This window comes from Doryrhamphus excisus, chromosome 3 (genome assembly GCF_030265055.1).
Source record: "Doryrhamphus excisus isolate RoL2022-K1 chromosome 3, RoL_Dexc_1.0, whole genome shotgun sequence".
Classification (NCBI taxonomy): Eukaryota; Metazoa; Chordata; class Actinopteri; order Syngnathiformes; family Syngnathidae; genus Doryrhamphus; species Doryrhamphus excisus.
The window spans coordinates 30,232,429-30,376,607 of NC_080468.1; the positions used below are offsets into that span (position 1 = coordinate 30,232,429).

At 42.9% G+C, this 144,179-nt stretch overlaps 2 protein-coding genes and 1 long non-coding RNA gene across 5 annotated transcripts; all 3 read left to right on the plus strand.

Moving 5' to 3' along the window:
- The first annotated feature begins 3,264 nt into the window (after positions 1–3,264).
- drap1 (DR1-associated protein 1 (negative cofactor 2 alpha)) lies at positions 3,265–9,014 on the plus strand. 3 transcript variants are annotated; one of them, XM_058068910.1, is made up of 8 exons: positions 3,265–3,606; positions 4,331–4,403; positions 4,569–4,662; positions 4,731–4,856; positions 4,924–5,014; positions 5,078–5,172; positions 6,633–6,714; positions 8,274–9,014. In XM_058068910.1, exons 2-8 carry the CDS (start codon positions 4,349–4,351, stop codon positions 8,412–8,414), a joined length of 684 nt encoding a protein of 227 aa, XP_057924893.1. In that variant the 5' UTR covers positions 3,265–3,606; positions 4,331–4,348; the 3' UTR covers positions 8,415–9,014. The 3 variants fall into 3 exon arrangements, with proteins under 3 accessions (XP_057924893.1, XP_057924891.1, XP_057924892.1); XM_058068908.1 differs by lacking the exon at positions 3,265–3,606 and adding an exon at positions 3,676–4,052; XM_058068909.1 differs by lacking the exons at positions 3,265–3,606; positions 6,633–6,714 and adding an exon at positions 3,727–4,052.
- Positions 9,015–15,870: 6,856 nt separating this feature from the next.
- Positions 15,871–58,272, plus strand: LOC131125156 (mitogen-activated protein kinase kinase kinase 11). The gene is made up of 10 exons (XM_058066399.1): positions 15,871–17,542; positions 44,601–44,781; positions 46,203–46,351; positions 47,770–47,945; positions 48,213–48,459; positions 49,848–49,964; positions 50,119–50,290; positions 50,361–50,473; positions 50,546–51,130; positions 51,236–58,272. The coding sequence occupies exons 1-10, from the start codon at positions 16,801–16,803 to the stop codon at positions 51,823–51,825; spliced, it is 3,072 nt and encodes a 1,023-aa protein (XP_057922382.1). The 5' UTR covers positions 15,871–16,800; the 3' UTR covers positions 51,826–58,272.
- Positions 58,273–77,311: 19,039 nt separating this feature from the next.
- On the plus strand, positions 77,312–78,978 carry LOC131126327 (uncharacterized). Its single transcript, XR_009129145.1, has 3 exons — positions 77,312–77,414; positions 77,553–77,611; positions 78,509–78,978. It is a non-coding gene; the product is annotated as an uncharacterized LOC131126327 (long non-coding RNA).
- Positions 78,979–144,179: the final 65,201 nt, after the last annotated feature.

Below are 144,179 nucleotides of genomic sequence, written 5' to 3' on the forward strand. Positions count from 1 at the left end.
CAAAAAATTTATAAATTTACTGGAAAAAAAACTTGTAATATTGCACGAACAAAGTTGTAAATTTCCTAAAATACAGTCATAAATTTACTAGGGGAAAAAAATCTGAATATTCCGAGAATAAAGTTGTAAATTTCTGAGAATAAAGTCATACATTTACTGGAAAAAAAGTTGTAATATTGCGAGAACAAAGTTGTAAATTTCCAAGAATAAAGTCATACATTTCCAAAAAAAAAGTTGTAATATTATGAGAATAAAGTCGTAAATTAGCACGATAAAAGTCATAAATTTACTGGGGAAAAAACTTGTAATATTGCGTGAACAAAGTTGTACATTTCCAAGAATAAAGTCATAAATTTACTGGGGAAAAAAATCAGAATATTATAAGAATACAGTCGTAAATTTCCACGAATAAAGTCATAAATATACTAGGAAAAAAAGTTGTCGATGCAACAGGTCGGTCTCCTTCTCACTTAAGAAATGTGTCTACTCTGCAGTCGATGACATAACGAGTCTGCCTCTGCTGTGAATTCAATTTGGTTCTGCTTCCGGATTATCTCCCGCCTTGGAGACTGGCGCGTGCGCAGACCGCCGACTCCACTCGCCGCACATATTATGTATATGAAGAGCTTGCAACCAAAAGGCGCTAAATCCAATTTTCACAAAGTTGCATGTTTTTCATGAGTTTAATAGACCTCTGTCATGTGTATCCAAATCACATATTTTGGTCTTGAAATCATTTTAAAAAATATGAAAAAAAGTGATATGAAATTTATGCTTTCAACCAAAAGGCGCTATTTCCATTTCAGATTTCAACCAAAAGGAGCTAAATCCCTTTCTTTATTCTTTATTCTGATTGGCCCAAGTTTCCCATCTATTGATAATCTGACCAATCAGAGAGAAGAATACAATTGGTACTGCACATACAGAAAGCCAGTATCAGTGCGCATCCTGTTTTGTTTGTGTACATGAAGTACACGTATGATAGTTACAGTATGTTATGCAATTCAGGAGAACACAAATTGTGTTTTTACAGTATTCTGTAACATGGAAGTTTTTTTTACGCCATAAAAGGCATGTCTCTACCTTGACACCTCCAACTTTCATGAGAAACATTATTTTACTTGTACTAAAAAACATACAATGTAAAGAGTTTGTAATGAGATGATTTTTGTCACTGTCACCTTCATGGTGCAGTCAAATATGAGCACTGCTTTTAATAACATTTTTATTATTGTCTGCAAATTGTTATTTTTCATGTGTGGCTCTACTGCAGCCTACAGGTTGAATGCACCTGCAATGCATGACATGTCTTGTACCATTGTCTTGTATAATTGGGTATGTTGAGTTGTGTTAAAGCTGATCATCATGGAATGTGGATGATGTTAATGTGTGCTATAATATCTTAACAACATTTTATCAGTAACAGTGTACTAGTGGTAGGTTATAACATTTTGTTTCTGTAATGTGTGAAGGTGAACGAGTGCATGCGTGTGTGTGTGTGTGGGTGGGGGGGGGGGTGTATTGTATGTTGAGAATGGCTTCTGTGTTGTAATTATTTTATTAGCATAGCACATTAAAGCACCTTACATTCTTTTACAACAATGCCATTGAAGAAGTTAAAGGTGACTTCAAATTTATTTCAGCCAAAAGGCGCTAAATCCATCATTTCAGCCAAAAGGTGCTAAATCCGAAAAAAAAAATTAATTAAAAAAAAAAATAAAATACATGGTGTGTGCAGGATTTTTATAGCATGCATTTTTATGACCTATATTGATAGCTCTTTCATTTGCAATATAGACTTGATGACCAAATAGATTGATATGTGCGTAATTAAAAATCATTGATTTTCTCGAAATCAGTCAAAATGGATTTAGCGCCTTTTGGTTGCAAGCTCTTCATATGCAGAACTAGTTTAACATCCAGGTATGATAATCCAACTTTTGAAAAAAGAGACCGACTTTTGAAAAAAGACCGACACGATTGAATTATGGTGTTTACATGTTCGTTTAAAGTTGGTTTTACGACAATTTAGGTAGTAAATTGTTTTTCAGTGCACGTTCATGTAAATGAAGTCACGTCTTTTGTGTTTAGTCGCCCCAGTGTTGACTTTGTTGTTGTGTGAGTCGAGGGCGCCCTCTGCTGGCTTTTGTGAGTCTTCATAACAACATGAAATAGACGACGGGCAAAAAAGACGAAGCAGAAAACTTAAAGACAAGTGTAGACAACACAGGTGTCAAACTCAAGGCCAAGGGGCCGGATTCGGCCCCTCATATGATTTTACGTGGCCCACAAAATCCTGGAATTAATACATGTCACTTATTTGATTTTATGTCATTGATTCAATGTTATTTGTGTATGTATTTTAATGTTATTTTATTTATTTCATTTTTAAAATAAACTTATGTTATTAAAAAATCAAGATTATTATTTGTAATATTATTGCTTTATTTGTTTTATTATCATTAATTTATTATTTTTGCTATTTTTTTTACTTATTTTAATATTTTTAATGTTTTGTTGATATATTTGAATGTTATTAACTTCTAAAATATAATTATCTTATATTTGTTTTTATTTTTATTCATATTATACAAATACTTGTATACATTTATCTACATTTATCATATTAAGTAAAAAAGCATTTTTTAAAATAAAAAAGAAACTTCTTTTTCCTTGCTAAATGTAGTTGTCAAGTTTGACAGAAAAGTGTTTGTTGCCAAATACAAATTAAAATTATTATTGAGCATTATTATTGAGCATTATATATCAAATAATGATGCACGGCTCGCTGAAAATGGAAACCATCTGCAAATCATATTGGATGCCAGCAATGATACAGGAAAAAATCACGGAATGAATGCAAAAAAGAAAACCATGGACATTAAAAGGAAGAACATGTCCAGTGACTATAAAAATACAAAATACCGAACAAGTTGAAGACTTTAAACCGAAGGGTTAGAATCTTTCAGCGTGATTGCTGTGATGTTTGTGATGTGTGCTGTTTTGTGGTTGACTATAGCTTATTAGTTCCAAAAATATTTAAGAATATCAAGCATATTTCTTTGGCTTTATCGCAGCTTTAAATAAACTCACAACAGGCACAATAATAATAATATCATAATTAGCCATCATAATTAATGAACTCATGCCACCAGAGACTTATTTATATGCCTTTCACGTGTGATGATGCAACTCCACACAAGAAAGCACATTTAGTGCAGTTTAAAAGGGGAAGTGCACTTTGTAGGGGAATTTTGCCATTCATTCTCAATCCTCAGACCTGAAAGAAACATTTGAAAGACTCGCTCGGTAGATTACATTTTGGAAAACACGGATTAGGAAAAAACCCGCAAAATTTGACTCAAGAGGCAAGGGTTGTTCCGTGGTGTATTTGCCATGTTATTACACATTAGTGCCCCTATAGATGGCACTAATGTGTTATGCGTCCGAGGAGTATGTTGTGTTGAGGAGCTGTTAGTTGTGCTGTCGCTCTTCATATATATAAGTTATGAGGATATGAAAAAACAATTAGTATCAAACAGGAAATACATTTATAATAAGTATTTTACGTTGTAATTATTCGTTTTTTTATTCTGATCATGACAGGTGAGGCTCCTTACTTTCCTCTCAAGACTGCACGTCAATGCCTATTTCTAGATTTTGTACACTATTGTTCTTGTATAAAGTATTAGTGTTGTATTCGACCCTTCCTTGTACTACACGAGCATAACTAACATTTATGACGTCAGCTTGAAACAAAATCAAAACAGGAAATGATACATAATAGAGCGTCTCACTGGGAACAAGCCGTCGGTCGTTAGGACCCTGCAGGAAAGGAAACATCGCAGCTGAGTGGCGAGTGTGTCAGCCGCTAACTAACCAGCTAGCTCGCTAGCTAGCCTGGCGCTTGTCTACTCGGCAGGAGATTTTCCCCACCGTATGCTTAAGTTTTAACTACCAGGCGTTGATATTTTATTCTATTTTCTGTTGACCGCCTGGGCTGCTTAACTATGCCGAGTAAAAAGAAGAAATACAACGCCAGGTTCCCCCCGGTGAGTGCTGAACTTTGCCGAGCCGGCGTCCCAGCGAGCTAACAGCGGCTAATATGTTTTTATGCTAACTGTTGTTGTCAATATAGTTTGTTGGCGATATTCCTCATTCATCGGGGCTAATTGAGGGTGTTAATTGTATCATTTCACGTTTGATTTTGTTACATTCACACCGTGCAAAAACAAAGGGAAATAACAATGCAAAATAGGTGATTAGCATTGTTTTTAGCACGGCGAGCTAACACGAATGCTGCCGTAACGCCCCGATGTTTCCTCTTCAGGCAAGAATTAAGAAGATTATGCAGACGGACGAAGAAATCGGCAAAGTGGCTGCAGCGGTACCCGTTATCATTTGTATCCTTTTTGTCGAAGGGCTTCACTTTCTTTTTTGCTAATGTTGACGGTGAATGAAGCTCCGCCTGAGTAATGCCAATAATGCAGTGTTTGGATATCGTTATGCTAAAGTTGCACTTGAAAGCCGTGTTGGATCATATCAAAGTTCCTTTACGGTGCCATTAGCAAGAGCACTGGAGCTTTTCCTGGAGTCGCTGCTGACAAAGGCTTGTCATGTCACCCAGTCCAAGAACGCAAAGACGATGACGACGTCTCACTTGTAAGCCCATTTGCCTCTTGAAGTCACGTTTGCAGGACTGAAGAACACCATGTCTTCTCTGTCGATAGGAAGCAGTGCATCGAACTCGAGCAGCAGTTTGATTTCCTGAAAGACCTGGTGGCAACCGTGCCCGACATGCAGGGCGAGGGGGACGACAATCATGCCGAGGCAGCTGGGGAGAAAGTTCCACGCCGGTAGTGACGACTAAATTGCGTTAATCCATCCGTTTGTGTTTCCAACCTTGCAATTTTTCTTCCTCAGCGGTCGAAAGTCGGCGTCTGGGCACAAAAACGGCGGGCCGGGCTCTAAAGGCAAGGACAAGAAGATGTCCGGCACCGAGTCTGAGCAGGAGGTGTGTTGTGGGAGGTCACCGCGCCATCTCTTCAAATCTCTATAAACATTTTTCATTCTTTAGGAGGACTCTGAGGACAGCGAGACAGACGGAGATGGAGACGAAGAGGACGGCTCTCAGTCAAGCACAAACCTGCAGGCTGCATCCAGGTTCCACAGGTATGGTCTCCACCAACACATAACTAGTACAACTTGTGTCCAAAGTGGGACTAAAAGTAATACTGGTCAGACCCTAATTTGGCCCTGCTTTCTGCCATTTTTTTTACACGTTTGTCACACCTAAATGTCTCCAATCATCAAACTGATTGAAATAATTGATTGTCTGATCACCGTAGATGGGCATGTCCTGCAACTTCATGTCAAAAAACCTGAACTGGCCCTTTAAGAAGGTGCTTCACATGCTTGTAAACCCTTTCAATGTGACTTAATTGAAACAAGGAAAATCATCATTTAATGATGCTCTTTTTGTATAATTTAAGTCTGTTAAATCTGAAACATTGTGACAAACAAATGGAAGAAATTGGGGAGTGTGCAAATACCTTTCCGCAGCAGCATATATGGACTAGGGGTGTGAATCTCAGCACTGAGGACGATTCGATACACATCTCGATGCACTGCTAGCAATACGATACTTAAACGATACATGGAATTTTCTGGCGATACGATTCACCCTCTTCACGATGCGATACGATGCAACAATCATTTACTTGCAATATTACATTACATTACATTGCAATATGATATGGTGCAATTTCTTGTGATATGATGCAAATAAACAAAGGGGAAAAATGGAATTCAGTATGGTCCTACAAAATGGATTTGGCTTTATTCCTTCTAGGCACTTGGCAGTAAATTCAACTAAAGGGCTGTTTGTCTTTTTTACTATGCACCACTTCTTCATCATTCTTTTTGCCATCTTGGGGGGCACTTGTTGCAGGGACGGACAAATAGCTCCTGGACAATTTGGAAAGCAGAGTAAGATCCACTTGTTCTGACCTAATTTGCTTGGTTTTTCCCCGATGTCCGACGAGGAACTAGACGGGGAGGCGGCAGTAGACTTGTCCGTGTTGTTGTGGTGTCCACTTTTTAAGGGGGTCTGCATGTTTGTCGTGCTGCTGTTGTACGGCTTCTTAACACGGCATTCTTTGCAAATGACGGACCTTTTGTCGAGCTTTCCGCCGTTCTTTGAGAATCCGTAGTGTTTCCAAACATACCATTTAAACGTTGTGGTGGGTTAAAGATAGAAACTTCCTCGCTGCTGCTTGTTTGCGAACGTCCATGCTGTTTTACTAGTAGTTGTATGTGCCTCACGACTTCCGTCCATATTCAATACAAAACTGCAAATAATGATGGTGCATTCATTGCGCCTGGGGAACAGCATATGGGGTGAAGTTGAACATTAATAAAATGGCGGTTGCATTGGATTTTACCAATGCCCACAAATGCATCGCGATTCATCTAGATTTCACCCCTCAATTGCATTTGTACCCGGTGAACGAGTTGATGCAATCACTTTGCGCGCATGCGCATTGATGTATCGATTAATATCAATTATTTTCCACACCCTTAATATGGACCTACATTGGGTGTACAAAATGTTCCTCTTTTCTTTTTTGCAGCCCTCAGTGGAAAATGTTTAAGCACCCCTGGACTAAAGCAATGGTTGTCAAAATGTTTGACACCAAGTGCTACCTCCAAAAAGTCAGTCCCTCGCCACTTTCGCAGCTTCACTCTATCACGTTTTTTTCCATGATTATTAAATCATGCCGTTCCGTGGTTGAATGTCTATTAATGGTAAAAAAAATATATACTTACTGAAGCATGTTTGATGTATTTTATACCTACATAAAAATGACAAAAGACACAAAAAAGGTTCAAAGACACTGTTTATGATGTGTAGTATTCTACACCGTCACTGTCACTGGGTGTCAGTAATGTTCGGTGACACACAAAGCCAGACTTGATCGCTGGGAACAATAGGCTCCTATTGCACACATTTATAGCAACACACGCAAACACAACAAGCACAAGTCTTACTTGTGTTTTTAAATAGTTTATTGTTTACTATATTGTAGTAACTATAAGGGTTGTTATTTCAAGCGTAGAGGGCTCCAATTATGTTAAAGATACTTAAAAGGTTATAGAACAGGTTTTCTATGGTTTTTAATAAAAAAAAAATTCCATTTAGAAAGAAGGGTTTCCATCCTACTGGGTGGAAATTTGCTTATCACTGTCGGGTCTGGAAACAATCAACCGCAATAAACGAGGGATTACCGTGCCACCTTTTCTTTTACTCCCTCTGCACACCAATTTAATTGGAATGCAATATCAGACAATTAATATTATCAGAAATAAAAGTACTAATTTTACGTAAATATAGTATCATAAAAATATTTTATTTAAAAATGTATTTACATTTTGTAAAATTATTTTATTTATTAAAATTTTTATTTTATAAATTTTATTATCAAACAAATTTTACAAACATAATTTGTTACATTTAATTAAATTTTTTGTAATATGAGAAACAATATATATATAGTTTTAAATTCTTTGGAAAATTTTCCACGTTTGTCACACTTCAATGGTCAGATCATCAAACAAATGTAAACACAACTCAGAACAAAATGCAGTTATGAGACAAAAATGCAAAGCTACATGGCCCTGTGTGAAAAGGTGACCCCCCCCCCCCTCCTCTTTAAAACTTAATTGAGAGTTATCAGTGTGGAAAAGGTTATAAAACAATTTCTAAAGCTTTGGGACTCCAGTGAGGGCCACAGTGAACCTTCCCAGGAGTGGCTGGACAACCAAAATGACCCACAGAGGGCAGCCACAACTCATTGTTGAGTTGGCGATGGTGTGATGGTCTGGCATGCTGTGGCATGACCTTCAAAAGGCATCATGCTGGAAAAGCCTCCAACAATTCCTCCACAGAGCTGGATGAGACTCATTGCAAGTTAAGTGTTGAGTTGTGTTGTCATTGGTTAATATTTACATTTGTTTGATGATATGAAACATTTAAATGTGACAAACATGCAACGCTAAGAAGTCAGGAAGGGGCAAACACTTTCTATTAACTTTTAGCTATTAAGTATACAACCACTTAGCATATCTACATGGGTACACTACAAAGTGTACAATGTCAAAATGACCCCACCACGAGGTACCACCAGATGGCGCACGTGTACCACAAGCAGTCGTAGCCCCTCAGTTTGAAAAGCACTGAACTACGTTGACTGTGTCTGCCCCCACCCTAACAGCGCCAACACCCAGCACATGCACACCGCCAGCATGGCGGCCGGCCAGCCCCGCAGCCCCGTGGCCTTTGCCCCCCACGCCTCCATGGTGAGCGCTGCTCCGCCCCCGCCGCCCTCTGCACCGCCCAAAAGCGAGGACTATGACGACGAGGACTATGACTCTTAGCCAACTTCTACACCTATATTACTGCCTCCTCCCATTTTAGTTTAGTGGAGAAAAGGACTCTTCATCAGGAGGCAGGAAGGAAACTGGTTGTATATTGGCTTTTTGTTCCTTTTAAATACAGCTTTTATTTCATTCTAGAGGAGAATCTTTTTAAGAAGTTGAGTTGAGATTATCAGACAGGATAGGCGTGGTTTGTGTTGCTCTCTAGCTTTTTTCCTTTGCCACGCCGTATTCCTTTCCGTAGGTGATGGCGATAAATCCACCTCTGTCTTTGTCTCTCCTTTTAAACGGCTTTTAAACCAAAGCAAAGCCGCTCGGCCCTCGCAGAAGCCGCGCCGTTTGCTTTTAAAGTCGTTACGTTCCGCCCTCATTTTTTCTTTCTCCTTTTCTTCTGTGTTGTGCTTTTGAACCTCACCCCCCATTCCATCCCCGCTCCCCATTTTAAGATTCTTTTTAATGTATGAACTGAAAGCGGACTTGAAATATTTCCAGATAGGAAGTAGAAGCTGCATTGTAAAGTTTTTAACATTCTTTTTATTTTGTATGAGTGAAATAAATAAAAGAAAATCCTGTTTCAATGTCTTTTGTATTTTGTATATTCTGAGTGTGCTGTTGTACTGTTAACCCACATGCAAATGCATAATTAGTTATTCCCATAAATGCCATTCTTGTACATTTATACTCGTGATTTAAGACTTTTCAAGTAATCATGCAACATTTTATCTGGCAAATGTATTTTTTTATTCTCAAATGTACAACTTTATTCTCGTAATATAAATTTTTTTCCTCATAAATTTACATCATGTAAATTCACGACTTCTTGTGATTGTAAGATTTTTTTCTCAAGACATTCTCATAAATGTAAGACTTTATTGCATTTTTCTAAAATCTTGTAGATTTACGACTTTATTCTCGTTCTGAACATGCATACAAGTGTTTCTGCTATAGACAGGACGTTTTCTGCTTTAAAAAAATATAAGAATACAGAGGGACTCACAACACAACTAGACCACGGACGATGAATAGATACTTTATTAATCTCCAAGAGAAATCACATTTCCAGCAGCTTTGCAAAAATTTCATAATCAATTTCAGCACTTAAAAATACAACAAGGCAAGATAGGAGCGATAAGAAAATAGAATCAATAAATGTGGATCAACTGCATAATAAGGTACGTGTGTGGAGCAGGACATTGATAATCTGCCAGTTTTTCATTGGAGCAGGACGGTGAGAGTAATCTGCCAGTTTTTCAGTGGAGCATGACAGTGATATTAATCTGCCTGTTTTTCAGTGGAGCATGACAGTGAGAGTAATCTGCCAGTTTTTCAGTGAAGCAGGATGGTGATAGTAATCTGCCAAACTTTCAGTGGAGCAGGACGGTGAGAGTGATCTGGCAGTTTTACAGTGGAGCAGGTTGGTGATAATAATCTGCCACTTAAACTGTTTTTCTGTCAGGAGATGTTGCAGTGCATTGGATGATGCTGGTAACATATTGTACGCTAACTGGCGATTGCACGCAAACTGAGGCAAAATTTGCGTGTAAAAATACCCAAAAAAGATGCAAACCGGGGCGGATGCTGACTGAGGTTCCACTGTAAATGTTTTCATCTTTTCCCACATTCCTAAATATTTCCACATTCCACATTTTCTCAGACAAAATTCCCACCAAGAATGGGTTCTCACATTCCTCGTAATTTGACATTTTTCTATAGGCCTACAGTATTTCAGTTCAGTGTCATCACGCCAGCGTTCACCTACAATTGTCCTACAAAAGTATGGTTTTGCATGATTTGGCGTACTTGTGGAGGTTATGCAACTTTTGCCTTTTTTTTTTTTTTAATATCAGGAAGGTTCAATTTTTTCTCAAAACCGTTCAATTTCCGCCCACTGACTCCTGACCCCACCAGCAGCCTGCTGCTGGTCTTCTAGATAAGAGCAAGGCAGCACAGGCCCAGGTTTAAAGGTGATTGTTACCGTGGACATACTCCACTCGGGAGTCTTGTGTCCGGCCCCTTTCCTCTTCCTCTTTTTCTTTATTTGTCCAAACAGTCCATTCTGCCGGGTAAATGCCTCTTCTCTATGAAGCTTGGACACGCCCACACAGCTAAAGCAAGCAACACGGTGCTGGGGACGCAAAAACAACTGCATCCTTCCTGCACAAGCGTTGACTCAGCGGACCTTGATGCAGGGTGGGGTTTGGTGAATGTATGTGAATGTCGGGAGGGGGGTTGGCTTTAGCGTCCAAACAAATGTCGTCCATGGAGCGAGGAAGGAGGGAGGGGAAAGGGAGCCGTCAAATTGGAGGAAGCACACTGTTTCCACACAGCAGCTTACCCGGGCCAAAGGTGCTCCTCTTATTTTCCTTTCTGCCTGCTTTTTGCTGCACTCTGAAACCAAACATGTCACTACCTTTTCAAATTGAGACAGAAATATAATATACAGTGCATCCGGAAAGTATTCACAGCGCTTCACTTTTTCTACATTTTGTCATGTTACAGCCTCATTCCAAACTGTATTAAATTAATCTCTTACCTCAAAATTCTACACAAAATACTCCATTATGACAATGTGAAAAAAGGTTTTTTTGACATGTTTTGAATTTATTAAAAATAGAAAACAAAAAAATCACATTTCCATAAGTATTCACAGCCTTTGCTTAATACTTTGTTGATCCACCTTTGGCAGCAATTACAGCCTCAAGTCTTTTTGAATATGATCCCACAAGTTTAGCACACCTATCTTTGGGCAGTTTTGCCCATTCTTCTTTGCAATAAGTCTCAAGCTCCATCAGGTTGGATGGGAGACGTCTGTGCACAGCCATTTTCACATCTCTCCAGAGATGTTCCATCGGATTCAAGTCTGGACTCTGGCTGGGCCACTCCAGGACATTCACGGAGTGGTTCTGAAGCCAATCTTTTGAGATCTTGGCTGTGTGCTTCGGGTCGTTGTCCTGCTGAAAAATGAACCTTCGCCCCAGCCTGAGGTCAAGAGCGCTCTGGAGCAGGTTTTCATCCAGGATATCTCTATATATTGCTGCATTCATTTTTCCTTCTATCCTGACTAGTCTGCCAGTTCCTGCTGCTGAAAAACATCCCCACAGCATGATGCTGCCACCACCATGCTTCACTGTAGGGATGGTATTGGCCTGGTGATGAGCAGTGCCTGGTTTCCTCCAAACATGGCGCCTGGCATTCACACCAAAGAGTTCAATCTTTGTCTCATCAGACCAGAGAATTTTGTTTCTCATGGTCTGAGAGTCATTCAGGTGCTTTTTGGCAAATTCCAGGCGGGCTTCCATGTTCCTTTTACTAAGGAGTGGCTTTCGTCTGGCCACTCTACCATACAGGCCTGATTGGTGGATTGCTGCAGAGATGGTTGTCCTTCTGGAAGGCTCTCCTCTCTCCACAGAGGAACGCTGGAGCTCTGACAGTGTGACCATCGGGGCCTTGGTCACCTCCCTGACTAAGGCCCTTCTTCCCCGATCGCCCAGTTTAGAAGGCCGGCCAGCTCTAGGAAGAGTCCTGGTGGTTCCAAACGTCTTCCATTTACAAATAATGGAGGCCACTGTGCTCATTGGGACCTTCAAAGCAGCAGAAATGTTTCTGTATCCTTCCCCAGATTTGTGCCTCAAGACAATCCTGTCTCGCAGGTCTACAGACAGTTCTTTTGACTTCATGCTTGGTGTTTGTGCTCTGACCTGCACAGTCAACTGTGGGACCTTATATAGACAGGTGTGTGCCTTTCCAAATCATGTCCAATCAAGTGAATTTACTGCAGGTGGACTCCAATTAAGCTGTAGAAAGATCTCAAGGATGATCAGTGGAAAAAAGATGCACCTGAGCTCCATTTTGAGCTTCATGGCAAAGGCTGTGAATACTTATGTAAATGTGATTTCTTAGTTTTCTATTTCTAATAAATTCAAAAAAAGTCAAAAAAAAAACTTTTTCACATTGTCATAATGGAGTATTTTGTGTAGAATTTTGAGGTAAGAGATTAAATTAATACAATTTGGAATGAGGCTGTAACATGACAAAATGTGGAAAAAGTGAAGCGCTGTGAATACTTTCCGGATGCACTGCAAATAATACTGTACAGTCCATTGAAAATGTTCGGAAAGTTTTGCCTCAATTTTGTACACAAAATTGTACAAAATTGTACACTGTACTCTGTTTTCATACAGTATTGTTTGCCAATTTGTTCTGTGCTATAATAGAGCGCCCTACACTTAAATGACTCCCTGACTGTGCAATATTTTTATTGAATCTGTCGGCTAAATAACCCGCTGGGGCCAAAGAGAATCATCTCCGGGTCGGGAGATGAGATCCTACCTCAAGTACCTTGCATGGAGAAATTGGTGTGGAGTCTGCAGTGATGTGGACTCTGCATCCGTCCGTTGTGCTGGAGAGGGAGCTGAGCCGGGAGGCAAAGCTCTCAATTTCCTGGTCGATGTAGTCTGATATAGCTTTGGGTAGTGACCGAAAAGACAAGGTCGAGGTTATAAGTGGTCTTGCTAATGTTAACACCTAGTATAACAACACGGCGTTTGTATGAGCATGCAAACACCTAGCATAATAGCCAACATGCTAAAGTTGTCATTAGATAGCATGATAACAACTATCAACTATCAAAATGTGTTTTGAGAGTTATCTGCTGATGACATCACAGTCACGCGACATACCTTCCGGTTCCGGTTTCCATTTTCTTAGCTAGCGAGGAAGAACATTTTGTGATTTGAAGTGATTGTGATTTAAATGTATTATTACAGATGGATTCATGCAGTGTATTAATAACACAAGACGCACACCATATTGTACGCTAACCGGAGAATGCATGCAAACCGAGGCAAAGTTGTGGCGTACATTTTCACCGTTAACCGGAAAACACGCTAACCGAGTTTTCACTGTAAATATTTTGTATTTTTAGTTTCATGTATTCATTTTACAGTTTTATTATATCATAATATATTACTATATTTTAAAGAAATAATGAAATTGCCATTTTATTAGATAAATGGTTAACGATTAACTACAAATGTATCTCTTAATTCATTATTAAATAATTGTATATATATTTTTAATATATTGTATTTATATCATATGTGTATATAAGATGACCAGACTCTATGGACACCCAGTGCAGTTATTTTTGAAAACATTTTATATATACAGTATAATATTAATAAACTGTATAATTTTAATACAGTTTTACTTCGGTTTTTATCCCTCATTTATTGCAGTTGACTGGAATTTCCACGAGGTAGGATTTAATATTAATAATCAGAATATTTACCATTATTCAAGCCCTGTTGTCACTTTCACACGGCTATTATTCTTTTTTTACACCACATTAATGTGCAGGGTTCCAACTAGGCCTCCGATTTATTTGTTGTAAACAGAAGAACGTGGGGAAGATGGACACAGTAAGAGGGCAAAACCTTACCACTTCCACATGGAATGGGAGGTGGACGTTTGTTTGCCTACTCTATCATTTCACATGCTGCGGCTGACCACGTGCACTGTTAAGGTAGTGTAATATAATGTCATGTCTCATCTATGTAACATGTGACTTGGACTAATAATCGTTCATAATAAACCACAAAACAGAATAAAGTCGTAAATTTACATGACTCAAGTTATTCATGTAGCTAGTTTGCCAATATTGGTGGTCTCTCCCACCTCCCACCTTTTTTTAGCAGTGTATATATGAAGAGCTTGCAACCAAAAGGCGCTAAATCCAATTTTCACAAAGTTGCATGTTTTTCATGAGTTTAATAACCTCTGTCATGTGTATCCAAATCACATATTTTGGTCTTGAAATCATTTTAAAAAATATGAAAAAAAGTGATATGAAATTTATGCTTTCAACCAAAAGGCGCTATTTCCATTTCAGATTTCAACCAAAAGGAGCTAAATCCCTTTCTTTATTCTTTATTCTGATTGGCCCAAGTTTCCCATCTATTGATAATCTGACCAATCAGAGAGAAGAATACAATTGGCACTGCACATACAGAAAGCCAGTATCAGTGCGCATCCTGTTTTGTTTGTGTACATTAAGAACACGTATGATAGTTACAGTATGTTATGCAATTCAGGAGAACACAAATTGTGTTTTTACAGTATTCTGTAACATGGAAGTTTTTTTTACGCCATAAAAGGCATGTCTCTACCTTGACACCTCCGACTTTCATGAGAAACATTATTTTACTTGTACTAAAAAACATACAATGTAAAGAGTTTGTAATGAGATGATTTTTGTCACTGTCACCTTCATGGTGCAGTCAAATATGAGCACTGCTTTTAATAACATTTTTATTATTGTCTGCAAATTGTTCTTTTTCATGTGTGGCTCTACTGCAGCCTACAGGTTGAATGCACCTGCAATGCATGACATGTCTTGTACCATTGTCTTGTATCGTTGGGTATGTTGAGTTGTGTTAAAGCTGATCATCATGGAATGTGGATGATGTTAATGTGTGCTATAATATCTTAACAACATTTTATCAGTAACAGTGTACTAGTGGTAGGTTATAACATTTTGTTTCTGTAATGTGTGAAGGTGAACGAGTGCATGTGTGTGTGTGTGTGTGTGTGTGTGTGTGTGTGTGGGTGGGGGGTGTATTGTATGTTGAGAATGGCTTCTGTGTTGTAATTATTTTATTAGCATAGCACATTAAAGCACCTTACATTATTTTACAACAATGTCATTGAAGAAGTTAAAGGCGCTAAAGCCATCATTTCAGCCAAAAGGCGCTAAATCCGAAAAAAAATAATAAAAAAAAATATATAAAATACATGGTGTGTGCAGGATTTTTATAGCATGCATTTTTATGACCTATATTGATAGCTCTTTCATTTGCAATATAGACTTAATGACCAAATAGATTGATATGTGCGTAATTAAAAATCATTGATTTTCTCGAAATCAGTCAAAATGGATTTAGAGCCTTTTGGTTGCAAGCTCTTCATATGTGTCTGTGTCATAAAAATATGTGATAAACAACATAATGAAAAAAAAACTTCGTTTAGACAAGTGACAAATTGTGAGTGTTGGCAGCAGAATAAAAGGCACGCCAGCCCATTGCTGGCCAAAATAATCCAATACATTAGGACATTTAATCTTTATCGTACTGTTTTGCAGCTGTAGCGTCACTTTCCGTCACAACGGAACCCTGAAATGCCCTACAAATTAAAGCATAGTCTTAAAGTGTGTGTCAATCTCCCTCGTGTACAGTAGTGTACAGCAGATGATGGAGGCCATATTTAAGCGTCGACACGGACTAACATTCTGAGTCAGCTTCGCCGATTTTTTTCTCGCTGGGACAGTACTGCTCACGTTATTTTGCTTTTATTTTGACGGCACTACCCGGACGTGCGCTTGGAATAGAGCGTCGTGCGTGAAGAGTCCCCTGTCATGTGACTTCCTGTTGGAGAAGCTAAAGTTGTGAAGCCACACCCTCCGCTGGCTGTTAGCAAACACGTAGAAGCGCTCCGGACTCCTCCGAAGGGAATATTTCACTAAACCCTATATGTGTTTTTTTAATCAGTTTTATCCGTTTCGTGACAAGCAGGGCACGGACGCGTACGACTCCTCACAGGACCCCCCCTCCAACTACCACCGTGATGATGATGATGATGATGCTCCACTAGATGTGCTTTGAAAAGATAAGGACAGACATGTTTGGGCTACAACGTTTATTGTTGTTGTTTACTGTGGAAAAACGGATGGCTGAAGGTGGGATTTCCGTTAAGTTTTGATCACTTTGAGGAAAAAAAGAAAAATGGTCACCTCTAAAAGTTATCGTCAAAGACTGGACTGAATGCTCCCTTTCCTGCCATTCTTCTCTCCACTTCCGGTCTGTGGTGGCCACTGCTCTTAATGGCTAAAAATACTTTTTAAAAAAAGTTTCCAGTGAGCTAGCAAAGGCTAGATGAACTTTTGTCGCTTTGGTGCGTAATTGTGTTCAGCAGGTGCCAATTGGCCGAGCTAATGCCCTCATGATGAGGTTATTCAACAGTCTGCAAAGTACAGGCTGCTGAGATTACATTGTGCTCTAACCATGCGTTGGGAAACCACACGCTGCATGTCTGCAAACCACAGCAATCGGAATCTGTCCTAATCCATACTGCCCCAAATCTGCACCAGCGCCACCCCCCCTCCCCACCCCCATCCCACCATGCTGCATCAATTGAATCCATTAACCCTGCTGCAGATCGTCCGTCGCCTGCGAACCGGTGAACATTTCATTCATCCCTGATGAGCCAACAAGGCGGGCAGGAAAGGGAGCTCGGTGCAATAAAGTACTCCTTTGTACTTTATTTTCAAACCCGTGGGCCGTAGACTCAGATCCAGTCAAAGCAACCGCCATGGAGCCGCTGAAGAACATATTCAGCCGAGGCCCGTTGTCCAGCTGGAAGAACTTGGATCAGTCGCAGAAAGGCAGCTTTGCCAACCCCATGTGGACAGCCTTGTTTGATTACGAGGCGTCCTGCAAGGATGAGCTCACCCTGCGCAAGGGCGACCTGGTGGAGGTGCTCTCATTAGACTCTGAGATATCCGGGGATGAAGGTTGGTGGGCGGGTAAGGTGAACAACAAGGTGGGCATCTTCCCCTCCAACTACGGCTCCTTCAAACCCAGCGGCTACGGGAAGCTGCCAGGCAGTGGTGTGGTCGGGGAGCTGGGCGAGTTGGAGCCGGAGGTGGTGAACTTTCGCGAGCTCAGCCTGGAGGAGGTCATTGGGGTGGGCGGTTTCGGGAAAGTGTACCGTGGCACGTGGCGAGGCGGTCTGGTGGCGGTTAAGGCCGCCCGACAGGACCCGGACGAGGACATCAGCGTGACGGCACAGAACGTCAGACAGGAGGCGCGTCTCTTCGCCATGCTCACCCACCCCAATATCATCACCCTAAAGGGCGTCTGCCTGCAGGAGCCCAACCTGTGCCTCATCATGGAGTACGCCTCCGGCGGGCCGTTGAGCCGGGCGCTGGCCGGCCGACGCATACCCCCTCACGTCCTCGTCAACTGGGCCGTGCAGATTGCTCGGGGGATGCTGTACTTACACAGTGAGGCCATCGTCCCCGTCATTCACCGAGACCTCAAGTCCAACAACAGTAAGTCTCAATCCCCACATATTGGGGAACTTGCTGGACGTTCCCCTTGTCATGTTGTCATCAACTGTCATGCCAGCGGTGTCCACATATTGCTGCATATACATACGTGTGTGTGGAGTCAAAATGATAATTCATATAATAGTACTGGTACTAATAATAATACAATTTTCACATATGCAACTCAACTATGTGTGTGCACATGTGCGCGTTAAAATGACCCTGCGATATGCAACCTACACGCTACACTCCTCCACTTCTGCCCCCTTGTGTCCATTTGTATGGCTTCAAATTGCTCTTGAAGTGAAATCCTTTAGTGGGCAGTTGCATCATCACCTCTTTTAGCTTCTTGCTAAAGGTAAAATACGTTGTTGGGATGGGGCGTTTGGGTCTATGAAAACATAGAAATACGTCTTTGGTACTGAATGACATCGTAGTAAAAAACAAACAAACCAAGAGTTGTCAACTTCAGAGCATAAATAATGTCATTTTAGTAGCATAAAGTTGAAATATTACAGAAAGTTGCAAAAATAGAACAAAATAACAAAGTTGTCATTTTTGGAAAATTAGGTTGCAGAAAAAACCTGTAATGTTATAAGAATAAAGTCATAATTATGAGAAGAACATTCCACGAATAAAGACAAAAACAGGAGAGTTGGAAAATACATGTAACATAATCAGGAGAAATATTATGTATAATATAATATAATTATATTAATATATATATATAATATAATTATATTAATATAATTGTAATTGTAATTATATATATATATGTGTGTGTGTATATATATATATATATATATATATATATATATATATAGTGTATATATAATCAGGAGTTAATATTTTATGAGAACAAACTGGTCATTTCAGTGGCATAAAGTTGGACCATTACGGCATGAAGACGTCCTTTTTTTATAGTCGTAAAATGATGACCAACAAGCAGTACAATAAATCAAGTAATTTGGGGAAAATTACGTTGTGAAAAAGTGATTTTTGGAAACAAAATTTCTAAAAAAAAGCTGACATTGAAATAGTTGGAAAATATAAAAATAACCAGTAAAAACGTGTAACAACATGAGGAAAATGTAATTTTTGTAGCATTATTTTTTTGTAGCATTATTTTAAAAAATGTATTTAAAAAAATGTATAAAAAAAAAAGAAACAAAAAATGATGTTGTAATTTGTGGAAAATTGGGTTGCAGAAATACTTACGATGTTGAGAATAAAGTCAAAACATTTTGGCAATAAAGTCGTAATCATAAGACAGTTTCCAAGAAGAAAGTTGAAGTGTTTGGGGGAAAAAACAAGAATAAATGGGGGGTAAAAAGGACAAAAGTCACAATTTTATGGCAAATATGTGGTAATATTACGAGGAAAAAAACTGCTGTAATTTCATGAGAATAAAGTCAAAATATTAAGCGAAAAGAGTTGCAATTGTATGAGAATGACGTCCTAGCATTGTGACAATGACATTTTTGTAGCATAATGTTGAATCATTACTGGGATAAAACTACTAAACATTGTCATAATATTATAAGAAACAGCTATGAGTAAAGTTGTCATTTTTGGTTGCAGAAAAGCTTATAATGTTACGAGAACAAAGTGTAATTATTATGGGAATAAAATAGGCATGTCTGGCTTTTTTTTTATGAAAAGCGATACCGATACGTGTAACATGACATATGACCTGTGGTTGAATGAACATGTATGTGTTGTATGTAGCAACTTTTAAAATATTGGTTTTCATGATTGGGAAAAAATTTATATTGCATTATTATTATTAGACATCCTTAGAATAAAGTCATAATTAGGAGTACAATTCATTCATTCATTTTCTACTGCTTATCCGCACAAGGGTTGCGGGGGTGCTGGAGCCTATCCCAGCTGACTTCAGGCGAGAGGCGGGGTACACCCTACACCAATTAGGAGTACAATGTTTAAATATTTTGGTTGGGGAAAAATGGCCAAAACAGTTGCAAACAGCTTTTACCAGAATAAAAAAATATTAAGACCAAAAAATGAGATTATAATATTATGACGAATAAAGGTTATTTGATAAGAGCTCGGCAGGCATCATGAAGAGGGAAGAATCCCGCATGACAGGAAGGAGGAAGTGAGAGAGCGTGGAGCAGTGTAGCATGCACAATTTTAACACAGGGGTGGGCAAACTACGGCCCGGGAGCCACATCCGGCTCGCCAAGTGTTTGAATACGGCCCACCCGTTCTTTTCTTGGCTATCCTGCCATGAAGTCCAGCATCCTGAAGTCGCCGCTTCACTAATTGATACTGACACTGGTGTTTGACGGCTACTATTTAGTGCAGCTGCCAGGTGACGACCTGTGAGGCGTCTTAGTCTTAAACTACACACTCAGATATTTGTCTTCTTACACAATTGTGCATTGTTTTTCTGTCCTTGTTAGACCCAGTTTGTGCTGCTCTCTGAAGGGAGTATTAACAGCATGGTAAGAGATTTTAGTTTTAGTTTAGATTTTTTGATGGGTTTTCTAATAATCCATTAGCCTTATAAAATGATGAACTTGGATTAGCAGCCATACCAGGAGATTGATGCAGAGGACTGACAGTTGTTGATAGTTGGCCTCTATGCAAAAATGTAGAGCGTTCTTTGAAAATCATGATTAATTTTAATTGTTTGTGAAATGGATAAAAATGTTTGTGAAATGGACAAAATTGTTTGTGAAATGCATGAAAATGTGTTTTTCTTTGGAAAACAGACATTTGCAAGTGATCCCAAACTTTTGAGCGGTAGTCTCGTCTGGGCCCCTGTCAATTTTGTTAAATCAATGCGGCCCACGAGTCAAAAAGTTTGCCCACCACGTTTTAACACACGCACACAAGTGCACACACATACAATTGTAAGTAGGTCATGGTGTTATATTCGTAAATAAATTTAAATCTTTTTTGTGGAGATGTCACACAAGTACAACATATTTGTGTCAAAGTCATGTAATATATCTTGTATATATCATATACAAGATGTAATATATCATGTTTTACGAGTTTCTCTCGTTTTTAGTCGGGAACTGATATTATCCTGAAACTTACCTATGTTCTACTGCTGATTACTAAAGAATGCAAAAAGGTTTTCTGATGAAAGACGGGAGTCTAATCTTTCTTTTGTTAGCTTCCATGTTTATATAAGCAGAAATATCAATATTCTGTGTGACTTGAAAATCGGACAAAATGGTGTAAAATGGTCGCTACTGAAGGGTTGTCCTTTAAAAAAAAATGGCTGGGATTGAAAGAGTTAATTCAATACTGCTTTAAAGGAACCTGCGGTGGTCTCCATGCCGTTCTTCTTGGGAGGTACCCAGACAGTAGAAAATAATCCAACAAGTCAAAAACATGGCGTACTGGCTGACCGGACAGTACATTTATCCACGTAATAAAGACAAGTCAGAGGAAAATTCGGTTGATTAATGAGATGGCGCCTCCGGTAAGATGATGCAAGATAGCCGGGGGGGCGCGGCGCGGCGCGCCGCAAGGAGGAAGTGTCCGCTGTCACGTGCAGCACGAGTCCTTGAACAAAATAGCGGTTTTTGTTTGTGCAGGTAGTCGGCCATTGGTTTGCAGGTGCCATTTTTGTTTGGGGACAAGGGTAATTTCCATTTTTTATGCAGATTTTCTTTCATTTTGTGTGTATAACATGTTGTTGTTGGCCATTAAAAAATATAGTTGCAGGCCAGACATGGCCGCTATGAGACCTCCCTGCTATATGTTGTGTAATGTAGCAGTGCTGACTAGGTCATACTTGGCACAACTGGACATCATATATAGTTCTGATAGAGGCGGATTAAGGTTTCAGAAGCCCCAGGCGGCACTGTGAGGGTTGTTTGAGAGCAGTTCCTGATTGGACTTTGATGCCATGCAGGGGATTTGGACCTTGTCATTTAAAGCTGCAGGCAGATGTATCGCTGATAAGGCCTTGTATCTAACTAGCGGCTGTCATCCAAGCCAAGCTGAATGCAATCACTGGCAGCTCTGTGATTGCATCTGCCTCCTCCGATAACGCTGTGTTGAACCACAGATCTTACCACACTGAAAAAAAAAAACAGAACTGTCCCCATCCCGGGCTCGGAACTGACTCTGCAAAACATTGCTGGCTTGCTGTCGAGTTCTGGGAATACGACCTTGGCACCATGTTGTTCTTCAGCGCTCAGCGTGGGCTCTTCTTTCAACTTCACCCTTCGCTGTGTTTGGACACGAGCACAATCCCCGTCCTGTGCTCCCAGGAGATCCTATCACCCACCCACCAGCCCCCCCCCCCCCCTCCTGCCCTGTGTGTTTTCATTCTTTTCCACGGCACGTCTGCGCTGCTACTACCCTGTTATGACACTTGGCCATATCCTGTTGACGTAGCCCTGGTGGTGATGGTGGCTTATTTCATCACACTGACCGTTTGGCAATAAGCGTCAGTACACTAAAAGCAAAACTCGATCAATATGAAAACACAATAGCGAGACAAACACCATTTGCAGAATTATTAGTTCCCCTAGTAGTGTACTTCTTCTTTTGTGGAGTTGCCATTTTGAAAAACGGGTCATACTTCGGTAAGTGTACTGTGGCTGACTGAGGCTCCAGTGGAATATTTCCATCAGTACGCCTGCTAAATATGTGTACTGGGTACACTGCATACTCACTTCCTGAGGGGGCACATTTTCACAGTGTCCCAAATCCGTTCAGGACTTCAGATGAACGTTTTCTTGCTAGGAGCACAGTGGCAGCTAATTCACTAATTAATCTTAGGAGCACAAGCAGAAAAGGTTGTGGCGCACTCTGAAACCAACATTTTGACTGTATTACTACTTGAACAATAAAGTACCCTGTGTTGTTTCTCTAGCATCTGGAAGGCCTCTTGGCTAACAACAATTATTTCTCTCAATGTTGACGGTTTCATTTCGACCACCGGGCTGTGTGGAGATCCTTGGGTAGTACGCCCTGGTTAGCAGGTTTTTTTGGTTAACGTCAAAGGTTTTATACCACAATTTTGCCTTGTTTTGCGTTGATTCTCTGGTTAGTGTACAATATGGCACATGTCTTCCTGTGTTATTAGTACACCGCATCTGTATTCTTTATTAGGGCTGCAATGTTTATTCTGATAATTCCAGCACCTCCTATTACAAAGAATATCGGATGATCTTTCGTGGTTGCTAAACTGGAGGCTAACCAGTAGGCGAACATGTACGGTGTATAATGGATGTAACGTCGTCTGGTTGAAATGCTATTGAATCGATGGACAGAAATATGAATGACTTGGTAATTGTAATAGTTTAATTTCATTTGAACGTGCATCAGATTCCAATTGAGTGCATCCCATAATCAGTTCCCAGTTCCACATGTCCAAAAGGAGTAGGAAGAAGCAAAGCTTTTTAAATCCTACCCCTCCATCTGGTACTTTTACAATCTGTAACTGTTAAATTTGTTCACTTCCTGCTGTCCTTTACTTTATTTTATTAATTTTAATTTTTTTATTTTTTTAAAATGTTTTTATTTATTTTTATTTTTATTTTTTTGTCACGTACCGAAGTACAAGGTGATATGACCATACAATGCCATAATGGGTACCATAGTGCGTGTCAATATAGTGATATGTATAGCACATCATGACTGGTTCAAGACTCTTCATCCTTGTATTTAGCAAACATCAACTGCTTGTATTGTTTCTTGAATGGTCTCATCCTTGTAAATGTTTGAGTTCCTTACCCAATCCATTCCATAGTTTGATTCCACATACTGAAATGCTATGGCTTTTTAACGTTAGGATATTTACCTAGCATATAAGTGTTTCAAATTTAGTTCTTCCCTGAGATCATATTTCTCCTCTCGTAGAGAAGTATTGGATGACATTTTTAGGTAATTGGTTATTTTTGGCCTTGTGCATTATTTTAGCTGTTTGAAGATTAACTATATCAGCAAGTTGAAGTATTTGTGATTTTAGAAATAAGGAGTTAGTATTATGAATTATCCTTACTGACTTTTTTTGCAATACATTTAGCGAGTGAAGATTGCTTTTATAGTTTTTCGCCCATGTTTCCACACAAAAAGTTAGACATGGTAGAACCAGAGAGCAATAAAGAGTGTGGAGTGATTTCTGATTGAGAACAAATTTTGCTTTGTTCAATATTGAAATGTTTCTTGCCACCTTATGGTGAATATTTGTAATATGAGGCTTCCAGCTCATATTTTCATCTATTGTGATCGCCAGAAATTTATTTTCCTTGTGGAATGATCTTTATTCAGCTGAAGTGTGAATTATTCTAAACTCGTTTACCTGTAAACTTTTTCACAATATGAAATATTGTTGCATGTTTTCTGGCTTGTTTTTTTTCACAGCTTCATTTTGCACCCAAAATGAGTATAATTTTGTTTTCTTTTTCCCCCCAAAACCTTATCCCCCATCAACTTACGTAACAGTAGTATCGCTCGTCTATGCCGTCATTAGCATGTGACTCTCCAAACACATTTTTATAGTTTTACATGCATATAGCAATTGCATATAATACACATCAATGATGAAAAAAAGGGATTAAGTTTACTCGTACCTTCATTGAAGACGTGACAGTGTCGCACATTTTAGCCTGGAGCCCTTCCATTAGTGTCCTTACTGAAAACGATGATTGCGATATTTTGCAGCTTTCTCTTCTTCATCTCTTGCTTTTTCATTGCGAGTTGCAGCCGCTTGAGGTATCGAATAAATCGATAAGATTTGATGGGAGAAATATTAGAATTGTAGTTGTAAAAGTCAGAGAAGGCTTTGCTGGCCCTGACTGTACACCACTCCTGAAGGTGTTAGGAGGTTACCTACAGCCACAGCTGGTCATGTTTTTTGAGACCTTGCTAATTCATTTGCTGTATATGTTGTTTGATGGCAGAGCATTGTAGCGTTCTTTTCTGATCGGCTTGGTGACATCACACAGTCCATCCGGACTCCACGTGGCATCTCGTCCATTCCATCTATGGATTGTGTGTCACGAACAAACGAGCGTTGTCCGTCGGAAGAGTGGATGTCAGTGCAATCAAATTTTATTTTAAGCCCGGCTTGAATTAAATTGCATGTTTGTTCCCGCTGCAGGCTCCTCCGCTTTCCAAATGATATGTTATTTTCAAGCTTTGGACCAAAAAAATAGTAGAGAAATCTTTGAAATGCTTACATCCTTCCCTACCGTTTGTTTATTATTATTATTATTATTATTATTATTATTATTAACAAATGAAGTAAGAAATACTTGGACTCTGACACCACACACCCCCAGCATGGACTGTTTTCTCGCCTGGCGTCGGGAAGAAGGCTCTGCAGCATCCGTTGTAGAACAACCAGGTTTAGAGACAGCTACTTCCCCCTGGCCATCAGACTGCTGAATGCCAAATAAGCCCACACACAGATGCAAAACTTTAAATTATTATTATTTATTCTAAATTATTTAAATTATTTGTACAAATTACTGTTTACGCTGTACATTGTCCATATTTGATGTGATCTATTTATTCTCCACATTATTATTTATTATTATACGGGAGCCAGGCAATGACATTTCGTTGGCAATTTCACTGCTGTGTTATTGTGCAATGACAATAAAGAAAGTCTAGCTCTCTAGCTCTCTCTAAATAAAGTGAGACGACAACAGCTGTCACTGCACCCAGTGTTGGTAAAATGATGGCACTTCCTGGCGCACAAACCTGTGCACAAATGTGCCAAGTCAGCAGATTAAAGGCATGAAGCATCAAATGTATCATAAATGTCCATGTTGCTGTTCGCACCCATGTTACAATATCTTTACAAAGCTTCCTAAGGCCTAAAATAGCTCATCGCTACATGCTATAAAGGTCTGTGGTGGTAAATCCGCTAAGCAACTCGCTGACCTTGTTTTTCTTTCTTCAGGAAGAAGTCTGTTAGATTTGGGATCAGCAGGTCCTCCTTCTTTTGGGACATGCCTCGACCAGCATGTTTTCATTCACACACTCGAAACATCCCCCGCATACTGTGTGTGTGTTTGTATGGTTGGTAGGGGTGTCACTCAGAGGCTATCCAGATGGAAGGGTTGTTTCAGCTAGGCCTGTCAAGTTTTGCTGAACAATAATTGTCCTACAAGTTATTGTCGAAAATCGATATTATTAGCAACATTTTTTTGAGACAATTTTTAAAATTAGTTACTGTATTTTCCGGACTATAAGTCACACTTTTTTTTTCATAGGTTTGTTTATACTCCAGAGCGACTTATAAATGAAAAAACTGCTTGTGTTACATAAACACTGGACACCTTTTCTGTTCGTGTTTATTTTTTGTTTAACTGAATAACCATTGTGTTAGCATATCTTACACCTATTCAGCTTTTATTGTTAGAACTAGCCTTCCAAGAGGACATGATGTCTGTTTTCGTCAAGTAGTTTGTAAAATAAATTACCCGCAAAAAATGCGACTTATGTATGTTTTTTTTTCTATGTATGTTTATGTCTTGTGCGACTTATACTTCGGAGGGACTTATAGTCCAGAAAATACGGTATATGGCATAATAAGTTGTAACAATGCGAGTACACTCTCAAGAGTGATGATTTAGGATATATTGTTTTTTTTTTTAAACAAACTCTTTTCAATGCAATAGTCATTTATCGACCGTCTCTAGTAGGAGACGAATAGGTGGGATACACTGTGGACAACATTCTGTCATTGTTGTAATGATGTCATATAATTTCTGTACAGTACCATTTAAAGTGGTTTGGCACCTCTGGACTTGATGTTGTCCAGTGTATTCTACCTTTTGGTCAAAGCCTACTGCAGTAGGCTCCTTCATACCTGGTGCTAACAGACAGTACACAGCGTGGACCAAGTACTGAAGTGTATGCTAATCACACGTCGAGCAGAAGGTAATGATGTCATATAATTTCTGGACAGTACCATTTAAAGTAGTTTGCTACCACTGGACCTGATTATTATTATAAAATGAATCAACCAATTAATTATGTTTATCATTTCAAGTTAATTAAAATAAGTGTGTAAATGGCTTCAGTTGAAATGTCTGAAGAGCCTCTGTAAAAAGTTTGGGAACCACTCATGTAGCCTACAAGAAGATTAGCAACTGCAGCACATTAGCCAAGACCATACGGCGCTTGAACGGGACCATTTCCAGTTGCTCACTGTCGTAACTAGCTTTATTTTTGTAAAATAGGTTGAGTATACGGCTGTGCTAGAAAATACAAATATAATAGTAATAATATAAAATACTAAAACTGCAAATTTCCCCACTGAGGGACGAATAAAGGCATATCTTACTAACTAGCGGGTTTTGCATTCCGGGTTGCATGTATTGATATGACATTGTTTAAAAAAGGTAATCAATGAAAAACTGCATACATAAAGACATTGACTGTATCGTTCTAAAGGAACCAATATTGTCCTTGAATCGTATCGTTAATGAAATCAATGGTTCCATCGCTACGACTTAAGGTATGTCTTAGTCCAGTCTGATGTTGGGTCAGATTTCAGCTTCACTTTTTGTGTCCACTCACGATGGCTATGGTTTAAGTCTGCTTATTGACTCAATAACAAATTGAAGGTGAAAGTTTAACAGTCATGCTAATGCAGTATGCCTACTACAAAAACACTGTGCAGGGATTGGAACAATAAAAATGAAATCGTTCAGGTGAAACACTCTTAATGCACAAAATAATCATTAAACGTCTGTAATCATATGATGCATGCAGAGCAATGAACGATGAAGGTCTGAAAGCTGTAAAAATCCCTCCACAATGCAAGCAGAGGGCATAATGGGGTGCACATCAGAATCCACTTGATAGAAATATTCACATTTCCTCTCATGTTCACTGTAAATACTATTAACTCCAATACCGCTCTCTTTCCACACACATCGGCCTGCCTTGTTTCCTTGGGCTTTGTCTCCTTTCTTCCTCTTTAGGAGTTCATCACAATCAGAATCAGAAATTGTTTATTGCCAGGTATGATCAAACACATACTAGGAATTTGTTTTGGTGATGTCGGTGCAGACAAATCTATTAAAAATTAAAATACAAAATATACAGAATAAACAGTACAAAGTCTGTTTTGTTTTTTATTCCGGAAGCACAGTCTGATGATTATTTCAAAAGAGTCCAAACTGAGCGTTAATGTAACGCATAGAGTGAGTATCAAAGTGGCAGGATGAGGCAGAGGTGGGGTGTGAGGAGTGTCAGGGTGGTTTCCGGGCCTTGTTGATAAGCCTGGCAGCATACGGGAAAAAACTGTTCTTGTGGCGTGAGGTTTTGGTCCTGATGGACCGCAGCCTCCTGCCAGAGGGGAGCGTCTCGAAGAGTCTGTGTCCGGGGTGAGAGGGATCGGCCACAATCCTTTCTGCACGCCTCAGGGTCCTGGAGGCGTACAGATCTTGGAGGGACGGGAGATTGCAGCCAATCACCTTCTCTGCAGACCGAATGACACGCTGCAGCCTGCCCTTGTCCTTAGCAGTGGCAGCAGCGTACCAGATGGTGATGGAGGAGGTGAGGATGGACTCAATGATGGAGGTGTAGAAGTGCACCATCATTGTCTTTGGCAGGCTGAATTTCTTCAGCTGCCGTAGGAAGTACATCCTCTGCTGTGCTTTCTTGATGAGGGAGCTGATGTTCGGCTCCCACTTGAGGTCCTGGGAGATGATGGTACCCAGGAAGCGAAAGGACTCCACAATGTCAATCGTAGAGTCACAGAGGTTGATGGGGACAGGAGAGGCTGAGTTCTTCCTGTTGTCCACAGCTATCTCCACTGTTTTTAGAGCGTTGAGCTCCAGGTTGTTGCCAGATGGTCAACCTCCCACCTGTAGGCGGACTCGTCCGCCGTCAGAGATGAGACTGATGAGGGTGGTGTCGTCCGCAAACTTCAGGAGCTTGACAGACTGGTGACTGGAGGTGCAACTGTTTGTGTACAGGGAGAATACCAGAGGAGAAACAACGCGGCCCTGGGATTTGGTGCTGATGGTTTTTGTATCAGAGACGTGTTTCCCCAGCTTCACGCACTTCTAAACTTGTACTTCGACTCTTTGTTTTTGTCCCCACTCCTGAAGGCCTCGTCCTTTGCCAACCTTAACTGTCTGAGTTTGGCTGTGAACCAGGGTTTGTTGTTGTTGTAGCTCACCCTGTTGCGTGATGGAACGCAGCAGTCCTCACAGAAGCTGATGTAGAACATCACAGTCTCTGTGTACTCATCCAGACTGTTGGTAGCAGTCCTGAACACATCCCAGTCAGTGGAGTCCAAACACGCCTGGAGATCCTCCACAGCCTCCCTGGTCCACTTCCTTGATGTCCTCACTACAGGTTTGCAGAGCTTTAGTTTCTTCCTGTACGCAGGAATCAAGTGAACCATGATGTGGTCAGAGTGTCCCAGTGTAGCACGGGGGACGGCGTGATAAGCATCCCTGACTGTAGTGTAAAAGTGATCCAGCATATTCTCTTCTCTGGTCGGGCATTTGATGAAATGTCTGTATTTAGGGAGTTTGTGGGTGAGGTTGCCTTTGTTAAAGTCACCAAGGAACTAAGTCGTTGCACCAACCACTGTTGATTTAGAAACAGATTCCTCCACCTTTAGTTTTGCTGGAAAGTTCCTTGTCTCTGTCCGCGCGATGGAGTTGGAAGCCAGCCAGCTGCAGCTGTCCAGTATTAATCCACAGAGCCACGTCTCGATAAAGCACAAAACCACAGATGAAAAAAACTTTTCATCTTTTTTTTCCCAACAGCAGTTGTAGTTCCTCTAGTTTGTTGGAAAGTGAACGCACGTTAGAGAGAAATATTCCCGGTAGCGACGTGCGTAATTCACGCTGACAAAGGCGCATGAGCGCGCCAGCCCGTTTTCCTCTCCTCCGGTGTTTCACTGCGTGTGCAAGGGTGAGCGCACCTTTGACCAGTATGTCTAAAATGTCCACTGTTGGAAGCAGAAATTTAGGAAATAAATCCTCTGGTATTGCTCCCCTGGTGTGCGTCAGCACCTAACTTCCACGTTACTGTCAACTACCGGGCTGAAGTCAGCAACAAAAATTATTCACTAACTGGTAGAGTTAAAAAAAAAAGGGGGGGGGGGGCTTGTTGGCAGTTTTGTTGTTTTTTGCCTTTAATTGTTTTAATTGAAATTGAATTTTAATTGAAACAAACATACTATTTGACCCAAACCTGAATTTAATTTCATGCCTGTCTTAGTTTCTGCCCGTACGCAGGAATCAAGTGGACCATGATGTGGTCAGAGTGTCATGGGAAATTCACAGTTCCATAATATGTACTGTTTTGTTAGAATTACACAATTAAGAGACCTCACAGCTAGGAGACAAGGGTTCAATTCTACTCACGGCCATCTCTGTGTGGAGGTGCATGCGTGGGTTTTCTCCGGGTACTCCGGTTTCCTCCCCCATTCCAAAAACATGCTACGTTAATTGGCGACTCCAAATTGTCCATAGGTATGAATGTGAGTGTGAATGGTTGTTTGTCTATATGTGCCCTGTGATTGGCTGGCCACCAGTCCAGGGTGTACCCCACCTCTCGCCCGAAGACAGCTGGGATAGGCTCCAACACTCCCTGTGACCCTTGTGAGGATAAGCGGTAGAAAATGAATGAATGAATGAGAATAAAATAGCCACTATAATATCTTTTCTTTCATAGAAATCTCTACTGCTTAGACAGGACAGTATAAAAGAGTAGAAAAAAATGGTTTATGCAGATGCAGCCAACTTTCAGCACTATTAAAGCTACTTTGACAGAAAGTCAAGGTGAGTTATTTGTGTTTTTTGTGAGTGCCAACATTTCAATATGACTTTATGTACCACTCAAACAGTAGCCAGTTTTTTGTTCGTTCCAGTCTTGAAATTTAGTTTGGCCGATCACTCGCCTCCATTTTTAAAACTGAAGAACGTCTTGAGCTGCGTGTTACGTCATATTTGAACATGCGCTGAAAGAACGCACCCGGGATCAATTTAAACAGGAAAAGATCAAATTCAATCTTGCTAATATTTTATAATTAAACTCAGGACATGTTTTAAATAGATATATATTTTATTTTTTAATAAAACTGGACTTGTGAATAAAGTATAGAAGGGTTAAGATTCTGTTCCACGGATGGTGGTAATGCACACCGGAAGCTGCTTGCCAACCGCCAATAAACAACAGAAGAAGAATCCGATTATATGTTCATTCGGATTGGCACTTTTCTTTGGGAATGAGGTGTATACACAGGTTAAATTATTTCCGTTTGAGCAAATAAACCGAATGCAATTGGAATATTTGGGTCCATGTATATGTGGCTAGTGGCTCATTTGTCATTAAATACAGACATCATGTTTAAATTGAAGAGTTATAAAAATACTATAGTATAAGCAAATATTATTTGTTGAGCTATTCAAAATCAGATATTTTAATAAAGTAAGTTTGCATATACCCCATGAACGTGACAGCCGCTTGTAGCTTCCTTCTGGGACAAAAGCCTGCGCCAAATGAACCCTCGTTGTGTGTTTGCTTTAAACACAAAATGAAAAAATAAAAAATGTCACATTTTCACATTTGGAGTCCATGGACCAGAGGCTATAACTATAGCAAGCTAGCTGCCACCAGAGAGACAGAAGAAATGAGAGCCAGGCAAAATGTATAAAGAAAGATGGTAGGAAAGTCAATCAAATCGAATGCTAGCAATGCTACCATGCTACCACCAACATTAGCATGCTAACACCTAGCATGATAGTACAGTGTAACAGGAAGGCTAAATGTAAATAAATCGACACAAATAGTGAAAATGGTCCAATCTCACAATGCTAAAGAATCCTTTAAAAAAAACAAAGAAAATCCAGGCGGTGATCCGGATTGCCCCCAAAATGTAATCAATTCTTCTATATCCTGTTTTTGACAATTCCAGAAAATTTCATCCAAATCCATTCAGATCTTGTCAAGTTATTTGAAAGATAATTTAATTAACCTTAATTAAAAGTTGATGAATCATGTCAGGCACCCCTTATGAGCTTGTTGGAAGGTCAGGTGGCTGCGTGGGGTCATCAAGGCCGCCTGTTTTATGTGTGTACCGTCGGGAAATGTCACACAAATGGATGTTTTCATGTTTTTATCACGCTGCATTCAGCTGACTCCATAATGGCTGGGCTGTGCAGGCCTTTAAATACAGACAGACGCTTGTTGAACCTTAAGGAGACAACCTGTGTTGCGTTACTTACACAGCTTTTAGTTTTAGATTTATTTATGTGCCATCCAGGAATGTACCCGTTTGTTATGTCGTTCCTTCAAAATAAGACCCTGAAGTGCACAGGAAGAGATTTACTTACTGACCTACTTCCTCAGTCTTGTCAGTGTTTAACCTCATTCTCTTTGCACAGATCACAAGATGTGTCAGCAAAAATGTGAAAGAAAAAGGTAATAGGCCACATTTTTGTTTTGTTTCTTTCAGGGTGTGCGAGGCAGCGTCTTCCTGACATGTTTGGTTCCATCCTTTCCTGCCTAAGAAATATGTGTCATTTCCAAGAAACTTTAGGGAGGTCACAATTTTATGACCGTAAACAACTAAGGGATAGCTGGAGAACGCTGTGCATGTGTGTGTGTTGCCCTTTTGCTTCTTGTGATGTGGCGTCAAGGCAAACAAGATTGCTCAAAAGGGACTTTCCTAGTTTCAAGCAGCTAGAAATCCTGTTGTTTCGATTTTTTTCATTTTGGTACTGAATATTTAAAGGGGACCCTTTGTATTGAGTTGTGGACTCCTATAGAGCAACTACACACAATAACCCGCACAGAAAACCTTCTAGATCTTCCAGAATCTGTGCCTATACCAGCTCTATTTCCTTGAATTTGTGCTTCCCACCAAAACGGTCCGTTTTAATTAATTTCACTAATGGCTCGGCTCCGGGCACACCCACTCCGTTGCGATTGGCCACACGGCCACTACTTCCTGACCACTGTGAACAACACTTTCTAATTTAGGAGGAGCACTAATTTTCGGTCACACTTTGTCAGAAGTACCGCTGGTACCGTGGAGCTCAGAAGCCAGACGTGAGGGCACAGCGTTTACTAACTGCAGACAATCTTGTCACAACATCGGTAGTGGAAATGTGGTCATTACACTTTTTTTTTTTTTTTGCGGGACTACCGTGTTTCCAGACTGTGAGCAGTGTGGTTGTCTCCATCTCCGTGGACGCACGCCGTGTCCGGCATTGACGCACCTTTCCCTGCTTCTGGCTTCAGCAACAGTTTGGCGGATATTTCAGATTCATGTTCATAAAAACGTGAAAGTATCGTGCCTCTCGCCACGCCCAGAAGGGCGTCACAATGTGGCGTCACAAAGGAACAGTTTTGCAATGCCCTTTGAAACAGAGCGTTTTGAGCTGAGCTAAAGCTAGCATGCGAGCTACATGTCGGAGATTCCTGTATTAGCATCACTATCTAAAAGCTGTACACACTACATACGTGTTTGTTTAACAACTTAGACACGCAAGTAATATTTTGAAGACAAGCCATAGGCATGTACCCCATGAACATCTAGTCACTTGTAGCTTGCCCGTGGGGCCCTAATGGACCCCAGGGCCACATTTTGGACACCCAAAGTCCATCCTGATTGAGAAAGTCACCCCCTGTGGTGCGGTGGGTAGATTCTGGTCTTGGGTTTCAGCCCGCTAGCGTTGTTAATAAGCCAGTATTTTGACCTACCGCAAGCAGGCAGTCGCGGGGGCAGAAATTGAAACGAAATCTACAGGTAAATTGGCATTGTGAGGAGAAGGAAGGCGTTGTGTATGTGTGGGATGTATTTCCCCAGTGGACCGCTCCAACCGTGATGACATCTCATCCCAAACACTGGCCTGCCCCCACCTGAAAGAAAAATGTCGAAACAGTGACCCAAAACACTAGCAAGATTTGACGAAAAAAACCTTACAAAAACTTTTACTCCTCTCTTACGAAGTGTGAATGGAAACTAGCCGAGTTAGCTAAGTTTAGCAGAGCATGCTTGTACAACCGTGTGTGAGTGTGACTTGGGCTGTACGAGTGTGTTCACACTGTGTTGTGTTTCACAAACGTGTTGCGTTTGACAATTCCTGCTGACGTTGTGGAAGTTCAGAGTGAAATAACAAGGAGAGGCGCGTTTCACACTTCAAAATAAGAGTGCTGTTTTCCGCATCCCGTCTAATTGTCTAAACAAAATAAGGGTGTCGTAATGTGTCGTACTTTAATAATGCAATTGGAATGGCACTGGTGACTACGTCTTCCTTCACCACAAGCACAGGCATTACAGATTTAGGTGTGTGCTTTTTGGGTTAGTGAAACAATTATAAATTAATTAAAGCAAAAATCCTTACATTTGTTGATGCAATACATTGCTGGCCAATTTTGCCTAGTAAGTGAGAACTTGATGTAGCCTGGCTAACTTATCTAATGGGATGTCAGCCTGTGCACACATTGAAAAGCCAAGCTACATCAGTTTCTCAGATTTTTGCATTCAAGTAGCAGACATTTTTATTTTTCAGTATTAAAGTACATACTCAATACTGGTAACACAAGTGTAAAAGGTAAAAACAAAAGTTATTTGTAAAATGTGTCCAGTGGCATCACAGTAAAGGAAGTATAATGTGTTCATGTTCATTAGACAAGGACTGCTGTCTATATCGGTATCGGAAATTAAATGCCGGACGGTTTTGGTAATCCGACTTTACTTGTTTTTAATATTGTTAATCTAGCCAGAATATTTCAGGTGGCATGAGCACGAATTATATCATTCAGGCATGCTCCCACTTTTTCAGCTGACGAGCAACCTTTAATATGATCAAGTCCAGGAGGGAACTGGAGGAGCTCGGAGGGCGCTGACGTCATTGCAGTACCACAATTAATGCGAGATATGATAAATTATTTTACTTTTTTTTTATCTCGTATTGGTACATGTTTGTACATTGCTCAGGTACAGCCTTAGAGTGTTAAATTGCTGTGTGATGATTTTGTGTTATATGTAAGATGACACTGAGTCAGACTGTTGTGTTGTTACACTGGTATATATAATGACGCCCTGCGATCTCCAACGGGTTGACAAGCTCATTATGAGTGCATTGATAGCTCATGATAGCTCGTGAGCTACTGGCTCAAGTAAAGGATTGGAATTTATTTAAATTTCACAAGATTGGAATTTATCCATAAATTAGCCACACTGCTGTATAAGCCGCAGGTTTCACATTTTACGAAAAAAGTAGCTTATACAGCGGAATTTACATACCATACATTCTTACTATAAAATCTATCCAGTAAACTTTGGGAGTACTATACTAATACTAATGTTTCATAGATTACAGGTAGTCAAATAAGTGGATGTCATTGAATAATTCACAGTTCAATTCAGTATGGCAATAAAGATAATTCTGCGTCGTTCTTCAATAGTTCTGTACATAACCAAAATGTCACCCAAAATAGCTACTGTACATACACACCCTTCATGTATTACGTCCACGCATCTTCTATCAGATCTCCGTGTGGGGCTTGAGACGTCTGTTCGCCACATCATTTTTGCCACAGGGGAGCAACAGCCAATCAGGAGGAGAGCTTAATGTCAGCTGACCGATGTCGTATGACGTCTACAAAGTGATCGACCAGTAGCTTGTGATCGACAGAATGGGCAGCCCCGATATTGTCAGTTCACTGGTAACATCTTCCACCTGTGGGAGGAGCCTCGGAGCAAATATTCGTTTTTTGGCTGGTTGTTCTTTTGTTATGCTGATTTTTTGTTTGTTTTTTTCCTGAAATACAGGGGTGTCCACGCTTTTTTCTAGCGAATAATATTGATATTGTTCACCATTTGTTTACGAAACACACAAAAACAAGTCCAATATACAGGGTAAGCCATTTAAATGAATACAGTTGTAATACATTCCTAACGATGCAATAAAAGGAAGACATTTTCAAGTATTTTTAAGCACCCAGTATGTCAAGATACGGTGACGCAGTTAAATCAATCAAAAACAGCGTACATCTCAGCCTTGTGATATCATGCAACTGGGGCTGTCGGTTAATCACGATCAATCACACTTGCCCACAGTTAACCGCAGCTTGAAAGGTTTTATTTGTAATAATTAGGGATGTACTGTCAATATCTTTGTGGTAAACGATTTAATATGCATCTAAGTATGATTTAAAAAATTATCTATTTTGAAAAAGAATGATTCAATACATATATGTACATACAATATGCTTCAATGGTTGTATAGATGGATGTTACATTATCAAACAAGGAAGCCAGTTGTTCAAGAAAGTATTTTCTGATATGTAAAAGAACACATCATATCTCCAAGCATGCTGGAAGGCAGGAACCACCAACCACCTGGCCATGGGAAACAAGCGCAATGCCTAAAAAAAAACAAGCAAACATGGAAATGTTGACCATGAAATTATACATAGGAAACCTAACAAGAAAAAGCCGAGTCCAAATAACCTGGCAAGCTGCTCATTGAGCCTTATCTGTCTCACTGGCCTGCCTGTTCAGAGGTTGCAACTCCAGGCCGCCTGTCGTCCCATGGCCTCGTCCCTCCCTCGATGGGGACAAAGCTCCCGTTCTTCCTGGGAAAGCCCCCGCCCTGGCCGAATTCTCCACTCGCCTACGGGTGCAAGGGAGGGCAGAGTGGCCGGAGTGGTTGACGGTTTTAAAAAGGAGCACAGACAGGACGGGGAAGAGAGGGGGTCCTCGGTGGAGCTTCATTTGGGGAGGTGCAGAGTGAGGAGTGCTCAGTCTGCCGTCTGACCATTTAAAGGATGATGATGCACATTCTCATGATTGACAGCCACCACTACTGTGGGAAGCCTTTCATATCGACACCCCACAGACCAGGGGGGTTCCGACTTTTTCTCGGTGAAAAGTGAAAGGATGCAACTTGACCACTTTGGTATGTTGTAAAGCAGTGCATGTGGAGTAGACATACACATTTCATCAACTGCATCTCAGCTTTGGGATATATTAGAGGAGAAAAAGCCTACTATTACTACCATCCACGCTTTGACCCATTTTTGCTGCTATTTTAAAATAATTTCCCTTATATTTCAACTTAAATCATCTTGATAAATGTTCTTTTCATAAAACAATGACTTTATTCCAATAATATTGTAACTTTTTCCCCAGCCTGATTTTCCAAACATCTCATATTGCGACTTCATAAAAAACATTTTTATTTTTTAATGTTTCAACTTTATGCTCCTAAAATATTATTTTATTATTTTTTACATTATATTATTCACTATTATAACTCACAGGGATAAGAACATTAACTAAATTTCAAACTTTATTGCTCAGTCTATTGCTCCAGACTCCTCTCCACTGAGGAACATCACAAGGGAGAGATTCAATCTGAACCTCACCAGTGCATCTAACCCCAGATTTGTCATCCCACCTGCCACCCAGGAGTAACCCTCCTATTCAGGGATCAGCTTGCGTTTGCAGTGACGAAGGTTTGGCTGTTGGCTGTGGTCATGTTCAACTGCCTGCAGCACATTATGCAGGTGCTGCTCCTTCCTGGTCATTGCCACAAAGTCGGTTGTGAGTTTGACGCCACGCTCGGCAAAGTCATTCACCACATTCATCGCACAGACATTGACCAGACTTATTTTGAACGCAGCATTGATAGGCAGCCTGTTGCATTGGTGACATCTTCAACCTTGCAGCCAGTGACACAACACTTGGTCGGCTGAGGATATCAGGCGGAATGAAGATTAAAATAATAAATGGACAAGTGTATATCAGATTATGTAGGACTACAGTACTACTCTCAATAAATATGAAGCATCAGTAATACTGTCTACTCTATATTACTGTTGTTGATGTTAGGCTTGCTCAGCTATTCGCTAACTGTCATTACCAAACTGTAGCTAGCTAATGTTAGCTACAGTAGAGGCAATGAGCACTAAATACCTATAAATATGACTAGAAATCATTCAAATTACAAAGAGAAAACCACAAATTTGCTAGTAATATGTAATAGTAGTATAAATACCAACAAAAACATAAAGATCACATGAGAGTTCTTGAGCTGACCTCAAATCGCCATGGCGAGTGAGCAGTGAGCACTGTTCACCACTTTATTCCACAAAAACAGATGTATGGTGGCACCCCTAAATAATCATGGATCGGAAAAATATTTTGTATGCTGCGGGCAGTTTGTTGTTGGTCTCTGGCAAACTTTTTGCACTTTTCAAGCACTGCGACGATAGAAACAAGCCCCGAGTGTCATAGTGACTTCCCGTAGCTGATGACGTTTGATGTTTGTTTACAAGTGAGCTCATGGAAACTTCACAGGAAGAATAAAAAAAGGAGCGCTTGAATTGCTCATCAGCACAGTGCAGTTGTCCCTCGTTTATCACAGTTGAATAGTTCCAGACCCATAAGTGAATCAGGAAATAAGATGCACTGTAAATATCACAATATAGACTCACACATTAGCAGTGGACCGTATACTTCCTGCAGTGGCTATTGTCTCATCGGTGTATTGTAATGGCGACTTTAAATGGCTTTACTTTTGTATTACCAAATATAGTAGACATAAGTGTAAATAAGCCATTTAAGACGCCAGTAAAACCCCTGCTCGTGTGTGTCCAGTAAATGTGTTGACCAGGGGACCGAAGTGGTAGGTCGACAGATGTGTGGAGGACAGGGAGTGATCACGAAGGTTCAGTTGAGTTTTATCTTGCCAGGTGTTACGGCCCGGAACTATTTACAATGTTCACATGTCCAACTAACTATGTGTGTACACTAGGGGTGTGAATCTCACGATTCGATACACATCTCGATGCACTGCCAGCGATACGATACTTGAACGATATATGGAATTTTCTGGCAAAACGATGCGATACGTTTCATCCTCTTCACAATGCAATACAATACGATGCGATAATCATTTAGTTCACATCAATGCAATCTGATATGATATGGTGCAATTTCTTGAGATATGATGCAATTCAACATGATGCAAATAAGCAAAGGGAAAAAAATTGAATTCATTTGGCTTTGTTCCTTATAGGCATTTTACAACTAAAGTGCCGTTTGTCTTTTTTTACTATGCGCCACTTCTTGATCATTCTTTTTGCCATCTTAAAACAGCAACCACATCGGCTATGCTATTCCAATAGCAGTGGTTCAGTGGTGGAGTAAAACAATTCAACAATAATTCCTACTGTAAAAAATACAGTACAGCAACAACAAAGTTAAAGTGACACTTTCAGCAGTGCAATAAATGTTTGTTTATATTCCTGTCTGTAAAACATACTGCTAATATGAATTAGCTAGCAGCTAGGCTAATACAGTAGTGGGGAGCAGAAAGTGGAAAACAACTTATACCCTTTTAAAATAGTTTCAAAATCAGGAAGAAGCCAACTGCTCTGCTGTGACCTGCTGTGCTGAACACTCATTCTGCGCCTGGGGAACAGCATATGGGGTGAAGTTGAACATTAATAAAACGTCGCTTGGATACCGATACCGATACCCACAAACGAGATGAATCTCGATTTCACCCGTCAATTGCATCCATACACGGTGAATGGGCCGATGCACTCGCATCGTGCGCATGCGCATCGATGTATCGATTAATATCGATTATTTTCCGCACCCTTAGTGTACACGCCTTTTGAATGGGGTAAAATTTCCCTGCCGATCTCTTGTCACAATCACTTCTGCCACCTTGTGGACGTTTTTATGGCTTCAAATAGCTCTGAATTGAAATGCATTAGTGTGGAGTTGTGTCAGCACCTCTTTTTGTTTCTCTCACAAAAAAATGTATAAACGTGCTGTTGGGATCGGACATCCGGGTTGATAAAAACTACATGTTTGATATTGAATGGGTTTAACTAACAGAGAGAAAAGTGAAAATGGCTGATCATCAGCTTATTCCTACATGAGAAGCCCAATGAGAAGGATTTTTTTTAATAAAAAAAAACTCCTTCCAGGCTTTGTACTTCCTGAAAATTTCACAGTTCCCTTGAAAACACTGTTACATCGCTAAGGCGCCGTTGTTGACACCGGGCGTCAAGCGTGTGGAGAAATCCCTGACTGCTGATTTTGTTGAGACAGTCCCCAGGGCCAAACTCCTACAGCGGACACACTCGCTTGTGTTCAACGCAGCAAACAAACAATAGCAAACACAGCCTGTTGCCACGGTGATCTGTCACGCTTGTCGTCTGCGGCAACATTGTTGGTCCGGCCTCGCTATCAGGCCATCGGCTACCGTGTTCAGGCAAGACCGGTGCTCGCTGGTGCCCGCTTATACTGCAGCATAACAATGTATGGGATCAACCCACATTTAGGCAGTGGAAGCCTGACCTGCGGACGCACTCGGCCTCCACTCAGGAAGCAGGAGAAGTGCCTTTGTGTGCTGAGGCTGCTAAAATTGCTTTTGTCATATGGATGTGGCTACGCGAGCTGGCGTTGTGGACCTGCCTTGTGTACTGAGTGTGTGAATGTGTGTGTGTGCAAATTGTGCATTCTTTGCCTGGACTGAAACTTTTGGTGGTTGGCTGTTTTTTTTTTTGGTCTGGTGTTTGAGGCTGACCCCGCCCTTTCACTTCTTGGAAGTGGTCTCGCCAGGCCGTGCCTCCATAAAGGCCTCCGTTGCTTGCTTCCTCTAAAGACGTTTTTTTTCACACAGGCGCTGCACAGAGGACAACAAAAGCTCTTGTGATGCATTCTTTTCTGACGTCAAATGCTCTGCCTCCGGGCAGTGACGCGCAGTGCAGGATGTCCGACAAAAACGCAGGGACTCACTCATAAGTTGAAAGATGGCATTAAAGTGTGTGTTAATGTGTCACTCTTCTTGAGCAAGAGGCTCAAGGGTTAGGGCTGTATGAAATCCAGGGGCGTCACTAGGTTCTGAGGACGGGGGGGGCTTGGCCCGATGGAGATGCACAGGATATGAATTAATGTCGTAGACATAGGGAAATCCAAAAAAAAATAACGAACAAGAACCGGGATATATATATTCTAAATAATATATATATATTATTATTCATTCATTCATTTTCTACCGCTTATCCTCACGAGGGTCGCGGGGGTGCTGGAGCCTATCCCAGCTGTCTTCAGGCGAGAGGCGGGGTACACCCTGGACTGGTCACCAGCCAATCACAGGGCACATATAGACAAACAACCATTCCCACCCACATTCATACCTATGGACAATTTGGAGTGGCCAATTAACCTAGCATGTTTTTGGAATGTGGGAGGAAACCGAAGTACCCGGAGAAAACCCACGCATGCACGGGGAGAACATGCAAACTCCACTCAGAGCTGGCTGAGGGTGAAATTGAACCCGGGTCTCCTAGCTGTGAGGTCTGCGCGCTAACCACTCGAATGCCGTGCAGCCCTATTATATTATATAATAATCATTATTAGTCTATATATATATATATATATATATATATATATATATATATATATATATATATATTATCATTATTATTATCCACTCATGATAATGATAAATGAATCATAGTGGAATCAGCTCAACTCAGTAACCCGCAGTGTGCATCCATAATGTGAGAGAAACACAACTGATGCGGTGCCCCCAAAGGTTGAGAGCGCAGGGCACACTTCGCACCACAATCAGGACCATGATATTAGCTACTGGCTAGCTAATTAGCATATGCAGTGTTCCTTTATAGCTGGAATCTAGCTCTTGGCCGCAAATCAACAGGTATAAGACTTGAGCCGAGATTGCCTGTACGCCTGTTTTTTCATTATATGTATTTATATTTTTTCTTTTTTGTAAAATGGGAAATGCTTGGTTCATGGTTCAATCTGCTGTTAATTAACTGTGGGCTGGAGCTATAACTAATTGCTACTGCAGGGAAAACATGAATTGGATTGTCGGTGATGTGGGCGCACTTTACATGGCCAAGTGGAATGGACTGGGTAATGGCACAGTGAAGGGGCTCTCTGCCTTACACCATGAAATAAAGGGAAATGGACACATTTATGATTATAAATTAATGACAGGTAAAGTGAATATTTATTTTAACTCCTATTCTTGCCCTATTATATAACATTTGTCAGAGATTAAAAAAAAAAAAATCAAATTATTTAGGACTGAAGACCCCCTAAAATAGGCCTAGTGATGCCACTGATGAAATTCATTAGATTTTTTTTCTAAATTCACTTTTTTTTGCAAACCATTTTCTGTATTATTATCTGTATTCTTATTCTGAAGAAGTGTGTTTTGTGTTTCTCGGAACTTGCACGACATCAGCAAGCATCCCACAACGCTTACTTACATTGATAAGCTGGTTGATAATTGCGTGACAAATTATCGTTGATCATTGGCCGAGTTGCAAGATCAGCCACATTGTTGTTCATGTTTCACAGAAACATCATAATTACATGGACATAACATTTATGCCATACGACCGTTTAGAATAGTGTCATTTCTTTTGCAATGTAGCGAGCGACACTGTCTGTGAGCGCGCACCATTTTGAACGGTTTTACTGATCAAACGTCTCGGGAAGCGTTGGCTGTCAGGACAACGCACTTAAGTCCTAGTCCTACTTTTGCCAAATGATTTGTGACAGTGTGTAAATTTGTGGCGCCCCCTTTGGGTCATTGTCAAGATGCTTTGGAAGATATGTTAGCATACATTTAATCCATGTTATACCATTGTTAGACCAATGGGACAAGACTTATGGACATTAGTTGTTAAGCCCTGCCCTTGCCTATGTTAGAAATTTCAAGACCAATTGGGGTTTAATTTCAAGTAGCGGTTAGTCTAGTTAGCATGTCTTTTTTTTTTTTTGGGTTAATGTCGCAAACCAATGTCACAATTGTGCCTCGGTTTGTGTGCATTGGCCGCATACGATATAGCATACGTCTTGTCGTGTTATTGATCCACTGTATTGTTCATACTACTGTATTTTCCAGACAATAAGTCACACTTTTTTTATAGGTTGGCTGTCCTGCGACTTATACTCCAGAGCGACTTATAGTCCAGAAAATACGATAATTGACTTCACATCACCATTAGCCATTAAAATAAATTACCTTACTTATTCTCTAGAGCGACTTATAAATGAAAAAACTGTTTATGTTACATAAACTGTAACATAAATCTGTTTTTTTATGTGTTATTTTGTGTAGCTGTACCATTCTGTTAGTATATCTTACACTTATTCAGCCCGTTCTCTATTATTTTATTGTTAGAACTTGCCTTCCAAGAGGTCGTAATGTTTTGGTCAAGTAGTTTATAAAATAAATTACCCGCAAAAAATGCGACTTACACTCTAGTGCGACTTATGTATGTTTTTTTATACCTAATTATGCATTTTTGGCCTTGTGCGACTTATACTCCAGAGCGACTTATAGTCCAGAAAATACGATAATTGACTTCACATCACCGTTAGCCGTTAGCTGTTAAAATAAATTACCTGCAAAAAATGCGACTTATACTCCAGAGCGACTTATGTATGTTTTTTTCTACCTAATTATGCATTTTTTGCCTTGTGCGACTCATACTCCGGGGCAATTATAGTCTAGAAAATACGGTTAACAAGTTGATACATTTGCGGCCTTGATGAATTAGCATGTGCAGATATTCCTCATCTGTCTGTACCGCACAGGCCGGATGACAAGAGTGTTCACTCTGCGTGTGTCTGTGTGCATTGGTTCTACATTGGAATGAATGGAGAGTGAATCCTCCTGTTAGCCACTTTGGCTACTAGCGAGTGGAGTGCTAGCAGTTAGCAAGCAAACACTAATATAAATGAAGGCACAAAAGCCATGGATTCTAATCCAAATATCCAGTGGTGTGGAGGTGCAGCAGAGCCTTGGTCCTGACAGTCAACGCTTCCTGAGGTTTTTGATGGGCAAGTCCACACAATCCATCCATCCATCCATCCATTTTCCTCCACTTCCCACTGGGCCACGGACATCTGGGTCCGGGTCGCGGGGGCAGCGGTCTCAGCAGGGAAACCCAGACTTCCCGGTCCCCGGCCACCCCCCAGCTCCACCGGGAGGACACCAAGGCGTTTCCAGGCCAGCTGTGAGACATAATCCCTCCAGCGTGTCCTAGGTCTGCCCGGGGCCTTTTCCCGGCTGGGCATGCCCCTAACACCTCACCAGGTGAACATGCGGACGTAGGTCTGATGATACGACTACAAAGTCAATCATAGACCTGCGGCCTAGGGTGTCCTGGTGCCAAGTGCACTTATGGACATCCCTATGTTCCAACACGGTGTTAGTTATGGACAAACTGTGTTCGCACAGAAGTCCAATAACATCACACGGGTTCACATCAGGGAGGCCGTTCCTCCCAATCACGCCCCTCCAGGTCACACTGTCATTGCCCACATGGCCATTGAAGTCTCCCAGTAGAATGACGAGTCACCAGCTGAGGGGCTCTCCAGCACCCCCCCCCCTGATGGACTCCAAGAAGGCTGGGTACTCCGAACTGCCGTTTGGCGCGTACGCACAAATGACAGTCAGGACCCTTTCCCCAGCCCAAAGGCGTAGGGAAATGACCCTCTCATTCACCGGGGCTGACTCCAACACAGAGGCACCAAGCTGGGGGCTATTAATAAGCCCACCCCAGCTTGCCGCCTCTCCCCTGCAGCAACTCCAGAGTAGAACAAGGTCCAGCCCCTCTGGAGGAGTTTGGTTCCAGAACCCAAACTGTGGGTCGAGGTGAGTCTGACTATGTCTAGTCGGAATATCTCAACCTCTCGCCACAAGTTCAGGTTCCTTCCCCACCAGTGAAGTGACATTCCATGTCCCAAGAACCAGATTTGGCCGCCGAAGACCATGTCGCCCAGGCACCCGCCCTTGACCGCCACCTAACACACAATACACCGGACCCTTATGCTTGCTCCCGTAGGTGGTTGGTCTACGAGGGGGAGATCCCATGTGGCTTCTTCGGGCTGGGCCCGGCCGGGAGTTTTTTTTAAATGGCTTCCAGAGTGTGAATTGTCACCTGTTGGTGTGTGAGGGTTGAAGAGGAGAAGAGTCAGTTTCCATAAACAGGCATTGGTCACATGACTGTAACTGCACTTTACGATGTGGGCCTAAAAGTAGTTTTTCTCTTGCCTCCCATGCAGTCCTTCTGGCCCAGCCTATCGAGAACGAATGCATGGAGGGACTGACACTGAAGATTACCGACTTCGGCCTGGCCAGGGAGTGGCACAAAACCACCAAGATGAGCACGGCCGGCACCTACGCCTGGATGGCCCCCGAGGTCATCAAGTCCTCCACCTTCTCCAAGGGCAGCGACGTCTGGAGGTGAGGTTTTCTTTTGTGTGGGTGAACTTTTTTTCCCCACACCACCACCAGCTGATTTGTCATTTGGCCTGAAAAGGGAGGTGGCGTTCATGGCCGTCACTCACTATAGTGTACGCCCACATCCACGTCGTCTCAGAGAAGCTATGGACAATTGGCAGCCATGGCTGTGCAGGAAGAGGGCTGCATATAGTACGTTTGACCATGACAGCACATTTGATAGAGCAGAACCCGTTTATGTCCCTGCTTCTCAGAGTGGTTGTTGACTGAAACCGAAAGCAAAACCGGCTACTGCTTGTATATTTACTAGTGACTTTGGCCAGAGACGTGAGCGGGAGTCCCTGTACTGCTCATGACTAATATGTACCATGAAATGAACTGGCATGTTATGCAAGACTCCGTGACGGATGGCGGTGTTGCTGTGTCTCTGCAGGGAGCTGCACTGTGCTTTGTTGCAGGACATGCGGACGGTAACACTGCACCATTGTCTCTGTATTGACCCGGAGGGAGGCCTCACACCAGCCCTTTATCTGCAAATGTGTGTGTGTGTGTGCTTCGTGTGAGCAGTGGAAGCTACTTGCTGATTTTTTGGGGGGAGGACATGGACTGTATTTAACTAGCTAAAGTGGCTTGAACGTCAGCTTTCTGACTGTGCGTGTCCTTGCAGCTAGCTATGGTGAATGAGTGAGTGTCGGGCAAGCGTCGTCATTGTTCCACCATTCCTTCTCATCTGGGGCCAGGTTGCCTCCTCCTCCATCACAAGGGGGCGAGCCGTGGTGTTTGCATCTCTGCATACTGCCACAAGTTGGAATTAAGTCCTGCACAGTGTTGGGACCAGAGTGTTGTTTGTGTTTCTCATTCGCACGTCATGTAGGTTTACTGTAAGTTTAAGGTGTGTAGCCACACGCCCGTTTCGGGGGCCGCCACGCACATGAGTAAAATTTGAGCAAGATTGGTTGGAAAAACATGGCCTCCATCAAGCAAAGTGACAGGCGGTGCATTTGATACCTTAAGAGGATAACTGCCAGAATGTGTCTTTTCACACTGTAAGGGCCAGTTAATGATACTGTATATATTACCACTTACCCTGACTGGGATTCAAACCTTAGGCCCCTGTGCTAAGTGCTGGCATCGTTAACCACGCTGCCAATCAGATGCTTAAAAAAATTAATTTCCTAATTGGCTGAAAACACTAATGTTAACATGCTAGCCGGTTGTGGTTAGCATGTAGCTAGGCCTACTATGTAGCTAAGAAGAATAAAAATAGGAGTACCATTTATATTCGTCATGCTGTACCTGGAAGTCTTCATTGTGGGCCAAACGTCCCCAAGTTACCCAACGTGAGCTGCACAAATGTTGCATACAGCCAGGTGGAGAAAATTCGGACACCACCATGGCGAATTGCTCACTGTCATGTTTTACAGTTACGGTGTTCTGCTGTGGGAGCTGCTGACAGGTGAGGCGCCCTACAGAGGCATCGACGGGCTTGCCGTGGCCTACGGCGTTGCCGTCAACAAACTCACCCTGCCCATTCCCTCCACGTGCCCTGAACCCTTCGCTCAGCTCATGTCAGGTGGGTCGCCAGAGGTGCTACTTGGTTGTACAGTAAAGGCCTTCTGAAGAAACCTCAACATTAGCACCTCTTTCTTTTTTACCGTTTTTCACTTCTCAAAGAGTTATATTTTGTACGTATATTGTCGTTTTGCAATATTGGGACTTTATTCCCATAAGATTCGATTTTTATTCCCATAATATGATGACTTTATTCCCATATTAAAACATTATTCCCATAAGCCTACAGCCGGCCTCTTCCTGATAGTGGCACCAAAACACAGCATATACAGTATAACATGTGGAACACGTAAACCGGGCATCCGCAAAGTGCAGCCTGCGGGCCATTTATGGACTGCATTTTTCATGGGCCCTCAAATGGCACATTGTTTGCAAAAATACATGTCTTTTTATGGTAGACTTATGCAAAAATAAAACACAAACTGATCTATTTTATGGACATATTTACAGTAGATTCCTTGACCGTGGAATAATGTTAAGACCTAGCATAATAGCACAGTGTTTGTGTAAGTGCCTAGCACAAAATGCTAAAAATCGTATAATTGTTACTATTCTAACATGCTAACATTAGAATGCTAACACCTAGCATGGTAGCGCAAGTGTCTGCTTAAGTTCATGTCCATGAAAATCATAAAAAAAATCTTATGCTCATGTTAGCATGCTCGCAATGCTAATAATAGCATGGTAACACCTAGCATGATAGTGCCTACCTGTGAAAATGGATCAAAGTGCTATTATGCTCCTGTTAACATGCTAACATGCAGCATAATAGTGTCTACCTGTGAAAACGGATAAAAATGCTATTATGCTCATTTTAGCATGCTAACGCCCAGCATGATAGTGTTATGTATTCATATAATTGCCTACACCCAGGTGTTCATATAATTGCCTATATGGCCTATATGGCTATGACAACATTAGCATGCTAGCAATGCTAACATGCATCCATTAACATGCCAACACCCAGCATGCTAATATTAGCATGATAACACCTAGCATAGTAGCGTAATACAGTATCGGGATGGCTAAGTGTCTCGAACAAGTGCTCTGCTCTGATTTTTTTTGTGGAGTTTTGTGCACAAATGCCAAAAATTGCAAGTGCTAAAGAATCCTTTTAAAAATGTAATCAATTCTTTCATATCCCATATCCGATTTCCTATCCGAGTTGCCTGTGGATGCAGGGAATCCAGGCCACAGATGTCCAGATAAGCAGATAACGTTTGTGATGGCGTTTCTTAGTATGAATGAATGAAGTTTGAAGTCGAGAGTGTTGGTGTATGGCGTCAACAAACGTTCTCTCTGTGGACATGGTGGGATTGTTGAGCTGCATAAGCTAGGCCTGCATAAACACCTGTGCCAAAATAAAGCAGAGCAAACCTCTAGCAAACCTTTAGCATCTCTTTTGGTTGTTTAATGCAGAGTGCTGGGACCAGGACCCCCATCACAGACCCAACTTTGGCTCCATCCTGGCCCAGCTGACTGCCTTGGAGCAGCAGGTGATGGAGGAGATGCCGCAGGACTCCTTCCACTCCCTGCAGGAAGACTGGAAGCTGGAGATTCAGGACATGTTTGATGAGCTACGTGCTAAGGAAAAGGTGGCTCGTCGTTGTTTTGAGTTGGCTTAGGCTCAGCATATTTTGGCCAAAAATGGTCAGTCGGATCCAAAATAAAGGATGGGTGCAGGAATTGTGGGTAAAACTATATTGGTGCTGAAGTTCAGGATAATTTCAGCTTCTCATTCGTTCTTTACATTTGTAGCATGTGTGAGAACAAATGAAATGTTATGAGAAATGAGCAAATTTGGATTAAATCCTATCGAATAAACAATCAGAGTTGATACATCCCACCATTTTGTCGTCTAGGAGCTGCGCTGCCGCGAGGAGGAACTGAAGCGGGCGGCGCTGGAGCAGAAGTCCCACGAGGAGTTCCTGCGCCAGCGTGAGCAGCAGCTGGCCCAGTGGGAACAGGACGTGTTCGAGCGCGAGCTCAGCCTCCTCATCCTGCACCTCAACCAGAACCAGGAGAAACCCAACGTCAAGAAGCGCAAGGGCACCTTCAAGAAGCACAAGCTCAAATGCAAGAATGGCGAGAAGATCAGCATGCCCCAAGGTGTGTGTTCTGTTGACACAAAACTTTTTATTATGAAGTCCATGGCTGTGTTTGAAACCTCATACTAACTACTACATACTTCCATGCCCATACTATCCACACTCCATACTGCATACTCAATTCATCAGACAGTATGGAAAGCATTTACACTACAGCATACTACATGATTTATTTGTCCAAATACCAACCGTTTACAATTTTGTTCGGACGAATTTGGCAAACTTTAAGCTAACTAGTGAGCAATGCACTTCCGGTTATTTCCATAAAATAAAACTCCCCCTTAGGGGCCACCCTTAGCAGCAACAACTGCAATCAAGCGTTTGTGATAACTTGCAATGAGTCTCTTCCAGCGCTGTGGAGGAATTGTTGTCATTCAGCCACATTGGAGGCTTTTCCAGCATGAAGCCTTTTGAAGGTCATGCCACAGCATCTCAATAGGATTCAGCTCAGGACTTGGACTAGGCCGCTCCAAAGTCTTCATTTGGTTTTCTTCAGCCATTCAGAGGTGGACTTGCTGGTGTGTTTTGGATCATTGTCCTGCTGCACAACCCAAGTTGCTTTCAGCTTGAGGTCACCAGCAGATGGCCGGACATTCTCCTTGAGCAGAATTCAAAAACAGCCCCAGACCATCACACTACCACCACCATATTTTACTCTTGCTATCATGTTCTTTTAATGACTTGTATGCCAGATGTAATGGGACACACACCTTCCAAAATGTTCAACTTTTGTCTGGTCAGACCACAGAGTATTTTCCCAGAGGTCTTGGGGATCATCAAGATGTCTGGCAAAATGGAGACCAGCCTTAATGTTCTTTTTGTTCAGCTGTGGTTTTGGTCTTGGAACTCTGCCATGCCGGCCCAGTGTCTTTCTTATGGTGAAGTCAATTCCACTTCTTTGGATGTTGTTTAGCGGGGTCTTTTGTGACCTCTTGGATGAGTCGTGGCTGCGCTCTTGGGGTCATTTTGGTTGACCGGCAACTCCTGGGAAGGTCGACCACTGTTCCATGTATTGGCCATTTGTGGATACCGACTCTCACTGTGGTTGGCTGGAGTCCCAAAGCTTTAGAAATGACTTTACAATCTTTTCCACACTGATAGATCTCAATTCATCTTTCAGATCTTCGGAACAGTCACTTTTTCACCCAGGGCCATGTTACTTGTAATGTGTTATTTGTTTTTTTTTCTAGCTTTTAGATATTTTAGGTATTTTTAGGTATTTTATGTATTTTTGTGTGTTATGCATTTAAATGTTGAACTGTGCATCTTTTCGGCATTGTGTTTGAAAGTCATGTATGTTTTTACATATAAAATATAAATATATTATAAAATATTTCAGTTTTTGTGTGTTTTTAGTATTTATGATTGACGTTTTTGTTTGTTTTGCAGATTTCATCCACAAAATCACAGTGCAGGCATCACCAGGCCTGGAGAAGAGGCGAAACTCACCCGACTTGGGCTCAGGCTCGTCATCCTCCTTTGGCCCACGTTTCCGTGCAATCCAACGTGAGTGCAGTGCTCACATCCTCACACTCAGTGGTCTGCTTTAGGGCACATATGATAGTTATCATCAAACGCTCCATCTCAGTACTAGTACATCTCAACTGAACATGAGTTGCCATGAGGACATTTACACGCTGATGCTCATGTTTCCCCACAGTTAGTCCCTGTGACAGCAACAGGACGTTCGGTCTGAGCTCCGTGTGGCCCCTTGAGGCGCCCTCTCAGAAGCAGGCCAATGGAGATCTGAGGCTGAGTCCCCACTGGAGGCCCCAGAGCCCCAAAAGCCCCAAGAGCCCCAAAGTCCTGCGCCTGAGCCCTCAGGAGAGCAGGTACATGTCACACGCGTGATCCTCTGTTAATGAATGCATGGTTTCCATGTCCTCTGCTCTCTGTTACAAGTCTGTCCATGAGAGCCAAGCTGCTGGTGTCTGACAGCAACGAGAATGGAGAATCCAAGGATGACTTTGAGGAATACAGACCCCCCACACTGACCCATTCCCCGGCTCACAATGGTGCCTAACTGGCGGTGGTTAATTCAGTGTGAATTCTTAGAATATAAGTGATAGATTTTTATGTATTCACAGGCTCCTCAGGGAAGGACAGCCTGCGGCTTCCTCTTCCACAAGGAGACTCAGGCAGTGAGGAGGGGTGTGCCTCTCCAGCCAGCTCTCCCGATCGGGGTCCTCCTTGCCTGATTAAGAGCACCCACCGGGCCCTGCTCAGCAGCGGCTCTCTCTTAGCCTCCATTGGCTTGGGTTGCTGCTTGGATGTCTCTCCGAAAGTCCCCCCTCGGACTAATCCACCCTCCCTGGAGGAGTGCGAGCCCTCCGATGTGGAGAGCTCACCTACAAAGCCCCTCATTCCGGAACCCCCCGTCGTGGATGACCTTATCACCTTCTCCACCTCTGATCCACTTCCCAAACCACTTTTGGATTTAGCCCTGCACTGTCAAGAACTGAGGCCGCTGCCCCCACCTAACCCTCGCGAGAGGGGTGACCACAGGACGCAGCACGCGCCCCCCGGACCCCAGGGTGTTGTCAGGGACGCGAGCCCCATGGAGCAGAACTGCAGCGTCCAGTCGAGCAATGGGGATGTGGGATGTGATGGCTTGGAGCACAGAGGCGACCGGAGGAGGAGGTCCTGTGAAGGTCTGCATGGCACTCAGCTTGGTGGGTCTGCTTTTTATACGTCAATATTCAAGAAACAACAAATTCAAGCTTACTTTGTTGAACTCCAGATTTTTAATCTCTAACTTCGTTGTGTGTTCTTTCCAGTTCTGGATCTGCCCCTTTGTCAAGACATTCAGGACTCTGACAAAAAACCCTCAATGCCCTATTCTCTGCACCCTAACCCCGCCCTCTGGAGTCCCAAAACCCGCCGCCTGGAGGTGAGCGTTATCCCCCGCCCTCGCCCCTCACCCATACGGCACCGCATCGACCCGTGGAGTTTCATCTCAGCCGGTGGCGGGGGTTCCACTGTCAGTCGTTCGGACAGCGTACCTCTAGGGTACCAGCCCTCCCCAACCAACCCCTTCACCAATTGCCACCCCTTCCCCTCGCCGGACTGCGACCCCTTCACCCTCCGTGCCGACCCTTCTGGCACCTTGGACAGAGCATCGCTCTTTGACCCATTCTCAACGCCGTTCCCCACCTCGCGCTCGGCACCGTGCTCTGCTAACGGTTCCCCCACGCTGCCATCGTTCCGCATTGCGCCGCTCAACCCGGCCGACTCGCCGCTCATCGACCTGGGCTGGGTGGCATGCAGCAAGCCCCTGGATGGAACCAAAGAGAGAGCCCACCCTCGAAGGACTCTAGGGCTCAAACCTTTCAAGTCCCCAACACAGCTCAGAGACGACAGGTTCTAAGGTCCACAAGGAGCCTTTTATCGAAGGTCTCCAACATTTTAACATGGAATCCTTCATCCATTCCGCTGAGGCCTGCTGCTTTGGAACGCTGAATCTTTCCATGGGATAGTGGCATAGCCGGCTGTGAAGCAAGAACTCATTCCCTCTTTTTGTGTTTCTTTTGGACACCCATCAGTCTTCCGGTCTCTGCCAGCAAAAATACAGAGGTGGATCAGGCCACCCCTGACCTACCTCTGTGCTGACCGAAAGTAATCAGGACATTTTGGAGTGCCTTGTTTTGTCACGTGTACATTTGCATCCATGTGGTGTGCAGGAAAGACGCTTGGAATTTCTCTCTGAAACACAAAACACGTCCAGCTTCAGCTTCCACCAGCTGTGTTGTGGGAAAAAGAAAAAGGAAATAACATTCCGGCACAATGCCCAGGATTGGACATTGAATGTGTCATAATACGCCCGACGAGGTGAAATCACACTTCCTATGCCAAAGAGAGCCTCTGTGACAAGTCTTATGTCTTAAACCACTCAACATACGTTAATCATTGATTAATAGGCACCTCTAGGGATGGGCACGAAAGCAGCATTTTAAAACTGCAGGACCTCACTCAATATCGCAGTACGACCCATTTCCATGTAATGTAAACCACGACCCCTTAAATGACACCACCCATCTATTTTCTATGCCGCTTACCCTCATTAGGGTTGCGGGGTATGCTGGAGCCTATCCCAAGTATCATTAGTCAAAAGAATTGCAAAGTTATATAGTTATATGTAGTATTCTGGTCACTAGGTGTCAGTAATGTTACTTTGATGAGACATGACGTTATAGTACATTACCTTCACACTCCATGCAGTCAGCCATGCTGTGGCCAACATGATAGAGTGGGGAAAAGGTTATCCTCCAGTACCGTGTGGAAGTGGTACAATTTTGTCCTTCTTCAACGCCTCTTTTTGAAACACTTCCTTAAAGGGGAACTGCACTTTTTCAAAAATTTTGGTCATTATTTATTGTCCTTGTGTGAAACATGAACACGCATTTATTTCACTTTCACCAGAAAACAAATTAATATGATCTAGCTAACAATGCACGTCACACCTAGACTACAGAGCCTCTATCATATATATATATTATATTATTATAATATATAATATAATATTATATTATATATATATAATAAAACCCTCTATCAACGTTTTATCGTTATATATTCCTGCTGTGATCATGTGTTATTCCACCAGAAATGTACTCCGCATTAGGTCCTACAATATCGCTGTAGCTATATCAAAATACAGGCCAGTTATGGAAATTGAGTTTCTTAGAAAGTTTTTTGTTAGGACTTGAGTGTCAAAGTGTCTCAATAACATGCATTTTAGCTAGCTCATATTAACTTGTTTTCTGGTGTTATGATGTGCAGAAAAAGGAAATGAATACGTGTTCATGTCTCTCACAATGATTGTGAATAATAGGCAAAATTCCCAAAAGTGCACTTCCCCTTTAAGTTGAGCCTAAATTGGAGGCGAACTCGAGGTAAATTAGCTTGGTAGCTTGCTATATGGTGTGAGAGGTTATGTTCCTGCAGTGATCAGGTAGTATAAACAAAGAGTAATAGGCACATAAAGGTGACAACAGGGTTGTTGTTTCATACCTACAGGGCTCTAATACTGTTTAAAACTGCCATAAACAGGTTTTCTACACTACAAAAACATTCCGTATTAATATCGAATTCTACTTTGCTGAAATTTACTTACCGCAGTCAGGTTTGGAACCAATTAACCGCAATAAATGAGGGACGATTGTTGGTGGGGGAAAAATTCTTTGAATAATTGGTTATTTTTGATGGTTAAAAAATGAGTTTCCTCATTTATTCCAAGAGTTGTTTTAACCATTAGTTAGCGCCTCTGCTTGTAGCGGCTAACTCATACGCTTCACTTGCTTTCAGACACGATATCGATTCATCAATTCCACTGGATTAATAATGATGGCCATTCCTAGTTCGAGGTGGGCTAGTGAAGTCGTCTGGATTTGCATGGCAGGAATAAATGCATTCCGTTCTGGAAGGAGGTGGTATTCTCATGAAAATATCGCTTCGTACACCAAAGAGAGCTTCTGTGACAATGAAAGTCTTCAATCTTCAATAGAAATTTTGTGCGTACACTTTCCGCCATTTTGTTTTTGGCAAATGTTGGTGCAAAAGCTTTAACGCGAAAGTAAATGCTAAGTTGGCATTCTGCTAATTACATGCTCGCACTGTCAAATGACCAGCTACTTCCCAAACTTCTTCCCAATTATGCAATTCAGCCAGTTAGCGTTGCATTAATCTTAACCGTTAAGCACATTCTGGAATCAACCATGTGGAAAAAATGTATTTTCTCCAACTTGAATTTGAATAATAAGACTTTAACACGGTGTCAACAGCAGCGTTGCACTCGGTTGCTTTAGGATGTGATGAATGAAATCAACTGGACTAATGGATCTTCGTGCCCATCCCTAGTTGAAAGTGGTGTCTGGTTTAGAAAGGCCTGAGTCGTCTTACTAGTTGTTGGGAGATTCCATTTGCAATGATGCCATGTCATGCCTCGTCTTTTCCAGTAATGAGTACAGGTCGAGCAGCTGAAAGAGACCCTCTAAATCAACCAAAAACAACAACATGAATGGCGACATACTGCGTCACTGGAGGACATTGGTGAGCTTTGTTCCAATGAAGAGCGAAAAACTGCTGGGATTTGCCTGATGGGGATAGAGGCTACCGTTATTGTCATTGTTTTTATTTCAATCCAGTTTCTGCTCGTTGTCTCAATATGCAGTGCATTTTTGGGGAATGGACACAAAGATCTACCCCAAGATTTTGGGACAAGCCAACCCTGAAGGTTGTACTTGGGTCAGGGTTTTGAGCTACGGCTACAAGTTAGGGTCAGAGTTTCAAATTAGGGTTACTGTGAAGTGCGTAGGAGGGGTGGTGTTTCAAACTTGGGTTTTTAAACTAATGTTGGGGCTTCAAAGAAGGGAGCCACCCCTCCAAAATTGTTGGCGCCCCTCAGTTCCTCTGTCATTGAAGCTGGCATGAAGGTTAAATCAGGTTTTGGGTCAAATAAATGGGGCAGACAGGCTAGTACATTTTGTTTTGGGTACCGGCAGTTGAAGATGAAACCAAGGTCTACCCCCCGTGTGTAGACAAGCTTTACCAACAATCCAGCTCTCAAGTCTGGGTGAAAAAAGTTATTTTTGGTGTATCAAGATGACTCTTTATGGCAGTTCAAATTGACTGGGACAGAGCCCACCCACAATGATTTCGTACTTTCAGTTCCTGGTTTATAGAGTCTCAAGGGTTCCCACTGAAAATGAATGGGGAGGACAGGTGTTTTGTTTTGGGCACTGGGAGTATGAAGGTATTGAAGATGAATCCAACCTATACACCCCCCTGACCTTTGGAAAATCTCATTGTTTTTGTTGTATCTAGACTAGCCTTCATTTTAGTGACTTTGAAATGTTTGGGACAGAGCCCGCCACAAAAGCTGTTGGACCTTCAGGTTCTTGAGGTACTTTGTGCCGAGAGTGTGGATTTATTGGCTTTAGAAGTTTTGGACGCTGAGGATGAAACCAATCCCTTTTCCTGCCTCAAATGCCGTCCCACCAGGGCAGTACAGTTCTGGCTCAAGTGACCATGTTCAGCAGAGGCTAGTGGAAGACGGACAAAGCTCCTGTACGAGTGGCGAGATGATTAGCGATTCGAACGAAGACCTCTGTCGGAATGGTGGTTTCTGCTTGTGTAGCAAGTTAATGACACAGTGGTTTAGCGAAGGTGTTGACGTGCCTTAAAGGGCAAGTGCAGGCTTTTCCAGGGAGGAAATGGCAGTTTGGATCCAGATCATACCAGCCTGATTGGATGAGATGGGAATTGTAGGTCTTATCAAACTGATCCCCTCACAGAACCCCTCACATCACAAAGCCTAAATAGCATAAATGTCAGCAGCAGCAGTTTATGTAAAACATGCAGATACAAATCCTCATTTTTTTAGCATGTTTAAGATCACGTTCTGCTCAGATTGTCGCCATTCTACAGGGTGTCCTTAGAGCGTATCATTGACACGTGTGAAATTGTTATATTTTATTGCATAGCAAATACCTAAGTTTTATGTATGCCAATATTACCAGACATATGTAAATTATATCCAAATGAAGAAAATATATCATTTATACTCCAGTCTCCATTCAAAAATTGGATATAAATGCACATTGGCCCATGTGTCCAGACTTTAGGGATACCGTGTATCCCTACACTAATTTGTCCACTTGGATCAACGACAGACATGCCGAAAAGTAGCAGGGCTCTTTCAGGTGCTTGTTGACGAAGCCTCCACAGGTCAATGGTGCTCTCCCAGATTTCTTGTACTTGATTCTAACTTTTACCTGCAAGCCAGCCAAAGGACATTTTTATATATAAATATACTGTAAATCACTAGAAATACCTTCATATCTGGATTATACATACACATTTGACAGTGGAACCTTGGTTAGCATCACCCATCACTTCATTCCAGAGGGTCGAACTCTAACAGAGACAGATGCTAACCAAGTCAATGATGAATGAAAGGGATCAGTGAACATTTCAGGTGACTCTTACCTTCCCTGAAGGTAACTTCCCTGTGTTCAGCCAGGTCGACCACCACCACCACCTTCCTGTTTTGACACAAGTTGTTTCTTGAATTTGCAGGTGTTTCTCACCTCAATGCTGAAACCCAAACTGGAGCCAAAGAAAGTTGCAAGTGGCAGCCTTTTCATAAAGAAGGTGGGAAACACAAGTCATAGCAAAACAGGAAGGTGGCGTCCGGGTGGCGTCTTTGGGAACAGTCACGTCTTCAGTAATGGTAACCAGAAGTGTTTGTTTATTTCTTTCATTCCTCATTCACGTCCATTTGCAATTGCTTTATGCGTGTAAAATGATAAAACGATAAAAAGGTGTTTTGCGAGTCAACTGCTGACGACACAGACATGCAATGTAACTTCCTGTTCTGGTTGCCATTTTGTTTGGTTAGCTAATAAGCTAATAAGGAAGGACGTTTCGTGATTCAGATGGAGTCACGCAGTTAGCAAACACAGCTAACCATGGCGGATGCTAACCGGGGTTCCACTGTGTATACATATATTTCTATGGGGGGGATCTTTATAAATGGCCGAGTTTGTCACACACTGGATTGAAATGGTTGATTGTAGATGGCCTCGGGAGTCTACGTCAGGATGAAGTAAAGGTTGAACAGGTGTTCCACTGGACTATTTAAACATGTTGTGATGGGTGCTTCTCCAAGCTAATCCCTCAATGAGTGTTTTTTTTTTATACGCTAGCCAAAATAAGAGAAAGCATTGTCGTCGTGTTTTTTTTTAATTATTCTTGTAGGGTTTTATTTGCAGTTGACTTAAAAAGAAAAGAAACACTTTGAGAATTTCTCACTGGGCTGGGCCTAATCATCGTTTTACCGCATGGAGAGGATTATTCCCCCACGGGATGTGAACATCTATGTGTCTTGTCTATTACCATGGCTGTGGAAAGACAAAAAAAGGAACAAAGACCAAATAAAATGTAACACTTTCTTTGCCTTTTATGTTATCGTTTACGACCGCTCAATCGCTTGTTTATTGAGGATGTTTGGTATGTAGCTTGTACTTGGTAGCTAATCAATGTACAGTACGTACTGCTAAATGACTACTGATTGTTACTAGGTAGTTACTAACTTGTAGTAATACAAGTACATCCTCCTGCGTCACATCATGGTTCCACGGCTTTACAAGCATTTACTAAATATATAGTCGTATCATGCAGTTTGGTGATTAAATACAGCCTAGTCTAGTCAAAATATATGCATAAATATTTAAATTTTCTGGATATATTAACCATTTTCATGTATAAAAATTGCTAAATTAACTCTAATGTGTTTGCCCCCTTGATGATGTTTTTTGCTGTTTTCAATTGAAACTTTTATTATTAAGGAGGGACAAAATCCAAAGCTACAAGGCCCTGTGTGAAAAAAAAAACATATGTAAAACATAACTGAGATGAATTGAGATCTATCAGTGTGGAAAATATTATAAAGACATTTCTAAAGCTTTGGGACTCCAGCCAACCACAGTGAGAGCCATTATCCACAAATGGCCAAAACATGGACCAGTGGTGAACCTTCCCAGGAGTGGCCGGCCAACCAAAATGACCCCAAGAGCGCAGCCACGACTCATCCGAGAGGTCACAAAAGACCCCACAACAACATCCAAAGAAGTGCAGGCCTCACTTGCCTCAGTTAAGGTCAGTGTTCATGACTCCACCATAAGAAAGACACTGGGCAAAAACGAGTTCCAAGACCAAAACCACTGCTGAACAAAAAGAACAATAAGGCTGGTCCCCAAGATCTGTGGGAAAATACTCTGTGGTCTGACCAGGCAAAAGTTGAATTTCCCATTACATCTGGCGTAAAAGTAATTAAAAACAATAGCAAAAGTAAAATATGGTGGTCCACCTCTGAATGGCAGAAGAAAAACCAAATGAAGACTTTGGAGCGGCCTAGTCCAAGTCCAGAGCTGAATCCTATTGAGATGCTGTGGCATGACCTTCAAAAGACTTCATGCTGGAAAAGCTTCCAATGTGGCTGAATGACAACAATTCCTCCACAGCGCTGGAAGAGACTAATTGCAAGTTATCACAAACGCTTGATTGCAATTGTTGCTGCTAAGGGTGGCCCAAGAATGAAAATAAACTTATTTTTCCTCCACTTCTGCACCCTACACAGACGGTGTACAATGTGTAATTTATGTCAAATTACACATTGTAACAAAAACCACGACGGGCCTAATGTAACACAAATCCCGCCAGAAATGTAAATGAAAACCAACGATCAAAATAACATAAAACCACTTGAAATGACAAATACATCGACATAAAAACAATATACACAACACAGATGACCAAATCTTAAACTAAACAACACATTTTGTCTGCAGCTCTTTAACTGAACTTACCCTCGTCAATGCCAACCACGTTGTGTGGCAAAGAGAGGAAGTGCTACCAGAGCTGGGGCCAACTACGGAAGCCCGGGAGGAGCAGAAGTGAAAGGATAAAATAAACACACATACAAAGAAAGCAATGGAAATAGAGTAAACAAGATAAGAAAAATAAATAACTAATTGAGATAAAATTCACACAATAACTAAATAATAATATTCACGCATTTAGAAAATAAATAATAAAGTGCATTTTTAACTCCGTTACACCCACCCCCACTGAATTTTACCGAACATGAGCACCGCTACACAGCATACAACCACAGAGACACGACTCAGTTACAAATTACACAGGGGTCACAAACGTGAAAGCCAACAGTCTGTATCCCATAGGGATGAAGTGGAAGGAGAGCAGCGCTCATCTCTCCATCCAGCTTCTGGCAATAGGGGCCATCTACACCCCACAAAACCCCAAAAACGTAGTGCGAGGAAGGCCCATGACTTGGCAGGATACCAAAACCATACATATGATGATATCACAAAAACAAAACTCAATACGTTAAGGCCTGCAACGCAGACTTACCTGTCCTGGACAACGTCCTGCCTAGACATGGTCTGTATGAGTCTGTTAACTAGTCTAATGATGCGACCAAACTTAGACCTGACCTGAGAACCCGTACTAGTACATGGTGCAATTGGGGACTGGTCAGTCCTAGTCATGGTACTGACAGCAAAGTCACGCTGCCTCACGTCAGCAGGAATGTCAACAGTCACCGGGGCAGAGTCACAAGTCATAGACGGACACGTCAAATGGTCAACCATTGAGGCTGAGCATGCTTGGGGGTCAGAGGTCACGCTCTTCAGGTCATCATCTGCCTCAGATGGACTAGGGGTTGATATTTGAGTTATCCACTCGATGGTTCTCCTCTCAGTGTCCACTGGCTCTGGGTCAGTCATAGGATTCAGTTCCTCCTCTCTGGGTGCGGGGGCACCTCCATCATGTCCATCAGCAGGGAGTGAAGTGGTTGCACCAGGAACATCATCCTCTTCCTCAGCGGCCTCTCCATCCTTATCCATATTATCAGAGCTTGGGGCCACTGTAGCAGGAGTGGATGTGGTAACGTCAGACGGTGCACACGCATCTTCCACAGGAAGGAAGTTTGCCAGCATCAGCAAGTTCCTATGGACCACCCTGTCTTGGCCAGAGATTGTGTTCCGGATCTTGTACACGTGCGTAACTGGGTTCCTGTCCACCACCGTGTATACAACTGACTCCCACCGATCAGCAAGTTTCTTCTTGCCCCTTTCTTTCCTGTTGGCCAGGAGCACCCTGTCACCAACATCAATGTGGACTCCCTTTACATTCCTGTTGTACAACATTGCATGTCTCCTCTGTTCTTTGACAGCATGGTCCTGAGCAATCAACATTGCTTCCTTAAGATCGGTGGCAAGTTGTGCCACATATCTGTCATAGCTGGTCACAGCACAGTCATGAAGGACGGAACGGAAGAGCACATCAACAGGTAAGCGAGGAACACGGCCAAACATGAGGTAGAAGGGGGGGTAGCCCGTTGTCTCGTGGGCTGTACAGTTGTACATGAATGTCAACGTCTGCAAACGGAGCGGCCAGTCAACTTTCTCGGCGGGGGACAAAGCACGAATCATACCACCCAAGGTACGATTGAATCGTTTCACACTTCCATTTCCCATCGGGTGATAGGGAGCGGTATGTGTCTTTCTGACTCCCGAGACTCTGAGGAGCTCACTTATCAGCTGACTCTCAAAGTTAGCACCTTGGTCACTGTGGAGTCGTTCAGGAAATCCAAAGACGCAGAAATACTCAGAAATACAGAAATAGATGAAGAACTCTTGCTACTTGTTTAGCTGTCTGGTCTTTACATGGGAATGCTTGAGCCATCCTTGTAAAATGGTCCGTTATCACCAAGACATCAACAGACCTGTTCTTGGAGTCTTCAGCTGACCAGAAGTCAATGCAGACCAGCTCAAGCGGTCTTGTTGATGCCCTTCCAGAGGGGCCCTTCCCTCAGGTTCAACAGTCTTGCTGACAATGCATCGCTGACAACGACGAACATAGTCTCTCACATCTCGGTCGAGGTTCAGCCAGAAAAATCTCTGTCTTGTCAAGCGGAGGCTCCTGAACTGAGCTTGATGTCCTGCTCCATCATGGACTCCTTGTAATAAGACCTCATCCTTGGGAGATTCAGGGACAACATATTGGAAGCGCTTTGCCTTGGTCTTCTGGTCCCTTGAAATCCTATATAGCACGCCATTGCTCACAGTCAGCTTGTCCCAGTGCTTCACATACTTGCTGACAGATGCACGTTCCTTAAATCTCTCCCTTCCAGAAGGTCTCCTGTGCCTCTCAACATAATGCAGAACACGAGACAGACTTCTGTCCTGTAGCTGCCTATCACGGAGATCTTTTTCTGTGTAGGTAGGTAAGGTGTCTTGACCAGGTGGAACTAGCTGTGGTAGGTACTGCAACGCTTCAACAGCACGGGATCTTGGACCTGCGTCCCATTCCATGATCGAGTGCAACACAGCAGATACCTCCTCCGATCCAACAGATTGCACATGCATATGCAGTGGACTGGGCACACATTGGGCAGTGAGAAGGTCTCCCATGACCACTCGACATCCGGAAGGCATTTTGGACAATGGAATGTGACACGTCTTTGACTTCAGTAAGGAGGTTGGCATAAGGTTCAGATAGCAGCCTATGACCAACAGTCTCCCTGACAAAAGGCACACGGCTCAAGGCATCGGCCACGGTGTTAAGCTGGCCAGGGACATACTTGATGTCAAAATCATAACTTGCCAACTTCGCCACCCAGCGACAACAGTCAAGTTTCGGCTTCGTCAGGATATGCGTCAACGGATTGTTATCAGTCCAGACAGTGAATTTATGGCCTTTCAGCCAGTGGCTGAACTTATCACATACTGACCATTTCAGGGCCAGAAACTCCAAGCAGTGGGCTGGGTAGTTCTTTTGGGACTGAGACAACGACTTGCTGGCAAAAGCAATGGGCCTGGCACGTGCTTCGCCCTCCTGTACCTCAGACAACACAGCATGAAGGGGCGGTTGAAATGAGGATGAGCCAAAACAACACTGCCAATCAGCGAGGCCTTCAAGTCACAAAAGGCTTGCTTCTGCTCTGGACCCCAATCGGATCTACACAACTTTCTACTCGACCGGTTATTTCCGAGCTTGCCTTTCTTCCTTTCACCTTTAAGGAGAGCAAAGAGTGGCTTAGCAATGGCAGAGTACTTCGGCACAAAGTGTTGATAGTAATTCACCAGTCCCAAAAAGGACCTTATCCGCTTCAGAAATGGGGTAACACCATCAGGCTCCATGAGGTCAAAAGTTGTCATGTTCGTGATATTCTCAATCTCAGCAGGGTCTGTTGAAACACCATTCTCATCAATAATGTGGCCAAGAAATTTAACAGACTTTCTGAGGAAGAAGCACTTTTTGGGAGCTAGCTTCAGGTTAAGACCACGAAGCCTCACAAAGACCATCTCTAGCCGCTGCAAAGCAGTCTCTTCGTCAGGCGCGAACACCAACAGATCTTTCAGGTAGCACAGAAGACTTAGATAGTTTTGGTCTCCAAATATGCTGGTCATCATGCGCATGAAGCTTCCCGGACTGTTGCAGAGACCCTGTGGCAGGCGGTTGTATTTATACAAGCCCATGGGAGTCGTGAAGGCCGAATACTTCCTGTCATCCTCATGAAGTGGCATGTTGTAGAACCCTGAGGTTAAATCCATAGTGCTAAACAGGCAGTTCCCACCCAGTGCTGCCAAACAATCCGCTTGGTGAGGGAGGAGATGAGCATCCTTCAGAGTTCTTTTGTTCAGCCAGCGAAAGTCTGTACAGATGCGTAAATCGCCATTCTTCTTCCATACGAGCACCAAAGGTGATGCATATTCACTGGTTGATTTTCTAATGATCTCCTTCTCCTCCATCTCACTCAACACTTGCCGTAGTTTCTGGTACTGGCCAGGGGGAACCCGTCTGTATGGGAGTCTGAACGGTCTGTTGTCTGACAGGTGTATACGGTGCACAAACCCCTTTGCTTCTCCAGTCAAGATGGTGGCGTGAGAAGACATCCTCATTCTGCAAAACAAGGTCAGACAATTTCCTCTTACAGTTCTCAGACACTTCACACGACTCTATGTCAAGACCACTAAGCCCAACCGAGCCAAGCTTGTCTTTAGAAGAGGCTGCACCCATAGCAGACAGTGCGGCTAACTGACTGCAGCTTTTCAGGGAGACCCCCGAGCGTTCAGCAACTTCCATATCCTCCAGTGCCACAACAGGGTAAACATCAGCCAACTTTGCATTGCGTCTCAACAGGACAGGCCTCTCTGATGTATTGACGCGCTTAATCGGAACCCATCTGTCTCCCCACAGTGTAGTTATGATCTTCGCCACTAGAACACCTCTGGGAGCCGACCGGCATAACGTGGGCTCTGTCATGACCGCACTACCTGGGGAGAGAGCAGTGTCTTCGGGAAGTACCCCAAATAAGGTATTCACGGCCAGGCTCGAGACAGGTGGCTGAGTTACACCTAACTGTACCAACCCTATCAGGCATGCCTCCACCCTTCCAAGGGCTCAAGCCAGAGAGCATGGACAGGAATTGTTCGGATTCTGGGTCTCCAGATGGACAGGGGCTTGACACTGTTGTCAGTGTTGTAGGACCGACAAAGTTTGGACTCATGAAGGATGTGCCTTATAACATTGGTCCCCAATATCAACTCATCGTGTTGACCTGGAACAAGTGTGGGGACCAGCATCCTACAACCATACACCTCCATCTCGACATCAAAAGCACATTTTGGTTTCACTCGGAGTCCGCCACATCCGATGAGGACCACATTCACATTAATGAGTTCAAGATCAGACAGCACACCAGCCTCTCTCAGCTTCATCTCGGCAGTCTCACTGATGCTGCAGGCCATGGAACCACTGTCCAGCAACCCGCCCATTTTGACCTTTCCACCTATGTCAGAGGTAATGTAAAACAGACTGCTGCTGCTGCCAACTTTGTGAATGTTCTGGTAAACAACAGAATCACTACCAGAGTCTTTCACTGAAGCATAAACAGTCTCAGCATCATACATGTCGTCAATCTGGGAGTCTGAGGTGTGACCTGTACAGTCCCTGACAAAAGTCTTGTCGCTTATCCAAGTTGTAGGAACAACAAATAATAACTTGACTTGTAGTTGCTCAATTGGAATCAGAAATGACTTATATGAAAGGCAAAGCCCTCTAGATTATGCTTTTTATATCAAAATAAAGTTTTGTACCATTCATTGAGTTTTATCATTTAATTAGGACATAAAGGTCAGATTTTGCTTGGACAAAAGTCTTGTCGCATACAAAAAAATGTAGAAATAATACATATACTTAATTTTGAATACACAAATATGCTACAATAACATCAGAACATAAAGTCATTGTACCTTGGAAAAAAGAATTAATATTGTGTATGGCTTCCATGAGCTTGGAGGACTGCATCCATACGTCTTGGCAATGACTCAAATAACTCATCTGGAATGGCCAAGAAAGCAGTCTTGCAGGACTCCCAGAGTTCATCAGGATTTTTCGGCTTCATCTTCCAAGCCTCCTCCTTCATCACAGATCTGCAGAGTGGATGGCAACATCAACAGCCTGAAATATCAAGAAATTCTCGCTGCCCATTACATTCCAAACCACAAGAAAGGGCAAATTCTGCAGCAGGATGGCGCTCCTTCTCATACTTCAGCCTCCACATCCAAGTTCCTGAAAGCCAAGAAGGTCAAGGTGCTCCAGGATTGGCCAGCCCAGTCGCCAGACATGAACATTATTGAGCATGTCTGGGGTAAGATGAAGGAGGAGGCTTGGAAGATGAAGCCGAAAAATCCTGATGAACTCTGGGAGTCCTGCAAGACTGCTTTCTTGGCCATTCCAGATGAGTTATTTGAGTCATTGCCAAGACGTATGGATGCAGTCCTCCAAGCTCATGGAAGCCATACACAATATTAATTCTTTTTTCCAAGGTACAATGACTTTATGTTCTGATGTTATTGTAGCATATTTGTGTATTCAAACTTAAGTATATGTATTATTTCTACCTTTTTTGTATGCGACAAGACTTTTGTCCAAGCAAAATCTGACCTTTATGTCCTAATTAAATGATAAAACTCAATGAATGGTACAAAACTGTATTTTGATATAAAAAGCATAATCTAGAGGGCTTTGCCTTTCATATAAGTCATTTCTGATTCCAATTGAGCAACTACAAGTCAAGTTATTATTTGTTGTTCCTACAACTTGGATAAGCGACAAGACTTTTGTCAGGGACTGTACTACCTCCCTCCAAATACAGGTCAGCTAGTTTCCCTGAGACTGCAAGGAAGCATTAGCAGGGCACGTCAGCTTGGTGTGGCCAGGGCTGTAGCAGGCAAAACAGTCTTTCAGACATACAATGTGATATGGTGGTGTGGCTTGAGTCATTACACACTTTACAAGCAGCCTCCCTGCTACGGCGGTCACGAGGTGTGCGTTGGAACCTCCCACCTCAGAATTGACTAAACGTGTTACGCTTTTGCATTCTCTCCATCATCACTTGAAACATGTCGACCATACGAGTGAGAAGGTCCTCTTCTGACTGTTGAAGGTTCTGTGCCACAGCTGGTACAGAGGCCTGACACTGAGCATGCTGTGGAAGAGACAGATGTTGCAGGAGGGTAAAGAGGCTGGCACACAAGTTGGTTATGGGAAGGTAAAGGTGGGGAATTCAGAGAGTGGCACGGCTCGTGAGGAGGGGTGGACAAGGGACCCTGAGTGTGAAACTGCTCAGACTTAGCACAGTTTAACGATGGCGGACCGCACTGCCCAGGGGTGATGATGGCGACGTGGCTCTTCAGCTGTGAGGCATCGGCAGTCCTGCCACCTGCTCTCAACTCTCTCTGATAATCATCCACCCTCACCTGGACATCACGAGAGGTCCACTCATGAATTGGCTTACACTTCAAGGTGCTGGACAACTCTGGGTCCGGCAGTGTTTGACGAACATGAGCGCCACCTCATCAGCCATGTTCTCAGTCCACTTCCGTTGCCTACGCAAGCCTTCAAGCGCAAGGTCTGCGGCCTTGTTCAGCCTTATCCAGTAGTCGACTGGGTTCTCCTTTGGCTTAGGCAGAGTGGCATAAAAGTTAGCCAGGGGGAGACATGAGGGAGCATCACTGAAATAATGGAGAAGAACATCAAATATCAGAGCAGACTTTCGTGAATCGTCAAGTGTAGGATCGCTACGCAAGGCAATCTTCACGACATCTCTGGCCTTGCCAACTAAATGGCCCATGATTTCTTCTGTATGTTCACACAAAGGGACTTCTTCTTTTCTGAGGTGAGTCTTTTTTTTATTTTTTTATTTTTATTTTTATTTTTTTGTCCCGTCCAGCCATTGGGGCAGATAGTATTGTTGATCTAAATGCCCTTACATGCTAAACAGATTTGCTCCCCCCCCGGAGGGCCCCACCAGAGATTGTGCCAGCTACGCCACCCCCGGACCACCAGGAGCCGCGGACAAACCACACGCCCCGAGGCAGCTCCTACAACCACCAGAACAGCAGGGACCACACCCCGGCAACACATCCGTCACCATGGCGGCCCAGGGAGTGACACCACAGAGACCGCAGGAGAACCGGGACCCGCATGGGGAAGAGCCCAACCCCGCCCCCCGGGCACGTGAGCCAAGAGTGCCAGGGCGGGACAGAGACACACACACCAGGCAGCAGAGCCCACCAGACAAACGACACCCCAACAGCCGCAAAAAGTGAATGCCCCCCCAGTCCCACCCTCCGCCTGAGGTGAGTCTTAGTCAAGTCAATCCAGTCCTGGACTGAGTATTTGTCACTGTTGTCACCCCTAAATGTCGGTAGCACTTTGTCAGACTTAACATGTACTGTCACATGAGGGGGTTCATGTCGGGTAGCATCACATTGAGTCGCCTGAGAAGGTGAGAATTTGTGGTGGTCATTATTCAAGTTTACAACACCAGCTGACATCAGCTTTGAAACAATGGACTCACCTATCTGGGCACCTAACTGACCCACCATGTCTGTGAGTTGATGTATGGTACCAACATCACTGCGGGGAGTGGAAGTTTGGGGACCCCCTGCAAACATCCCACCCACAGGAGTACAGCTCGACCCTTGACCCAACCCAGAGTCTGTACAACCGTCAGACATGAACATCGAATGTCCCACAATCCCACCGTCAACATTATGGTGGAACCAAACACCCCTACCTTTAGGTAAAGTAGGAGTAGCAAACCTATCCATAGTTAGATTACTGGTGGCCACAAGCCCTCAAATGTACCTGCGTTGTGGATTCACGTAATAGCAAAGTGATTAAAGAAGTAAGGTGGCTTGCAACATGTACAATATCAATATATCGAAGAGGAATCCCACTTCTTGAGTGCGTGTGCGGACCAGGTTCTGTATCAGTCCTTCAAAAACCTGACCAGAAAACAAGATAAGTAAAATAAATAACTAATTGAGATAAAATTCACACAATAACTAAATAATAATAAATTCACGCATTTAGAAAATAAATAATAAAGTGCATTTTTAACTCCGTTACATGTGCACATGGATTTGATTTATGCTGGTCCTATTTTTATAGGCCAGGTTTAGATGGTGAGCTAGGAGAACCCTGCATTAAGGCAACCCGCCTGAAAGCTTGATGCCCGGCTTGTTACCTGATGAGCTGGCATCCACCTGCTCTGGTCGGGCCGGTAAGAGGCTTTGCAGCTGTCCCTTTTCTTTTGTCCCTCGCAGTGCTCATTGGCCTTCATCCAAACTCCACTCCCTTCCTTCACCTCTGACCCTCTGGACACGCTTTACTGGGCAGTTGTATGCCTTGATCTCATTGAAATGTGTTATTGTAAATTAATGTTGTGAATGGCCATTCCTATTTAAATATGTTTTTATTGTTCTATGTTTTTTGCACTTTATAATATATGTATGGTACTGCCACAGCTTCAAAGTGTGTGCCTTGCTTCTTTTTCTCTCAGTCCCAGAGCCGAAATCTGGATTTTCTGATTCTAGCCTATATCTTGCAATTACCCTTGGGTTGTGCCTAAAGCTAATGCTAAATGTAATAACGCATTGTACGTGCTACAATGTATATGTGTGTGTGTATATATGTATGCAGGGTGGCTGCAAACCGCAGCCAGGCAATGGTAAGGCCGGCGCTAGCTGCTTTCGTCAATCCAGCACCCACCCAGGGAGTTGCCATCCTGAGACCAGGCAAGGAGTGCTGGTGTTCCCGAGAGATCATAACAACTACTCTCAGACCAGATATTGTCATGTGGTCTGCAGTGGAGAGATCAGTCCACTTGATCCCCCCCAACAGTGGCCTCTAGCTGATGACCCTGGAGCTGCTGCATCGGAGGAGGTGCGACAGGACGGAAGGTCGAAGCAGGAACCAAGTGTGTGTGTGTGTGTGTGTCTGTGTGAGAGATATCGATACATCGGCCGGCGGATATATGGGGCCGATATTTGCGTGCTTTACTTAAATCGGTATGCGCCAATATATTTTTCCGCCGCATGATTTACGACAGGCATCCACCGGGCAGCTTTGAGTTGCCAGCAACACAGGACCGCGCAACAAATGCAGGAGTTTGGTACCGCTACCCCGCCCCCACTGGTGAATCATAACAAGGGCGTGTTTTCGCAAGCAATAGAATAAGCTTGCTTTTTACACCACACACAGCCCACCACATTTCACTGGATGATCGCTAGGCATAACAGTTTAAGTCATGGTGTGACAACAAGAAATCCCAAAAACATCACATACCAACGCAACAGACGAATAAAAGCACTCTCACTAGCTGAGCAGACCAAGAATGAACAACTATGCAACTTTAACTACAAACTGACCAACTATTTACATCGATGGTGCCGCAAAGCACGCAGGGAACCAGGAAGTGCTCCCAGCGACACTACAATATAGTTTAATATGTGGGTCTGGAAACCAGGAATGCTGCTGAATGCTTCATCTTTAAAAGTGCCTACCGTTGGAATTAGGGAGCTGTTGATGTAGTTGGAGGCTAATATGTACAGCTGTTACCAACACCGCTTTAATGGCAACCTTGGCAATTCAGTCCCATGGTGTTTGGAGGAGTTTCATTTAGCGAACGCCGGGCTGAGGTTAAATGCGTGTCGTGTTGTGTGCGTGCTTGGAGAGAGCACACACACACACACAGAATGGAGGCGGGGGGACGTGTCACGCCTCCAGTCATCACATCGATGCTAGGTAGAACTTAAACTACGACAGAAACGTTTTGCACATGGTTGAATATTTATTCCTATTAAAGTTGATAATGCCGTTTAAATGTGTGTTTAAGAAAGCTGAATCCTACTGTGTTCAGTGTTTACATTTCAATAAATATTTGTTTTAACTTGAGACGTGTAATGTTTGTTATTGTCATTTTTTCCATGTAAATTGAGGGAGCAAAAGCAGTATCGGCCACAAATATCGGCCCAAGCAAAATCGGCCATCGGCTAAGGGTGATGGAAAAAATATGTATGTATGTATATATATGTATGTATATATATGTATGTATATATATGTATGTATATGTGTATATATATATGTATGTGTGTGTATATATATGTATGTATATTGTAGGAGCTATTTAGTAGTGTGTTCCTAGGTTTCTAATATCTGTTGATTTATTTTTTTGTTGTTTTGTTTGGATTACTTGATATTTTCTTATTTATTTGTTTATCATATTTTAAGATTAAGATATGCCTTTATTCGTCCCTCAGTGGGGAAATTTGTATTGCACAGCAGCAAGAGTACAGAGTCAGTTAAGCAGTACAAAATACACAATATAGAAAAATAAACAATATAAACAACCCAGGAATTAACAAAATCAGCAGTTTTTCCCAGAGTTATATACAATACAGTATGTAGATAATATGAAACGAGATGAGATATATGACCAGTCTATACACTGAGATGTTGTTAGAGAGTTAATATGAGGCATTATGGAAATACTTCACATAGAACTTAGTATATTGCATTTAGAGCCCTTAGTATTGCACATGGAGGTTGATCAGATATTGCACAGTGAATGGGGTCTGGAGTAACTATACTGAGTATAAAACAAAGTATTACACAGATGTACATAGTGGTGTAGAAGTCTATTGGGAGCGGTGCTGGTTGTACAGCCTGACAGCTGCAGGAAGGAAGGACCTGCGATATCGCTCCTTCACACACTTGGGGTGAAGCAGTCTATCGCTGAAGGAGCTCTCTAGTGCTGTCAAAGTGTCCTGCAGGGGGTGGGAGTCGGAGTTAATTAATAGTTTATTTGTGGGTTTATTTCATTGGATAACACCCTGGGCACCTGCAATCTATTTATGTAGGCAGTGCTCACAGGACCAGCATGCCGGTGCAACATAGCAAGAGAGGCAACAGGAGACAATGCCTTTGTTCCTTTTTTGTTTGCTTGCTTGGTAATAAAAAGAAATACGAAGAAACGGAACAAGATTGTATGGACAATGACTCTTTTGCCTGCGTAAAACCCAACCCGTGGTGCATCAGTGGCCTTTTGATTATAGCAGTGATTTTCAACCACTGTGCCGCGGCACACTAGTGTACCTTGAGAAACCGTCAGGTGTGCCGTGAGGAATTATCCAATATCACTTTTTATAATTAACATTTATTAATCATCATTTGCAAATATTATGTCAATAGCCATTATGTCAATAGTATACATGGGCCCAAATATTCCAATTGCATTTGGTTTATTTGCTCAAACGGAAATAATTGAACAGGGATGGAATATTCCTTTAACCAATCCAATTGAGGTATCTTGTGCCCGCTCAAACGGAAAGTTGTCAGGGTGCGTTCTTCTTCGTGGTGTTTTTCTTCTTCTGTTGTTTATTGGCGGTTGGTAAGCAGGTTTCGTATGCATTACTGCCATCTGTAAAACAGAATATAAACCCTTCTATACTTTATTCACAAGTGCAGTTTTATTAAAAAAGAAAATATATATGTATATAAAACATGTCCTGAGTTTAATTATAAAATATTAGCAAGATTGAATTTGATCTTTTCCTGTTTAAATTATGATGTACGTATGATGTAACACACAGTTCTAGACGTTCTTCAGTTTTAAAAATGGAGGCCAGCAATCGGCACTGGACTGCTAAGCAAAGTTTGTTTTTGATTCAAACTAAATTTCAAGACTGGACAGACGAAAAACTGGCAATACGGAGTTATTCCAACAAGTGAAAGAAAAACTTGGGGAAGCCGGTATCACGTGATGTTGATGTTTACGTTTTACTGGGCATGCCCCATTGATTGGTATGTGTTCACACTGCAAAAGCTGTATTGGAAAACAGTGATAACGATTGGAGTTTGAAAGTCAGTGTTGAACTGCAAGTTTCATGGAGTGTGATAACGCGGAGTAAAGTCGGCTATCAAGCGCTACTTTACGCAGGAGTGCTGGCGTATTTCATTCACAAAATCAACAACTCCAGTGTGCAGTTGCACAAACCCAGATGCCGGCACATTCCTTCCGAATAAAAAGGTTGCAAAGGACAATTCTGTAACTCAACCACAGGTTGTTGATTCCAAACAAAGGTCGCATACACAAATGAATGAAATGTTAATTAATGCTGAGGTTCCAACTCAAGCTGCACAAAGAATGAATGAAACTCAAACTCAAGCCTGCACGGAAAATCATCCAACTGACATTACCACCATAATGTAAAGACAAAATGACTTCACTTCACTCATGGTGCAGCAAAATCTATCCTCTGTCCTTCCATCTAGAAGTATCCCAGTGTTTGATGGAGACCCTTTTCAATACAGATCTTTTATTAGAGCCTTTGAAAAAGGGGTGGAGGAGAAGACAACTAATTGGAACAATCCTTTGCACTTTCTTGAACAATACACCAGGGGGCAGCCAAGAGACCTAGTGCAGAGTTGTCAGCACTATTGCAGAACCAAAACTCTTCTTGCCGAACACTTTGGAAATGAGCATAGAATTGCCACTGCTTATATGGAAAATATTCTTAACTGGACACCTGTTAAAAGCGAGGATGTTAAAGAACTACAGTCATTCTCCCTTTTTCTTAAAGGATGCTCAAATCTGACAGAACAAATTGTGCATATGAAAGAGCTGGTCTTATCATCTAACATGAGGAGCATCATTCTTAAACTTCCATACAAATTACAAAGACTTGCAACGTACCAACTCCAAGGCTTCCAATGCTAATCACACAAAACAAAGGAAAAAGGAAAGCAGTTTTGCCACTAATGTCACTGAAGTACAAGATGGAGGTGCATCTCAACATACAATAACTAAAGCCAAAGTATCTTTTGCGCAGAATTGTCTGTTTTGCTCTCAAAGCAGTCATTCCTTGGAGTGAAGTGCTCAGAGTTTAAAGTGAAAGTACACCGGGATAAGCAGGGCTCTACGTTAAAAACAAAAATGACTTGCCCATGGGGAATCCTTAAGGTGAGAACTACTTGCCCGAACTTGCCCCATGTAAAATGAAAAGACTGCCATAATGATATCATATATCAATATATGCTGATAATTCATCAGATAATAGTACTGATGCATTGTATTTGGAGGAATGTCTGAAAATGTGTGGAGATGTATGTTAACATGGCAAGCCATGCTACCTTACACATGGTAGTCGTAGTAAGCAGTGATATTTAGAAGTTGTGCACCACAATGAAACATTTGACATATTTGTGTACTAGTAAAGTGTTTTTAATCCAGAAAAAATGCTCAATGGTCAAACAATAATTTGTGAAGCAAAGGTGATAAAAATCCACAGAGAAATGGAAGCGCTAGATTTTGTAGCTTGTGCAAAATCAGCACTTGGTATTGGATCTAATGGGTGGTGTTTCATTGTGACCACTTCAAATTGTCACAGCAATGTGATTCACTCACCTGTGTCATCATTTGATTTGCTAACCGCTAATAAAATACTTGTTTAGGAGGCACTGGTTCATCACTTTTTGCTGTTTTCCTTCACAAGTTGTTGAAGAATTAGACCATGTTGGCAGGGACGCCATGATAGATGTTTTCCTAGTCAAACGATCGCTGATTGGTTGATTGCGAACAAGAACGGGTGTGGGTAAAACGCGGATTGTGGATTACGGACCGCGGTCTAATTAAACGATTCTGATTGGTCCATTTCAAGATTTGCAAGGATTGCTTTGCAAATTACCACCGGAATTACGCAGTCCGTGTTTTACCAACACCCAACAAGAACCGCTTAAAAAAAACTCTTGGCAGTACGGCATACTAAAGTGCACTTTAGCATGCCCGACGGGAATATTAATGATTAGATTTACTTGCCCGAATTTTGTTTTAACTTGCCCCGGGCCATCGGTACATCGTTATTGTCGAGCCCTGATAAGATTAATTTTCTAAAAGAAAAGGGCTTTTTTTTTGGTTGCCACACAAGCAAAGAGTGTAGGAGTCGTTTGGATTGCCAATGTGTGTCACCAAAAGCACCCGGGAGTCCTTCACATACAGCGACAGGATATAGGCACATCCTCGGCACAAAATCCAAATACTGTGAACTCTTCAAGTGTTTCTGCTAAACTGTAAATGCATAAATGTCCCATGACAAGAGGATGTGGATCAATGGTCTTATCTGAAGGGTGTTAAGCTCCATGACATCGATGCAGATGTCGATTTACGTACTTATCGGTACAGATGCCCCAAAGGTAATGGAGCCTTGGGAGCTAATAAAAAGCCAGGATGAAGGACCCTATGCAGTCAGGACCAGGATTGGTTGGGTCATTAATGGTAAGCGTAAGAGTGTCTGTCCTACTGTAACAACAAACCGAATCTCTGTTGAACATCTTCAAAAAATGCTGGTTAAGCAATACAACAATGACTTTAATGAGAACTCATCAGAGGAGAAGATTGAAATGTCCAGAGAAGCCATCAAGTTCATGGATCATCGACTTACCTTTCAGACAGGAAAATCCTGTGATGCCAAATAATCGCTGTGTTGCAGAACAGCGCCTCCAGAGCCTGAAAAGAAAGTTCAATAAAAATGGACATTTTAAGGAGGAATATGTCACATTCTTGAATGACATCATCAGTAAAAGATATGCAGAAAGGGTACCTGATGACCAAATGAGACAAAGTGATGGAAAGCTTTGGTACATCCCCCTTCACGGTGTCCACCATTCAAGAAAAGGTAAACTGAGAGTTGTGTTTGACTGTGAAGCTGTGTATTAAGGAACATCTTTGAACAGCCAGCTCTTGCAGGGACCTGATCTTAGAAGCTCTCTCATTGGAGTGCTCCTTTGATTTCGGCAAGAACCTGTGGCAGTAATGGCAGACATCCAAGCCATGTTTCATCAAGTTTGTGTCTCAGTTAAACAGGTTGACTTTCTCCGCTTCCTCTGGTGGAGATACTGCACAGTTTCCAGTAGAACATAGAATGAAAGTACATCTGTTTGGAGCTGTATCATCACCAAGTCGTGCAAATTATGCTTTGCGGAGAACAGCAGATGATGAAGCACAACATTTCTCTTCTGATGTGGTGAACACAGTCAAATGCAACTTTTATGTGGATGATTGCTTGAAATCCATGGCATTGGAAGAAGAGGCAGTGCAAATGGTAAAGGATTTGACTGCGCTTTGTCAGACAGAAGGATTCAATCTTTCTAAGTGGATCAGCAACAGCCGCAAAGTGCTGATGTCAATTACAGAGGACAGCATAGCAAAGGAGATCATGTAATTGGACTTGGTTACAGACTTCCAGTAGAGGGAGCACTGGGACTACAGAGGTGCATTGAATCTGACAAGTTCAAATTCAGGACGTCTGCACAAGAACAGCCACAGACCAGAAGAGGTATTCTGTATGACCCTTTGGGATTTTTAGCTCCATTCATTTTGCCATCCAAGTTGCTTCTCCAGGAACTTTGTCGGAGAAACCTGGGCTGGGATGAAGCCATAATGGAGTTCTCTGGTAAGAAATGGTCCGATTGGCTTGAAGGTGGATCGCTGTTTGAAGCCCAGAGAATTTGGAGACCATGTTGTTGCACAGCTTCATCACTTTTCTGATGCAAGTAAGGTTGGATATGGAACAGCATCTTACTTGGGACTAGAAACTAATGCTAAAGGTTATGTTTAATTTCTGTTGGGAAAAAGTAGAGTTGCTCCACTCTAGCAGACAACAATTCCTCGCTTGGAACTCGTCGCTGCAGTTCTTGCTGTTAGGGTTGCTAAGATGCTGCAAAAGGAGTTGCAGCTTCAACTAAAAGAATCTGTTTTCTAGACTGACAGCACAACAGTCTTTAAATACATCCGCAATGAAACCAGCCAATTCCACACCTTTGTGGCAAACGGAGCAGTTTACATCCGAGAAGCAACTGATGTGGATCAGTGGAGGTATGTGAGCTCTAAAGAGAATCCGGCGGATGAAGCCTCTAGAGCAGGGGTGCTCATTAAGTCGATCGCGATCTACCGGTCGATCGCGGAGGTGGTACTGGTCGATCGCTGGTCGATCGTGGCGTGACATTACAAAAATATCATCCTAGCATCAATGCCGTCACTTGATTGATATACAGGGCAGCCATTCAGATGGCAACTGAATGTTGCCCTTCGGGCGACCAATCAAATCAAACAACGTCTCTAAGTGCAGCAGAACTTACGATGTCAGCCTATCATCCATCCCCGTTACTTGATTGACATACAGGACAACCAGTCAGATGACAACTGAATTTTGACCTTTAGGTCACCGCTCATGCGTAAACAACGATGCAAAGTGCTAAGCTAGTCGGCGAATTGCGTCAGATTTTAAGCCCTCGCTAAAGTTTATGGTCACTAAAATGAGTGAAGGAGCTGGACCAAGTAAAAAGGCAAAAACATATCACTTCCATACGGAATGGGAGGTGGACTTTTTTTTCACAATGTCTTTTTCGAAGTGCGTTTGCCTGGCTAACCTGGCTATCAGCAGCTACTGTCCGGACTATGCATCCCTGGCTGGTTCAATTCAGTGCAAGTCATCAATGTAAACTCAGGTAATTACAAAAAATGTTAATAGTTAATTATGTGTGTTTTGCAATATTGGCTCATTTGGTTATGTAAGGTACATCAACATACATTGTACGTACAAATAATCCTCAATACATTTGAAAATAAATAGATGTTTTGCATTTTTGTAGTGGGTAGATCATTTTGACTCGGTCATTTTAAAAGTAGCTCGCATGCTGAAAAAGTGTGAGCACCCCTGCTCTAGAGGAAGCTGAGGATTTCCTAAAAAACATGGCATATACACTGGATACGAATTCTTGTATCAATGCAGTTCGCAGGTTCATCTGTAGACGAGGCCCTGTCTTAACTCTCAGGTCTGATAATGGCACAAACTTTGTTGGAGCTAACCGGGAGCTGAAGGAGAGTTTGGATGCTATGAATCATGGCACAATTCAAAAGGTTCTGGTCCAGGATGGCATAGAATGGAGGTTTAATATACCCTCCGCTTCTCATCAAATGCCCCCATTTGGGAAAGCTTGATCGGTTTTCACCTCAGTTTTGCAACAGCAAAGCCTGGATGAGGAAGGGCTCCAAACTATTTTTTGTGAGGTTGAAGCAATATTAAAGAGCAGACCCATCACAAAGGTTTCAGACGACCCAGATGACCTTGAAGCCCTCACTCCCAATCACATCCTGATGTTGAAAGGCAAACCTATCATGCCACCCGGACAATTTGACTCAAATGATCTGTACGTCAGAAAAAGGGTGGAAACAAGTACAGCATATGGCAGAGCTCTTTTGGAAAAGGTGGCTTTCTGAGTACTTACCTTTGATGCAGGAAAGACAAAAGTGGACAAGGCCAAGAAGGAGTCTCACCACTGAGACATCCTCCTTGTGGCAGATGCTACGGCTCCAAGAGGATCATGGATGATGGAGAAAGTTTTGGATGTCAAATCAGATGTTAAGGGACTGTGCGCCATGTTAAGGGACAAATAGCCATTACACACACACACATATATATATATCATCCATGAGCTATGTGTGTGTGTGTGTGGTGTGTGTGTGTATATGTTTATACATATATATATGTATATATATACATACATATATACATATGTATATAATATATATTAAAAAATAAAATAAAGAAAAAATGTGTGTGTGTGTGTATATGTGTGTATATATATATGTATGTATATGTATATATATAAAATATAGATTCAAAAAATAAATAAAATATATATGTATATATATGTGTATATATATATATATAATATAGATTCAAAAATAAATTATATATATGTATATTCAGCATATATACATATACATAACAATCAGAATGACAACAAGCTTCCTCTTTATGTAAATACACAAGATGACGTGCATTTGTTTTACGCACCATCCTCTTGAAAAGAGCTACCGTTTTTTCATGACCTGTTAGAACCTGTTAGCCATGCTGCATGCCGCCATCAGCACCTATAAAGATTAATTCGCCTGCGACTTCTTATTTTATTCAATTTTTCCAAACTTCATCCTCCAAGAAGCTCCAGCTCACAACTTGGGTACGTTTTCTTTTCTGACACTTTTCGACTTCTGGAAGTCTTTGTATTGGTTGGATCGGTTCATAATTCACACACGTTGTCATGTTCATTGAATGATCGTTGGAATAGTGTTTTACATAAGTCGATGTATCTATTTAGGGAAGGATCTGCAAGCCGCCTTGCTGACTGTACTGTCTTTGCCACAGGAAACCAACAAGGTCTGCAAACTCGCTTCACTTCCTGTACAAGCATGCACACAAAGTGCTCACAAAGTACTCATACTCTCTACAGTGGTAATGTAGCATATTCTTAAGACTTCATACTTCAATAAAAGTTGGAATTATTCATTATAAGAATATAAAGAAAACATTATTAGTATTCCATTTTATATTGAAAACATATTATTATATTGAACACATAATTTATATTTTATATAAGTATAATATAGTAGAATATTTTTGCTGAATCTTATGAGAATAAAAGTCGAATTTAAACAAAGAAATAATTTTTGGACAAAAAAGCTGACAAGAATGCATTTATGTTTTTCACAAATATTTTGAAAAAAGTCAATTCCCAGAAAATAATGTTGAGATTTGACATGAAAAATAAATAATAAATAAAATCAAAAGAAATAGAAATGGGAATAATGTTATTCTCCTATGGAAGAAATCTGGACTTTTCCTCCACAAACATAATAAAATTATAACAATAAAGTCCCGTTTTGATAAGAAAAGTAATTTGTCAAAAAGAAGGACATACACTTGTTACTCTAATTTCTCAGAAAGAAGTAGTTGGTTTGTTTTTCATAATATTCCAACTTAAAAATATATTTTTTTAAATATTTTTGCTCGATGCTACTATTTTTTCCTCATAATGTTACATTATTATTGTAAAATTATGACTTTCCAGCTTTTTTCTTGTAATATTCTCACTTCATTCTGGTAAAGTTGCTGCTGATTTTTATATTTTTTATATATATGTATATATATTTTATGTGCGTGCCATTAAAAAAATTGCGGGCTGCAAATGGCCCCCAGGCCACACTTTGGACATACGTCCCTGTGATTGGGAACCAAAGCTCTTCTTTGATTTTGTCGAACTTTTTCCGTCTTCAGGAATGTCCGACTCAACCACCACCATCCTCATCCTCTTCCTGCTTGTCCTTGTCTTCTTCCTGGTCATCCTGTACAAAAAACTCAACCACGACACAGACGGCGAATACACGCTCCGGCGTATTGTCTACAAGGAAGGAGGCTTCCGGGACTGGCTCAGAGGCACCGTGACGGTCCTGGAGTCCCGCCTGAGAGACCGACCGTGTTCTCACAGTGTCGATCCCGACGAGGACGGTCAGGAAATGCAGGATTTTCAGGCGGTGCAAAGGCAGGAAGCGGAGAACGGGAGCGACGATATCCAACGAGACTGAGAGGACGAAGAATCAGGAGAGAGTGTCGGAAAAACTGAGTCGTTCGTTAATTTGAATCACTTCTGCAGGTGCGTCATCTGGTATGGGGAGGACGCTAACCAGATAGATCAATTATAGCCTATTTTCATCAGAAATACTGGATTTTCTCAAATAAAATGTTTTTAATGCACATAAATAAATGAAACACCTCAAATGAAAGCCTTGTTTACTACACTGAAAAAAATAACTAATTGGACTAACAAAATAAAATTTCAATCTAAATTTCCATTAAGTTTCCATCTAATTAAAATGTTTAGCCCTAAGTCAAAAAAGTATGTTCGTACATCGTAATATATTTATGTTAGTTGATCTTGTTCTTTTCGTGTTAATCCAACTCAAATTAATCTAAATGAGGTACCAAAAATATAATTGAGATGGGTCTCTACAACTCTACGCCAACGCCAACTCAACAGGTAACACAAAATAATTTCGTTAAACCCTCCAAAAAATAACTAATTGGACTAACTCAATTAAATAGTAGGCAGAATTTCCATCCAATAAATATGTTTAGACCCAACTCAAAAAAACTTTGTTTGCCCACACTGTAAAACCTAATAGCACATCTTTTTAAACCACTTAAGTTAATTAGACTTGATTCTTGAAAAAAATTACACTCACTTACTTAAAATGAATTGAATATACTTAAACGATACCAATTGTTTTAATAACTCTTTCATTTTTAGTTAATTTAAAGTTACAGAAGGTTTCAAGTAGATCTTAACAAACCTATTTAGTTAGATAAACTCATCTTCTCTGATTTTATTTTAATTTTTGAGAGAGTTCTGTGAAACCTGCTGGAACCTGTTTGCACCTGTTCAACCTCACATCTTCAGCAGCACGGTACCCACACGGGGAGCACAGCTGAATTATTTCAGTTTTATCAAGAAATCAGAAGGCTATCAGAAACGACCTCTTCACTTTTGCTGAGGCCAGCGGCGAATGGACCTTGATGTCTTGTCTATGGTAAGAACATTTTTTTATGCCCTGGCAGTTGTTGGCCGCTATCGATATCAAACTTTTGTCGCAGCTAAAGTTAGTAACTTAAATCGAGGCTTTCCACAGAATTATATTTTTCGGCAGCTTAAAACATGAAGTTGATGACTAGCTTGGTGGCTATAGTTAACGTTCGTCGTACCGAACTTAACTTAAATAAACCGGGGTTTTCACAAGAGTATATTTTCGGATTTTGTTTCCTTAACCTGTGTAACAGATGTAATTGCTAGCAACCAGTGTACTGTTCAAAACAAGCAAACATTGAGGGCATGCATTCAGGAACTTATTGGAAGTGAGATGTTGTTTTTGCTGAAAAGCTATAAGACATGGTACATTCAGCATCTATGATCTTATAAGCTAACAGATGATGAAAGCAAGGGCCATACAGTGAAGTCTGTGTGCCAGATAACTGACCAGATACCTTTGTTTGCCTACAAAGTTTAAGGCCAACTCATTCTCAGTTAATTTCAGAGTTGTAGTAAAAAGGCAACGTTTCATCCAGCAGCTGTCCTGTCTTCTGACCTGAAGGACACACATTTCTAAGAACTGTCTTGGTTATTCCTGACAATACACTTAAAGGGTAATTTCATTTTCCAATTTTGACCTCTCAAGATTTGTAACAAAGCTAGAGGAAAGCTATTAGACAATGTGCTTGCCTCTGGAATGTTTTTTTATTTGTTTTTGAAGAAAACTATACTAATTTAGTTTTTTCCCTTTTTGTATTGCAGATTTTTTAAAAACAGTGCTAATGGAAACAAATGAAAGTTTGAAACTCGGTCATTCTTGACAGAGGCTTATTTTGCCGTCCCGTCCTGAGAGCGTAAATGCCCTAATATATGACGTTAAATACATGTTGAACTTGACCTATGACTTGCATCTTCAACTTTCTTCCAAATTACCCTCAAGGACAGACTAAGGACACACTGGAGACACAGAGACTCGAGATGGTGGAGCAGTTTAAGAAGATGTCCATGGAGAAAGCTATGGTTCTCATTCATCAACTTATGCAGCAGACCTTCGCACTGAGGCGGGAAGAAATAGTACATTCAGACCCTCCCATGGTTGCTGTTGTTGCAAGATGGCCTGCACTCTACTGTGAAGCCCAGGTGGGTAAAAATATAAGAGCACATGTAATGTAAAAATAACTGTCTATTTTGTCTACATAAGTCTATCATAAGTTTAAAATTGAGATGCAGGACTTTTTCATTGTGTAAATGGGTACTCTTTTTGTAATCCATTACTGTGAATTCCATCACATCACCAAACAGAGTCTTTGCTACTCCTTCTTTGCTGCACTCGACAAGCACACACCTCAGTTTTTAAAGCTCTACCAAATGAAGAAAATCTGAAGTTTCGGTGAAAGGTTACAAGCTCTTATATGGCGACCAGGTACAACTACTCCCATACAATAAATCAATGATAAAATCTGATTATTGCATTCAGTCTAACTTCACATGTTCACATCTTGTCCTTTTTGTGTACTTTAGGACAAGAACAACATTACTGCAGCAAGGACGGCAGCCCTGGCCGGCCTCCCGCTGTACCTAAAGTTTGGCTTTTCAAAGCAATAGGTTTCAAAAGAGTAATACCGTTGTTCACAAAAACGTCAGACCTCTCAGTCTCTCTGTTATTTTCTCTCCATTTGTATCACTACGAGTATTTGCCTGTCCATCTTGCGTCGTTGCGTCTTCATCCACTATGGAACCATACTCAACAATGGACAGGCTGTGCCTGGCAAGGTACAGGACTGGGTTTCTGAACATCAGGCTAGGCTTCAAGTGGCATTCGAGGGAGCTCGAGAGCGACTGATGGCTGCAGCTGACAGATGGAAGGTGAGGCATGACCAGCGAGTCAAAGTTGCACCTCTTCCTGTGGGTCAGCTTGTGTACTTGAGGGACCATGGCGCCAGAGGGGCGACACAAGATTCGAGACTTCTGGAGCTCAGTGGTCCACCAGGTTGTGAGGGCCCCTGCAAGTGGTGGAGCAGTTTAGACCGTGGCTCCGGTGGGTGAGTTACATAAGGCCAGGAATGTGCATCGGGACATGCTTAAGGCTGTAGTCTCGTCTGAGGCTGTAGCTCTTTCTAGTCCAGCGTCACCCTCTCATCACCCTTCCATGGCAGCCTCACCAGATGACTCCACTGACAGTGAGTTCTGGTTTTTGGTGTCGAAGACCCCTGCACCACCACATTCTGTGACTTCTGAAACCTTGCAGCCTTCACCTGTCCCAGTTACGTCATCTGCAGGGGCCGGACCCAGTGCAGTGATTCCTTCGGCTTATGGGGGTTCCTCCTCTCCAGGTTCCTTGCTGCCCCACCACGACCATCCGAGTACTAGTCAGCAGTCCCTGCAACGAACTGTTCGTGCTACTGCTGGCCGTCACCAAAATGTCCATCATCTTCCTCGGCCAGCTGGTTCTTCACACCATGTGACGGACAGACTACAAGACCCTGTCTCTAGCTCCCAAACAGCAGTTTTTAGACCTTGGTGTTAGCTGCCGGTTTTCTGTTTATCGTCGGGTCGACGATACATCTACCCCCGTGTAGATGTGGCAGAAGGGCTGTGAGCGTCCTCCCACTGTGGGCACAGCACCTGTTTTTCTGATTAGTCTGATTGATGGGCGGCACTGCGCGGCTATATAGTGGGGCTCGATCTCAGGCACCTGCCCTCTTTCTCTCCTTCTGGATCCGCGGCTCCTCGTGGCGGCTGTGCTGTGGCGTGTGCCGGGGTGAACGAGCCGGTGCCGTGGTCGGCGATAGTGCCGTTGGCATGCTTTACCAGTGAGGTGTGCGTTCTGGCAACAGCGTGGGACTGTGGTGTGGGATCAGGCTTTGGCGCTGGAACTTTGGCTGGCATCACAGCGCAGAGTGAGGTTCTGGTTCTGTGGGTTCAGGTTGCCCTGCTGAGGGACGTTCTGAGTGTGGTCGTGTTTCCCGTAGCCTTTCTCCATTGGCTTCTGTGGTGCTGCGCTGGTCGTGGCCCAAGTTGCAATGTCTCCACCGCTACAGCTCCTGAACTGCGCTGCTGTTTTGGCTCTGCCTCCCTTTTTAAAATTGGGTTTTGTTTTACTTATTTCCTGGTTTGGGTTCACCCGTTGTCGTTATCTTCTTTAATTTTAGGTTTAATTAGTTGTGACTAAATCCTTTCTTTATTTTCTGTTTTTGTGTATTCTATTTTTGGTGTACTATATTTCAATTGTGTTCTGTTACTACTGTTCATTTTGTTTATTTCCTTATTATTTGATCATGTGCCTGCGTGTGTGGGTGTTTTTATAGACTGCTTGTATGAAGCATTGTGGCCTGTTTTTAAGCATTCTTTTCTTTTGTGGACAGGTGCTGCGGGCCCAAGGTGGCGACCCAATCCTGGTGGTGGGTTTTTCCTCACAGACCTGCATGTATGTGGTGTCACGGGTGTTTCAGTTTCTTCCTCCCTTCATGATATTGAGTTTGGGCCGCCACGGTAAGTCCCAGCTCTGTTCCCCTTTAGTGCCACCCACGGGTCAAAGAATATGATCCACAGCTGATGGTTCTTAATGTAATAAAGAATTGTTATACTTTTCTATACCTCGTCTCTTGCCCTGTGGTAATTTTGAGCCTGTGTGTCCTGATCTAAACTGTTTTTCAATAAAAATGTGTGTTTCATCTCCCACTTGCCACACATGGTTATTATATACATGTTTTTTTAGTGTGTGTGTAACCCATGCCACCACCCAAATGAGCAGCAGTCATATGACTGGGTCAGCTGACGGTAGGTCCCCTCCTGATTCGCTGTCTGTCCTGCAAGGCAGCACTAAAGGGCCAAGCAGGTGCAGCTGGTCAACAAGCGGCATGCTCACAACCCTCTTTGATATCAATACCTACAGAAAACAACTTTGCGGTAAGCCTTTTCCATTTCACCGGCCACGTCTACATGTGTATGTGTATATTTCAACTGCTAAACTTATTGCTAGACAGTAAAGTGGGATGAATGCTACGAGTGAACTTTTACCGAGATTATGAAGGATGGCCATCTTGAGTATGTTTGGAGTATTTACCGGTAAATTTGGTGAAGTTGACATGTTAATACCTGTTTGTTTCTGGCCGGTCAGGTTTTTTTTAAGACGGCTTGGGTCCTACCCCAGGCAAAGGAAGCCTTGGCAGCGAACGGGTAGGACTGTCTTTCTTTTTGACTCTGGATATTGGACTAAAGGACCGAGAACCATTCCTCCAGAGTGGAGGCCTCAACTCCCCGTTACCCCAGAGACTCATTGAACTGTTATAACAGCCACTTGTAATCCTCTGTTTTGTGAAAATTTACTTTTGTTTGTCATTTTGTTCCCTAGTTTACAATACATAATTTCACTGCAAAGCACCTGTTTCCGTGTCTCATTTACACCAGTTCAGACTCCCAAGAACTACTCTTCTGCGTTATTTAGTCAGATAGCCCTAAAATCACCCCGTGCTACGTGTGTGTGTTAAATGTACAAGGGCAATCGGTATAGGGACATGGATATCGATAACTAACTCGAAGATGCCTATGTGACTGCCTAAAATGCCTAAACACCAAGTACCTGGTATCCACTTCCAAACTGCACTCTTTGCAAGTCCACATTTATTAACCTGTAAAACAGAAACCAATCACACACAGTAAATTAATAGTGTAGATAAATTTAAAAAATACAATACTTACAAACTTTGACAGGCTGCAAAAGAGAGTTTGCTAACACAGCAAATCAGAAGAGCTTGGGGTGACTGGAAAAAAAACTAAATGGATACATTAGTGGCGTAGGTTGAAAAGCTATGCTTTCCAATGAATGATCCATTTGAAAAACTGTTTACCTGACGATCTATGTGCAAACCACAATGTTGTAAAAATCCTGTAGTGGTTAGCAGCGCAGGAACTACTGACAAAACAACATACCACAATGAGCTTCACAGCTTTCAAATGAAAAAATACTAAATTAACATTTAAGGTGTACACAGAAAAATAAGCCATATTTTTCCTGCCTCACACTGCAGTGCAACCGCATGCTGCATATTCATTTTTACCCCAAAATAACCACAAGAAATACCTATAGCTATCATCCATAACAGCAATGTGTACATTCCAGCATGCACCCCTATTTCGGAAAATGTGTATTTTTAGCATGACTTTGTAATATGTAAATTATCCATATTTTACTTGCTTTTAAATTTACAATCAAGGCATCCATATTGACAACAGGACAATGAAATAGTGATATCCAGTACTAAATCCAGGTCAAAAAACATTTTGATCTGGATCTGAAATTTCAGATTTTACTGAAATTTCATCTGCAGATAGATATTGATGTGAATTTATATCCTATACATATTTTAATCTTGTCCTGAAGCTCTGATTTATTAGTTTGAAAGGCCAAATGTTGGACTTAACATTCAAAGTATTCTTTTCAGATGATGTGGTCCAACACACAGTATATTTAAAATGTAAGCTCTACCAAAAGAACATCTATATATCTTTTCTTGTGAAGGAAATGCATTTTTAACAACGATTTTAGCATCGCTACACTCTTGTCAGCTCAGGCTAAATATGCCTGGGCAAGTTCACACCAAGCCTGTAAACAATGACATGCACACGACATGCATGAATGCCCGTAGTCTTCTAGTGGACTATGTCCGCTAATAATAAAAACATGTCCACCGTACAAGAAACTGCCACGCCATGTTGTTTGAGTATACACAACACGTCAGGCTATAAGCGCGCCCACAGGCCCTGCTGTAGCTTGTCGCCGTGGCGTGAAAGCGAGAGGTGTGCTTGCAGTAGCAATGCTAGTGTTAAAATGAGGGGATAACTGCCTTTTATTAAAATTATTGGACAACAAATTTCGCTTCGAAATTAAATAATGGTTGTTTGCAACACAAACCAAAAGAAGCAAGCATGCATACAGTATAGTCAGAACAATGACGGTGGCAACTCTAACTTACTTTCCTGCTCAACAACCTCTATATGTCAAATTGAGGATAACATTTCACAATACAATGAGTCTACTAAAATATACATACCCAAAACACAATGTTGTTTTCCCTCATCCAACGATGCTGACTCTGTAAAATTGCTGCGTCCCAAAATGGCGGACGCGGGTGCTCGCACAAGGAGGGAGAGCATGGCCAAGGTGTTTAGGGGCGGGGTCTTGCCCTTACACAATATTATGGTGTTACTATTACTGTACTATACTATACTATACTATACTTATAACTATAACTATAACTATTACTATACTATACTATACTATACTACATATACTACACCAACAACATACTATTACTATACACTCTTAAAAATGCACTTCTGGAATAACAAACAAAAAACAGACTGTGTACATATATTTATACTGTTATTCTGTATATTTTGTATTTTTCATTCTTTTTTGATAGATGTGTCTGCACCAATTACACCAAAACAAATTCCTAGTATGTCTTTGATCATACCTGGCAATAAACCCTTTTCTGATTCTGATTCTGTCGTATTGCAATCAACCCTAACAAAATATGAAGAAAATGTCTTGATTATGTTTACTTGGTCTATTTTAAAACAAACCCCAAACATTTTTTACCAACTGGGATCATAATGTGTACCATAGAGGGTTTGTCATCATTGTCCAGAGCAGTGGTGAGCAAACTTTTTGACTCACAGGCTGATATAACAGCAATATATATTGGAATCACAAGATGGATCACTCTGTTAAAAATGTGGGTATTGGTACAAGCTACAGTGACTGACCCACCGCCATTTCTTATGTATAGAGCATATAGTAGGCACAGTAGCTACTGTAAAACAATAGCCATAAAACGAAGGCATGAAGATGACTTACCTTTCAATCAGCTGCCACTCAGTCAATTTGGAACTGACAAACTCATCCATAGATGCTTTCCAGCGAACTGAAACATCACACAGAGAGTCCATAAGAGTCCATAACTATCACACATAGTGCATGTCTCTTGTAACTTCAACAACATAGTTTGGTTCCTACATAGCTCGCCAGCGAATGTGTTCGCTTGCCATTTTTGGAGGGAATGGAAGTTTGCTAAGGGTACCGATTGATTCCTGAAGCTAGTACTCAACAGTGCTTCACGAACTTACATTTTAACAACTTTATGAAGCTTTATATAATAATATAAAGTCAATTCTACGGTAAAACAATAGTGGGCATGTAACAAACCTTGCTCCGTGCTGAAATTGGTCTCCTCAGATCAAATGTGGGGTCCGAACGAAGTAAGTTTGTGGGCGGTGCTTTGTTGCGCGTGCCCCAAATTCAGGTTCTGGTACAGGCTCAACCCAGCGATTGGGTCAAAAAAATAACCCAGCATTTTTAAGAGTGTATTACTATTACTGTTACTATCTATAATATACTATACTATAATTTTAACTATTCACCATAGCCTTGACAAGTGTTCAGGACCATCTTAAAACCTAATACGGTCGCTAGACCGCCACCCGACAATTACGCACGTCAACACAAATCATACTAGGGAAAAGTACATACGCAAAGAGAGAGACAAATGTCTAAACTCTTTCTGAATTCTCTTTGGGGAAAACTAGGACAACTAGGACAACTCATGTTTTCGGGTAAATATGAGCTCAAGTACTTTTCCTTCCTCAACGATGACATGGCGATGAGTATAATTACAATCTAATTTACATCAAACCCTCCGGTAAATCCTCCAACATCTTTTACGCTTGTTTTACAACAAGCCAGACTGTTCATGTCCAAGTACCTGGAGCAGCTACAAACGCACGTTCTTCCCTTATCTAGTCGTTAAAGAAGGGGAGACGCCACTCCGACTGGGAGATTACTTGGGGGATTTGATGGATGAAACTGAACGGTGACAGCATTCAGGAGTTACTTGCAGCTACGCTTACCAAACCCGAGGCAGCGGGAAAACTGTCTTGAAGGTGAAAGGTAATCACACAAATGCAAGAGTGCTGCGAACTAGTCAATTTTGACACGGTCAAAACACTGGTGGAAGGTTTACATTCAATCAGACCTAGAATCATAGAAAAGGGTGTTTCGTTTGACAAACACAACATTTATGAAAAAGTTCAGCGTGGTGTACGACAAAAGACGGCTCTTACCTGAAGGGACAACTCTGCCATTTGGCTATTAGCACAGAAATTGATATGGGGCAAGTTGATGTGATTAGATTAGCGTTACCGTTTTCATGTTTGATTTCAGGACCCAGCAGTTGTGGAAAAACGTTTTTTGGAATTATATGGTGTTTTTTTTTTAAACCCTAGAGATAAGCTTCAAACTAGAGCTCATCAGATCTTCCCCATAAGGAAGAAATATTTTTTTTAGAGTGTTTTGATGACTGGACCCGAGCGTGTCCAGAACAATATAGACTGAAGACGGGGATACTCCCCCATCACTGGCCTACCGTTTACATGCCTAAAGGTTGATATCAAGCCTAAGCTTTTAAAAAGAAATGCCCCGCAGCTCAAAGCTCTGTTTCACACAACACCAAGAAAGCGTAAAGATATCTGACACACTGTCCTTCCGGCTTGGTGAAGGCTCTATAGATTGCCTTAAATCTATAAAAAGGACACATCGCCCTATCATGTCCCCAATACAAAATATAAAAAAAAAACTAAAGAAAATTACTGGTAAATTAAAAAAGCCAGTCTGAAAAGAAGAAGAGTCGCTCTCACTCAGACAGGTGATTTTATTCTCCCCCTACTTGCCACAGTTGTGCCTGTGTTGGGTAGTCTTTTGGGGGATTATTGAATATAAATTAATCGCTGAAGAAGATGTCTCAGAGGACGGCTCAGAAATTGTTTCTCGCTTCACCGCAACAAATTGGAGCGACTGAGCAGAATGGAACAATCCATTCGCCAAAACATGCCGTGATTTGGATTTAAAAATGAGAGCCGTGTTAGAAGATCGGACGTTGAACCAATATGACAAGGTTAAAAAGTGTGAGGCATTGTTAGAACGCTACCAGGGATTCCTTAAACAAGATCAGAATGAACGTCATTCGCTGACCTTAAACATGCCTCAGGAACCTAGTCATGACCCTATTCAGAAGGTGGAGAGAGAGCGGAAAAACGAGCAGCCGGAGGAGAGGAGGGGGAAATGGGTGAGGGGCGAGAGGTCATTAGTTTGATGCACATTGTACAAAATAGCCCCACACGCCGGCGTAAAAACGCTGGAGTATGTGTTGAGGAAATTATCAGTCAATAAAACAGCCTGGACCCCGTGGAGCCAATTTGTTTTTCAAGGAAAACCTATAAAAGGAGCACATATGTCCGATCTCACAAAAGACTATGGGAAAAATATCCGTAAACCTAAATGGTGGAGCGAATGTGAGTGGAGAGAAAGTGAAAATTGTGTGTTGAAAATGTTTACACCCATAATCCACTGGGTGGCGACACAGACTGACTAATGAGTTTTGCTTCTTTGCAATGAGCGCACAATCGTGCAAAATTAATGTCATGAAAACTGTCCGGATTGCTAGAATTGTGTGTGTGTGTGTGTGTGTGCATTGCTGGGTGAAGTTATTTTGCAAAATGAAGTGTTACTTGAAATTTGTGCATTTCAGTACGCGCGTTTGTGTGTGCAGAATCTGCAGGTGCGTCAACTTCAAATGGCTGACCTGCTTGGGGGAATGCTGCGATTGTTGTTTGATGTTACTAATTCAAATCTATTGGTCCAGTGTTTGAATCTGATCCTCCCCCCACCCTCTTCATGAGGAAGGACAGCGAATGACGAATGACAGGAGGGCGAAGGACAGACGGTGTCATTCCTGCATGCCACCCACAAGGATGGCGAATGACACACTTCTGATACGGAATGAAACACGTTTAAACAGAACAAAGCACTCATCCAGTATCATTCCTTGATCTAAATGACAACTATGGTGATTGGCACATTTTTAATACGGAATAATACAAATTTACAGAGATACAATTCTCTCTCATTCCTGAATCACAGTGAAACACAAGATCGTTATCCTGCTTCCCACCTACAAATATGGGGAATGACACACTTGTAATCTGGAATGACACATCTACAAAAAACAAAACCTGCGTTCAGTGTCATTCCTTAATCTAATTGAAAAGTATGGGGAATGACAGATTTTTGATATAGAATGACACACATTTACAAAGAACAAAGGCCGCAAACCGTGTCATTCCTTGACCTAATTTATAAGTATGGCGATTGAAAGGCTTTAATGTACACTTATACATATATACATAGAAGTCAGTTACTTCTCATTCCTCAATGCGTGAAAGACGGCGAATGACAGGCCTTTAATGTACTTTAATGTACTGTACTGTACTGTATGCCAGCTTTACTGTGTGTAAATATGTACGATTCCATATCAAAAGTCTGTGATTTGCAATCTTTTTACTTGTCTTCTAAGTGAAACTATGTTACAGTACATTAAAGGCCTGTCATTCACCGTCTTTCGCTTGTTCAATCTTGGCAAGGAGGTCTGTATTGATGAGCAGCTCATTTCATTCGAGGACGCTGCACTGCTCCTTCCGGCAGTACGTGCCCTCAAAGCCGGCCAAATATGGCATTAAAATCTGGGCTAAAATCTGGGCGATGTCAACACCGCATATGCCTGGAAACTTGATGTCTACACTGGCAAGTAACCTGGGGGACTGTGGGAGAAAAACCTGACCATGCAGGTAAAATGCTAAGGTTGTGTGATGTTCTTGAGGGTCACACCTCACAATTGATAATTTTTTTTTTACATCATTCACCCTGGCTGACGAAAAAAAAACATCCTTGGTTGGAACACTAAGGAAAAACAAGGCCGAAATTCCTCTGCAGCTCCTCAAACATCAAGCACTCAGGCATTCTTCTCACTGTGAACCAACGGAAGATGCCAGGAAGTCCATTCCAAGTGTGCATGACACAGCTTTGCATCCCCTTCTATGTGAACGTGTTTCAGGTGGCATAGATGCATTGCTGTGGAGTTAGAGCGAAAATGAGAGAAAGTGTTTCACTCGTGTGTGCAAGCACGCGATAGGCTGTGTGGTGCAATGTGGCTCAATTTTTGGCACATATGTGCCACGTCCCAAAAAGCACTCCACTTGCTCTGAGAAGGCATTTTGGGGCACTGCTAGTGTGGTGTGCTTCATGGCACAATAAACATTGTCGCATATGCACTGTATTTGCTCTGAGAAGCATTGTGAAGCAAAGCATGTTATTGCGGGCCACTGCGAGCAATGAAAGGTGCCAGGAGGTCCATTCCAAGTGTGCAAGATGCAGCTTTGCATCCTCTTCTATGTGAACGTGTTTCAGGTGGCAGAGATGCATTGCTGTGGAGTTAGAGCGAAAATGAGAGGTGTTTCACTCGCTGTGATAAGGCGTATAAAGCACCCTGTGTGGTGCAATGTCCTCCTCTCCTCGTCTCCCACTCTGCTGCTAGAGCACGGGAGGCGAAAAGATACTTTTTTTTTTGCAAACTCTTCCAGGCCAGACCGTTTTAGCTAGCTTGATTTATTTTGGTGAAAACGGAGGGATTTTCGTCCCCTCTCAAAAAATGTCACTCGTATGTCTGAGAGATGTACGGATTGCCTTCTGTGGCACCGAGAAGCCCATTGACTCCCATATTAAAGACGCTGTCTTTTTTTTCCTCCAAATCTTCAAGTTTTGTATGTTTTCAGTGTTGAAAACATACAAAGGTCATTCCTCAACCGATATGCAAAACGAGCTACGCGAAGCCCCAACCCTCGGGCCACTCACCGTCATTTCGTGGTGTCAATATCTCGAATCGTTTGGCCGTAGGAAGCTTCTGTTCGACATGAGCAATTCAGCCTTTTCAGTCATTTTTGCCCATTCATTGTCAGTCGCTCCCTTTGAAAACTACGGTGTGTCGACATGTGCGATTACAATGATTCCCTTGATGATGATGTGTGGACACTATGGGACTGCTTTCACACTTTTGGGACCTGGTGCCTTCTTGCTTGATGCTCCAAGCTAACTTTTAGCATGTTAACATTTTAGCTAATTTGCTCATGTCTAAAGGCAAATACACACATGGCATTAGGACTTGATGCTTTCTTGCTAGGTGCTAGCAGATGACTGTTAGCATGTCAACATTTTAACTGATTTACTCATGTATACAGGCAAATACACACATGGCATGATGTAGGAACACGATGACTGCCTCAACCTTTTCGGTATTTGAGGCTTGCTAGGTGCTAGCATGGTAGCCGTTAGCATGTTAGCATTTAAGCTAATTTATTAATGTCTAAAGGAAAATAGACACATGGCATGAAGTGGGGACACTAACACTTTTGGGACTTGAGGCTGTCTTGCTAGGTACTAGCATGGTAGCCATTAGCACACCGGGCCCGAGGTGGACAGCACAGGTTGCAAGCCCATCAAAATTTCCGCGGGAATTTTCTAGTTATTCTTATATCTTAATCTTCCCATTTTTGCGAGCGTAATGCAGCCAAAACTGAAAGAAGCACCCACACACATGGTACAGGGAAGTTGTAGCCAACACCTTTCCTGACACAGAGCAAATCTGTTTAGCATGTAAGGGCATTTAGATCAACAATACTATCTGCCCCAATGGCTGGACGGGACAAAAAAAAAAAAAAAGAGTGTCTATTTTATAACTGTGTCATATACCGATTCTAGTAAAGCAAGCAGAAATTGACTACGATAAAGTGAAGACAGGATTTTTATAAAGAATAACGCAATATCGGTATATATATATATATATATATTAGGGTGTTCAGAAAAATAAAAGTTTGTGATATTCGTTGTGCTGAGTTTTGATTCAGCTTTACTACCCGAGAGTATTGCACCGCAGTTTGCAATTTCTCCCGCGACATCCCTATCCCGTGCCTCACTACATCCCGGATCCTGAGGGTGGGCGAAGCGATCGCTTGGCGATTGTGGTGACAGGAATGGGTCTGGAGAAGATTTTGTCCGTCCCCTCCATCCCGGCAGGGACTGGCGTGGCCATGGGAGGAGCAATCCTGAAGGTTTTGGAAGAATGGCCTCAAGTCAAACCTTGGCTGGCGGGACTCTGCTTCGATACGACAGCTGCCAACACAGGCGTTCACGGTGGCGCTTGTGCCGTAGTGGAGCGAGCTCTTGGATCCCGACTCCTCTTCCTGGCATGCCGTCATCACATGGCAGAGTTGGTAATGTCTTCGGTGTTTGACCACTTCTTCTCCTCATCTGGACCAGACATTCCCATCTTTGGGAGATTCAAAGACTTCTGGGGCAGGCTAGACCAGTCCTCCTACGATGCCTACGATGACTCTGACCAGAAGTCCCATCAATGGATATCGGACAGAGCCAACGAGATCGAGCAGTTCGTCCTCAATCACATGGAGAAGGCCGAAACCAGGGACGAATACCTGGAGCTGCTGAACCTGACACTGGCCTACTTGGGGAAGAAGCCCAAGATGGCATTCCGCCGACCTGGAGCCTACCACCAAGCCCGCTGGATGGCAAAGGGGCTTTACTGTCTGAAGATATGCCTCTTCCGACGGCAGCTGAAGGAAGCAGCGAACTTCGCCATCAGCAAGCACCAGGAACAGGCCATCCAGCGGTTTTGTACCTTCCTGGTCTCTGTCTATGTGCGCCACTGGTTCGAGGCTCCCTACGCCGCGGACGCTCCGATCAACGACCTGCTTCTGGTGAAGGAAATCGAAGCCTATGGTCAACTGGTCGACGCTGATGTGGCGGGGAAGGCGATACAGAAAGTAAAGGGCCACTTATGGTACCTGAGCGAGGATCTCGTTGGTCTTGCCCTGTTCTCCAAGAAGGTGTCGCCGGACGAGAAGAAGGAGATGCTGGAGAACATGGCATCTGTGCCGCCAACAAAGAAGGACCTCCGTCGGGTGAACCTCAACGTGAAGGCTGGTCCAAAAACAGCTGACTTGAAGTTAAGTCTGTTCGTCACACAACGGTCTCAGAACCTATTCTTGAAGTTGATGGTCGACACGCCGCGAACTCTGGAGGACCTGGAGATCATGCCTCAGGCTCTGGCAGCACTAAAGGTGGTCAATGACGCCGCTGAACGAGCTGTAAAGCTCGCCACAGACTACAACGTGGCTCTTACCAAGTCTGAAGAGGAGCGGCAGTTCATCTTCCGAGTGGTTCAGCATCACCGTCAGGAGTACCAGCCAACCAAAAAATCCTTCGTGAACCGATCCGATGGTCTGTAGTGACACCATTCTGGCCTTGTTGGTCCGTGTTTAGTATGCCGAGTGTTCATACTGAACAGAGAACAAACAGAACACGCAAACAAAACAGTTACTTTACGAGTTAACAGCATGTACAGTGAACGCACCTTCACACTATAGCAACACATGGTAATGGCATTGGCTGCGTGTAATGGTGTCTACCTATGTGTAATGTGAAAATAAAGGCATCGGCTTCTTGCCCCTGTGGCAGCGGACTATAGGAGCTTTCGCCTAGGGGCAGCAAACTGGACTGGGCTCGGCTGGCAGTGCATGCAACTTCGTCCTTCAGTGGGCACCTGGTACTGGTACAATGTTGTTATCACATACCTGGGTATAGTGAGGCACGGGAATGCGTGTGTGAAAAAAGCTGTTATTTTGCTCAGTTAATGGTTTTACGAAATGGAACCGATTCAGCACTTAGCCGCTTCAAATTTCGAAAGAAAAAAAATCACCATATAAGGGCTGAACACCCTAATATATATATATATATATATATATATATATACCGATACATATATTGCAAAGCTGTAGCTATTGTAGAGCTATCGTGGTTCGTAAAGAACCGCCAATTGTATTTTTCGAAAGGAAACTGTCACGCCGGGTTTCAAATCTTCCCCACCTGGATCAGTGGCAGCAGGCATGCTAACACTGAGCCATGATGGGTTTAGAATTCTACTTGACGGTCAATATTTTTCCCTAAAAGTCAAAATATTTTGTTATAGTGAATTCTCCGAATAATATATGAAAAATTTGTTTTATAAAATGAAGGGAAAACTAATTTATCGATAATAATATATAATAATATATAATAATAATAATATAGTAAGGCAATGTCTAAATATACCTCCCATATGATTTTACAACTGACAATTCACAAAAATTGGAACTTCTCCTAGGGTCCCTTTTTAGAATTCTTTGAAAAGAGTTCCATGAAACAACGGCCATATGGCCATGGTTGGGCAGATGGTGTGTTCTTTCTTTCTCCTTCCTCTGTCCTGTGCTGATGTGTGAATTGACAGCATAGGATGTGCGGTGTGCGGTTTGGTGGAGTTTTGTCTGAATAAGTTGTTTTAATATATATGTATCCCATGTGCAGGCCCACTCTATCTAATTTATTCCCATAAATCCGCAACGTAAGTCCTTATGCATTTGTTGTACTATACCATCCTCTTATCTTGAGGGGGAAGGTAGAACAACTCGCCTGGCCGTAACAGGACGCCATAGCCAGCTGGCTGTTGGTACTGTGGGGTTTTAAAGTGATGGGGATTTAAATTACCTAAAAATTATATAAGTGTTTTTTTCTAATTTTTTACTCTGATTTTGGATGAAATGACATGTCAAATCAAACACAAGAACACTTTAAGAAATAATATATCAAAATGGTTTTGATTATGTTAAAACGCTCACATAAGAACAAGTTTTCGCTCTGTAAACAATTTAAAATTAATATAGGCCTGCCAGAAATGTATTTTTTTCCTAATCAAATTTATTCATAAAAACTCAACCTCACACACCATATCAGCCTATACAGAGTCAAACACGCACAGGGGAAGAGGAAGGAGAAGAAGAGAACAAATCATCTGCACGTACGGGGCAACCGTGGCCATATGGCTGTTGATTCAAAGGGGGACCTAAGGAACGATCACTCAACCGTCTGGCAGGGATATGGACAATAAGGTAAAGGTATGTCGCCTATGATATAGTGTTAGAATAAAATGTAGATTGAATGAATATAGTGTTAGTTATCACCCTTATATCCATTTGCTTAGACAATAGAACGTGTTTGAATATGCTGAAGAAGGAAGGTTCCTGTGACCCTGATCAGCGACCTCCAGCACCCCCAGGTCCCGGAGGTGCCTGGATGCGCCAACAGCAACCCTACAGATGTTCATGTTAATCCTGCAAGAATGTGTCAAGATAAGAACTCATAAAACAATAAAAGTAATGACTCTCACATACACACACACATAGACAAACAAATACAGCTCGTGCAACTGCCTTCTCCCCCCTTAGAGTTGCACGACCATGTAGTAGGGACCCCCGAAAGAGAATAAAAAGAGAGGAGTGTGAACTGCATATTCAGAGTGGAGCGGCATGTCACTGGGTATGTGGTTTCACTCTCTTTGCTGCGAGTAACTTTGAATATTGTTGTCTGTCTCTTCTGTATTTCTGCATTTAAGTGTTTTTACAAGTGTCACAAGAGTTTGAACCTGACATACAGTGAGCTTGACACGCAGAGTCTGGTCTACGCGAGACACCTTCCAAGGAGTACTCCAAGGATGACGTTTTCTTAAATATTTTGAAATAGGGTGAAAGAAATGTAAACAAAGACATACACATTCATTCATTCATTCATTTTCTACCGCTTTTTCCTCACGAGGGTCGCGGGGGTGCTGGAGCCTATCCCAGCTGTCTTCGGGCGAGAGGCGGGGTACACCCTGGACTGGTCGCCAGCCAATCACAGGGCACATATAGACAAACAACCATTCACACTCACATTCATACCTATGGACAATTTGGAGTCGCCAATTAACCTAGCATGTTTTTGGAATGTGGGAGGAAACCGGAGTACCCGGAGAAAACCCACGCATGCACGGGGATAACATGCAAACTCCACACAGGGTGGAATTGAACCCTGGTCTCCTAGCTGTGAGGTCTGCGCGCTAACCACTAGTCCGCCGTGCTGCCCTAGACATACACATTTGAACGCGAATTCTGAAAAAAAAAATGGGATGAATAAATTATAAGAAGCAACGTAACTGCGGACTATAGCATTTCTAGCACAAGTGAGTTATAAAAGCTTGAAAAAGCTATATAAAAATATCGACACTTCGTTTGTAGGAACTTGGAAAATTTTCCGATCAAGATATGTGGAGATGGTATGGTTGTCGAAGTTGACAAATGTAAAAACGAAAAACAATAGAGGTCACAAGGAGGAAGGCGTATGGGTTTTAGGGTTGCCAGAAAGGACACCCCGAGGGAGTTTCTGCTCATACCAGCTAAAGATAAAAAAAGAAAAATCAAAGCCCCATTCTGAAATTTGTAAGTCATGGAGTATAATATATACAGATTGCTGGAGGAGAAACATTGAAACAAGAAAAAACTATAAAAATGTGACAGTAAATCACTCAAAACACTTCAAAAGTCCCGTTACTGGCGTTCATACAAAGACGATCAAAGGCAAATGGACCTTTAAAACAAAACACACCTTTTACGAGACGAACAATTGAAAAAACCCATTTGGCATAGACTTTATGATGCTAGAAAAATAGAGTGAGAGAGTTTTTTATTCGACACTTTTTTAAAAACAGAATTAACAATAATGCCTTTTTTGTTTTTTTCTTTGTCGCAACCTGTGAGGCGCCAGAAAATAAAGGAAAGCTTATATTCAAATATTTTATTTATTTTTTTACACCCGGGATAAAAAATGAAATACAAAAATAAGAATATAAGGAGATTAATTAATCCTCCAACAATAAAATAAATGAATTATGAACTAACATGGCTACTTTTAACAGCAATGCGAACCAGACTCCTGCCCTGTTTGTACAAGGACCGGATAGCACGTAGTAGCGCGCCACCAATCCCGTACTCCCGGAGCACCCCCCTAAAGGACGCTACGAGGGACACGGTCAAATGCCTTTTCCAGATCCACAAAGCACATGTAGACTGGTTGGGCAAACTCCCATGCACCCTCAAGCACCCTCGTGAGGGTGTAGAGCTGGTCCAGTGTTCCACGACCAGGACGAAAACCGCATTGGACCTCTTGTATCAGAGGTTCGACCAACGGTCGTACCCTTCTCTCCAGCACCCTGGAATAGAGTTTCCCAAGAAGGCTGAGGAGTGTGATCCCCCTGTTGTTGGAACACACCCTCCGGTCACCCTTCTTGAAAAGGGGGACCACCACCCCGGTCTGCCAATCCAAAGGTACTGTTCCCGACTTCCATTCAATGTTGAAGAGACGTGTCAGCCAAGACAGTCCCTCAACCAGAGCCTTGAGGAATTCTGGGCGGAACTCGTCCACCCCCGGAGCTTTGCCACTGAGGAGCGTCTTAACGACCCCAGATACCTCAGCCACAGTGATGGTACTGTCCACGTATGTGTCCTCAGACTCTGCTTCCTCTATGGCAGGGGTGCTCATTAAGTCGATCGCAAGCTACCGGTCGATCGCGGAGGTGGTACTGGTCGATCGCTGGTCGATCGCGGCATGACATTACAAAAATATCATCCCAGCATCAATGCCGTCACTTGATTGATATACAGGGCAGCCATTCAGATGACAACTGAATGTTGCCCTTCGGGCGACCAATCAAATCAAACAACGTCTCTAAGTGCAGCAGAACTTACGATGTCAGCCTATCATCCATCCCCGTTACTTGATTGACATACAGGACAACCAATCATTTGACAACTGAATTTTGACCTTTAGGTCACCGCTCATGCGTAAACAACGATGCAAAGTGCTAAGCTAGTCGGCGAATTGTTAATGTTAATAGTTAATTATGTGTGTTTTGCAATATTGGCTCATTTGGTTATTAAGGTACATCAACATACATTGTACGTACAAATAATCCTCAATACATTTGAAAATAAATAGATGTTTTGCATTTTTGTAGTGGGTAGATCATTTTGACTCGGTCATTTTAAAAGTAGCTCGCATGCTGAAAAAGTGTGAGCACCCTTGCTCTATGGAATGGTCAGTGGGATTGAGAAGGGCCTCAAAGTATTCCTTCCACCGTCCGACTACATCCCCAGTCGAGGTCAGCTGGCCCCCGTCTCCACTGTAAACAGTGTGGACTGGGCACTGCTTCCCTTTTCTGAGGCGCCGGATGGTTTGCCGGAACCTCTTCGAGGCCGACCGAAAGTCGTGCTCCATGGCCTCACCGAATTCCTCCCACACCCGAGTTTTTGCCTCGACCACCGCCGAAGCTGCAAACCGTTTGGCCTGACGGTACCTGTCAGCTGCTTCCGGAGTCCCACAAGCCATCAAGGCTCGATAGGACTCCTTCTTCAGCTTGACGGCAGCCCTGACCTCTGGTGTCCACCATCGGCCTGCCACCGCGACTGGCACCGACCGCCTTGCGGCTGCAGCTCCGGTCAGCTGCCTCAGCAATGGAGGCACGGAATATGGCCCATTCGGACTCAATATCCCGGTCCTCCCCCGGGATGCAGGTGAAGCTCTGCCGGAGGTGAGAGTTGAAGACTCGACGAACGGGAGACTCTGCCAGACGTTCCCAGCACACCCTCACTACTCGTTTGGGTCTACCAGGTCTGTCCAGCATCCTCCCCCGCCATTTAATCCAACTCATCACCAGGTGGTGATCAGTTGACAGCTCAGCCCCTCTCTTCACCCGTGTGTCCAGAACATGCGGACGCAGGTCTGATGATACGACTACAAAGTCGATCATAGACCTGCGGCCTAGGGTGTCCAGGTGCCAAGTGCACTTATGGACATCCCTATGTTCGAACATGGTGTTAGTTATGGACAAACTGTGGTTCGCACAGAAGTCCAATAACATCACACCGCACAGGTTCAGATCAGGGAGGCCGTTCCTCCCAATCACGCCCCTCCAGGTCACACTGTCATTGCCCACATGGGTGTTGAAGTCTCCCAGTAGAACGACGGAGTCACCAGCTGGGGTGCTCTCCAGCACCCCTCTGACGGACTCCAAGAAGGCCGGGTACTCCGAACTGCCATTTGGTGCGTACGCACAAATGAGTCAGGACCCTTTCCCCAGCCCGAAGGTGTAGGGAAATTACCCTCTCGTTCACCGGGGCTGACTCCAACACAGAGATACCAAGCTGGGGGGCTATTAATAAGGCCACACCAGCTCGCCGCCTCTCCCCTGCAGCAACTCCAGAGTAGAACAAGGTCCAGCCCCTCTCGAGGAGTTTGGTTCCAGAACCCAAACTGTGGGTCGAGGTGAGTCCGACTATGTCTAGTCAGAATGTCTCAACCTTTCGCACAAGTTCAGGTTCCTTCCCCACCAGCGAAGTGACATTCCATGTCCCAAGAACCAGATTTGGCCGCCGAAGACCAGGTCGCCTACGCACCCGCCCTTGACCGCCACCCAACACACAAAGCACCGGACCCTGATGCTTGCTTCCATAGGTGGTGGGTCTACGAGAGGGAGATCCCGTGTGGCTTCTTCGGGCTGGGCCCGGCCGGGCTCCACGGGTGAAGGCCCGACCACCAGGCGCTCGCCTGCGAGCCCCTCCCCCGGGCCTGGCTCCAGGGTGAGGCCCCGGTATCCCACATCCAGGCGAGGTACGGTTCCTCCTCTTGTTCTTGTTCATATGGGTCTTCTGAATCACTCTTGGTCTGTCTTGGGGCATATAGCCTCAGACAACATAGCTCCTCGGATCACTCGGGCACTCAAACCCCTCCACCACGATAAGGTGGTGATTCACGGAGAGGACTGCTATTACCACTTACACTAAATAAGAGAACTAGGGTAGGCGAGACATGGGTCTAGAAGGGTGGGGTCTTATCCATCCCAAAAGACTCAGTCCCGTCTTTTTAATGCAACACACAGCATAGGACAACACATCTGTTAATTTAAAAGATGAGTTAACTGAACACTAATTGCACAGAGCGTTTTCGCGATTATGGGGCACAATTAGGGTGTTGTGATTGACTGGCGACCAGTCCAGGGTGGACCCCACCTCTCGCCCCAAGGCAGCTGGGATAGACTCCAGCACCCCCGCAACCCTCTTGAGGAAAAAGCAGTAGAAAATGAATGAATGAATGTTAGAAAATGCACTGTTTTCGTTGAAAAAAAAAACTATGGGCAAAGGACGTTTCGGCAGCCCCCCGCGAGCCAGCGGAAGGTGCCAGGAGGCTCATTCCAAGTGTGCCTGACGCAGTTTCGCATCCCCTCATATGTCAAGCAGTTTCAGGTGGCGCTGCTGTGGAGCGAAAATGAGGCAAAGTGTTTCACTCGCTCTGATAATACATTTCAAGCACGCTACAGGCTGTGTGGTGAAACTTTTCTCCACATGTAGCGCATGTGTGCAACGTCACAAAAAGCACTCCACTCGCTCCGTGAAGGCCTCCAAAGAGCGTTTTGGCACTTATGGGGCACAATGATGTGCTTCATTGCGTTGGCATACACAAAAAACCTGTGCGCAAAGGAAGTTAGGGCGGCCCACTGCGAACCAGCGGAAGGTGCGAGGATGCTCATTCCAAGTGTTCCTTACGCAGCTTCGCATCCCGTTCTATTTGCAACAGTTTCATGTCGCTGAGAAGGACTGCTGTGGAGTTAGAGCAAAAATAAGAAAAAGTGTTTCACTCGCTTTGATAATGTATTTCAAGCAAACTATAGGCTTTGTGGTAAAAATCTTCTCCATATATGGCACATGTGTGCCACGTCCAAAAAAGCACTCTACTCGCTCAGAGAAGAGCGTTTTGGCACTTATGGAACACATTTAGTGTGATGTGCTTTATTGCTTGGCACACACAACCATTGTTCGAAAATGCACTTTATTCGCTCTCAAACACATTGTGAGCAAAGGATGATACGGGGGGTCATTGTGAGCCAGCGGAAGGTGCCAGGAAGCTCATTCCAAGTGTTTCCCGTTTTATGTGCAACAGATTCATGTTGCTGAGAAGCACTGCTGTGGAGTTAGAGCGAAAATGAGAAAAAGTGCTACACTCGCTGTGATAATGTATTTCAAGCAACCTATAGGCTTTGTGGTAAAAATCTTCTATATGGCACATGTGTGCCACGTCCAAAAAAGCACTCCACTCACTCCGAGAAGAGGGGTTAGGGTTAGAGTTAGGGTTAAGGTTAAGGTTAGGGTTAGGGTTAGGGTTAGGGTTAGAGTTAGGGCTGGGGTTAGTGCTCTGTTTAAATCTTCTCCATATATGGCACATGTGTGCCACGTCCAAAAAAGCACTCCACTCGCTCAGAGAAGGCCTCCGAAGCGCGTTTTGGCACTTATGGAACACATTTAGTGTGATGTGCTTTATTGCTTGAAACACACAACCATTGTTCGAAAATGCACTTTATTCGCTCTCAAACACATTGTGAGCAAAGCATGATACGTCATGTCATTGTGAGCCAGCGGAGGCTCATTCCAAGTGTGCCTGACGCAGCTTCGCATCCCGTTCTATCTGCAACAGTTTCAGGTGGCTGAGAAGCACTGCTGTGGAGTTAAAGCGAAAACTAGAAAAGTCCCGCGGAAATTTTGATGGACTGGCCACCTGTGCTGTGAACCTCGGGCCCGGTGTGCGAACGGCTACCGCGGTAGCACCTAGCAAGAAAGCCTCATGTACGGAAAAGGTTGATGCAGTACCATAGTGTCCCCACATCATGCCAAGTGTGTATTTGCCTTTAAACTTGAGTAAATTAGCTAAAATGCTAACATGATAACAGTCATCATGCTAGCACCTAGCCAGAGGGCCTCAAGTTTACAAAGTACCAAGGTTGTCCTATAACCTCCCCACATCATAACATGTGCTTAGTAGCTTTTAGGCATGAGTAAATTAGCTTAAATGCTAACATGCTAACAGTCATCATGCTAGCACTTAGCACTTAGCCCTACGTTAAAAAAGTGCCTGGGTTGTCCTGTAACCTTCCTAAATCATGCCATGTGTGTATTATCCTTTAGACATGAGTAAATTAGCTTAAATGCTAACATGCTAACGGCTACCCTGCTAGCACCGAGCAAGATGGCCTCAAGTTTAGAAACTACAAAGGTTGTCCTATGACCTCCCTATATCATGCCATGTGTGTATTTGCCTTTAGACATGAGTAAATTAGCTTAAATGCTAACATGCTAACGGCTACCATGCTAGCACCTAGCAAGAGAGCCTCAAGTTAAGAAAGTGCCAAGGTTGTCCTATAACCTCCCTACATCATGCCATGTGTGTATTTGCCTTTAGACATGGGTAAATTAGCTTAAATGCTAACATGCTAACGGCTACCATGCTAGCTCCTAGCAAGACAGCCTCAGGTCCCGAAAAGTTTGGGGCAGTCCCATAGTGTCCCCACATCATGCCACGTGTGTATTTGCCTTTAGACATGAGTAAATTAGCATGAATGCTAACATGCTAACAGTCATCATGCTAGCACCTAGCAAGAGGGCCTGTTGGAATAAATGTACTTTGTATTATCCAAGTTACTATGAAGAAAAATCACATGCATTTTGGCTTACATGTCCTTTTCTTTGACTCATCCTTGTTTCGTGCAGACGCTCCATAACAGGATGTTCTGTTTTCACATCTGCTATGATAAAACAGTTATGCTTTGAAACCAGTCTCAACCAATTAGAACAGACTCCCCTTTATACGGTTGAGATCTTATGTAACTAGGACACGCCTAACTTCAATAAAAGGAAAGGAGAGCAGAGACTGCTTCAGAGTGAGTTGGAGGAATGTTACTGAACAGTCTCTGATCACTCTCCTTGCAAGTTTAATACTCACGTCTTTGTGTCTTTTTTCACAGTTGATGATAATGTTTTAGGTTTAACCCTGACATTAACTTGGTCCTTCGAGCCGGATTCCAACATACCTGACGATTCCAGCGTGTGAGGGAGATCCAGGCAAGTCTGTGGCCACAGCAAAAATACCCTTTCCGGGACTGGTTCCTCCCTCTCGGGCTGGGATCCGAAGGTTGACGGAGATCCAGGAACACAGAGACGTGTGAGTAGATATTTCACTTATAAAGGAATGTGTGAAAAGTGAAATAAAATACCGGTATTAATGGGTGAGAAGTTAGGCGACGAAGTGTAAAACCCTGACAATTCTAGACTCTATCAGGTGAAAGTAAAGACCAGTCTGCCCTCGCCCGCCTGTTGAAAAGGATACAGTTAAATTCTGCAAGGGCGGCGGCGTCCTCTGGCAAAAGGAAAACGCGTTGAGGTGTGTATGAGTGAATATATGTGAGTATGATTGGGAGTAAGAAAACCACTCGGTGATCGAACTCCATACCAAGACAGTGAGAAGTGTAAGTGGTGACTTATTGTGGAAGCAGAGGCAAGAATTGTCTGCCCTCACCGGGGTAGAAGCTTGACAATTACCACGATAAGAAATTGATCATCACCTCACTGAGAAACACACACAGTTATTAGAATTCCCTAGGAATTACCATCATAACTGGGACTAAATTGATTCAAAATGGGAAAAGGTCAAAGTAAACAACGACAAAAGGTGTTAGAAAACGTAGAATGTAAGGATTGGACTGTAGTGGAAAAACAGAATCCAGAAGCGTTAAAACCATTACCGTATTGGATAAAACAGTATGATTTTAACGGCAAGTTATCTACTTCAGAAATAAAAACTACAACAGAAAATAAGGAATAAAACAAATAGCAAAGGAAGACAAATGAACAAAGAAGGCATTCAACATACTCATGTATGGATGAAAATAGCAGGTCAAAGAGAAGCAGGAGAAAAACGAGCAAAGCAAGCAAGAAATGAGAAAAAAGAACAAGAAAGACAGAAAGTGACAAAAGACAGGAACAAGAATGTAGGGAACAAGAAAAAACGGTGACTGTTTCACAGGAAAGAGGATGATGAGTACGTAGGACCATATAGAGAGGCGAGAGAAATGTTGAATAGAAGACCACAGAAAGAGGAGGAAGATAAACCCCCGGTTTACACCCCTTCTAGTGCTGACGCATTACGCCCCACTGCGTCGAACACGCCTTATACTAGGTCACAAGGCACCGTGGGTGAATGGACAAAGAAATTGATGACAGGTAGAGAACAAATGTTTTCTCCAGTAGAAACATCACGTCTACCTGAAAACACTCCATTACCAGAGGACCTTTGTCCTCTCATCGAATTACCAAATCCTAGAGCAGGACAGAGTGGAGAGGATATGACGATCAGAGTTTTTAGAACTTGGACAAAGGAAGACATAAAAAAGGCACTTGAGGGAATACCTTCCCCTAAAGAAGATATAGCAGAATGCGTGACTCAAATGGAAAATTTAAGACAGTCATACCATCTGAATGGAACGGAAGTTCAACAAGTTTGGATGACTCTCCTGGGACCTGAATGGTACCATGTCAAAGGGGGGTATACTCCAGCAGATGACGATGGTAGACCGTACGCTCCACATTCAATGACATTAAGAAATCAACTAGAGCCACTCATTGAGAGAGTGACTGCTAGATTTCGCAAAAAGGCAAATTACACTGAGATAGGTAGGTGTAAGCAAAAACCGGACGAATCCTTTGAGGATTATCGCACCAGATTAGAAAAGGTGTTTAGAGCAAATAGCGGACTGCCATACAGTGATGAGGAAACCGGGCCCTATAAACAACAGCTAAAAAATGCTTTGCATGCAGGGACCAAACTTGAGATAAGTCAGTGGGTAGCAAAACATTACATTAATTTGCCGTCAGGGAATTTAGAAGAATACATTACACACGCCACCCATGCAGAAAAGGTTTAAGGAGCAAACAAAAGAAACTCAGGATACATTTTATCAAGGAGAGAGCAGCTGAAATTACTGCACTCACGGAAGCTTGTAAACTGATGAAAGGCCAAAATGTAACAATATACACTGATAGTCAATATGCATATGCAACCACACACACATTTGCTCAATATTGGAACAACAGGGGAATGGTTACCTCTGTAGGAAAGCCAGTGATCCATGCACGATTGTTAGTTGAATTATTGCAAGCCATTCAATTACCAAACAAATTGACAATATATGTAAATGTGCAGCACATACTGCAGGAACTGATGATGTATCCAAAGGAAACGCATTTGCTGACAAAATTGCAAAACAAGCAGCATTTGGTGAAGTTCAAGTATTGCATTCTCACGAACAAACCTGCACCACTCTAGATAAGACCACTTTACGTGACATGCAACAACAATCACCCAAACAAGAACATGATATGTGGCTCCGGAAGGGAGCGCACTTAGATGATGGAATATATTTCTGACCAGAAAACAAACCAATCCTACCAAAAAAATTTATACAAATGGGCTGCATTATTGAGTCATGGGAAATCTCATGCCTCAACAGGGGGGATGGTAGGATTGATAACTACTATCTATCAAAAAAAATTTGTAGAGTCAGTTTCCTAAACCAAGCTACCCATTTCAACATATACACATGGATTTTATTGAACTGAATCAAAGTGAAGGATGACCAACTGGTTGAACCAGGAGATTGGGTACTGATTAAAAGCATCAAGAAGAAACATTGGTACTCGCCAAAGTGGGAAGGTCCTTATCAAGTGTTGTTAGCTACACCTACAGCACTAAAAATAGCAGAGCGCAGTTCTTGGATCCATCTGACCCACTGTAAAAAGGTGATAAAATATGACTAAATTGTCGCTCTCAATCCTGATTTTTTTGTGTAGGGTTACTCATGTGTGTCATCACTATAGCCCTATGGTATTTGTTGTAAAAGTATGATCGTGTGCTGACATACAAAGAAGCCTGTCTGAAGGGTTCTTGGGTTCCCTAACGTCTCGCAAAGTAAAGTCCGACTACAAAGGGGGCTGTGCTTTTAGTGTGCAGCCGTCTCAAACCCGGTGAAGATTGTCCACAGCTTTGTGGGACCTTAGAGGGGACTGGAGAATCGCTGAAAACATGGCTCAAGTAAAAACGAAGTATGGGGTGTCAGTAATAGTGGTGGTAGTGATGGTGATGTTCTTTATGGGAGCAGGATTGCTATATCACGACCAGTCACAGAAGCCTAACAAAAGATCACAAGACGACATGACACCTTGGATAGTTAAATGGGCATATAATAATTCCATACGAATGACCATAGCCCCGAACACCACAACCAAGCTACAAATACCCATATCGGCACTGAAGGGTTTATGTCCTCTGTTGACCGACCAATAATGAGCAACTATACACGACAGGCTGGAGTTAAAGTAACTGTACTTCAAACTTCAAACTGATGATTGGTTTCATGTTTTTACTGGTATTTCTGGCCAAAAATAACAATTGGCTGTCATTAGCTGAACAAGCTGCTAATACCACTGACCAAGATTGTGTGGTATGCATGGGACCACGACCAATGCTGCAGATTGTACCTTCTGTCCTGAATGACAGTTGTCTTTTACAGGTTTTGAATAATACCAACCCAACAGGTGATTGTGGTATTTTTGATCAAGCATTCCCCCTTACAGGACCTGAAAAGAAAAAGCCTTTGTTCTCTAACAAAGTAGCAGCTGGAAATTTTACATGTATAAATAGGACTGGGAATGTAAACTGTTAGGATCATTAAATGCTTCCCTATGTCTTTATTCAGTTAATGTGGATGTGCATTTCAAGCCATTGTCTCGTAGTGACATATGGTGGTGGTGTGGTGAAAATGCTATTTATGACAAACTACCTTTCAACACCACAGGTTATTGTGCATCCGTCACATTGATCCTGCCTGTACAAATTTTCCAAATAACGGCTGCAGAATTATTGACCACATTTAATACCATCCTTCCGCATTTATGGGCAAGAAGTAAAAGATCTACACTGGGATGGAGTGAAAGTGACCCCACTTACATTGATGCTATTGGAGTACCACGAGGTGTTCCTGACGAATATAAAATTGTTAACCAAATAGCAGCTGGATGGGAATCTATTGTGCCATGGATAACGATAAATAAGAATGTTGACAGGATCAACTACATCCACTACAATGTACAGAAGCTAGGAAATTATACACAAGCTGGTTTTCAAGCAATACATGAACAATTGTCAGCTACGTCCTTGATGGCTTTCCAGAACCGCATTGCTCTTGACATGTTGCTGGCTGAGAAAGGACATGTCTGTGCCCTTTTTGGTGAGAAATGTTGCACGTTCATTCCGAACTACACGGCAGCAGATGGAAGTCTCACCAGGGCATTGGATGGGCTTCAGTCCCTGAACAAGAAGATGAAAGAGCACTCAGGTGTTGATACCTCCATGTGGTCGGGATTTGCTGATTTCTTTAGCAAATGGAAGCCTCTATTGATGACAATTGCATTGACTGTGATAGTTTTTGTCGGCATTCTGGCAGTGTGTGGATGTATTTGTGTCCCGATCATTCGAAAAATGTGTGCCCATATGATTTCAACTGCTATTTCACCTATCCAGTTGAATGTTCAGGAACTTTACACACTCATTCCTCAAAATGATGACCAAAATGATGACGACAATAAACAGTGTTGATAGTGTTAATGCTGATTCTGATATGGAAACAGCTTTTCACATTCCTGATCTCTTTCCAGACCCAAGTGACTACGAGTGACCACTTTCTCCTCTGAGTGTAAATTTCTTATGTGTTTTTGTATTTATGATCGAAAATCCCTGTGAAGTGATCAATAAATGATGTTCTACAATAAGTAAATTGGATAAACAGGAGGGAAATGTTGGAATAAATGTACTTTGTATTATCCAAGTTACTATGAAGAAAAATCACATGCATTTTGGCTTACATGTCTTTTTCTTTGACTCATCCTTGTTTCGTGCAGACGCTCCATAACAGGATGTTCTGTTTTCACATCTGCTATGATAAAACAGTTATGCTTTGAAACCAGTCTCAACCAATTAGAACAGACTCCCCTTTATACGGTTGAGATCTTATGTAACTAGGACACGCCTAACTTCAATAAAAGGAAAGGAGAGCAGAGACTGCTTCAGAGTGAGTTGGAGGAATGTTACTGAACAGTCTCTGATCACTCTCCTTGCAAGTTTAATACTCACGTCTTTGTGTCTTTTTTCACAGTTGATGATAATGTTTTAGGTTTAACCCTGACAGGGCCTCAAGTTTAGAAACTGCCAATGTTGTCCTATAACCTCCCTGCATCATGCCATGTGTATATTTGCCTTTAGACATAAGTAAATTAGCTTAAATGCTAACATGCTAACGGCTACCATGCTAGCACCTAGCAAGAGAACCTCAAGTTAAGAAAGTGCCTGGGTTGTCCTGTAACCTCCCTAAATCATGTCATGTGTGTATTATCCTTTAGACATGAGTAAATTAGCTTAATTGCTAACATGCTAACGGCTACCCTGCTAGCACCTAGCAAGAAGGCCTGAAGTTTACAAACTGCCAAGGTTGTCTTATAACCTCCTTGCATCATGCCATTAGTGTATTTGCCTTTAAACATGAGTAAATTAGCTTAAATGCTAACATGCTAACAGTTATCATGCTAGCACCTAGCAAGAGAGCCTCAAGTTCAGAAAGTGCCAAGGTTGTCCTATAACCTCCCTACATCATGCCATGTGTGTATTTGCCTTCAGACATGAGTAAATTAGCTTAAATGCTAACATGCTAACGGCTACCATGCTAACACCTAGCAAAACAGCCTCAGGTCCTGAAAAGTTTGGGGCAGTCGCAAAACAGCCGCAGGTCCTGAAAAGTTTGGGGCAGTCCTACAGTGTCCCCACATCATGCCAAGTGTGTATTTGCCTTTAAACTTTAGAAAATTAGCAAAAATGCTAACATGCTAACGGCTACCATGCTAACACCTAGCAAAACAGCCTCAGGTCCTGAAAAGTTTGGGGCAGTCCTACAGTGTCCCCAAATCATGCCATGTGTGTATTTTCCTTTAGACATGAGTAAATTAGGTAAAATGCTAACATGCTAACAGTCATCATGCTAGCACCTAGCAAGAGGCCCTCAAGTTTAGAAAGTACCAAGATTGCAATTTGTGCTATTTTTAGAACAGCTCATGCCAGAGAAAAGAATGAGAATTTACAGACTTTTCACAGCCTTGTAGCTCAGCCATACGGCCACGTAGAAATGTGATTGACGGCTCGTTTTTTTGATAAGCTTCTGAACTCTCTCTGTGGCTAAATGCTAATTGCGGGCATGTTAGCATTTAAGCTAATTTACTCATGTCTAAAGGCAATTACACACATGGCATGATGTAGGGAGGTTGTAGGACAACCTTGGCACTTTCTAACCTCGAGGCTCTCTTGCTAGGGGCTAGCATGCCTGTTAGCATGTTAGCATTTAAGCTAATTTACTCATGTCTAAAGGATAATACACACATGGTATATCGTGCGGACACTATAAGACTGCCTTAAACTTTTCGGCACCCGAGGCTGTCTTGCTAGGAGCTAGCATGGTAGCCGTTAGCATGTTAGCATTTAAGCTTATTTACTCATGTCTAAAAGCAAATACACACATGGCATGATGTAGGGAGGTTATAGGACAACCTTGGCACTTTCTAAACTTGAGGCTCTCTTGCTAGGGGCTAGCATGATGACTGTTAGCATGTTAGCATTTACTCATGTTTAAAGGCAAATACAACCATGGCATGATGCAGGGAGGTTAAAGGACAACCTTGGCAGTTTCTAAACTTGAGGCCCTCTTGCTAGGTGCTAGCATGTAGCTGTTAGCATGTTAGCATTTAAGCTAATTTACTCATGCCTAAAGGCTACTAAGCACATGTCATGATGTGGGGAGGTTATAGGACAACCTTGGTACTTTCTAAACTTGAGGGCCTCTTGCTAGGTGCTAGCATGATGACTGTTAGCATGTTAGCATTTTATCTAATTCACTCATGTCTAAAGGAAAATACACACATGGCATGATGTGGGGACACTGTAGGACTGCCTCAACCTTTTTGGTACTTGAGGCTGTCTTGCTGGGTGCTAGCATGCTAGTTGCTAGCATGTTAGCATTCACGCTAATTTACTGATGTCTAAAGGCAAATACACACATGGCACGATGCAGGGAGGTTATAGGACAACCTTGGCAGTTTCTAAACTTGAGGCCCTCTTGCTAAGTGCTAGCATTTAAGCTAATTTAATAATGTGTAAAGCTAATTTAATAATGTGTAAAGGCAAATACACACTGGTATGATGTAGGGAAGTTATAGGACAACTTTGGCACTTTCTAAACCTTAGGCTTTCTTGCTAGGTGATATCATGATGGCTGTTAGCACGTTAGCATTGAAGCTAATTTGCTCACGTCTAAAGGCAACTACACACATGTCATGATGTGGGGACACTGTGGGACTTCATTAAGACTTTTGGGACTTAAAGTTATGATGCTAGGTGCTAGCATGGTAGCCGTTAGCATGTTAGCATTAAAGCTAATTTACTCATGACTAATGGAAAATACACACATGGCATGATGTCGGGATGTTATAGGACAACCTTGGCACTTTCTAAACTTGAGGCCCTCTTGCTAGGTGCTAGCATGGTAGCATTTAAGCTAATTTATTCATGTCTAAAGGCAAATATACACATGGCATGATGCAGGGAGGTTATAGGACAACCTTGGCAGTTTCTAAACTTGAGGCCCTCTTGCTAGGTGCTAGCATGATGACTGTTAGCATGTTAGCATTTATGCTAATTTACTCATGTCTAAAGGCAAATACACACGTGGCATGATGTGGGGACACTATGGGACTGCCCCAAACTTTTCGGGACCTGAGGCTGTCTTGCTAGGAGCTAGCATGGTAGCCGTTAGCATGTTAGCATTTAAGCTAATTTACTCATGTCTAAAGGCAAATACACACATGGCATGATGTAGGGAGGTTATAGGACAACCTTGGCACTTTCTAAACTTGAGGCTCTCTTGCTAGGTGCTAGCATGATGACTGTTAGCATGTTAGCATTTAAGCTAATTTACTCATGTTTAAAGGCAAATACACCCATGGCATGATGCAGGGAGGTTATAGGACAACCTTGGCAGTTTCTAAACTTGAGGCCCTCTTGCTCGGTGCTAGCATGTAGCTGTTAACATGTTAGCATTCAAACTAATTTACTCATGCATAAAGGCTACTAAGCACATGTCATGATGTGGGGAGGTTATAGGACAACCTTGGTACTTTCTATACTTGAGGGCCTCTTGCTAGGTGCTAGCATGATGACTGTTAGCATGTTAGCATTTTACCCAATTTACTCATGTCTAAAGGAAAATACACACATGGCATTATGTGGGGACACTGTAGGACTGCCCCAAACTTTTCAGGACCTGAGGCTGCTTTGCTAGGTGTTAGCATGGTAGCCGTTAGCATGTTAGCATTTTTGCTAATTTTCTAAAGGTTAAAGGCAAATACACACTTGGCATGATGTGGAGACACTGTAGGACTGCCACAAACTTTTCAGGACCTGAGGCTGTTTTAATAGGTGTTAGCATGGTAGCCATTAGCATGTTCGCTAATTTAATCACGTTTAAAGGCAAATACACACTTGGCATGATGTGGGGACTGCCACAAACTTTTCAGGACCTGAGGCTGTTTTGCTAGGTGTTAGCATGGTAGCCGTTAGCATGTTAGCATTTAAGCTAATTTACCCATGTCTAAAGGCAAATACACACATGGCATGATGTAGGGAGGTTATAGGACAACCTTAGCACTTTCTGAACTTGAGGCTCTCTTGCTCGGTGCTAGCCTGGTAGCCGTTAGCATGTTAGCATTTGAGCTAATTTACTCATGTCTAAAGGCAAATACACACATGGCATGATGTAGGGAGGTTGTAGGACAACCTTGGCACTTTCTAAACTTGAGGCTCTCTTGCTAGGTGCTAGCATGATGACTGTTAGCATGTTAGCATTTAAGCTAATTTAATCATGTTTAAAGGCAAATACACCCATGGCATGATGCAGGGAGGTTATAGGACAACCTTGGCAGTTTCTAAACTTGAGGCCCTCTTGCTAGGTGCTAGCATGTAGCTGTTAGCATAGTAGCATTTCAGCTAATTTACTCATGCATGAAGGCTACTAAGCACATGTCATGATGTGGGGAGGTTATAGGACAACCTTGGTACTTTCTAAACTTGAGGGCCTCTTGCTAGGTGCTAGCATGATGACTGTTAGCATGTTAGCATTTTACCTAATTTACTCATGTCTAAAGTAAAATACACACATGGCATGATGTGGGGACACTGTAGGACTGCCCCAAACTCTTCAGGACCTGAGGCTGTTTTGCTAGGTGGTTAGCATGGTAGCCGTTAGCATGTTAGCATTTTTGCTAATTTTTTAAAGTTTAAAGGCAAATACACACTTGTCATGATGTGGGGATACTGTAGGATTGGCCCAAACTTTTCAGATCCTGAGGCTGTTTTGCTAGGTGTTAGCATGGTAGCCGTTACCATGTTAGCATTTAAGCTAATTTACTCATGTCTCAAGGCAAATACACACATGGCATGATGTAGGGAGGTTATAGGACAATCTTGGCACTTTCTGAACTTGAGGCTCTCTTGCTAGGTGCTAGCCTGGTAGCCGTTAGCATGTTAGCATTTGAGCTAATTTACTCATGTCTAAAGGCAAATACACACATGGCATGATGTAGGGAGGTTATAGGACAACCTTGGCAGTTTCTAAACTTGAGGCCCTCTTGCTAGGTGCTAGCATGTAGCTGTTAGCACGTTAGCATTTAAGCTAATTTGCCCATGCCTAAAGGCTACTAAGCACATGTCAAGGTGTGGGGAGGCTATAGGACAAATCTAGTGGCCCATTTTTGAACGTTTTGGTTAATAGCGTCGCCATGGTTAGACAAAACGTTCCAATAATGATGCAGCTTCGCATCCCGTTCTATCTGCAACAGTTTCATGTGGCTGAGAAGCACTGCTGTGGAGTTACAGCTAAAATGAGAAAATGTGTTTCTCTCGCTGTGATAATGTATTTCAAGCAACCTATAGGCTTTTGTGGTAAAAATTTTCTCCATATATGGCACATGTGTGCCACGTCCAAAAAAGCACTCCACTCATTCAGAGAAAAGCGATTCGGCACTTATGGAACACATTTAGTGTGATGTGCTTTATTGCTTGGCTCACACAACCGTTGTTCAAAACAGCACTTTATTCGCTCTCAAATACATTGTGAGCAAAGGATGATACGGCGCGTCAATGTGAACCCGCGGAAGGTGCCAGGAGGCTCATTCCAAGTGTGCCTGACGCAGCTTCTCATCCCGTTCTATCTGCAACAGTTTCGTGTGGCTGAGAAGCACTGCTGTGGAGTTACAGCTAAAATGAGAAAATGTGTTTCTCTCGCTGTGATAATGTATTTCAAGCAACCTATAGGCTTTGTGGTAAAAATTTTCTCCATATATGGCACATGTGTGCCACGTCCAAAAAAGCACTCCACTCGCTCAGAGAAAAGCGTTTTGGCACTTATGGAACACATTTAGTGTGATGTGCTTTATTGCTTGGCTCACACAACCGTTGTTCAAAACAGCACTTTATTCGCTCTCAAATACATTGTGAGCAAAGGATGATACGGCGCGTCAATGTGAACCCGCGGAAGGTGCCAGGAGGCTCATTCCAAGTGTGCCTGACGCAGCTTCTCATCCCGTTCTATCTGCAACAGTTTCGTGTGGCTGAGAAGCACTGCTGTGGAGTTACAGCTAAAATGAGAAAAATTGTTTCTCTCGCTGTGATAATGTATTTCAAGCAACCTATAGGCTTTGTGGTAAAAATTTTCTCCATATATGGCACATGTGTGCCACGTCCAAAAAAGCACTCCACTCGCTCAGAGAAAAGCGTTTTGGCACTTATGGAACACATTTAGTGTGATGTGCATTATTTGCTTGGCTCACACAACCGTTGTTCAAAACAGCACTTTATTCGCTCTCAAATACATTGTGAGCAAAGGATGATACGGCGCGTCATTGTAAACCAGCGGAAGGTGCCAGGAGGCTCATTCCAAGTGTGCCTGACGCAGCTTCTCATCCCGTTCTATCTGCAACAGTTTCGTGTGGCTGAGAAGCACTGCTGTGGAGTTACAGCTAAAATGAGAAAATGTGTTTCTCTCGCTGTGATAATGTATTTCAAGCAACCTATAGGCTTTGTGGTAAAAATTTTCTCCATATATGGCACATGTGTGCCACGTCCAAAAAAGCACTCACTCGCTCAGAGAAAAGCGATTTGGCACTTATGGAACACATTTAGTGTGATGTGCTTTATTGCTTGGCTCACACAACCGTTGTTCAAAACAGCACTTTATTCGCTCTCAAATACATTGTGAGCAAAGGATGATACGGCGCGTCAATGTGAACCCGCGGAAGGTGCCAGGAGGCTCATTCCAAGTGTGCCTGACGCAGCTTCTCATCCCGTTCTATCTGCAACAGTTTCGTGTGGCTGAGAAGCACTGCTGTGGAGTTACAGCTAAAATGAGAAAATTAGTTTCTCTCGCTGTGATAATGTATTTCAAGCAACCTATAGGCTTTGTGGTAAAAATTTTCTCCATATATGGCACATGTGTGCCACGTCCAAAAAAGCACTCACTCGCTCAGAGAAAAGCGTTTTGGCACTTATGGAACACATTTAGTGTGATGTGCTTTATTGCTTGGCTCACACAACCGTTGTTCAAAAAAGCACTTTATTCGCTCTCAAATACATTGTGAGCAAAGGATGATACGGCGCGTCAATGTGAACCAGCGGAAGGTGCCAGGAGGCTCATTCCAAGTGTGCCTGACGCAGCTTCTCATCCCGTTCTATCTGCAACAGTTTCGTGTGGCTGAGAAGCACTGCTGTGGAGTTACAGCTAAAATGAGAAAATTTGTTTCTCTCGCTGTGATAATGTATTTCAAGCAACCTATAGGCTTTGTGGAAAAAATTTTCTCCATATATGGCACATGTGTGCCACGTCCAAAAAAGCACTCCACTCGCTCAGAGAAAAGCGTTTTGGCACTTTTGGAACACATTTAGTGTGATGTGCTTTATTGCTTGGCTCACACAACCGTTGTTCAAAAAAGCACTTTATTCGCTCTCAAATACATTGTGAGCAAAGGATGATACGGCGCGTCATTGTAAACCAGCGGAAGGTGCCAGGAGGCTCATTCCAAGTGTGCCTGACGCAGCTTCTCATCCCGTTCTATCTGCAACAGTTTCGTGTGGCTGAGAAGCACTGCTGTGGAGTTACAGCTAAAATGAAAAAAATGTGTTTCTCTCGCTGTGATAATGTATTTCAAGCAACCTATAGGCTTTGTGGTAAAAAATGTCTCCATATATGGCACATGTGTGCCACGTCCAAAAAAGCACTCCACTCGCTCAGAGAAAAGCGTTTTGGCACTTATGGAACACATTTAGTGTGATGTGCTTTATTGCTTGGCTCACACAACCGTTGTTCAAAAAAGCACTTTATTAGCTCTCAAAAGCATTGTGAGCAAAGGATGATACGGCGCATCAATGTGAACCAGCGGAAGGTGCCAGGAGGCTCATTCCAAGTGTGCCTGACGCAGCTTCTCATCCCCTTCTATCTGCAACAGTTTCGTGTGGCTGAGAAGCACTGCTGTGGAGTTACAGCTAAAATGAGAAAATGTGTTTCTCTCGCTGTGATAATGTATTTCAAGCAACCTATAGGCTTTGTGGTAAAAAATGTCTCCATATATGGCACATGTGTGCCACGTCCAAAAAAGCACTCCACTCGCTCAGAGAAAAGCGTTTTGGCACTTATGGAACACATTTAGTGTGATGTGCTTTATTGCTTGGCTCACACAACCGTTGTTCAAAAAAGCACTTTATTAGCTCTCAAAAGCATTGTGAGCAAAGGATGATACGGCGCATCAATGTGAACCAGCGGAAGGTGCCAGGAGGCTCATTCCAAGTGTGCCTGACGCAGCTTCTCATCCCCTTCTATCTGCAACAGTTTCGTGTGGCTGAGAAGCACTGCTGTGGAGTTACAGCTAAAATGAGAAAATGTGTTTCTCTCGCTGTGATAATGTATTTCAAGCAACCTATAGGCTTTGTGGTAAAACTTTTCTCCATATATGGCACATGTGTGCCACGTCCAAAAAAGCACTCCACTCGCTCAGAGAAAAGCGTTTTGACACTTATGGAACACATTTAGTGTGATGTGCTTTATTGCTTGGCTCACACAACCGTTGTTCAAAAAAGCACTTTATTCGCTCTCAAAAGCATTGTGAGCAAAGGATGATACGGCGCATCAATGTGAACCAGCGGAAGGTGCCAGGAGGCTCATTCCAAGTGTGCCTGACGCAGCTTCTCATCCCCTTCTATCTGCAACAGTTTCGTGTGGCTGAGAAGCACTGCTGTGGAGTTACAGCTAAAATGAGAAAATGTGTTTCTCTCGCTGTGATAATGTATTTCAAGCAACCTATAGGCTTTGTGGTAAAACTTTTCTCCATATATGGCACATGTGTGCCACGTCCAAAAAAGCACTCCACTCGCTCAGAGAAAAGCGTTTTGGCACTTTTGGAACACATTTAGTGTGATGTGCTTTATTGCTTGGCTCACACAACCGTTGTTCAAAAAAGCACTTTATTCGCTCTCAAAAGCATTGTGAGCAAAGGATGATACGGCGCATCAATGTGAACCAGCGGAAGGTGCCAGGAGGCTCATTCCAAGTGTGCCTGACGCAGCTTCTCATCCCCTTCTATCTGCAACAGTTTCGTGTGGCTGGGAAGCACTGCTGTGGAGTTACAGCTAAAATGAGAAAATGTGTTTCTCTCGCTGTGATAATGTATTTCAAGCAACCTATAGGCTTTGTGGTAAAACTTTTCTCCATATATGGCACATGTGTGCCACGTCCAAAAAAGCACTCCACTCGCTCAGAGAAAAGCGTTTTGGCACTTTTGGAACACATTTAGTGTGATGTGCTTTATTGCTTGGCTCACACAACCGTTGTTCAAAAAAGCACTTTATTCGCTCTCAAATACATTGTGAGCAAAGGATGATACGGCGCGTCATTGTAAACCAGCGGAAGGTGCCAGGAGGCTCATTCCAAGTGTGCCTGACGCAGCTTCTCATCCCGTTCTATCTGCAACAGTTTCGTGTGGCTGAGAAGCACTGCTGTGGAGTTACAGCTAAAATGAGAAAATGTGTTTCTCTCGCTGTGATAATGTATTTCAAGCAACCTATAGGCTTTGTGGTAAAACTTTTCTCCATATATGGCACATGTGTGCCACGTCCAAAAAAGCACTCCACTCGCTCAGAGAAAAGCGTTTTGGCACTTATGGAACACATTTAGTGTGATGTGCTTTATTGCTTGGCTCACACAACCGTTGTTCAAAAAAGCACTTTATTCGCTCTCAAAAGCATTGTGAGCAAAGGATGATACGGCGCATCAATGTGAACCAGCGGAAGGTGCCAGGAGGCTCATTCCAAGTGTGCCTGACGCAGCTTCTCATCCTCTTCTATCTGCAACAGTTTCGTGTGGCTGAGAAGCACTGCTGTGGAGTTACAGCTAAAATGAAAAAAATGTGTTTCTCTCGCTGTGATAATGTATTTCAAGCAACCTATAGGCTTTGTGGTAAAAAATGTCTCCATATATGGCACATGTGTGCCACGTCCAAAAAAGCACTCCACTCGCTCAGAGAAAAGCGTTTTGGCACTTATGGAACACATTTAGTGTGATGTGCTTTATTGCTTGGCTCACACAACCGTTGTTCAAAAAAGCACTTTATTCGCTCTCAAATACATTGTGAGCAAAGGATGATACGGCGCGTCATTGTAAACCAGCGGAAGGTGCCAGGAGGCTCATTCCAAGTGTGCCTGACGCAGCTTCTCATCCCGTTCTATCTGCAACAGTTTCGTGTGGCTGAGAAGCACTGCTGTGGAGTTACAGCTAAAATGAAAAAAATGTGTTTCTCTCGCTGTGATAATGTATTTCAAGCAACCTATAGGCTTTGTGGTAAAAAATGTCTCCATATATGGCACATGTGTGCCACGTCCAAAAAAGCACTCCACTCGCTCAGAGAAAAGCGTTTTGGCACTTATGGAACACATTTAGTGTGATGTGCTTTATTGCTTGGCTCACACAACCGTTGTTCAAAAAAGCACTTTATTAGCTCTCAAAAGCATTGTGAGCAAAGGATGATACGGCGCATCAATGTGAACCAGCGGAAGGTGCCAGGAGGCTCATTCCAAGTGTGCCTGACGCAGCTTCTCATCCCGTTCTATCTGCAACAGTTTCGTGTGGCTGAGAAGCACTGCTGTGGAGTTACAGCTAAAATGAGAAAATGTGTTTCTCTCGCTGTGATAATGTATTTCAAGCAACCTATAGGCTTTGTGGTAAAACTTTTCTCCATATATGGCACATGTGTGCCACGTCCAAAAAAGCACTCCACTCGCTCAGAGAAAAGCGTTTTGACACTTATGGAACACATTTAGTGTGATGTGCTTTATTGCTTGGCTCACACAACCGTTGTTCAAAAAAGCACTTTATTCGCTCTCAAATGCATTGTGAGCAAAGGATGATACGGCGCGTCAATGTGAACCAGCGGAAGGTGCCAGGAGGCTCATTCCAAGTGTGCCTGACGCAGCTTCTCATCCCGTTCTATCTGCAACAGTTTCGTGTGGCTGAGAAGCACTGCTGTGGAGTTACAGCTAAAATGAAAAAAATGTGTTTCTCTCGCTGTGATAATGTATTTCAAGCAACCTATAGGCTTTGTGGTAAAAAATGTCTCCATATATGGCACATGTGTGCCACGTCCAAAAAAGCACTCCACTCGCTCAGAGAAAAGCGTTTTGGCACTTATGGAACACATTTAGTGTGATGTGCTTTATTGCTTGGCTCACACAACCGTTGTTCAAAAAAGCACTTTATTAGCTCTCAAAAGCATTGTGAGCAAAGGATGATACGGCGCATCAATGTGAACCAGCGGAAGGTGCCAGGAGGCTCATTCCAAGTGTGCCTGACGCAGCTTCTCATCCCCTTCTATCTGCAACAGTTTCGTGTGGCTGAGAAGCACTGCTGTGGAGTTACAGCTAAAATGAGAAAATGTGTTTCTCTCGCTGTGATAATGTATTTCAAGCAACCTATAGGCTTTGTGGTAAAACTTTTCTCCATATATGGCACATGTGTGCCACGTCCAAAAAAGCACTCCACTCGCTCAGAGAAAAGCGTTTTGGCACTTATGGAACACATTTAGTGTGATGTGCTTTATTGCTTGGCTCACACAACCGTTGTTCAAAAAAGCACTTTATTCGCTCTCAAATACATTGTGAGCAAAGGATGATACGGCGCGTCATTGTAAACCAGCGGAAGGTGCCAGGAGGCTCATTCCAAGTGTGCCTGACGCAGGTTCTCATCCCGTTCTATCTGCAACAGTTTCGTGTGGCTGAGAAGCACTGCTGTGGAGTTACAGCTAAAATGAGAAAATGTGTTTCTCTCGCTGTGATAATGTATTTCAAGCAACGTATAGGCTTTGGGGTAAAAATTTTCTTCATATATGGCACATGTGTGCCACGTCCAAAAAAGCACTCCACTCGCTCAGAGAAAAGCGTTTTGGCACTTTTGGAACACATTTAGTGTGATGTGCTTTATTGCTTGGCTCACACAACCGTTGTTCAAAAAAGCACTTTATTCGCTCTCAAATACATTGTGAACAGAGGATGATACGGCTCGTCATTGTAAACCAGCGGAAGGTGCCAGGAGGCTCATTCCAAGTGTGCCTGACGCAGCTTCTCATCCCGTTCTATCTGCAACAGTTTCGTGTGGCTGAGAAGCACTGCTGTGGAGTTACAGCTAAAATGAGAAAATGTGTTTCTCTCGCTGTGATAATGTATTTCAAGCAACCTATAGGCTTTGTGGTAAAACTTTTCTCCATATATGGCACATGTGTGCCACGTCCAAAAAAGCACTCCACTCGCTCAGAGAAAAGCGTTTTGACACTTATGGAACACATTTAGTGTGATGTGCTTTATTGCTTGGCTCACACAACCGTTGTTCAAAAAAGCACTTTATTCGCTCTCAAATGCATTGTGAGCAAAGGATGATACGGCGCGTCAATGTGAACCAGCGGAAGGTGCCAGGAGGCTCATTCCAAGTGTGCCTGACGCAGCTTCTCATCCCGTTCTATCTGCAACAGTTTCGTGTGGCTGAGAAGCACTGCTGTGGAGTTACAGCTAAAATGAAAAAAATGTGTTTCTCTCGCTGTGATAATGTATTTCAAGCAACCTATAGGCTTTGTGGTAAAAAATGTCTCCATATATGGCACATGTGTGCCACGTCCAAAAAAGCACTCCACTCGCTCAGAGAAAAGCGTTTTGGCACTTATGGAACACATTTAGTGTGATGTGCTTTATTGCTTGGCTCACACAACCGTTGTTCAAAAAAGCACTTTATTAGCTCTCAAAAGCATTGTGAGCAAAGGATGATACGGCGCATCAATGTGAACCAGCGGAAGGTGCCAGGAGGCTCATTCCAAGTGTGCCTGACGCAGCTTCTCATCCCCTTCTATCTGCAACAGTTTCGTGTGGCTGAGAAGCACTGCTGTGGAGTTACAGCTAAAATGAGAAAATGTGTTTCTCTCGCTGTGATAATGTATTTCAAGCAACCTATAGGCTTTGTGGTAAAACTTTTCTCCATATATGGCACATGTGTGCCACGTCCAAAAAAGCACTCCACTCGCTCAGAGAAAAGCGTTTTGACACTTATGGAACACATTTAGTGTGATGTGCTTTATTGCTTGGCTCACACAACCGTTGTTCAAAAAAGCACTTTATTCGCTCTCAAATACATTGTGAGCAAAGGATGATACGGCGCGTCATTGTAAACCAGCGGAAGGTGCCAGGAGGCTCATTCCAAGTGTGCCTGACGCAGCTTCTCATCCCGTTCTATCTGCAACAGTTTCGTGTGGCTGAGAAGCACTGCTGTGGAGTTACAGCTAAAATGAGAAAATGTGTTTCTCTCGCTGTGATAATGTATTTCAAGCAACCTATAGGCTTTGTGGTAAAACTTTTCTCCATATATGGCACATGTGTGCCACGTCCAAAAAAGCACTCCACTCGCTCAGAGAAAAGCGTTTTGGCACTTTTGGAACACATTTAGTGTGATGTGCTTTATTGCTTGGCTCACACAACCGTTGTTCAAAAAAGCACTTTATTCGCTCTCAAATACATTGTGAGCAAAGGATGATACGGCGCGTCATTGTAAACCAGCGGAAGGTGCCAGGAGGCTCATTCCAAGTGTGCCTGACGCAGCTTCTCATCCCGTTCTATCTGCAACAGTTTCGTGTGGCTGAGAAGCACTGCTGTGGAGTTACAGCTAAAATGAGAAAATGTGTTTCTCTCGCTGTGATAATGTATTTCAAGCAACCTATAGGCTTTGTGGTAAAACTTTTCTCCATATATGGCACATGTGTGCCACGTCCAAAAAAGCACTCCACTCGCTCAGAGAAAAGCGTTTTGGCACTTATGGAACACATTTAGTGTGATGTGCTTTATTGCTTGGCTCACACAACCGTTGTTCAAAAAAGCACTTTATTCGCTCTCAAAAGCATTGTGAGCAAAGGATGATACGGCGCATCAATGTGAACCAGCGGAAGGTGCCAGGAGGCTCATTCCAAGTGTGCCTGACGCAGCTTCTCATCCCCTTCTATCTGCAACAGTTTCGTGTGGCTGAGAAGCACTGCTGTGGAGTTACAGCTAAAATGAGAAAATGTGTTTCTCTCGCTGTGATAATGTATTTCAAGCAACCTATAGGCTTTGTGGTAAAACTTTTCTCCATATATGGCACATGTGTGCCACGTCCAAAAAAGCACTCCACTCGCTCAGAGAAAAGCGTTTTGGCACTTATGGAACACATTTAGTGTGATGTGCTTTATTGCTTGGCTCACACAACCGTTGTTCAAAAAAGCACTTTATTCGCTCTCAAATACATTGTGAACAGAGGATGATACGGCGCGTCATTGTAAACCAGCGGAAGGTGCCAGGAGGCTCATTCCAAGTGTGCCTGACGCAGCTTCTCATCCCGTTCTATCTGCAACAGTTTCGTGTGGCTGAGAAGCACTGCTGTGGAGTTACAGCTAAAATGAGAAAATGTGTTTCTCTCGCTGTGATAATGTATTTCAAGCAACGTATAGGCTTTGGGGTAAAAATTTTCTTCATATATGGCACATGTGTGCCACGTCCAAAAAAGCACTCCACTCGCTCAGAGAAAAGCGTTTTGGCACTTTTGGAACACATTTAGTGTGATGTGCTTTATTGCTTGGCTCACACAACCGTTGTTCAAAAAAGCACTTTATTCGCTCTCAAATACATTGTGAACAGAGGATGATACGGCTCGTCATTGTAAACCAGCGGAAGGTGCCAGGAGGCTCATTCCAAGTGTGCCTGACGCAGCTTCTCATCCCGTTCTATCTGCAACAGTTTCGTGTGGCTGAGAAGCACTGCTGTGGAGTTACAGCTAAAATGAGAAAATGTGTTTCTCTCGCTGTGATAATGTATTTCAAGCAACCTATAGGCTTTGTGGTAAAACTTTTCTCCATATATGGCACATGTGTGCCACGTCCAAAAAAGCACTCCACTCGCTCAGAGAAAAGCGTTTTGACACTTATGGAACACATTTAGTGTGATGTGCTTTATTGCTTGGCTCACACAACCGTTGTTCAAAAAAGCACTTTATTCGCTCTCAAATGCATTGTGAGCAAAGGATGATACGGCGCGTCAATGTGAACCAGCGGAAGGTGCCAGGAGGCTCATTCCAAGTGTGCCTGACGCAGCTTCTCATCCCGTTCTATCTGCAACAGTTTCGTGTGGCTGAGAAGCACTGCTGTGGAGTTACAGCTAAAATGAGAAAATGTGTTTCTCTCGCTGTGATAATGTATTTCAAGCAACCTATAGGCTTTGTGGTAAAACTTTTCTCCATATATGGCACATGTGTGCCACGTCCAAAAAAGCACTCCACTCGCTCAGAGAAAAGCGTTTTGACACTTATGGAACACATTTAGTGTGATGTGCTTTATTGCTTGGCTCACACAACCGTTGTTCAAAAAAGCACTTTATTCGCTCTCAAAAGCATTGTGAGCAAAGGATGATACGGCGCATCAATGTGAACCAGCGGAAGGTGCCAGGAGGCTCATTCCAAGTGTGCCTGACGCAGCTTCTCATCCCCTTCTATCTGCAACAGTTTCGTGTGGCTGAGAAGCACTGCTGTGGAGTTACAGCTAAAATGAGAAAATGTGTTTCTCTCGCTGTGATAATGTATTTCAAGCAACCTATAGGCTTTGTGGTAAAACTTTTCTCCATATATGGCACATGTGTGCCACGTCCAAAAAAGCACTCCACTCGCTCAGAGAAAAGCGTTTTGGCACTTTTGGAACACATTTAGTGTGATGTGCTTTATTGCTTGGCTCACACAACCGTTGTTCAAAAAAGCACTTTATTCGCTCTCAAATACATTGTGAGCAAAGGATGATACGGCGCGTCATTGTAAACCAGCGGAAGGTGCCAGGAGGCTCATTCCAAGTGTGCCTGACGCAGCTTCTCATCCCGTTCTATCTGCAACAGTTTCGTGTGGCTGAGAAGCACTGCTGTGGAGTTACAGCTAAAATGAGAAAATGTGTTTCTCTCGCTGTGATAATGTATTTCAAGCAACCTATAGGCTTTGTGGTAAAACTTTTCTCCATATATGGCACATGTGTGCCACGTCCAAAAAAGCACTCCACTCGCTCAGAGAAAAGCGTTTTGGCACTTATGGAACACATTTAGTGTGATGTGCTTTATTGCTTGGCTCACACAACCGTTGTTCAAAAAAGCACTTTATTCGCTCTCAAAAGCATTGTGAGCAAAGGATGATACGGCGCATCAATGTGAACCAGCGGAAGGTGCCAGGAGGCTCATTCCAAGTGTGCCTGACGCAGCTTCTCATCCCCTTCTATCTGCAACAGTTTCGTGTGGCTGAGAAGCACTGCTGTGGAGTTACAGCTAAAATGAGAAAATGTGTTTCTCTCGCTGTGATAATGTATTTCAAGCAACCTATAGGCTTTGTGGTAAAACTTTTCTCCATATATGGCACATGTGTGCCACGTCCAAAAAAGCACTCCACTCGCTCAGAGAAAAGCGTTTTGACACTTATGGAACACATTTAGTGTGATGTGCTTTATTGCTTGGCTCACACAACCGTTGTTCAAAAAAGCACTTTATTCGCTCTCAAAAGCATTGTGAGCAAAGGATGATACGGCGCATCAATGTGAACCAGCGGAAGGTGCCAGGAGGCTCATTCCAAGTGTGCCTGACGCAGCTTCTCATCCCGTTCTATCTGCAACAGTTTCGTGTGGCTGAGAAGCACTGCTGTGGAGTTACAGCTAAAATGAAAAAAATGTGTTTCTCTCGCTGTGATAATGTATTTCAAGCAACCTATAGGCTTTGTGGTAAAAAATGTCTCCATATATGGCACATGTGTGCCACGTCCAAAAAAGCACTCCACTCGCTCAGAGAAAAGCGTTTTGGCACTTATGGAACACATTTAGTGTGATGTGCTTTATTGCTTGGCTCACACAACCGTTGTTCAAAAAAGCACTTTATTCGCTCTCAAATACATTGTGAGCAAAGGATGATACGGCGCGTCATTGTAAACCAGCGGAAGGTGCCAGGAGGCTCATTCCAAGTGTGCCTGACGCAGCTTCTCATCCCGTTCTATCTGCAACAGTTTCGTGTGGCTGAGAAGCACTGCTGTGGAGTTACAGCTAAAATGAGAAAATGTGTTTCTCTCGCTGTGATAATGTATTTCAAGCAACGTATAGGCTTTGGGGTAAAAATTTTCTTCATATATGGCACATGTGTGCCACGTCCAAAAAAGCACTCCACTCGCTCAGAGAAAAGCGTTTTGGCACTTTTGGAACACATTTAGTGTGATGTGCTTTATTGCTTGGCTCACACAACCGTTGTTCAAAAAAGCACTTTATTCGCTCTCAAATACATTGTGAACAGAGGATGATACGGCTCGTCATTGTAAACCAGCGGAAGGTGCCAGGAGGCTCATTCCAAGTGTGCCTGACGCAGCTTCTCATCCCGTTCTATCTGCAACAGTTTCGTGTGGCTGAGAAGCACTGCTGTGGAGTTACAGCTAAAATGAGAAAATGTGTTTCTCTCGCTGTGATAATGTATTTCAAGCAACCTATAGGCTTTGTGGTAAAACTTTTCTCCATATATGGCACATGTGTGCCACGTCCAAAAAAGCACTCCACTCGCTCAGAGAAAAGCGTTTTGACACTTATGGAACACATTTAGTGTGATGTGCTTTATTGCTTGGCTCACACAACCGTTGTTCAAAAAAGCACTTTATTCGCTCTCAAATGCATTGTGAGCAAAGGATGATACGGCGCGTCAATGTGAACCAGCGGAAGGTGCCAGGAGGCTCATTCCAAGTGTGCCTGACGCAGCTTCTCATCCCGTTCTATCTGCAACAGTTTCGTGTGGCTGAGAAGCACTGCTGTGGAGTTACAGCTAAAATGAAAAAAATGTGTTTCTCTCGCTGTGATAATGTATTTCAAGCAACCAATAGGCTTTGTGGTAAAAAATGTCTCCATATATGGCACATGTGTGCCACGTCCAAAAAAGCACTCCACTCGCTCAGAGAAAAGCGTTTTGGCACTTATGGAACACATTTAGTGTGATGTGCTTTATTGCTTGGCTCACACCACCGTTGTTCAAAAAAGCACTTTATTAGCTCTCAAAAGCATTGTGAGCAAAGGATGATACGGCGCATCAATGTGAACCAGCGGAAGGTGCCAGGAGGCTCATTCCAAGTGTGCCTGACGCAGCTTCTCATCCCCTTCTATCTGCAACAGTTTCGTGTGGCTGAGAAGCACTGCTGTGGAGTTACAGCTAAAATGAGAAAATGTGTTTCTCTCGCTGTGATAATGTATTTCAAGCAACCTATAGGCTTTGTGGTAAAACTTTTCTCCATATATGGCACATGTGTGCCACGTCCAAAAAAGCACTCCACTCGCTCAGAGAAAAGCGTTTTGACACTTATGGAACACATTTAGTGTGATGTGCTTTATTGCTTGGCTCACACAACCGTTGTTCAAAAAAGCACTTTATTCGCTCTCAAATGCATTGTGAGCAAAGGATGATACGGCGCGTCAATGTGAACCAGCGGAAGGTGCCAGGAGGCTCATTCCAAGTGTGCCTGACGCAGCTTCTCATCCCGTTCTATCTGCAACAGTTTCGTGTGGCTGAGAAGCACTGCTGTGGAGTTACAGCTAAAATGAGAAAATGTGTTTCTCTCGCTGTGATAATGTATTTCAAGCAACCTATAGGCTTTGTGGTAAAACTTTTCTCCATATATGGCACATGTGTGCCACGTCCAAAAAAGCACTCCACTCGCTCAGAGAAAAGCGTTTTGACACTTATGGAACACATTTAGTGTGATGTGCTTTATTGCTTGGCTCACACAACCGTTGTTCAAAAAAGCACTTTATTCGCTCTCAAAAGCATTGTGAGCAAAGGATGATACGGCGCATCAATGTGAACCAGCGGAAGGTGCCAGGAGGCTCATTCCAAGTGTGCCTGACGCAGCTTCTCATCCCCTTCTATCTGCAACAGTTTCGTGTGGCTGAGAAGCACTGCTGTGGAGTTACAGCTAAAATGAGAAAATGTGTTTCTCTCGCTGTGATAATGTATTTCAAGCAACCTATAGGCTTTGTGGTAAAACTTTTCTCCATATATGGCACATGTGTGCCACGTCCAAAAAAGCACTCCACTCGCTCAGAGAAAAGCGTTTTGGCACTTATGGAACACATTTAGTGTGATGTGCTTTATTGCTTGGCTCACACAACCGTTGTTCAAAAAAGCACTTTATTCGCTCTCAAATACATTGTGAGCAAAGGATGATACGGCGCGTCATTGTAAACCAGCGGAAGGTGCCAGGAGGCTCATTCCAAGTGTGCCTGACGCAGCTTCTCATCCCGTTCTATCTGCAACAGTTTCGTGTGGCTGAGAAGCACTGCTGTGGAGTTACAGCTAAAATGAGAAAATGTGTTTCTCTCGCTGTGATAATGTATTTCAAGCAACCTATAGGCTTTGTGGTAAAACTTTTCTCCATATATGGCACATGTGTGCCACGTCCAAAAAAGCACTCCACTCGCTCAGAGAAAAGCGTTTTGACACTTATGGAACACATTTAGTGTGATGTGCTTTATTGCTTGGCTCACACAACCGTTGTTCAAAAAAGCACTTTATTCGCTCTCAAAAGCATTGTGAGCAAAGGATGATACGGCGCATCAATGTGAACCAGCGGAAGGTGCCAGGAGGCTCATTCCAAGTGTGCCTGACGCAGCTTCTCATCCCCTTCTATCTGCAACAGTTTCGTGTGGCTGAGAAGCACTGCTGTGGAGTTACAGCTAAAATGAGAAAATGTGTTTCTCTCGCTGTGATAATGTATTTCAAGCAACCTATAGGCTTTGTGGTAAAACTTTTCTCCATATATGGCACATGTGTGCCACGTCCAAAAAAGCACTCCCCTCGCTCAGAGAAAAGCGTTTTGGCACTTTTGGAACACATTTAGTGTGATGTGCTTTATTGCTTGGCTCACACAACCGTTGTTCAAAAAAGCACTTTATTCGCTCTCAAATACATTATGAACAGAGGATGATACGGCGCGTCATTGTAAACCAGCGGAAGGTGCCAGGAGGCTCATTCCAAGTGTGCCTGACGCAGCTTCTCATCCCGTTCTATCTGCAACAGTTTCGTGTGGCTGAGAAGCACTGCTGTGGAGTTACAGCTAAAATGAGAAAATTTGTTTCTCTCGCTGTGATAATGTATTTCAAGCAACCTAGAGGCTTTGTGGTAAAAATTTTCTCCATATATGGCACTTGTGTGCCACGTCCAAAAAAGCACTCCACTCGTTTAGAGAAAAGCGTTTTGGCACTTATGGAACACATTTAGTGTGATGTGCATTATTTGCTTGGCTCACACAACCGTTGTTCAAAAAAGCGCTTTATTCGCTCTCAAATACTTTGTGAGCAAAGGATGATACGGCGCGTCATTGTACACCAGCGGAAGGTGCCAGGAGGCTCATCCCAAGTGTGCCTGACGCAGCTTCTCATCCCGTTCTATCTGCAACAGTTTCGTGTGGCTGAGAAGCACTGCTGTGGAGTTACAGCTAAAATGAGAACATTTGTTTCTCTCGCTGTGATAATGTATTTCAAGCAACCTATAGGCTTTGTGGTAAAAATTTTCTCCATATATGGCACATGTGTGCCACGTCCAAAAAAGCACTCACTCGCTCAGAGAAAAGCGATTTGGCACTTATGGAACACATTTAGTGTGATGTGCTTTATTGCTTGGCTCACACAACCGTTGTTCAAAACAGCACTTTATTCGCTCTCAAATACATTGTGAGCAAAGGATGATACGGCGCGTCAATGTGAACCCGCGGAAGGTGCCAGGAGGCTCATTCCAAGTGTGCCTGACGCAGCTTCTCATCCCGTTCTATCTGCAACAGTTTCGTGTGGCTGAGAAGCACTGCTGTGGAGTTACAGCTAAAATGAGAAAATTAGTTTCTCTCGCTGTGATAATGTATTTCAAGCAACCTATAGGCTTTGTGGTAAAAATTTTCTCCATATATGGCACATGTGTGCCACGTCCAAAAAAGCACTCACTCGCTCAGAGAAAAGCGTTTTGGCACTTATGGAACACATTTAGTGTGATGTGCTTTATTGCTTGGCTCACACAACCGTTGTTCAAAAAAGCACTTTATTCGCTCTCAAATACATTGTGAGCAAAGGATGATACGGCGCGTCAATGTGAACCAGCGGAAGGTGCCAGGAGGCTCATTCCAAGTGTGCCTGACGCAGCTTCTCATCCCGTTCTATCTGCAACAGTTTCGTGTGGCTGAGAAGCACTGCTGTGGAGTTACAGCTAAAATGAGAAAATGTGTTTCTCTCGCTGTGATAATGTATTTCAAGCAACCTATAGGCTTTGTGGTAAAACTTTTCTCCATATATGGCACATGTGTGCCACGTCCAAAAAAGCACTCCACTCGCTCAGAGAAAAGCGTTTTGGCACTTTTGGAACACATTTAGTGTGATGTGCTTTATTGCTTGGCTCACACAACCGTTGTTCAAAAAAGCACTTTATTCGCTCTCAAATACATTGTGAGCAAAGGATGATACGGCGCGTCATTGTAAACCAGCGGAAGGTGCCAGGAGGCTCATTCCAAGTGTGCCTGACGCAGCTTCTCATCCCGTTCTATCTGCAACAGTTTCGTGTGGCTGAGAAGCACTGCTGTGGAGTTACAGCTAAAATGAAAAAAATGTGTTTCTCTCGCTGTGATAATGTATTTCAAGCAACCTATAGGCTTTGTGGTAAAAAATGTCTCCATATATGGCACATGTGTGCCACGTCCAAAAAAGCACTCCACTCGCTCAGAGAAAAGCGTTTTGGCACTTATGGAACACATTTAGTGTGATGTGCTTTATTGCTTGGCTCACACAACCGTTGTTCAAAAAAGCACTTTATTAGCTCTCAAAAGCATTGTGAGCAAAGGATGATACGGCGCATCAATGTGAACCAGCGGAAGGTGCCAGGAGGCTCATTCCAAGTGTGCCTGACGCAGCTTCTCATCCCCTTCTATCTGCAACAGTTTCGTGTGGCTGAGAAGCACTGCTGTGGAGTTACAGCTAAAATGAGAAAATGTGTTTCTCTCGCTGTGATAATGTATTTCAAGCAACCTATAGGCTTTGTGGTAAAACTTTTCTCCATATATGGCACATGTGTGCCACGTCCAAAAAAGCACTCCACTCGCTCAGAGAAAAGCGTTTTGGCACTTTTGGAACACATTTAGTGTGATGTGCTTTATTGCTTGGCTCACACAACCGTTGTTCAAAAAAGCACTTTATTCGCTCTCAAATACATTGTGAACAGAGGATGATACGGCTCGTCATTGTAAACCAGCGGAAGGTGCCAGGAGGCTCATTCCAAGTGTGCCTGACGCAGCTTCTCATCCCGTTCTATCTGCAACAGTTTCGTGTGGCTGAGAAGCACTGCTGGGAGTTACAGCTAAAATGAGAAAATGTGTTTCTCTCGCTGTGATAATGTATTTCAAGCAACGTATAGGCTTTGGGGTAAAAATTTTCTTCATATATGGCACATGTGTGCCACGTCCAAAAAAGCACTCCACTCGCTCAGAGAAAAGCGTTTTGGCACTTTTGGAACACATTTAGTGTGATGTGCTTTATTGCTTGGCTCACACAACCGTTGTTCAAAAAAGCACTTTATTCGCTCTCAAATACATTGTGAACAGAGGATGATACGGCGCGTCATTGTAAACCAGCGGAAGGTGCCAGGAGGCTCATTCCAAGTGTGCCTGACGCAGCTTCTCATCCCGTTCTATCTGCAACAGTTTCGTGTGGCTGAGAAGCACTGCTGTGGAGTTACAGCTAAAATGAGAAAATTTGTTTCTCTCGCTGTGATAATGTATTTCAAGCAACCTAGAGGCTTTGTGGTAAAAATTTTCTCCATATATGGCACTTGTGTGCCACGTCCAAAAAAGCACTCCACTCGTTTAGAGAAAAGCGTTTTGGCACTTATGGAACACATTTAGTGTGATGTGCATTATTTGCTTGGCTCACACAACCGTTGTTCAAAAAAGCACTTTATTCGCTCTCAAATACTTTGTGAGCAAAGGATGATACGGCGCGTCATTGTACACCAGCGGAAGGTGCCAGGAGGCTCATCCCAAGTGTGCCTGACGCAGCTTCTCATCCCGTTCTATCTGCAACAGTTTCGTGTGGCTGAGAAGCACTGCTGTGGAGTTACAGCTAAAATGAGAACATTTGTTTCTCTCGCTGTGATAATGTATTTCAAGCAACCTATAGGCTTTGTGGTAAAAATTTTCTCCATATATGGCACATGTGTGCCACGTCCAAAAAAGCACTCACTCGCTCAGAGAAAAGCGATTTGGCACTTATGGAACACATTTAGTGTGATGTGCTTTATTGCTTGGCTCACACAACCGTTGTTCAAAACAGCACTTTATTCGCTCTCAAATACATTGTGAGCAAAGGATGATACGGCGCGTCAATGTGAACCCGCGGAAGGTGCCAGGAGGCTCATTCCAAGTGTGCCTGACGCAGCTTCTCATCCCGTTCTATCTGCAACAGTTTCGTGTGGCTGAGAAGCACTGCTGTGGAGTTACAGCTAAAATGAGAAAATTAGTTTCTCTCGCTGTGATAATGTATTTCAAGCAACCTATAGGCTTTGTGGTAAAAATTTTCTCCATATATGGCACATGTGTGCCACGTCCAAAAAAGCACTCCACTCGCTCAGAGAAAAGCGTTTTGACACTTATGGAACACATTTAGTGTGATGTGCTTTATTGCTTGGCTCACACAACCGTTGTTCAAAAAAGCACTTTATTCGCTCTCAAATGCATTGTGAGCAAAGGATGATACGGCGCGTCAATGTGAACCAGCGGAAGGTGCCAGGAGGCTCATTCCAAGTGTGCCTGACGCAGCTTCTCATCCCGTTCTATCTGCAACAGTTTCGTGTGGCTGAGAAGCACTGCTGTGGAGTTACAGCTAAAATGAAAAAAATGTGTTTCTCTCGCTGTGATAATGTATTTCAAGCAACCTATAGGCTTTGTGGTAAAAAATGTCTCCATATATGGCACATGTGTGCCACGTCCAAAAAAGCACTCCACTCGCTCAGAGAAAAGCGATTTGGCACTTATGGAACACATTTAGTGTGATGTGCTTTATTGCTTGGCTCACACAACCGTTGTTCAAAAAAGCACTTTATTCGCTCTCAAATACATTGTGAGCAAAGGATGATACGGCGCGTCATTGTAAACCAGCGGAAGGTGCCAGGAGGCTCATTCCAAGTGTGCCTGACGCAGCTTCTCATCCCGTTCTATCTGCAACAGTTTCGTGTGGCTGAGAAGCACTGCTGGGAGTTACAGCTAAAATGAGAAAATGTGTTTCTCTCGCTGTGATAATGTATTTCAAGCAACGTATAGGCTTTGGGGTAAAAATTTTCTTCATATATGGCACATGTGTGCCACGTCCAAAAAAGCACTCCACTCGCTCAGAGAAAAGCGTTTTGGCACTTTTGGAACACATTTAGTGTGATGTGCTTTATTGCTTGGCTCACACAACCGTTGTTCAAAAAAGCACTTTATTCGCTCTCAAATACATTGTGAACAGAGGATGATACGGCGCGTCATTGTAAACCAGCGGAAGGTGCCAGGAGGCTCATTCCAAGTGTGCCTGACGCAGCTTCTCATCCCGTTCTATCTGCAACAGTTTCGTGTGGCTGAGAAGCACTGCTGTGGAGTTACAGCTAAAATGAGAAAATTTGTTTCTCTCGCTGTGATAATGTATTTCAAGCAACCTAGAGGCTTTGTGGTAAAAATTTTCTCCATAAATGGCACTTGTGTGCCACGTCCAAAAAAGCACTCCACTCGTTTAGAGAAAAGCGTTTTGGCACTTATGGAACACATTTAGTGTGATGTGCATTATTTGCTTGGCTCACACAACCGTTGTTCAAAAAAGCACTTTATTCGCTCTCAAATACTTTGTGAGCAAAGGATGATACGGCGCGTCATTGTACACCAGCGGAAGGTGCCAGGAGGCTCATCCCAAGTGTGCCTGACGCAGCTTCTCATCCCGTTCTATCTGCAACAGTTTCGTGTGGCTGAGAAGCACTGCTGTGGAGTTACAGCTAAAATGAGAACATTTGTTTCTCTCGCTGTGATAATGTATTTCAAGCAACCTATAGGCTTTGTGGTAAAAATTTTCTCCATATATGGCACATGTGTGCCACGTCCAAAAAAGCACTCACTCGCTCAGAGAAAAGCGATTTGGCACTTATGGAACACATTTAGTGTGATGTGCTTTATTGCTTGGCTCACACAACCGTTGTTCAAAAAAGCACTTTATTCGCTCTCAAATACATTGTGAGCAAAGGATGATACGGCGCGTCATTGTACACCAGCGGAAGGTGCCAGGAGGCTCATCCCAAGTGTGCCTGACGCAGCTTCTCATCCCGTTCTATCTGCAACAGTTTCGTGTGGCTGAGAAGCACTGCTGTGGAGTTACAGCTAAAATGAGAAAATGTGTTTCTCTCGCTGTGATAATGTATTTCAAGCAACCTATAGGCTTTGTGGTAAAAATTTTCTCCATATATGGCACATGTGTGCCACGTCCAAAAAAGCACTCACTCGCTCAGAGAAAAGCGATTTGGCACTTATGGAACACATTTAGTGTGATGTGCTTTATTGCTTGGCTCACACAACCGTTGTTCAAAAAAGCACTTTATTCGCTCTCAAATACATTGTGAGCAAAGGATGATACGGCGCGTCAATGTGAACCAGCGGAAGGTGCCAGGAGGCTCATTCCAAGTGTGCCTGACGCAGCTTCTCATCCCGTTCTATCTGCAACAGTTTCGTGTGGCTGAGAAGCACTGCTGTGGAGTTACAGCTAAAATGAGAAAATGTGTTTCTCTCGCTGTGATAATGTATTTCAAGCAACCTATAGGCTTTGTGGTAAAACTTTTCTCCATATATGGCACATGTGTGCCACGTCCAAAAAAGCACTCCACTCGCTCAGAGAAAAGCGTTTTGGCACTTTTGGAACACATTTAGTGTGATGTGCTTTATTGCTTGGCTCACACAACCGTTGTTCAAAAAAGCACTTTATTCGCTCTCAAATACATTGTGAGCAAAGGATGATACGGCGCGTCATTGTAAACCAGCGGAAGGTGCCAGGAGGCTCATTCCAAGTGTGCCTGACGCAGCTTCTCATCCCGTTCTATCTGCAACAGTTTCGTGTGGCTGAGAAGCACTGCTGTGGAGTTACAGCTAAAATGAAAAAAATGTGTTTCTCTCGCTGTGATAATGTATTTCAAGCAACCTATAGGCTTTGTGGTAAAAAATGTCTCCATATATGGCACATGTGTGCCACGTCCAAAAAAGCACTCCACTCGCTCAGAGAAAAGCGTTTTGGCACTTATGGAACACATTTAGTGTGATGTGCTTTATTGCTTGGCTCACACAACCGTTGTTCAAAAAAGCACTTTATTAGCTCTCAAAAGCATTGTGAGCAAAGGATGATACGGCGCATCAATGTGAACCAGCGGAAGGTGCCAGGAGGCTCATTCCAAGTGTGCCTGACGCAGCTTCTCATCCCCTTCTATCTGCAACAGTTTCGTGTGGCTGAGAAGCACTGCTGTGGAGTTACAGCTAAAATGAGAAAATGTGTTTCTCTCGCTGTGATAATGTATTTCAAGCAACCTATAGGCTTTGTGGTAAAACTTTTCTCCATATATGGCACATGTGTGCCACGTCCAAAAAAGCACTCCACTCGCTCAGAGAAAAGCGTTTTGGCACTTTTGGAACACATTTAGTGTGATGTGCTTTATTGCTTGGCTCACACAACCGTTGTTCAAAAAAGCACTTTATTCGCTCTCAAATACATTGTGAACAGAGGATGATACGGCTCGTCATTGTAAACCAGCGGAAGGTGCCAGGAGGCTCATTCCAAGTGTGCCTGACGCAGCTTCTCATCCCGTTCTATCTGCAACAGTTTCGTGTGGCTGAGAAGCACTGCTGTGGAGTTACAGCTAAAATGAGAAAATGTGTTTCTCTCGCTGTGATAATGTATTTCAAGCAACCTATAGGCTTTGTGGTAAAACTTTTCTCCATATATGGCACATGTGTGCCACGTCCAAAAAAGCACTCCACTCGCTCAGAGAAAAGCGTTTTGACACTTATGGAACACATTTAGTGTGATGTGCTTTATTGCTTGGCTCACACAACCGTTGTTCAAAAAAGCACTTTATTCGCTCTCAAAAGCATTGTGAGCAAAGGATGATACGGCGCATCAATGTGAACCAGCGGAAGGTGCCAGGAGGCTCATTCCAAGTGTGCCTGACGCAGCTTCTCATCCCCTTCTATCTGCAACAGTTTCGTGTGGCTGAGAAGCACTGCTGTGGAGTTACAGCTAAAATGAGAAAATGTGTTTCTCTCGCTGTGATAATGTATTTCAAGCAACCTATAGGCTTTGTGGTAAAACTTTTCTCCATATATGGCACATGTGTGCCACGTCCAAAAAAGCACTCCACTCGCTCAGAGAAAAGCGTTTTGGCACTTTTGGAACACATTTAGTGTGATGTGCTTTATTGCTTGGCTCACACAACCGTTGTTCAAAAAAGCACTTTATTCGCTCTCAAATACATTGTGAGCAAAGGATGATACGGCGCGTCATTGTAAACCAGCGGAAGGTGCCAGGAGGCTCATTCCAAGTGTGCCTGACGCAGCTTCTCATCCCGTTCTATCTGCAACAGTTTCGTGTGGCTGAGAAGCACTGCTGTGGAGTTACAGCTAAAATGAGAAAATGTGTTTCTCTCGCTGTGATAATGTATTTCAAGCAACCTATAGGCTTTGTGGTAAAACTTTTCTCCATATATGGCACATGTGTGCCACGTCCAAAAAAGCACTCCACTCGCTCAGAGAAAAGCGTTTTGACACTTATGGAACACATTTAGTGTGATGTGCTTTATTGCTTGGCTCACACAACCGTTGTTCAAAAAAGCACTTTATTCGCTCTCAAATGCATTGTGAGCAAAGGATGATACGGCGCGTCAATGTGAACCAGCGGAAGGTGCCAGGAGGCTCATTCCAAGTGTGCCTGACGCAGCTTCTCATCCCGTTCTATCTGCAACAGTTTCGTGTGGCTGAGAAGCACTGCTGTGGAGTTACAGCTAAAATGAAAAAAATGTGTTTCTCTCGCTGTGATAATGTATTTCAAGCAACCTATAGGCTTTGTGGTAAAAAATGTCTCCATATATGGCACATGTGTGCCACGTCCAAAAAAGCACTCCACTCGCTCAGAGAAAAGCGTTTTGGCACTTATGGAACACATTTAGTGTGATGTGCTTTATTGCTTGGCTCACACAACCGTTGTTCAAAAAAGCACTTTATTAGCTCTCAAAAGCATTGTGAGCAAAGGATGATACGGCGCATCAATGTGAACCAGCGGAAGGTGCCAGGAGGCTCATTCCAAGTGTGCCTGACGCAGCTTCTCATCCCCTTCTATCTGCAACAGTTTCGTGTGGCTGAGAAGCACTGCTGTGGAGTTACAGCTAAAATGAGAAAATGTGTTTCTCTCGCTGTGATAATGTATTTCAAGCAACCTATAGGCTTTGTGGTAAAACTTTTCTCCATATATGGCACATGTGTGCCACGTCCAAAAAAGCACTCCACTCGCTCAGAGAAAAGCGTTTTGACACTTATGGAACACATTTAGTGTGATGTGCTTTATTGCTTGGCTCACACAACCGTTGTTCAAAAAAGCACTTTATTCGCTCTCAAAAGCATTGTGAGCAAAGGATGATACGGCGCATCAATGTGAACCAGCGGAAGGTGCCAGGAGGCTCATTCCAAGTGTGCCTGACGCAGCTTCTCATCCCCTTCTATCTGCAACAGTTTCGTGTGGCTGGGAAGCACTGCTGTGGAGTTACAGCTAAAATGAGAAAATTTGTTTCTCTCGCTGTGATAATGTATTTCAAGCAACCTAGAGGCTTTGTGGTAAAAATTTTCTCCATATATGGCACTTGTGTGCCACGTCCAAAAAAGCACTCCACTCGTTTAGAGAAAAGCGTTTTGGCACTTATGGAACACATTTAGTGTGATGTGCATTATTTGCTTGGCTCACACAACCGTTGTTCAAAAAAGCACTTTATTCGCTCTCAAATACTTTGTGAGCAAAGGATGATACGGCGCGTCATTGTACACCAGCGGAAGGTGCCAGGAGGCTCATCCCAAGTGTGCCTGACGCAGCTTCTCATCCCGTTCTATCTGCAACAGTTTCGTGTGGCTGAGAAGCACTGCTGTGGAGTTACAGCTAAAATGAGAACATTTGTTTCTCTCGCTGTGATAATGTATTTCAAGCAACCTATAGGCTTTGTGGTAAAAATTTTCTCCATATATGGCACATGTGTGCCACGTCCAAAAAAGCACTCACTCGCTCAGAGAAAAGCGATTTGGCACTTATGGAACACATTTAGTGTGATGTGCTTTATTGCTTGGCTCACACAACCGTTGTTCAAAACAGCACTTTATTCGCTCTCAAATACATTGTGAGCAAAGGATGATACGGCGCGTCAATGTGAACCCGCGGAAGGTGCCAGGAGGCTCATTCCAAGTGTGCCTGACGCAGCTTCTCATCCCGTTCTATCTGCAACAGTTTCGTGTGGCTGAGAAGCACTGCTGTGGAGTTACAGCTAAAATGAGAAAATTAGTTTCTCTCGCTGTGATAATGTATTTCAAGCAACCTATAGGCTTTGTGGTAAAAATTTTCTCCATATATGGCACATGTGTGCCACGTCCAAAAAAGCACTCCACTCGCTCAGAGAAAAGCGTTTTGACACTTATGGAACACATTTAGTGTGATGTGCTTTATTGCTTGGCTCACACAACCGTTGTTCAAAAAAGCACTTTATTCGCTCTCAAATGCATTGTGAGCAAAGGATGATACGGCGCGTCAATGTGAACCAGCGGAAGGTGCCAGGAGGCTCATTCCAAGTGTGCCTGACGCAGCTTCTCATCCCGTTCTATCTGCAACAGTTTCGTGTGGCTGAGAAGCACTGCTGTGGAGTTACAGCTAAAATGAAAAAAATGTGTTTCTCTCGCTGTGATAATGTATTTCAAGCAACCTATAGGCTTTGTGGTAAAAAATGTCTCCATATATGGCACATGTGTGCCACGTCCAAAAAAGCACTCCACTCGCTCAGAGAAAAGCGTTTTGGCACTTATGGAACACATTTAGTGTGATGTGCTTTATTGCTTGGCTCACACAACCGTTGTTCAAAAAAGCACTTTATTCGCTCTCAAATACATTGTGAGCAAAGGATGATACGGCGCGTCATTGTAAACCAGCGGAAGGTGCCAGGAGGCTCATTCCAAGTGTGCCTGACGCAGCTTCTCATCCCGTTCTATCTGCAACAGTTTCGTGTGGCTGAGAAGCACTGCTGGGAGTTACAGCTAAAATGAGAAAATGTGTTTCTCTCGCTGTGATAATGTATTTCAAGCAACGTATAGGCTTTGGGGTAAAAATTTTCTTCATATATGGCACATGTGTGCCACGTCCAAAAAAGCACTCCACTCGCTCAGAGAAAAGCGTTTTGGCACTTTTGGAACACATTTAGTGTGATGTGCTTTATTGCTTGGCTCACACAACCGTTGTTCAAAAAAGCACTTTATTCGCTCTCAAATACATTGTGAACAGAGGATGATACGGCGCGTCATTGTAAACCAGCGGAAGGTGCCAGGAGGCTCATTCCAAGTGTGCCTGACGCAGCTTCTCATCCCGTTCTATCTGCAACAGTTTCGTGTGGCTGAGAAGCACTGCTGTGGAGTTACAGCTAAAATGAGAAAATTTGTTTCTCTCGCTGTGATAATGTATTTCAAGCAACCTAGAGGCTTTGTGGTAAAAATTTTCTCCATATATGGCACTTGTGTGCCACGTCCAAAAAAGCACTCCACTCGTTTAGAGAAAAGCGTTTTGGCACTTATGGAACACATTTAGTGTGATGTGCATTATTTGCTTGGCTCACACAACCGTTGTTCAAAAAAGCACTTTATTCGCTCTCAAATACTTTGTGAGCAAAGGATGATACGGCGCGTCATTGTACACCAGCGGAAGGTGCCAGGAGGCTCATCCCAAGTGTGCCTGACGCAGCTTCTCATCCCGTTCTATCTGCAACAGTTTCGTGTGGCTGAGAAGCACTGCTGTGGAGTTACAGCTAAAATGAGAACATTTGTTTCTCTCGCTGTGATAATGTATTTCAAGCAACCTATAGGCTTTGTGGTAAAAATTTTCTCCATATATGGCACATGTGTGCCACGTCCAAAAAAGCACTCACTCGCTCAGAGAAAAGCGATTTGGCACTTATGGAACACATTTAGTGTGATGTGCTTTATTGCTTGGCTCACACAACCGTTGTTCAAAACAGCACTTTATTCGCTCTCAAATACATTGTGAGCAAAGGATGATACGGCGCGTCAATGTGAACCCGCGGAAGGTGCCAGGAGGCTCATTCCAAGTGTGCCTGACGCAGCTTCTCATCCCGTTCTATCTGCAACAGTTTCGTGTGGCTGAGAAGCACTGCTGTGGAGTTACAGCTAAAATGAGAAAATTAGTTTCTCTCGCTGTGATAATGTATTTCAAGCAACCTATAGGCTTTGTGGTAAAAATTTTCTCCATATATGGCACATGTGTGCCACGTCCAAAAAAGCACTCACTCGCTCAGAGAAAAGCGTTTTGGCACTTATGGAACACATTTAGTGTGATGTGCTTTATTGCTTGGCTCACACAACCGTTGTTCAAAAAAGCACTTTATTCGCTCTCAAATACATTGTGAGCAAAGGATGATACGGCGCGTCAATGTGAACCAGCGGAAGGTGCCAGGAGGCTCATTCCAAGTGTGCCTGACGCAGCTTCTCATCCCGTTCTATCTGCAACAGTTTCGTGTGGCTGAGAAGCACTGCTGGAGTTACAGCTAAAATGAGAAAATGTGTTTCTCTCGCTGTGATAATGTATTTCAAGCAACCTATAGGCTTTGTGGTAAAACTTTTCTCCATATATGGCACATGTGTGCCACGTCCAAAAAAGCACTCCACTCGCTCAGAGAAAAGCGTTTTGGCACTTTTGGAACACATTTAGTGTGATGTGCTTTATTGCTTGGCTCACACAACCGTTGTTCAAAAAAGCACTTTATTCGCTCTCAAATACATTGTGAGCAAAGGATGATACGGCGCGTCATTGTAAACCAGCGGAAGGTGCCAGGAGGCTCATTCCAAGTGTGCCTGACGCAGCTTCTCATCCCGTTCTATCTGCAACAGTTTCGTGTGGCTGAGAAGCACTGCTGTGGAGTTACAGCTAAAATGAAAAAAATGTGTTTCTCTCGCTGTGATAATGTATTTCAAGCAACCTATAGGCTTTGTGGTAAAAAATGTCTCCATATATGGCACATGTGTGCCACGTCCAAAAAAGCACTCCACTCGCTCAGAGAAAAGCGTTTTGGCACTTATGGAACACATTTAGTGTGATGTGCTTTATTGCTTGGCTCACACAACCGTTGTTCAAAAAAGCACTTTATTCGCTCTCAAAAGCATTGTGAGCAAAGGATGATACGGCGCATCAATGTGAACCAGCGGAAGGTGCCAGGAGGCTCATTCCAAGTGTGCCTGACGCAGCTTCTCATCCCCTTCTATCTGCAACAGTTTCGTGTGGCTGAGAAGCACTGCTGTGGAGTTACAGCTAAAATGAGAAAATGTGTTTCTCTCGCTGTGATAATGTATTTCAAGCAACCTATAGGCTTTGTGGTAAAACTTTTCTCCATATATGGCACATGTGTGCCACGTCCAAAAAAGCACTCCACTCGCTCAGAGAAAAGCGTTTTGGCACTTTTGGAACACATTTAGTGTGATGTGCTTTATTGCTTGGCTCACACAACCGTTGTTCAAAAAAGCACTTTATTCGCTCTCAAATACATTGTGAGCAAAGGATGATACGGCGCGTCATTGTAAACCAGCGGAAGGTGCCAGGAGGCTCATTCCAAGTGTGCCTGACGCAGCTTCTCATCCCGTTCTATCTGCAACAGTTTCGTGTGGCTGAGAAGCACTGCTGTGGAGTTACAGCTAAAATGAGAAAATGTGTTTCTCTCGCTGTGATAATGTATTTCAAGCAACCTATAGGCTTTGTGGTAAAACTTTTCTCCATATATGGCACATGTGTGCCACGTCCAAAAAAGCACTCCACTCGCTCAGAGAAAAGCGTTTTGACACTTATGGAACACATTTAGTGTGATGTGCTTTATTGCTTGGCTCACACAACCGTTGTTCAAAAAAGCACTTTATTCGCTCTCAAATGCATTGTGAGCAAAGGATGATACGGCGCGTCAATGTGAACCAGCGGAAGGTGCCAGGAGGCTCATTCCAAGTGTGCCTGACGCAGCTTCTCATCCCGTTCTATCTGCAACAGTTTCGTGTGGCTGAGAAGCACTGCTGTGGAGTTACAGCTAAAATGAAAAAAATGTGTTTCTCTCGCTGTGATAATGTATTTCAAGCAACCTATAGGCTTTGTGGTAAAAAATGTCTCCATATATGGCACATGTGTGCCACGTCCAAAAAAGCACTCCACTCGCTCAGAGAAAAGCGTTTTGGCACTTATGGAACACATTTAGTGTGATGTGCTTTATTGCTTGGCTCACACAACCGTTGTTCAAAAAAGCACTTTATTAGCTCTCAAAAGCATTGTGAGCAAAGGATGATACGGCGCATCAATGTGAACCAGCGGAAGGTGCCAGGAGGCTCATTCCAAGTGTGCCTGACGCAGCTTCTCATCCCCTTCTATCTGCAACAGTTTCGTGTGGCTGAGAAGCACTGCTGTGGAGTTACAGCTAAAATGAGAAAATGTGTTTCTCTCGCTGTGATAATGTATTTCAAGCAACCTATAGGCTTTGTGGTAAAACTTTTCTCCATATATGGCACATGTGTGCCACGTCCAAAAAAGCACTCCACTCGCTCAGAGAAAAGCGTTTTGACACTTATGGAACACATTTAGTGTGATGTGCTTTATTGCTTGGCTCACACAACCGTTGTTCAAAAAAGCACTTTATTCGCTCTCAAAAGCATTGTGAGCAAAGGATGATACGGCGCATCAATGTGAACCAGCGGAAGGTGCCAGGAGGCTCATTCCAAGTGTGCCTGACGCAGCTTCTCATCCCCTTCTATCTGCAACAGTTTCGTGTGGCTGGGAAGCACTGCTGTGGAGTTACAGCTAAAATGAGAAAATTTGTTTCTCTCGCTGTGATAATGTATTTCAAGCAACCTAGAGGCTTTGTGGTAAAAATTTTCTCCATATATGGCACTTGTGTGCCACGTCCAAAAAAGCACTCCACTCGTTTAGAGAAAAGCGTTTTGGCACTTATGGAACACATTTAGTGTGATGTGCATTATTTGCTTGGCTCACACAACCGTTGTTCAAAAAAGCACTTTATTCGCTCTCAAATACTTTGTGAGCAAAGGATGATACGGCGCGTCATTGTACACCAGCGGAAGGTGCCAGGAGGCTCATCCCAAGTGTGCCTGACGCAGCTTCTCATCCCGTTCTATCTGCAACAGTTTCGTGTGGCTGAGAAGCACTGCTGTGGAGTTACAGCTAAAATGAGAACATTTGTTTCTCTCGCTGTGATAATGTATTTCAAGCAACCTATAGGCTTTGTGGTAAAAATTTTCTCCATATATGGCACATGTGTGCCACGTCCAAAAAAGCACTCACTCGCTCAGAGAAAAGCGATTTGGCACTTATGGAACACATTTAGTGTGATGTGCTTTATTGCTTGGCTCACACAACCGTTGTTCAAAACAGCACTTTATTCGCTCTCAAATACATTGTGAGCAAAGGATGATACGGCGCGTCAATGTGAACCCGCGGAAGGTGCCAGGAGGCTCATTCCAAGTGTGCCTGACGCAGCTTCTCATCCCGTTCTATCTGCAACAGTTTCGTGTGGCTGAGAAGCACTGCTGTGGAGTTACAGCTAAAATGAGAAAATTAGTTTCTCTCGCTGTGATAATGTATTTCAAGCAACCTATAGGCTTTGTGGTAAAAATTTTCTCCATATATGGCACATGTGTGCCACGTCCAAAAAAGCACTCACTCGCTCAGAGAAAAGCGTTTTGGCACTTATGGAACACATTTAGTGTGATGTGCTTTATTGCTTGGCTCACACAACCGTTGTTCAAAAAAGCACTTTATTCGCTCTCAAATACATTGTGAGCAAAGGATGATACGGCGCGTCAATGTGAACCAGCGGAAGGTGCCAGGAGGCTCATTCCAAGTGTGCCTGACGCAGCTTCTCATCCCGTTCTATCTGCAACAGTTTCGTGTGGCTGAGAAGCACTGCTGTGGAGTTACAGCTAAAATGAGAAAATGTGTTTCTCTCGCTGTGATAATGTATTTCAAGCAACCTATAGGCTTTGTGGTAAAACTTTTCTCCATATATGGCACATGTGTGCCACGTCCAAAAAAGCACTCCACTCGCTCAGAGAAAAGCGTTTTGGCACTTTTGGAACACATTTAGTGTGATGTGCTTTATTGCTTGGCTCACACAACCGTTGTTCAAAAAAGCACTTTATTCGCTCTCAAATACATTGTGAGCAAAGGATGATACGGCGCGTCATTGTAAACCAGCGGAAGGTGCCAGGAGGCTCATTCCAAGTGTGCCTGACGCAGCTTCTCATCCCGTTCTATCTGCAACAGTTTCGTGTGGCTGAGAAGCACTGCTGTGGAGTTACAGCTAAAATGAAAAAAATGTGTTTCTCTCGCTGTGATAATGTATTTCAAGCAACCTATAGGCTTTGTGGTAAAAAATGTCTCCATATATGGCACATGTGTGCCACGTCCAAAAAAGCACTCCACTCGCTCAGAGAAAAGCGTTTTGGCACTTATGGAACACATTTAGTGTGATGTGCTTTATTGCTTGGCTCACACAACCGTTGTTCAAAAAAGCACTTTATTAGCTCTCAAAAGCATTGTGAG

What these genes read in the sequence shown, in the direction of transcription:
- drap1 (XM_058068908.1), top strand. Translation starts at nt 4,011, where the DNA reads ATGCCGAGTAAAAAGAAGAAATACAACGCCAGGTTCCCCCCG. An exon ending in AGCGGTACCCGTTATCATTT is followed by an intron (nt 4,404 to 4,568) that starts GTATCCTTTTTG and finishes CGGTGCCATTAG; the next exon opens with CAAGAGCACTGGAGCTTTTC. An exon ending in GCACCGAGTCTGAGCAGGAG is followed by an intron (nt 5,015 to 5,077) that starts GTGTGTTGTGGG and finishes TTCATTCTTTAG; the next exon opens with GAGGACTCTGAGGACAGCGA.
- LOC131125156 (XM_058066399.1), top strand. Translation starts at nt 16,801, where the DNA reads ATGGAGCCGCTGAAGAACATATTCAGCCGAGGCCCGTTGTCCAGCTGG. An exon ending in AAGGGCAGCGACGTCTGGAG is followed by an intron (nt 44,782 to 46,202) that starts GTGAGGTTTTCT and finishes CATGTTTTACAG; the next exon opens with TTACGGTGTTCTGCTGTGGG. An exon ending in CTGAGCCCTCAGGAGAGCAG is followed by an intron (nt 50,291 to 50,360) that starts GTACATGTCACA and finishes CTCTGTTACAAG; the next exon opens with TCTGTCCATGAGAGCCAAGC.